The sequence below is a fragment of the Aedes albopictus genome, chromosome 3, assembly GCF_035046485.1.
Source record: "Aedes albopictus strain Foshan chromosome 3, AalbF5, whole genome shotgun sequence".
NCBI lineage: Eukaryota > Metazoa > Arthropoda > Insecta > Diptera > Culicidae > Aedes > Aedes albopictus.
This window is the reverse complement of record NC_085138.1, coordinates 167,639,955-167,766,726: the sequence shown is the minus strand read 5'-3', so window position 1 is coordinate 167,766,726 and position 126,772 is coordinate 167,639,955. Positions and strand designations below refer to the sequence as shown.

Sequence of the window (126,772 nt, the reverse complement as noted above, 5' to 3'; positions counted from 1 at the left end):
GTAGACCTGAAGTTCTGAATTCTAAGTTAGTTTGGCCGACCTGGAATATCCCTATAGCATCTAAAAATTGTATTATAGACTTCAAGAGCTTCACGGATCCTAGTAGATTATACAATGCTATTATTTATGGCGAAAACACATAAAATTATTCTAGTAGATTTGAAGGACTTCACTATAGGATAGTTTGGACGACCCTAACTGTTCCAATGATCTGTAATAATATCTAATATACTTCATATTGGACTAGTAACCACGGTTGATTATGAAACGTTACTCAGTATAGCATATATGGCTACTGTTACGCGTGTAGACCTGAAGTTCTGAATTCTAAGGTAGTTTGGCTGACCTGGAATATCCCTATAGCATCTACAAATTGCATTATAGACTTCAAGAGCTTCACGGTTCCCAGTAGATTATATAATGCTATTATTTATGGTGAAAACACATAAAAATATTCTAGTAGATTTGAAGGACTTTACTGTAGGATAGTTTGGACGACCCTGACTGTTCCAATGTTTTGTGGGCTTCGTGGCCGAGCGGCTAGCGGCGTCAGTCGTTTAGGTGTCTCGTAAGCCTCGGAGTGTGGGTTCGATTCCCGCTCCAGTTGGTGAAAACTTTTCGTCAAACGAAAAATTCTTCACTGGGCCACTGGGTGTAATATGTGTTGTCCGTTGTCAAATGTTAACAACTACCCGAGCAGGAGAAAATAGCTGAAGAATAACAAACTCAGGTATGGAAAACTGAATACCTACAACCTGAATGAGGTATTAAGAAGCCCTGCATAAGAGGTAAAATACCTAAAATAATAACTGATGTGTTTCCTGTGCATAACACGCGAATAATGACTTCAGGTATGGTAATACCTAAATAATAATCGTCAATTTTTCCATACAAATAGCAATTTTTCCATAATTGAATAATACTTCAAGCAGTCCTCAACACCAAACCAATAACTAATTGAGGTATTATATCAATACCTACAAAATACCAAAATAAGTTATTTTCAATACCTGGATAACCAATCAATACCTAGCCTTGGTATGATACCTGAGTTTGGATGCTCCAGTTATGTGTCAGTTATTCATTCCTGCTCGGGTAATTAGTAATGTTCAGTCTGTAGAGGCCGTAAGGTCGAAGACGGTGTAATTGTCTTTTAATAATGTCTAGTATACTTCATATTGGTCTAGTAACCGCGGTTGATTAAAAACCGTAACTCAGTATAGCATATATGGCTACTGTTACGAGTGTGGACCTGGAGTTCTGAATTCCAAGGTAGTTTGACTGACCTGAAATATCCCTTCATTGTCTCTAAATAACATTTTAGTTTTCAAGAACTTCACGGATCCGAGTAGATTATGCAATGCAATTATTTATGGCGAAAACACATAACATTATTCTTGTAGATTTGAAGGACTTCACTATATGATAGTTTGAACGACACTGACTGTTCCAATGGTTTGTCTCTAAGGTAGTTTGGCTAATCTTAAATATCCCCATATTGTTTCTAAATAACATTTTAAATTTCAAGAGCTTCAAGGATTCCAGTAGATTATGCAATGCTATTATTTATGACGAAAACACATAAAATTATTCTAGTAGATTTGAAGAACTTCACTATAGGACAGTTTGGACTACCTGACTGTTCCAAAGCTTGGTAATAATATCTAGTATTCCTGATATTGGTCTAGTAATCAACCGCGGGATTATGCAACGTTACTCAGTATAACATATATGGCTACTATTACGAGTGTAGACCTGAACTTCTGAACTCCAAGGTAGTTTGGCTGACTGACCTGGAATATCCCTATAGTTTCTCTTAGTGACATTTGAGATTTCAAGAGCTTCGCAGATCCCAGCAGATTATACAATGCTATTATTTATGGCAAAAACGCATAAAAATATTCTTGTAGATTTGAAGGATTTGACTATATGACATCTTTGAACACCTAGAACATCCCAGACTACAAAACATCTTTTGATATTCTTGACGAAGGTTAAATGAATACATATGAACGTAGCCAATATCCAAATACAGCATTTAGAATAACTGGTATGTCAATTACTTTGTTTCTACAAACTTTATGGTGTTCAGGATGTTCTAGGTTGTCAAGAGGACTCAATTTGTAACAACTTGGCTGAAGACAGTGTTCTGTTTTATTAAATGTGTGAATTTATACAGCCGTTTTTATGTTGGAGTCATATATGACCCCTCCGGCTCCAAAAAGTTAAATTGCACTTTGAGAATAAGTGAAGTGTCCATCTTCTTACACAGTTGGATCTCAGTGCAATTTATATCAGTTCAGATCAATCACGGAGGAGCAACCATTGTCGTGTACAGTCAATCTAAGCTAAGTTAACCAAAGTTAAGCAAAGAGAATTTGTGATGTTGAGCCTTTGGGCCTACATCTGCTGTGATTTCGTTCTAAATTCTTAGTTTTCAGTTGGATGGAAATGGGAGCACATGGGACAATTATGCGTTGAACGGAGGTACACTACTATCAAACTACTGTTATACAGACAACGTGTGGAGGATCCTCCTCACCAAACTGTATACATATCTGTAGAGATGCAACAATCGCCCCACAAAGAAGATGAACGCAGTGCCACCATCCGCCATCCGATCCGATGCGGATGGGGAGCGAAACGCTTTTCACATTTTCACCTCGTCCAAATGGGACGTGTCGCGGCGATCCCATTTCCCATGTAGTCTTCGCGCGTCAGCCGTGCAAAAAGCATCGCGTGAATTTCACTCCGACGACGACGTGTCGTCGCGTCCTCATTCGTGTTGTACCTCTCTGTAGGCTACCTACCTAATTTTCCCCTTCACGGCATGATTCACATGGTTCTGTGTCGGAAAACCCGTACAGAAAAGCTGTTGTTCCGCCGCCGCGCCGTGAAGTATCACCGTGTCTGCGTCCGTCGTCGAGTGTTTCGATTTTGCTGGCTCTGACTGAAGACAGACCGAACGACCCCCCCAGTTTGTGCTACATCGGTAAATGGGTGATGAAAATTGTGCAACGTGTGGCTAAATTAGCGTTTTTTGTTTCTTCCTGGGAAAAGTACCGAGAAAACGTGACCGAGATCGTTCCCATTCGATAAGTGAAGAGGTGATTTTGAGAGAAAATTCCTGCTTAAATGCTTGGGTGTGTTGTACAGTCAAAGTTTACATTTCAGGACCATTCTCAGCTTTAGCTGTTGAAATGTGTCTTTAGCGACGCATCGTTTTGATAATTTATGTTTGAGGAATAACGTGTACATTGCTGTTCAATTTGTAAAATCTTATTGTGAAGTGAGATACATACATCATTGTTGAAAATCAGGACCAGAGAGGGACACTATCGTAGTTGCAGTATTCTACATGTATATGGATAGATTTATAGTAAGTTATGTGGAGAATTGCTAAGATTTTATTTACTAGTTTTGGTTTAGCACTACGATAATAACGCGTATGGTTTAGCGGCAAAAGCTAATCATTTGTAAGCAAAAAGTCCTGGGTTCAATCCCTGGCCCATCCCTTTCCTCCCTTTTCCTACTTTGTCTTTTTTCTATCTAATTCCTCGCTCTTCTTTTCATAGTACATATAAAACATTTGTCATTGTCATCTCTAGAACCGGGTTGAACGTTTCCCTTCCTTCCAACTTCACAGCACTGTATCAACTTATCATGTCACGCCTACCCGACTAGAAAAATATATCAAGTTTATAACACATTGTGTTATGATGTTATGATTTTTTTCTATAACTCATTATGTTATAAACTAGATGCAGGATGATGTTAAAATAACTAAAATCGTAACAAAAAGTACACCGGTCTAATCAAAATAATAACCTATTTTGTTATAATCAGATCAAAATTCTAGCACAATATGATATAAATTTTAGCTTCAAGAAAACTAGTTTCTATCATATTTTGATACAATTGTGTAAAATGATGTTCTGAATGTCAAGGAATCAAAACTAAATTATTTCACAATGAGTTATTGAACAACATTTATAACACAATATGATACAATTGAGTTATAATATTTTTAAACACCAAAGATGTTAAACATGATTATATCACAATGAGTTATACATATCATAGTTTGTTATAATTATGTTATATTTTTGTTAGAATCTTCTAGTCGGGTACAAGTTATGCACCCAACGAACTGTGCTAAATCATTTTCAGAATAATCAACACACAAGCTATCACCACCATACGCCTCCCAAATAACATTTTGGTAACCAATTAGTTTTGTAGAGGCTTTGAAAACTGTCATAAAATTTTACCTTTTATGTTGGTTTTATAATGCTTGTAAGAACATTTTTTAGTCTATTTGACTAAAAAAATTTACTTTGGCTGGCTTCCACGCAGCAACGTTAGTTCTCTGCCACACAAATATTCCTCAAAAACACTCCAGCTTGAACTTGTGCAGACGCAGAGGACCCAATATTGTGACGTACCAGGCTCTTAGTCCCAAGCAGCTATCACATTGATTTCTTGTGTAAGTGTAGCTAATCTAGCGATACTGGAGTCAGGGATGGAAATGTGCGAATATTGTAGCTGAGCAGACGCAGACGCAAGGCAAAACTATACTCGTGAACCAGAGAGGTGCGACAATATTCGCACTCGTTGATTCGCGAACATGATGTTTTCTAGAAACATTGAAGAACAAATTCCAACTCTGACTGGAGTAACAACTGCGGGCGATCAATTAAGCTTAAGTTCTGGAAGGGAAAGTACTAAAGAAATGATGGTGATATTCATAGAATAATTTTCAATCTACTGAAAATCTGTTGGCTAATAACCAGTATTGTTTCTTTTTAAATTGTTAGAGCTGTACTCGGACGAACTTCTGACAGACGTTTCAAATTATTTTTACAATTTCTTGCACGGATGAATAAATTTCTACAATAAAGTGATGTTTCACAAGTTTTCTTAGATTTTTTTCTGATTTTCTGACAACAGACAGGAATTTCCAGACAAATATTGTCTCTCTGAAGCAACCTTCTTGGTGATTCCGGAGAGACGTACGGTTTGGCGACCAAAACATCTAGTCAAGAAATTCATCAAAAAACAGTCATGAAATTCTACTAGATATCGTTTGTTATAAACTACAACGGAGTCAATATGTACCTCAAATTTTTAATTGAGCTCGAAAAAAAATTCCTTCATGTTTACAGCTCCAACAGAATTAAAACTATAAACAAGAATTTAAATTGAACTATTTCCAAAGATCTGTCATAAGCATTGTATAATATATCACCCAAACAAACTAGAAGCACTCCATAGAAGATTAAAAAATGCTACATAAAGAATGAACATATGTTCCATGAAAAAGTGAAATGCTACACATAAAAAATTGAAAACGTTCCATACTTTACAGAAAATGTACCGGTAAAACATAAAATTTTCTAATCACTAAAATGCACATCTATATATATAAAAATGCAGTGGTGGCATACGTGGGACCGCGCATAACTTGCGAACGGAAGGTCCGATTTTTATCGTCTTAGTTTAGTTCTGTTAGTTTTCACCTAAGGAAGGTTTATGAGGCAAAAAACATGGAAAAATTGAAAGATTTTGAAAATCGATCTTCCATACATTTTGTGACCGGGGACTTGGTCTTGGATAGAAATTTGAAACGCCAGAAAACGCAGTAGGCAAGACAAAGTATGCCGGGTACAAATGCTCCATAGCAAAATGCACATGCGCATAAAAAATTAAAATTACACCCATAGAAAATTGATTATTGCTCCATTCCATAGAAAAAATAAATTGCACCATAAAAAATTAAAATTGCTCAATGAAAATTGATAAATGCACCATAAATATGTATTATCAAACTGCACCATAGAAAATATGTATTGCTCCCATAAACAATTGAAATTTTTTCATAAATTTAAACTTCTGCACTACGAAAGTAGTAAAACGTGAAACAGTGCTGAATACCCGAATTCAAATTTCAATTTTTATGGAGCTGTTGAGGCCTCTTTTTACTCACTTTTAATAAGAAAATGTACCGATAACATTTTCTCTAAAGTATAGAATGTTTTGACTTATTTATGGATAGCATTGCAGATTTTCATGAAACAATTTTTTTTCTTTATGGAGCGGTTTTTGATTTTCTATGGAACTTTTGCATTTTGCTATAGGCCTTGACGGCGCCGCAGTGCTGCCGCCTGGCGGGAGTCGTATGAAACGTGAGAAAAAACGAGACAAACGTGAGAAAAAACGAGACAAAACACGTTTGTTTATACTTCTTCACGCTCACGATGACAGATACAAATGGGATTTCCCATTGGAGTGAGTGCATTTTTGCTGCCGTCAGAGCCAGTGGTCGCAATAACCTTTTGCCAGAGACAAACAGACGTAATACATAGAACAATTTTCGTTAAAATCCATCGCCCAGTTCACACTACCGTTCCCTGGTGGAAATATTTCACGAAACGCTGCGTTGGGCAACGCAACAGAACCACAGAAGGCACTAGAGTGAAACGTCAGAAATAAAATTAAACTTACGGCAGTGTCGTTAGAAATCGGGTTGACCAAATTGGTTGATGAGAGCGGAAAAGTAACCTATTTTCTATTAGCTTTCAACTGTTTTTTGCCGAACTTAGACAGAAAATTTAGAAAAAAGTTATTAAGTAAACTTACTATAGATGTCATCCACCAAATATTTGAGGTCACCCCTCAATTTGATGTATCAGCCAAAAGTTTGGGGTCACTTTAGTAAAACATGGAAAAGTGATTCGTTGATATCTTTGTCATCTTTCATCCAATCTTAATTCTTTTTGCTTATTTTTTTTTGGGTTCCCATACAAAAATATTTACAAGGTGGGAGAGGGTGTCGAAAAATCGTGAAAATACCTCTACGTAATAATTTGGAAAGATGGGGCCTTTGGTATATTTCATTGGACGGTTAAAGGGCTTACATTTGATGAATTGATTTTCGCCACTAGGTAACGCTAGAGAGCATGCAAATTTTGATTGTGATGTACTTGAAAAGCCTAATTACGCAGAAAGATGATGTCGCAAGGCTTGGATAGCCACGAGCTTACGCATTATAAACACTATTGATAATAGGTTCCCAAACTTTCAGGTGCGCGATTCCCTTTTGTCAGCAGACGTACTTTTCGCGACCCACCATACTGCCGGTGGACGCATAATTGTCCCATGTGCAAAAACAGACAATCGAGAAAATCGCGTCCAAAGTTCAAAAAAGTAAAATGCCTCAACTATGAAGCATAAGTGCTGAATCGTGTTATAACATCGACCAATTTTGAATTTGAGCACTAATTTTTGTTTTAGAGCGATTTTATTGTTCCATAGGATTTGCAATGAAACGTGACGCTTATGCGTCCACTTTTTAGAATGTGACAAATCGGCCTTGCATTTTTTCGACAATTTTCGGAACAAACTAACTGTTTTTATTTCCCTATAAGATAGTACACTATGAATCATGTTCATAAGCTGCAAAATCTCAATATTGCCAAAAATGCACATGGGACAGATATGCTTCCACCGGCAGCATAAAAAATCCCTCATTTGCTGTATGTTACAGTAAAATATTCTATTGTCCCTCGTGACCACCCCCCCCCCCCCCCCCTGGATGACGACCGGCAACCCATTTGGGAGTCGCGACCACCAGTTTGGGAAACCATGCTATAGATTCAGTCAGGAGCGATCGTTTCAGGAGGTTTTAGAGTACTGTCAGGGATGTTTTATGAGGTTTCGAGGGTTTACAGGAGGGTTTGTGGTGGTTTGGGGAGAGGGGGTGAGTTTGGGATGTTACGAGGTGATGGCTTCAAATGTGGTTTCGTGGGTGTTTCAGGAGATTTGAAGGTCCTCTGAAGGGTGTCAGAGGATTTCATGACCGTATCAGATTGTCTCAAGGTTGTTTAACCTTCTTAATGTATCACATTGAGAACAGACACGTTCTCCTCCATTTGGAAAATTTGAGAACAGCTTGCTGACGTAGTGCACGGTTTGGATAAAAAATGACCCTAATGCACAAGGAAGGTTAAAAGAGTTCCAGGAGAGTTTCAGAAGGATTTAAGGAGTATCATGAGCGTTTCAGAGGGTTGTTGAGACCGTTCTAATCTTCAGAGCCTTTAAGAGCGAATTTCAGAGAGTTTCAGGGGATTTTGAGGAGATTCCAGGGACATTGCAAAGGGATGTTTTATGGAGTCCTCAGAAACGTTTAAAGGTATCTCAGAGGTATTTAGGGGATTTCAAGAGATTATAGGGCCGTTTGTGTTTCAGAAGGCTTCGGGGGATCCAAGGAGGTTTCAAAGGGGCCTTGAAGTTTTTTGGCGAGCTATAAAGGTGCTTCTAAGAGGTTTCAGAAGTATTTCTGGTGCTTCTATGGCAATTTAAAAGCATTTAAGAGGATATATTATGGCTTCAAGCTGTTTCCAGGAAACTTTTATGGGATTGCAAGGGCGTCAAAGCCAGTGGGCACCACAACTATGATTAAACAGCCCTGAAAAGCTCCCTTAAATGCTCCTGAAACTCTCTAGGAACCGCCTGAGATATTCATGAAATTCCATAAAACCTCATATCGTCAGCTAAAGACTTCATAGAAGTTCCTTGAAACGTATTTAAACTCATTGAAAACCCTTGAAACCCTCTGAAACCCGTTAAATCGCTTTTGAACGCTCCTGAATCCCCACTGAAACCATCTGAATAGCTCTCGAAATACCCTAAAACCCTTAAACGCTTCTAAATCTCCTGAACCTAAAAAAAAACATTGAAATCCATGAAAAGTACTAAAATACTTCCAAACCCACTAAAACTTCTTGAGCAGCTGTTGAAACCACGTGAAACCCCCAAAACGCGATGAAATCCCCCTTGAACACATTTTAAAGTTTCAGAAGCCATTCTGGTTCTTCCATGGCAAGTCATGGAGAGCATATACTATCGCTTCAAGGAGGTTCCAGGAAAATTCTAGAGGGTTGCAGGGGGTTTAAAACGAGTCCAGAGCCAGCGGGTACCACAACTATGATTAGACGGACCTGAAATGCTCCAAGCCCCCACAAAACGCTACTGAAACTCCCCATAAACTGGTTTAAAACCCCCTAGAAATCCCTTCAGAAGTATTGAAACTCCTTGAAAACCTGGCTTCTCCTTGAGATGCTGCTGAAACCACATAAAACGCCAAAAAATACCTCGAAACACCACCCAAGTAACATATTGATGATCAAATAATCTTGCAGAGGTTTTGAGAACCGTCATAAATCCGAATTTCTTTTATTTTGGTTTTATGATGGTTCTAACAACCTTAGAAAAGGATTATTTGACTAAAACATGTTACTTGAGCGCTGAAACTACTTTAAAATCCCTATATAACTAAAAATCTCTAAACACGCGTCCCATTCAACTTGGGACAAACCTTTGTCCCATTCGGTTCATTTTCGCAACAAATGCAGATTGCGACATTCTCTTTTTTGTTGCTCGATGGTTGAAAATTGATTATACCAAAAAACCTCGCTCGTCGTATACAGCGCGATGCGATTTTAGGATTAACCATGCGCGCGTCTTGTAAGATTAATGAAATCGAGCTATGATGACTTAATATCAGGGCCGGTAAATATCACAACCGTCATACGGCAATGACAATCTAAAAAACTGAAACTTTCTATCTTGAATAAGACACTATACCGTCTTCACCCAGAGGTTGCACAGACTGAACGATCACAAGCATGAGACAACGGATAACACTCGAAACATCCAGTGGCCCAGTGGAGAATTTTCCGTTTGACAAAAAATTTTCACCGACTGAAGCGGGAATCGAGCCCACACTCCGTGGGCTTACGAAATGGTTAGACGGCTGACGCACGGCCAAGAAGCCCAAACTATTTTATGTCATATTTCAATGAGAGAACACCGACGAATCGGAGTTTGCATACTTTTATGGAAAAGCCATGTATTATTTTTTAGAATAGCATGTAGAATATAAATATTTAAAAATGATTTCCGTATTTGAAATCTTAAGTGACTTATGTAGTTTCATAAACCAACGATTTTTTAAATTAACATTTGGATGCAATCATTCTCTGCTTCATTAAAATTTTAGCAGAACGAGCAATTTTCCCCAAACTGATACAGTCTTACTCAAATTTCAGCGGATTGCTGGATTGCAATGGATCGATCATCAACAGCTTGATGACTGACACGACGACGACACCCATTCATTCCAGATGTAATCGGTTTTCAGAGGCTCTGCGCGCCGTTTAAACTCGTAAACAGGTGATTGCTCCCGCGCTTCCCGGTTGCTTATGGAACGGGTACGGGTATAGGCGCTATTCCACGGAGTTTGTTTATTATGAAACACGTTCAAGGACAGCGCCGATAGTAATCGATAGGGTTACAACTTTACATAACAAACTAGCACAACTGGATGGAGTTGAGTTGGAAGGGGTAAATGCGAAGGAGAGACTAAATTATCGAAGGAAAATGCGATTCGTTGTTGATGGTACTGAGTTCATTTCCGATTCGATAATCGTTTTGTTTATTAGTTCGATCATTTTGTTGGCATGGAAAAAGGAATCATTTTAGAAATTTCCGGAAAAGTATAACAATCATATTGACACATTCTACCGTGACAAATAATAAACTATAAAACCTACTGTTATTCAAATAGTATTTTGATGATCAATCACTCTTGTAGATGTGTTAAGAATCGTCATAAAACCTTATTCCGTTTATTTTGATTATATGATTGTTCTAAAAACATCTTTTAGACTATTTCACTAAACATTTTTATTTGGGTTTACTGAAGCATAGCAAAAGCTAATCTTTATTTCATTTTTTTCCTTTGTATTTCCAGATTCCATCCGCAGCTGTTTTCTTCTTGAACCGTTTGTTTTGACACCGCCAAAATACTACCAACAAGGAAAATGCGTCCCCGCATCGAGAGTTCAATTGGCGGTAAGTACAAACTATTATGTCTCTAAACCCACCTTAGCAGTTTTGTAGTGAATGGGCTGTACTGCAAAAATGTACTGTACAATAGATGCCAGAAGGTCCTTTATTCTGGTCTAATCTAGTCTATACATACACAGCCATTCATTGAAAGAATCCTGGAAAATGATAGAATCGACTACTTCCATCATTTTAATTGTATTATCAATGCTTGCAGTACTAGACTGGCCCAAATACAAAAATGTCGAATAATTCCACGGGGCACCCTCTAGAATCGTGCCTTGGAGTGATAAGAACAATCTGTGAAAGTTTCAGCTCAATCGGTTAAAAAATGAGCTGGCGCAAATGTGTTGAAGGTTTGTATGGGATTCTCAGCCCAAATATATGAGAAATTGGATGACCTCCAGTCTCTCATTCAGTACACCGGTTTGGCGTGTTTGATTAGGCTCAAAATTGAAAAAGTAGTTGTTGATACCCTAAGGAACATCTTTGTAGAAGACCATATCATGATAAAACCTAATTTAGTTGCTGTTTTAGCTAACGAAAGCTGGATGAGGACTTCTGTCTCCGTTTACTCTCGGTTGTTACAGGGAGCACGTGTTTGCCGTTCGAAACTTGCGCGCAACATCCGAGGCGGCTATGTAGGCCTTGATTCTAATTGTCCACGCACGTGGACGGGTATCGAGACAATGGAGAATTACATAGCTGCCTATGATGTAGCGCGCAAGTTTCGAAAGACAAACACGTGCTCCCTGTAACAACCGAGAGTAAACGGAAACAGAAGTCCTCATCCAGCTTTCGTTAGCTAAAACAGCAACTAAATTAGGTTTTATCATGATATGGTCTTCTACAAAGATGTTCCTTAGGGTATCAACTACTAATTTTTCAATTTTGAGCCTAATCAAACACGCCAAACCGGTGTACTGAATGAGAGACTGGAGGTCATCCAATTTCTCATATATTTGGGCTGAGAATCCCATACAAACCTTCAACTCATTTGCGCCAGTTCATTTTTTAACCGATTGAGCTGAAACTTTCACAGATTGTTCTTATCATCCCAAGGCACGATTCTAGAGGGTGCCCCGAAGATTTTGACAACTTTTTTTCTCATTATACAAATGTGGGCCGGTCTATTGCAGTACATCGTAGATGCACTACAATAATTGGATTGTTTAGTGAATAAAATATTGCTATTGTCTGTAGCCTAATCGAAAGAGCTCATTTTTCTGAGTATAACGTGATTTTATTGGTTTCCAATACCTTTGTTTTGATGGTTAAATAACAAAACAGTTTTAATTTTCGTGGATAGAATGACAGTTCAATCGATAAAGTGACAGTTTTACCCGAACAAAAAAAATCCCCATACAAACTTTAAATGCATTTTAAAAATAGTTCCCGGACTCCGAAAATTATGAAATTTTGGATTTAGAATATTTTTTGGGCGGAGAATCCGATTATGAAATAATCCGGATACCCCTAAAGAACCCAATTGAAGTGGCCAGGCCTACTGTGCAGCGTCTTGGTGTGGATATTGATGCCATAATAAAGCTTTAGAACGGGGACATCTCGTACCAACCACTCTGAATAGTATGTAGTATAAATGTGAAGTAAATTCGTTGGGAGTGACTTTGCTAAGAATGTCACTGCGTCGATGCTTCCTGGGATGGCACACAGGAATTAATTGATTCGAGAAGGCCCTTTGAGCCATAAAAACTGAAATACAATTTAAATGGCACAATAATTCGGGTCAAATAAATACGAGGAAGTCCGTAGAACCATCATAAAACCAAATTTATTCGATTTAAGTAATTTTGGTTTTAGGAGGTTCTAAGAACATCATCAAGGCTATTAGGACTTCAAGTCGTTTTAATGCCTTTGCGTAGGTTTTAGTTGCGCAGAAGTCATCGTGACTTACTTCTAGCAAGTAATTATTTATTTGTTAGGAGTGAGTCACAGTGATGTCTGTGCATCAAAACACCTGCGCTGCTCTGACTTTTCTGTGACAAGTGTGTGATACTTGGGATGCGCATACTGCATTACAGTAGGCGCTTGCTAATTGTTTCAAAATAAAAAGGCTTTACAGCTAATTTGCTTTCCAAAAGTATTGCACTTATTTTGATGAACACAGTATCATGTCCCGACTAGAAGATTCTAACAAAAATATAACATAATTATAACAAACTATGATATGTATAACTCATTGTGATATAATCATGTTTAACATCTTTGGTGTTTAAAAATATTATAACTCAATTGTATCATATTGTGTTATAAATGTTGTTCAATAACTCATTGTGAAATAATTTAGTTTTGATTCCTTGACATTCAGAACATCATTTTACACAATTGTATCAAAATATGATAGAAACTAGTTTTCTTGAAGCTAAAATTTATATCATATTGTGCTAGAATTTTGATCTGATTATAACAAAATAGGTTATTATTTTGATTAGACCAGTGTACTTTTTGTTACGATTTTAGTTATTTTAACATCATCCTGCATCTAGTTTATAACATAATGAGTTATAGAAAAAAATCATAACATCATAACACAATGTGTTATAAACTTGATATATTTTTCTAGTCGGGTATCTCTAATGGTTCAAGTCCATATCAAAAAGTTCCCTAATTACCAAACTTCGTTCAAAATTCAAATCTTCTGCGAAAGGCAACTCTCCTCTGATTGTGGAAACAGACAATGAATCGGGTTCCATCGTCAATCGCCATTCGCCGTTGAGCTATTTTTACTTCCATGCTCCGTTCCGTAGTACTCCGTCTAGTGAGTAACTTGAACGAACAGCCCGAACGAATTAAACCTCTTGAGTTTGGGAAAACTGAATAGGGTTCCTTTCAGAGCGACTTGAAACACTATCGCTGGCTGATGGCTGTGTGCTAAAATTATACGACGAAAGCAAAGATTGAAAGTGCCGCATTTGACTGAGTTGTTGCGTTTATATTTTGTTTGAAATACGAGAGATCAGGATAGACAGAGTGCGATGATGCATGCGGGATTCAAAATGAAATTTAGCACTGGAGAACTGGTTATTTGAGAAAACCGGTAGATTTTCAATTGATGATGATTCGATTGGGGATCACAAAGTTCAGGTGATGAATGCACAACAATCATTCAGTAGGGCCGACGGTGATTGGGTACGACTCTTGGTTCGTTTCAGGATTTTTTCGTTATAATCGTTTGATTTCCTCAACTTAAGGAACTTAAGGACCTTAAGTTTCAATTTCTAGATTTTTTTTTATTTTTATTCATCGTCAACATTACAAAATGTAGTTCATTGATAAAGAAAGCTTTCAGTTAATATCTGGTGGACGTGGAAGTTCTATACAGGTGCATATAAGCTGAGAAGCAGACTCTGTTCCAGTTGTGATGTAATGCCAATAAAAAGATTCATCTCCAATATCATCTGGCGTTGGGAAGGTTATTTGAATCCGTGCGGAAATCAGGTGTGGGTGTTGCTTGCCAAAGTATCGTTGTTGTTGTTGTTGGTGGTCGATTGGATTACAATCCAATCTTTGAGCTCATGTATGAAACGAGGGAAGAAAGAAAGCACAGCAGATCGTACCGAGATGTAAATAAACGATGCACGAAACGAAACGTGTTATTGGTAAACATGTGGGTTTGGCAGCGTGATGAAAGTTTGGTATCTCGTGCAAAATATTTAAAATGTATGTGCAGTACCTACATCGATCTGTTGATTGGGCAGGATGTTTGGCTATTTGGGTGATGACGTAAATAGTTCTTTTTTAAATGTTGCTCTTTGAACATTTTCAGACAAGTTGTTTCAAACAAATCGTTACTCTCGAGGAATAATACTGTCAGTTCACTGCTGTCTCATTTTTCGCACATAACTTTAACTTTAACGCCTTTCTGAATCCAAATTACATAAAAAGATAAACCTCTGAGTATGCGTCAAAAAATTTGAGAATTGTGCCTCAAACGCCCCAAACTTGAATTTTTGTGTAACAAAAAGATGATTTATCTTTAACTTTCTCACTTTTCTACAGATTTTCAATCATTTTGCATAAATCTCTTTGTTAGATTCATGAATAAACTTGTGAAAGATTGATTTTTTTACAAAGTCACGAAAAATGTGAGTTTAGATTTTTTTTATTTTTATACAAAATTTTAACTTTGGAGCCCGATAACTTTTTAACTGCTTGACCAATTTCAAATCTTTTAGCGTGTTTTCGCAGATACTTTTCTTACCTCAAAATGTTGTGAATAAAACTGTACCATTAGAAAATTGCTTCAACATGGATAAAAATATAAAAAAACGATCAAAACTAGAAATTTCACAAAAATGGAATTTGGGTAAATTTAGCATAGTTTTGGTCTTAATCTTTCACTGTGCTCCATATATACCGCCGTATGCCTAAAGATGATGGTTAGTATCTGAATTTGAATGAAAACTTTCAAAAAAATCTTCATTAACTTGAATATAAAATGTCAATCAAGTTTTTGGCATGTTTTGACAGTTTTTGGTGAAAAGTATCATACAAATTAATACTTTAACTAATAGTATGTTTAGGACATATTTAGACAACAAAAATATCTGCAAAAGCATACTAAAGATTTGAAATTCGTCAAGCAATTGAAAAATTATCGGGTTCTCAAGTAAAACTTTTGAGTAAGAAGAAGAAAAAAAAGTAAGAAAAATCTAAAAAAAAACTAATATTTTGCGTGTTTAAAAAAAAAGATCTGCAAGTTTATATGAAAATCAAGTTTAAAGAAATTCATGCAGATTGAAATTGGTTCAAAATTAAGAGAGTTATGACACTTACGGTGAAAGAATCTTTTTATTATTCGAAAATTCAACTTTGAGATGTTACCTTCACATATCAATATTTCAATTGTTTGAGCAGATCACGTTGCAACGCAGATGAAACAGAGCAAGTTCAAGCACACTTGTTTCTAGCAGTATATATCCCAATAAATTAGTCGAATTATTCAAACACCGGCAAACAATGTGGTGATCCAATTATACCTACTAGGAAACCCCGCCACGCTCGACATGAGCCAAAACCGAATTATGTCCACCTACCTACGTCAAGCGGGATCCCGTTAGGGGAAAGTCGAAAACAAAAGGACATTGTGATCTCATTCACGAAGGGAAGTCAAAAAAGAATGTTAAATGTTTGGAAGATCAAGCAGAATAAACAAAAAAAAATGCTGGAAATCCTAATACAGTATCTACTAGAGCAGGGGTTTGTAGATCTTTTACCTCACCGTACACTTTTATATTCATACATTGCTGGTACTTCTCCCTTTAATTTCAAGTGTTTAAGTTTGAAGCTAATAAAAAATTATTAATATAAGCTTTATTAGGAAGATTTTCAGCCCATGGCTGGTTCATCTCCAACTAAGCTAGTGACAAATTTAATATAAGTTTCTATGCCACTTCCAAGTACATACGCACATTGTTTTATTTATTTAAATATGTTAGCCTACACAGATAAAAATAATGACATTTACACGTCATGTAAACTTAATTTTGGTAATGTAAACTTAGTGTTATGATGGATTACATGATGTATCATGTAAATTTACGTTATATGTCATGTAAAAACTCAAAGTCATGCTGAATTACATGACATATAATGGAAGTTTACATGATATTTCATGAATTTTACATGAAATGTCATGTAAACTTCTGTGATATGCCACGCTCCAATTATGTGCATCATATGTCACAGAATTTTACACTCTTTTTTCGATCTGTGTAGTGGTTGAGGCTATGGATCGACAATTCAAAGACGGCGGGTTCGATTCTCGTTCCAGTCGGCAAAATTTTCTCGAATCCCGGGGCATAGTGTATCATTGTCCTTGCCACACAACATACACACTCAAAACAGATTTGCGAGCTCGGCAAAAACGCGCACAGCCGTGTGTTCAGCAAAGCTATTAGCTGATATCTCAGCAAAAAGTGACGTTTGTTAGCTGACTCTCAGCAAAACGTTTGCCGAATCTCAGCAATCAACTGTCAACTGAAATCCCGGCAAAATTGTTGTTTGCTGATCGCTCGGCTGTGCAAATCTCGGCAGAAGAATGGAAAAATGCTGATATCCCGGCAATCTGAATTAAGTGTGTAGAAATTCATGCAATGGCAAAGAAAACCCTTCCTTCAATTAAATACTCGATGACCACTAAGTTGAAGGGAGGCAGGCCATGTTCCAGTGGGAACGTAGAGCCACGAAGAAAAAAAATCTAACAGATTTCCGGTAAGCCGGAAGCTCCGATAAAAAGCTGCAAATCCCACATGGACGCGGATGAATCTGGAAGTTAAAATCCATTTAGAAAACCCTCTACAACAGTTTTTTTTTTTCACAAATGCCGAGGTTTAGAGTTTCTAATGAGATTTTCCCAAAATTCTTGAGGTTTCCTGAACTCCAATCGATCTCTCCTGGAGCTTTTCTCGGGGATTCTTCATAAGTTCATTCCAGAGAGTATTTCAGGGTATTACTCCCAGTGTCGCTCGTGGAGTTTTGTCTCCCTGTTATTTACATAAATTTTCGTGGGTTTTTTCCATTATTTACCTCGAGTTCTCCACAGGAGTTTCTCTTAAGACATATCTCAGATGTTGTCGCGTTTTTTTTCCTAGCGTTTCTATTAAAGATTTTTTACGCGATTCCTTCCGGTGTCCTTCTTGGAACTTTCCCAGCAGATTTTCCAGGAAATCCTCCCAGAATCCAGGAGTTATTCTTGGAATTTCTACTTGAGCTCCTCCGATGATTCTCTAGGATGGTTTTCAAGAATTTTCTGCAGGAGTTCCTCTCGGGATTTGTTCCAAAATTTTCTGAAATTTCTTCTAAAAATTTCCGTGAGCTGTCTTCTAGAGTTTCTCTCTGGATTTCTACAAGAGTTTCAGACGGAATATTCCCTCTTTGCTTCTCGCGAAATTGCTTTTCAAACTTCTCTCGAAGTTTCTACCGGGGATTCTCGCAGAAGATTTCTTCTGTTGTTGGTCCTGGGATGTCGCAGTTTCTTTTTCGGCATTTATCCTGGACTTTTAATAAAATTTTTCAAGATTTATTTCTCTTGATATTTCTCATGGAGTTCTTCCCGTGATATCTTTCAGAGCTCTCTCTAAGATTTTCATCGTAGTTGAGAATCTGGGTGCTTCCTTTGGGATTTCCTTAATAGTTAGTTCTGGAGTTCTTGCAGGGATAACTAACGAAATTCCTTGTAAAAAAATGTTGGAAGGAATTCAGATGAAATCTTGTGAAAAACTTCATAAAGACTTGTTTGAGAAATAACGAGAGGAACTTCGGAAGAAATTCTGAGAAAAACTGGGGCGTGGAAAAACAATTCTGGGAGTAATCTTAAGGAAATCTCCTCCATCAAGGAGGAACTCTGAAAACCTCCAAGAGAAACCTCGAGAGGATTTATAAGAGAAATTTAGGAAAACTCTCTGGAAGAAAATCTGCAATAATCTCTTAAAAATCCCGAGAGACGCTATTGGGTATCTGTCTCGGAAAACTACTAAGAGAAATTTTGGAAAGATTCCCGGGAAGGATTCGACGAGAAACTCTGGCAGCATATCGGGAAAACCTTCAGAAAAAATCCCGAGAGGGACTCTTGCAGGGACCCCGTGAAAAACGCCAACAAAAATCCTGGGAGGATCTCTGATAGAAATCCCAGGAAAAACTCTCAGAAATCCGGAATCAACTCCGAAAAAATCTCAGAAGAAACTATTTATGGGAGCGAATACTAAAAAATACTCTGGACTGAAACTTGAAAGATTTGCAAAAAGGAATAAATAAAACCTTTGATAAATTCAAGAAATAACTCGCGGGAAGAACTCTATTAGACACTGTGGAAGTATTTGGAAAAAGATGCTTGAAAAAACTTGTAATTAGAAGAAGGTACGAATTTGATTGACTAATTGAGAGATGAACTTTGTGAGAAAAAAAAATCGCGTTCTGGTGAGACTCGAACCCACGACTCTGTATTCACTAGACCGGCGCTTTAACTAACTAAGCCACAGAACAGGTAATGGTTCTGCGGAATAGAAAGCCAAACTGACTCCAGAGACGAACCAGCCAAGGGCTGAAAGTCTCTATAATAAAGCTAAATCAATCAATCAATCAAACTGACCCCAAAGCCATATCGTGAACACTCGTTTTCCACAAACCCATCTCTCTTTTGGCTTAGATCTCCTAGAATTCCTTCTGATATTCCTCCAAGATTTTCCAAGATTGAACAACAGTTGTTTCTGGGATTTATTCAAGAGTTTCTTCAAAGATTTCTCCTTCTGTGAATTTCAACTGGAATTTTTCCCTGTATTTCTCCAGAAGTTCCTTCCGGCATTAACTCCTTCCTTTCATGATTTCTTAAAGAATATTGCGGGATTTTTTAAGGAATTTCTTCTGACAATGAAATTCCGAAGAAATTTCGAAGTGACTCTGGAAAACTTCAACGCGATTTTATATGGGCGATTAAGTTGATATTTTCCCTGGGTCTGTCCAGGATTCCTTCAGAAGCTTCTTCTTTGATTGTTCAAGGTTTTTTGGATTCCCAAAGAGATTTCATTTGGCATGCATCCAGGAGTATCAGGAATCCTCCAGGAATTAGTTTTGTGATTCCTCCAGGAATTCTTTCTGAGATTTCTGTAAAGCTTCCACGAGGAAAAGGAGTTCCTCTTGGAATGTCTTCGGTAGTACTTTTCCCCGGATTTCCAAAAAAACTTTTGAAGGAACCCGAGTACGAAAATCTGGAGGAATTGTTACAAAACTGCTAGAGAAATTTCATAATAAATTACGGGGAATAGAGGAGGAATGCCGGAAGGCAATCCCTGAGTAATTCCAAAAGGAGTTCCTAAAAATCCGGAATAAGTTCTAGGAGGAATCCCTCAAAAAGTTTTTCCTAGATGAAACCAAGAAAGAATTCCTGGAATTTTTGAAGGAATACCTGGAAGGAACTTCTTAAGTACCGTAATCCGGAGTCAAATTGATCACTTCAAAACAACTTTTGCGGTTAACATTAGCGGCAATTCAAAAATTGCCAAAAGAATTTCAGGAAAATAACGCGTCATAACTCTTACAACTAGTGAATTTGACACTTAAAATACAAAATTAAATTTTGAAATTTCCCCCTTAACGCCAAAAGGTAGGCAATTTCCTTTGAAATAAGTGATTTCTGTTACAATAAATGACTTTTTCGTCAAAAAAAGAACCTTTATTTACTCATTCATATTAAGTATAGCTTCAAAACTTTTCCACCAAGGTTACACAAAACTGTTAAACAAAAAAAAAATACGGGAAGTCCTAGTGGCAATCGATTGTTTAGAAGCAATGATTTCAGCTAAGTGAGAAATACGTTGCAAATAAAAAAAAATAAGACTAAACTGACTTTTTCAAAAAAAATAAAAGTTTAAACTTATCTCTAGACATCTATGAACTAGATTAGGTAAGAAGTTTGAGATCATTGCGACGCTTAGAAGTTCCTGGTATGCAATTACAATGTAGTACCCAAATGATCAATTTCACCCCCCGAGCAAAGTCTAACAACAAAACGATAGCAAATCGAAAACACGATTTGTAAACAGCAGCAAATTGATATCATATTTTGATATCAGATTGTCTTGATTAATTTCGATTTCAAATTTTGATATCGTTTTGCTGTCATTTAAAATTATTACAAATGTTTAAGTTTTCAAGTCCTTTCAAAACTTCTAGGCGAACTTTTATAAAGCATCTAATGATATACCATCATTGCAATTAACGTATTGCATTTAGGTTTCCATATCATTCGAAAAACTCTAAATTTAACGATTGTTTCATTTTTTCGCACTGATAGCAAAAACAGTAATCAATTTGCCATCACTGATAGCAGGAATTGTTTTCAACTTGCTCTCACAGGAACATTTTTCTGCTCTCATTTTTGATGTTTTAACCGTTAAAACGACCAAAACGACATCAACCTGAGTAATCATAATTTGCAATATCACAACATCAAAATTAGTTTTCGATTTGCTGTCAGACTTTGCTCGGGCCCGCTGATCAATTTTACCCCGGTTTATGGTAATCCCAGAAAGAACTTCTGGAGCAAACCTGGAAAAAACCCAGGGTGAAATTCCCGATGGGAACCCACAAAGCACTACTTATGTAGTCTCCTGAGAATATCCTGATTGAATCTCAAAGGAAAGTATTGGAGTAATTTATGAAGGAATTTTAGGAGTTTTTGGAGGATAAGAATTAGTGAAAAAAACCCGCAAGAAATTCTTGTTGGAGCCAAAGATAGCGAAACAAAAATTACGAGTCTAATTATTTTTGGTATAGATCATTCCTACCGAATTTGAGCAATATAGAAGCACTTTTATTTTCGAGTCAATTCTTTTTTCATGGAATGACTTTATAAGGGTATTCCTTTTTTCAGAAGCGGTAGTTTATGAGCTCTCACATCGACACCTGCAGTAATCAATTTTTTGTCTATTTAATGGATATAAAGCTTGAGTCATTTAATATCTAGACGCTTTGCTCAATTTACTGCAGCGCCCCTGGTGGTCGGATCCGAAAAAGTTTGACAGCAGTTTGTTTTGGAGTGTTGCCTCCTTCAGTGCTGAAAATTTTGTCACGATTGGTTTCGTTTCATAAAGTTTACGTAATGGAAGCCGCGTATCGAAAATAAATTTTGGACACACACTTCGAAAATCCGACGTGGTCAGGTTCAAAAATTGCTAAGTATGTACGTGAAAATGGACTATGGTCAGCTTCCCGGACAAAAATTTTATAAAGCCACAGGTCGGGGTGATGTCCCCAGTAAGTTCGAGTTTGTTTTTGCAAATAAGAAATTCGATGATCTGGCAAGGTATTTGCAGCTGCGGCCAAAAAACAAAGGTTTTCATGACAAACAAGACCATGGATTCCGAAGTGTACAAGCAGAAATGCCTGGAAAAGCATGTTCTTCCGTTCTGTACAGCTCACAATGAACCTGTTTAGTTTTGGCAAAGATATCCGGTTTTGGCCAGATCTGGCAAGTTGCCACAACAGCAGAGAAGTGCTACGGTGGTATCAAAACAACGGAGTGGATTTTATCAAAAAAGAAATCAATCCACCAAATTGCCCTCAGTTCCACCCAATCGAGAAATATTGGGCAATTGTCAAGCAAAAGTTGAAGAAGAGTGGAAAGGTGGTCGGGATGCAACACAGATTCAAAGATGGTGGAACAAAATGGCCGCTCAGGTGAATCAACCACGCCATTGGGCATTGACACGCCTATACCTATAGCATGGAGTGACAGTAGAGACATTAGGGGCCCAAATTCGTTTGATCAGCACATTTTGGGGCCGTTTCAACCCTAAAAGGGATACCTTCATGGCTTCAGTTTCGTCACCTCGCTGAGTGTGTTCCATCAAAGGCGAGCTCTGAATGGCGCCTGGGGTCCAATGGACCCCAGATATCCCTTTTAGGGTTAACAAAAGAGATGTTGACAGCAATGCCTGTCAGTGGGTTGGAATCAACAGACTGTCCAAGATATGATGAGTGGTATTCGGAGAAAAGTTCGAAATTTCGTAAAAACCAAATCGGAATAATTTTATGGCTATTTTTCTTAGAAAGTTCAATAAATATCTTTGATAAAATATTGAAATGATAACATATTTCCGAGACAGATCCGTTTTTTTTTGCGTCCGGATATTAAATGACTCAAGCACTACAACTACAGAAATGTTTGTTGAATATATGTAGTAAAGACTGCCGCAGAAAGTATGGACGCACCTAGTCTTCAGTTGTCTGGGCCTGATCGATGGTTCTTGTTTCGGGTTTCGTTTTGACTGTTTCTGCTTACTATAAGATCGAAAATTCAAACGTTCTTTGCCACGATGAACATTGGAATTCGAAATGATAACATTTTTGGTCAAACCCCGCTCTGTGTAAGTTAGAAGGTTTTTTTCTTGTGCTCAAACACCTTCATTAATTGTTTATCCAAACAATGGTTAGCAGGATCTTTATTTTTCTTCCAATTTTTGCCTATGCTTAAACGTATTATCCCCACCATGGTTGCTGATTGCTGCTTGCACGACTTTCTCCCTTACTCCCATCATATTTTGCTCATTTTCTAAGTGACCTTTCAAACTCTGTACATCGTTTGTGCACATTTTTTCGATGATGTTTCGCTGATAAAGTCTGTATCCGCAATAATCGGGACACAGAAGTACGGCTGTAGCTCTGTAATGAATCGGCAAAATTGGCCAAATAATTGACTCAAAACTCTTTGGTGTATGTTTATTATTTGTGCCAAATTTCATAAAAATCGATGCATTACTTTTAACTATGGATGAAAAACAAACAGCCGTGGTTTTAAGCATTTTGTACAATCATGATCAATTTTCATTCGCATAGTAGATGGTTCTTTTAGACTACAGTTCAAAGTTCTGTAATGATAATTATGAAATTTCGTTAGCAGTTATGATACTTATAGAGACACTTTCTTGCAAAATTTCATCAACTTTTATCGATTGGTTTGAAAGCTACTTGTGTCGATAAGGGCGAGTGTTAGTGAAAATTTTTCGTGTTTTTCATGTGCGATGTTTGCCTATTCATAATTTTCGAATTTCTCTGCCAATTTTCATGAAATTTTCACAGAAGGCAGTTGATTATGTGTATAGTATGTCTGCAAAATTTGATGATTATTGGTATAGTACTTTCAACAGTACAATCGAAACAATAAGGGGTGCTGACTAATTGCTGTCTGAGGGGCTAAAATCGCGTTCAGTCCCAATAAAGGCTCCCCCAAACCAAGGCGACTTTTCCGGCGACACGATTTTTTATCGCCGCGATTTTTCTCAACGACTACAGCGATAAATGCATCGCATCAACCATCTACACCAACGCGAAAACTAGTCACAAACAAAACTTAGTCGCCCCGCGACAGCGACGAAAACCGGCGACACACCGGCGACAAGTACAAAAATCGCTGCACTGTCGCTTGTCGCCTGCGACGACGTCGTCGCAGTGTGGAAGGTCCCCTTCAAATCAGTGCGCAGCAATTTCGCGACAAAAACATAGCGACAAAAAGTCGTGTCGCTGGAAAAGAGTCGCGTCGGTTTGGGGGAGCCTTAAATGTTTCGACTATAAAATTGTTGATAGTGCATCGATTCTTTTGAAATTTTGCGTATGCAATGAATGTAGATTGAGAGGTTTGTGTTTAAAATTTCAACCATTTTCTTTGCAAAATTCAAAAGTTTCAGCGCTGACAAGCAAAACTAGGGGCTGTACAAAATTCAATGGCGCACATTTTACTCTTTCATTGCTACAACAAAAAGTACATCACCGATTCACATGAAATTTTGTAGGTGAAATGAACACAGCTTAAGATATTATTAGGCCAAATTTGAGCATTTTTTATATATCTATTACAGATTTTTAGCTGTATTTCTGTGTCCCGATTATTGCGGATACAGGCTTTAGCTCATGTAGGGTATGTGTACCATTCCTTGGCCTAATTTGCAAGTCGCCTTGACAATTTTGCCCATAACTCATGAATTAATAGCACTAGAAATAATATGTTGACCCTATTACACACTCTAGGCAATGCATGTTTCACCAATTGGAAGTAAACTTATGTAAATATTCAAGAATTTACTTAATTAAGCTGAAAAGATTCGATGCGATGGTATGCAACGTTGGTCTATGGTACAAAAATTGGCCTATTAGTGGATACAACGTTGGCCTATTGCTTTCCATGCACTAGAACCACTAATATCTCATTTTTTTCAATATTTCTGCTAAAGTATTATCTCTGTTTATTCACCAATCTTACTTTCAAATTACAAATTCGGAGCCAAATTTTCAAAAAACTATAAATAAATCACTTTAACTAAAATTCATTCTTAATCTAGTAACGAAAACAACGCAACCGTATTATTGTGTTATATTTTTACAGTCACCGTACACAAAATCTTTCTTTCTGTTCGTTCTTTCTGGTTCTTACGCAAGAAATGTTGTTGACGTACTTTTATCGTTGTTTTTGACGTCATTTTACTGATGGGCCAAGATTTGGGTACATAGTGAAAAAAATGTCCTCAATATTCGGCCCACATTCAATTTGTAAAATAGTTATTATTCGTTGAAAACAAATACACAAGTTCAAAATAGCGTCTTTAATCGTCGCATCAAATGTTCAGTTATTCGAAATGTTCCAGAATCATGCCATTTATGATCATGTGTATAGACTACCCACTAAGCCGAAGAATCATGGCGTCTACAAAAGTTAAATAAAGTGACATTTTCGTTCAATTTTAATGCTCCAAAGTGCTAAAATTGAAACGAAATGTTACAGTTGTTTGGCGCATAGCTTTTCCGATATTTAGTTATGCGTGTTTGTTTGAGTTTTTGGTTTCCATTGAGATAGGCCGAACGAGGGGGCTATGCCAACGAAGCATCCCGATACCCTATTTTGAAACAAATTAATGGAATCGCAAAAACCGCTATACAAATACTAAGAAAATAGGTTGACCAAAAGAATGTTGCTTTCAAAAAGAACTAGTCATCAATAGTTTTAAAATTCCAGTATTTTCTTACTGCATCCATACTTTCTGGACCGGTCTTTATGTATTCATGTAACAGATGGCTACACACTTATTTCTGAATTGCCTGTTCGGTACTTTTTTGACGAGATTATAACAGCAGTACGATCTCGGTAGTTTCGGTAATCGATTTTACTGAGGCTCAGTAAAACAACTGTCAAAATCGTATGGAAAAGGTAAACAATGCATTTTTGCTGAACGAGTTCGGTGCTCAGCAGTTTTAATCTCGTCAAAAAATTACCGAACTCGGTAATCAAAATTAAGTGTGTATAGTTGGTTCTCGTAGTAAGGCACATTAGTCATACTTTTCAAGATGTACGTTAGCACATCTTATTAAATTTTCACTATAAAATAATAGCATGTTACGAGCTCACTACCCAAGAAACAATGGCAGATGAATAACATCTTATTCAGCCAAAAATTCCGAAATCAAGCTTGAGAGAGGCTTGTTCATCTGTTGTACAGCAATAATGTTTGTTGGGTAATATTCATTCATGCCTCCCTCATCAAGCTTCATCACTTGTCAAATGTCGGACACATCATTATTGGTTGATCAAAAGTTTCGCATAATACGCGCCAATCGAAAGAAAAAAAAATTCGACCAACGCGACGGAAAACGAACACTTAACCCTCTAATACCCAAATTTTTGATTTTGATCTAAATATCATTTTTCGTCATCTAAAATCGATTTAAACGTGTTTTGGAAGATGATTCTTTTTAATTCTCGATTTCGTGAGTTTCAGTTTTTGATTTTTCTAATTTTATTTTTGAACATTCCCACATTTTTAGATTTTTCCTGGAAGCCAATTTGGGGAACGGATTTTTTGAGATGAAAACATTATGATTTATTGTTGAAATATTATTATTTTAAATTTTTTTCACAGAAAATTTTATTTTCCGTGTAATTTTAAGGAAAACAATTTTAGAGTGTATTCGATTCCCTTCAACTATTAAACAAGGATAGAATGATTTGGGAAAAATTTAAAATTTGTTAATTGTAGCGATTCAATACAAAATAAACAATGACTTCTAGAAGGTGACTAAAACATCAATTTGTCAATGATTTAAAAAAAAATGTAAATACGCTTTAAAATACACCAAAAACCATTTTGAGATATACAGAACAGTCCTAAATATCAGCCAAAAATATAAAAAAAATGATTTTCCACGAAACAAAAATTACAAAAATGCTCAAACTATACCCCGTCTAAAGGCGGGATTGGGTATTAAAGAGTTAAATAGGACTTTTCAATGTAAATATTACTTATTCAGTAACTTGTGAAACTTATTTTCAGCATCTTAAAAGAAGTTTTTTTCTGGCTTACAAGACATAGGAAGGTGGCAATGCATTATTGGTTCAAGGAATGTAAACTATTGAAGCAGTCGCTTGGTTTATTTTAGTGGAATCAATTATAAGCGTGGTAGTAATGAAAAATTGATAAAAAAAAAACAATATTTTTAAAATTTAACTGATGCAGTCAAAAATTGGTGTTCAATTAATTTCATATGACATTGCGGCACATTGTATTCGTGTTCCAAGGTTGAATAGGGTTTCCATTATCTCCCAATTTCCCCCGAGTGCCCACTCTTATCCACCACCCCCTATATTGCAGACACAAGAAAAAAAATCGCAACCACGACACATGCCGGCCGGTCAGTTTTCCACTTTCTCCTTTTTTGCAGCCGCCGCGCCGCGATTGTCACCGCTCACATTACAACCCGAGCGTGTGACAGTGTCGCTAATTTATGAAAACATTCTGTCAACTTTGGAAAGAAGACGACGCGGGGATGATATCGAAACGAAGAATCAGATGCCGGTTTATCTTTTTGGCTTTTTGGTTGTGACGAACAGGAATTGAGAGCAATCCATTCAATTAGTTAGGATGAACCGAATAGAAAAAGTTGATATCCTCCACGCGTGCACACTCGGTCGGTCCCCATTAGACAGTTTCACACTGTTGTTGCTGGGCTGGCCTCCTACTAAGGGTAAGGAAGCAAGAAGCCGGTTTGACCACAATTATTTGTCACGTAGATGAACGACGAGCTGTAACGCGCGTCCGTCGTTACAGGGGCAGTCAGTATCTATCGACGCATGGCCGATTGGTTCGCGTTCGGTTTCTGTAAGGCAAGGAATATTAATAGACGGAGGCGCGTTTGTGGTCCACCACCGCCACACCGCCAGGTCGCCAGTTATTGTGTAAAAACAATGGAACTTTCCACGCTGCCATGAGACTACGATTTGGTGAAACAGCGCTTCGAGGTGAAGGGGCCTAATGGATGCTCTTTAGCTCGATAGGAAGGTGCTTCGAAATTTGATTGAGAAGCGTATTAACCTTGGATTTTTGTGGATTTGTGAGAATGATGGTTAGCATTGGCCGTGAGAACGATTCCGCTTTTGTCGTTTTAACATGTCTTGTGTATTGCTGTCTTCATATTTATGCTGCCACAACTGCAGTGGAGTACCATGCGTCTCCACGTTGCGCTGTTTCTGCTACAATGCGAATTCTGATTTGAAATTTTATAACTATAAATACAGAAGGATTTCGATACACTTTCTTAAAGTTCGTGAAATTAGTTCTACTGATTTCTTTTGATAAGTCAACCCAAAAAGTGTTGAGCGTGGAGCCGATATAGCCGATGCAGCAAACGCTCTGCTATCAAGAAAGACCATGCTAATGCTAAGAGTTGCTGGGTATGGAACCCAATTGGACACAATCAGTGAAGTACTATATTGAAAGTAGTGAGCTGGATTTTTGTATGGTGAGATGATCAGTTCTCTATTTCTCATTGCAGAAATGATGCAAACAGCGTGGGTGTTATGATTTCTTCCCTAATTTGATTCAGTTTGAGCAAAACTTCGGGTAATCGTTTTGTTTAAGTTGCAAGAAATGGGAAAAACAACAACACTGTTCCCCAAAGTTTTGCTCAAACAGCATAAAATTAGTCAAGAAATCATAATACCCACGCTGTTTGCATCATTTCATTGCAGAAATGTAGAATTGAACATCTCACCATACAAAAATCTAGCTCATTACTTTCAAAGTAGTACTTCACTGATCTCGTCCTATTGATTGGCACTGTCGTTAAACCGTCGTTAAACTACGTAGACTTATTTTTTGCCCCCTCCAACATTTTAATTTGCTACACTCCGTCCAATTGAGTCGAATAGGACAGATCGGTGAAGTACTAGATTTGTAGTAATGAGCTGAATTTTAGTATGGCGAGAAGGTCAATTCTCCGTTTCTGCAATAAAATGGTTCAAAAAGCGTGGGTATTATATGATTCCTACTAGATTTGTAGTAATGAGCTGAATTTTAGTATGGTGAGAAGGTCAATTCTCCGTTTCTGCAATAAAATGGTTCAAAAAGCGTGGGTATCATATGATTCCTTGCCTAATTTGATGCTATTTGAGCAAAACTTTGGGCTACAGTGTTGTTGTTTTCTCCATTTCTTGCAACATAAACAACATAGTTATCCAAAGTTTCGCTGAAACAGCATCATATTAGGCAAGGAATCATAATACCCACGCTTTTTGCACCATTTTGTTACAGAAACGGAGAATTGACCTTCTCACCATACTAAAATTCAGCTCATTACTACACCAAAACCTCCATTTAGGTAATGGGTCGGGACTGCCTAAATAGAATTTTTACCTAAATGGATTCATTACCTAAATGGATTCAGTTCATTACCTAAATGGAGTACAAGGTTGCAAAGAAGTTTAACTAGGGAGAGTAACTCGAATAGGAGATTTAAAGAAGGTCATGCGGAGTTTCAGAGAACTTTCAAGGGAGTTTATGTAGGGGAGGGGCTTCAGGGGCGTTTTCGGGGGTTTTGAAGGGTCTCAGGTGAGAATTGTCATGCAAATGACTAGCTGGGCGCGGAACACAAAAAACCCTGAAAAATTCCGCCAGACTGAAAAATTGTTGAGTGTCGGGTCAATGTCGGGTTAATTTTTATCGTATGTTGGGCCACTGTTGGACCAACATCGAACAACTGTTGGGTGTATGTTGGGTTTGGAGGCCAAAATAAAAACAGGTGAATGATAGGTTAATGTCGGGTATGACGTCATCAATCATAAGTACTCCAACTGTTCTGAACACAACCAAATTCTATTTAGGTAACGTTACCTAAATGGAGGGACCTAAATGGATCCTACCTAAATGGAGGGTTGAGTGTACAAATCTAGTACTACACCGAACGTGCCCAATTGTACTCTAGTTAAAAAGAATCTGCAAAAAAAACGAAGAGTAGCGTTTTTTGGGCAATACTTCAGGCGTAACCGACAAAATGTTGGAAAATTAGTGTCGGATGACACTGTCCTCAAGGAAGGCGTCTAATGAAAAGTACGCGCATTTGGATGATATAACACATCAAACTGACTGAATTTTTAAAGTTTGAGCCCTGAGCTTGAGCTTGAGCTTGTTTGACCGCCCGTGGCTGCTACTCCAGTATCGCCAGACCAGCTACACTCACACAAGGAACCAATGAGATATCTGCCGGGGACTAGCAGGCATCTCCAGTGTGTGAGCGTTGGTGATCTTCAATCTTTAGGCGACAATGGCGCCTGCCACGTCAGGTTGCAGATCAATGTGGGGAAGGGGAAGGAAGTGATGATTGCAATCATTTGTATCCACATGCGGATGTCGGAGTGTTGGTAAGGTATGGTTGGCAATGGATTACTGCACAAATTTATACTGGCAATTTATACACGACGTTTGAGAGGTATCGGCACCGTTCAAACATGATCGATTAGTGTATTTATTACTCTGAAGATATTGCGGCATAGTTCGCATGATTGCATAACTCGTAGGCGTTATATGAGAGATTTACACTAGCTAGGAAAGTTGGAAGGAAGGGAAACGGCTTTTTCAACCCGTTTCTGTTGTAGTGATGATAGCTATGTACTTATCAATATACATGAATTGTATATGTAGAGAAGAGAAAGAGATAAACAGATAGAAAGATACAAAGTAGGAGGAAAATGACGGGCCAGGGATTGAACCCAAGACCTTCTGCATATGAATCAGAAGCGATAGCCACAAGACCACCAAGTCCCCTTTCGGGACGGAGCGCAAAAAGGTAAAATCATCATACAAATGGCTCAACTTAAGCTCTTAGATTTCCCAACAAAACCAAAATTGTTGTACCTAATTTGGGAGAACTACTCTGAATCTTTCAATTTCTAGCTTTGACTACCTAGATAAATCGTAAAAAAAATATGCGAAAGATAAAACTTATACATGTTTTACGGTTCTTGTCCACTTTTTGTTTAACTTGTTGTGGTACACATACAAGTATAAGTTATGGTTCAATTATTAATAGTAGTTTACGCAACAAGGTGCAGAATGAAGATTTTTACAGCACGAGTTGTACACTTATCCAGCGAGGCTTGCCGAGTTGGATAAGTAGGACGAGTGCTGTAAAAATCGAGTTCTGCACCGAGATGCGTACAACGTTTTTTGCAATTTCAAAAATTACCACTTGAGGATAGTTTTTAACAAAACTTTTACATCAAACGGCAAACTGATGTTCATAGCCATGTTTAAGAAAGTCTGACCATAGCAGGTTATACTGTGCAATTGTCACAATTTTTCAAACCTGCGTCCAGAAAGCATCAAGAAGTTGATCAAAACTGAAAACAGTGTTGTAATGGTTCATTACGCAACGCAAATCAGTGCTGTAATGAACCATTACAGCACTGATAATTTAGTGTGGGAAAGTAGGCCTTTTCCTGTCAGATTTGCGTGAGGTAAAACAGCCTATTACGATGAGAAATTGCAAAAAATAGTTTACATCACATTAAGCAAAGACCAAACAGATGAAAAAATATGCAAAACTGTTATAGCTTAACAGCACAATTGTGTTGGTTCGTCAGGAAAAGGATATCTTTGTAAGTTTTTAAATCAAACTTTTTGATACACTTTTTGCTGTGTACATTATTTAATCGGAAAACATTATTTAGTAGTGGTTGGGCACAATGATGTCGTTGATTGTTGATTGTCGTTGTTGCATATCAAACATTTTTTTTCTGGAGAAGCCTTTCATTTGAAGAAATCTGACAATTGTGAGCTTTGCGTCTATGTCAGCGCTATAGATAGAAAGGCAGCAAAATCGAGATTTTTTGAGCTCCTCCCGCCTCACCCCTCCGTAATGCTCTTTTGTATCGTAACATTTTTGTATGGACCGTAACGCTTGGCCATACGCCCACCTCGCCCTAGAGCGTTACGTAATTTGTGGACGGCGTTAATGTGTACAATTGACACAGAGGTTGTCGTGGGTCCAAGAATATAACGTCATCAATTGATTCAAGATTGGTCGAAAATGTCACGAAGAGTCTCAATTTTTTTTAATAACAAATTTTGAACTTGAGAAGTTATTCATACTAATCCAAAAACAAAATGTGTTATGATGTCAAACTAATAACAAAGTATGTTATAATACTTTATAGATATATAGCGTTGATGACACATCTCCCGAGCAAAGGCGGATAACAAAGTGATATCACTTTTATAACAAACTATGTTATCGGTGTTATCATTTTGTTATATTTGTTATCATCTTCTCCAATTGATGATAACCAAATGATAACAAATTTAGTTATAGATAATTTTAGTCTATCGCGATAACATATAAATTCTAAATGATAACAAAATATGTTATCAGCTTCCAAACGCATATGTCAAAGCTTTCCCAAAATTGAGAGCCTGATGAACCTCGAATCTAAAAATAGATTCCGCTTTCCACCTTCAATGAGACTGTAGTACGAAAGCGTAGCCTTCAAATACTCTCACTATTACTGAGTTCCGTTGGTATAGGGGCTATCGGCTGCGACTGGCAATCACTCGATCAGGGTTCGAGACCCGCCTGGGCGCATTAGTTGAAAACATTGGTTGTAAATTATAAGAAACTTTTTTCAATTGCTGATGATGTCGGTAAAGTAGATTTTTACTCTTTTGGTCGATGAAATAGCTCTGAATGATAACTAATTGATAACAAAACCAGTTATCAATCAGGTGTATTTTTTCATGTTGATAACTAAATGTAATGTTGAACAAAATTTGTATAACCCAATTAGTTATCAACTATAGCTATAACATTGTTAGTTATTTTGTAAAATAATGCTTAATAATAACCTAAAAACAAAATAAGATATGATAATAATCCTACAATAGAAACAGGTCTGGAGTTTGGAGCTCTATATTTTCTTAGAGTTAGCTATATTTTTCTTGAAATGGGAGTTTTGCAATATTAACCAAAGTTTTCCTCAGAAATATTTCCTTTTGCCACGGATCAAAATACAAATTATTATGTCCCGATAAAATTTGAGATCAATCGTTGCACTAGAAGCTTAGATTCAACCCCCCCAAAACATGAACATTATGTATGAAAAACAGTCAATGCACACTTGATTTTGTCCAGTGATGAGTAAATACGCACAAACGGAATGCTGCAAACAACGTAAATCTCACATTATGTAGTTTTGATATCGAAGCTTGTTATTGTTGGTGATCAAATATTTGCACAATCTTAATACTACAATAATAACTAAACATGTTTTACAACAAAACATATTATTGAAATGTTCTTCAATTATTTAATTTAATTTATACCAATACCATGATCATAACAAAATGATTTTTTCTAACAAAAGATGTTATGGAGAAGCAATGCCTGTAGAAGTTAATAATAACAAAACAAGATATAAAAACAGGTTATGTTATTTCGTAGTTATAATTTAGATATTCTTCTCTGCTAGGGTAAAGTTCGGCTACCTTTTTACCCTTCTTACCCATAAGAAGGGTATAAATATCGCTCGAAAAACCGACTTTCGATCCGAGGCCCGGAGGGCCGAGTCTCATATACCGATGAACTCAGCTCGACGAACTGAGCAAATGTCTGTATGTGTGTGTGTGTGTGTGTGTGTGTATGTGTGTATGTGTGTGTGTGTGTATGTGCGTTACAAAAAAAAGTCACGCACGTTTCTCAGCCGTCTGTCAACCGATTTGAGTTCTCTTGGAAGCAAATGAAAGCTACTACATCCTAGTAGAACGCTATTGAATTTTTTTTCGATTGGACGTGTGGTTACCGAGATATCTCTCGAAGAGTACTTATGAGTCATACTTCTAAACTTTTTAAGATTTTTGACCAAGTGTATCATAATAAATATTTCGGCCGTTTGTCAATCGATTTGGGTTCTCTTGGCACCAAATAAAAGCTACAGCATCCTAGTAGATCGCCCAGAAATTTTATTTCGATTGGACATTTGGTTACAGAGATATCTTTCGAAGAGTACTTAGGATTTATACAACTAAACTTTTTGAGATTTTTGACCAATTGTATAATAATAAATATCTTAGCCGTCTGTCAACCGATTTCGGTTACCCTGCGAGGGGCGATTCACTCATGTATTTTCGATGCAGCCCTGTGTATTGAAAATCGAATTGATGTATTTTTGGTGTATTGGCATGTATTTTTTGCATTATTGCATTGTTTTGCATTTTTGTGAATAAAATAGAATTGACGTGTATTTATGCAATAATTGAGTATTTTCCGAATAAATGTGTATTTTTAAATTGATTTTCACATTTTGCATTTGATAATTGTGTTTGTAAATAAACTGAAATTCATCCAAGTTTTCAAATACTGCAAACACGAATTACAATATTTTCATTGTTTTGCCATATCGACCACCGTTCTCAGGCCAGACCAAAACTCCCACTACTTCGTGAGATCCAATAATATCCACAGACGATGGAAATAAAATTCTACTACAAGTAATTAGAACAGAAGCATGTAATAACGACAACAACCCTCCTCGATATTGGCACCGCTTAGCACAATATTCGACCATTCGACGTTGGCAGCCGTAGGTTTTGGACATGGTTTTGAAGGAGCAACTTCGGAATCAAGAAAGGTTTTTTCATGACTGAGACCTAAGTTAGTAAATTTAATTTTGCGAGGTTTTTGCAAGGCAAAAAAGCTGGAAAAGTCGCTTTTATGATTCCACCGGAACCTCCTTCTTGGATTGCTTGACGCCTAGCCCCTCTTGGAATGTCTCCAGGAGATATTTCGCGGATTGCTCCAAAAGTTAATTTTGTGATTTGTATACGGGGTTTTCTTTCTGGGATTCTTTCAAGAGTTATTTCTCCGGTATCGCCAGTCTCGTCTCCAGTAGCTCTTTCTGGGATTCCTCCAAAATTTTATCTTGAGATTACTCCAAGATTCTTTCTGGAACATCGCCTAGAATGCATTCTGGGAATTCTTATGATTCTTTCGGAGTTTTTTTCCTGGATGAACCCCTCAAGGTATCGCTGACGTAACTCTTGGGGGAATTCCCAAAAGGAACTCCTACAGGAATCTAAAATGGAATTCATGGTGGAATTGAAGGGGCTTTTTGAAAGAGCCTCGGGGACCTCGGTGTTTCCTCCATCAGTTTCTCCAGGAATGTCTCCAGGAGTTCCTTCACAGATTCCTTTAAAAGTTGATTTTGTGATTCCTTCTTTCTGGAATTCTTCTAAGAGTTTCTTCTTCGATAGCTCCTCTAACTTTTTATTTCTTTAGAATCCTTCTGGGACATCCATTGTAATTCATTCTGATGGTGCATCCACAAATTTCACTTGATTTTTCCAGGAGAATCAGAACAATCTCCTAGATGGAATCTCAGGAGGCATCTTTGAAGCAACTCTTGGCGGAATTTCCGGAAGAAACTTCTAGTGGAATCTGAACAGGAGTTATTAGAAGAATTTCCAAAAAGAAACTTTTGAAGAAATTACAAAAGAGGGTACTCCCGAGAGATTTCCTGGAGGAATAGAAGAGGCGATTAGTGAAAGAATTTCGGTGGGCACACATGAGAGAATTCTGATTGATTGCCTGGAGAATTATTGTTGCGAATTTTGAAGCAAGTTCTCTTGGAGGAATCTCCAAAGGAATTCCGCTTAGAGAAATCTTCGGAGGAATTACTCTGGATGGAATTTAATTGAAAACAATTTCCGATGGAATGTCACATGGAACTATCCCCGTTGGAATAGCTTTGGGCGAATTTTTGCACACGTTCCTCTTGCAGGCTTTTCCCTCGGCTTTTCCGGAGCGATTTCTCTCTATGTGATCCGGTAAACTATTCCTCCATCTCCAGCGTCATTCAAATTGCTTTGGGATAATATCCAAGAAAAATCCTTTTAGACGAATCTTCACAAACATTCCTCATGGAAGATCTTCCTATGCTGTTCGTGTTCTTTGTTTTCTCCCTGGTTTTCTCACAAAATCGTCGCATTATTCCCGAATTCTTGTATTTGCAGCATTTTTCTCGAATTTGAACTACAATTGTATTTCTCGTGCATTGGTGCATTTTTATTTGAAAGTGGCGTATTTTTTAATTCAATTTTGAATTTACCGTGTGACGAATTTCGCGCCAACTCGACCAGTGGTTGGCAACACCCTCTCAGAATCGAATGAAACTTGGTGGGCATAAAGACTAGGTTTTTATAAGCAACTTTGCATACTTAAATTTTCGAAAATTTTCAAGAGTAACATTTGAAGAGGGCCTAACTTTTTTTCGAAATTTTTTTTAAAATCGATGTAACTCAAAAATGACAAGACCTATAGAAAAGTGTTGTATGGGGGACTTTTAGAGAATTGTCCAAGCTTTCATGAAAAAATATTTTAAAAATTCTAAATACATTTTTACACGCTAAAAAATATATTTTTAAAATTAAAAGTCAATTTACAGAAAATGCCCACTTTTTTTATGTTTTGAAATTTTTTTCCAAGAAAGTCAATATTGTTGCCTAACTTTCCTCCATACATCACAAGATGGGCACTTTTAAGGAAAAAAAGTTTTTCTAACAAAAACTTCTTCATGTTATTTTTTTTAGCGTGTTGCGCATTAACTCGTACAGGATGTATCAAGAATCCTTATACCCATTTAATAACACTCAATGGGCATTACAACTGTGTTTGATTGGGTGCCTTTTTTTCTCTTGGCGTTACATCCCAACTGGAATAGAACCTGTTTCTCAGCTTGTTTTGATATCTGAATGCTTAAAACAGCATTCTGTTTGCTGAAATTGTATTATTGTGTGCCTAGAACCAGTGAACTAACATCATTATTAGAAGCGAATGATAAAGAATCGGTTTTATTTCAACAATGGCTAACCACTGATCGATGCAATTTGGAAACTATTACTAAGACTATAGACGAGTTTGTTCCGTATTTTGTAGAAAAAGTTGATAAGCTTATAACTCATGATTTCATTTATAAAGAACAATCCTCATTTTTGCGGGATAAAAAAGAATCTCTTAAACAGGGTGAAGTATTAACAATTTGTGACTTTTCAGAAAATTATTCATTTATCATTCAAAATTCAGCTCAAGGTTACCATTGGAATAATTCTCAAGCTACCATTCACCCCTTTGAAGTGTACTACAGAAAAGAAAATAAGTTGGAAAACTTGAGCTTTATAATAATATCTGAAGTACTTACACACGATACAACAGCAGTTCAGTTATTTATATCAAAACTGCTGGATTTCATTAAACAATCGATTGATTTCTCAAAAATTACTTTCATGTCAGATGGAGCAGCAGCTCATTATAAGAACAAAAAAAAAATGCCAGTTTGTGCAGTTTTCGGTCCAATTATGGATTGGAAGCAGAATGGCACTTCTTCGCAACTTCACATGGCAAAGGTCCATGTGACGCTGTTGGAGGTACTCTCAAGCGAATGGCAAAACGAGCAAGTCTTGCTCGAGATTATGGAAACACAATCACAAGTCCTCGAGAACTGTATGACTGGGCAGTTAAACAGTCAGATATACATATAACAAAATTGAATTTCTGCTTTATTTCAAATGAACAATATGCAAAAATGACGGATGAACTTGAAGAACTATACACATACAGTCACGTAAAAACAATACCTGGTACACAAAAATTTCATTCATTTGTGCCAATTTCTGAAAATCAAATTGAAGCGAAGAAGTTTTCGAATTCAAAAGATAATCCAAAAAAGTTTACTTTGTTTCAGATAGACTAAAGATCTAATATTCAAAAAACGTTACAATAGAATGTATAAAAGAAGGATGTATATATTGTAGAAAAGAAAATAATTGAATACACATATACATATGTACATATTTCATCAATACACAAGCGTTTTCATTGATATAAAACCCTAAAAGCAAATTTGTCTTAAGCCCTTTCCAATATCAAGCACGTTTTCAATGTCAAGCACGTTAAGATATTAAAAAAGTAGTTGAGCCCATTTAGTTTTAATGGATTGTCATTAGGATTCTGGATACATTACTGTACGAGTTAATGCACAACACGCAAAAAAAATAAAATGAAAAAGTTTTTTTTAGAAATTTTTTTTTTCCTTAAAAGTGCCCATCTTGTGATGTATGGAGGAAAGTTAGGCAACTATATTGTCTTTCTTGGGAAAAAAAAAATCAAAACATAAAAAAGTGGGCTTTTACTGTAAATTGACTTTTAATTTTGAAAAGATATTTTTTAGCGTGTAAAACATTTTTTTTATATTTTTTAAATATGTTTTCTTGAAAGCTTGGACAATTCCCTAAAAGTCCCCCATACATCACTTTTTTGTAGAACTTATCATATTCGAGTTATATTTTTTGTGAAAAAAACGGCTAATGCGCAACACGCTAAAAATACTAACATGAAAAATTTTTTGTTAGAAAAACTTGTTTTCCTTAAAAGTGCCCATCTTGTGATGTATGGAGGAAAGTTAGGCAACAATATTGACTTTCTTGGAAAAAAATTTCAAAACATAAAAAAGTGGGCATTTTCTGTAAATTGACTTTTAATTTTAAAAATATATTTTTTAACGTGTAAAAATGTATTTAGAATTTTTGAAATATTTTTTCATGAAAGCTTGGACAATTCTCTAAATGTCCCCCATACATCACTTTTTTGTACATCTTATCATATTCGAGTTATTTTTTTGTGAAAAAAAACGGTTAAAAAACTTTGACTCTTTTTAAATGTTAGTCTAGGTTAATTTTGAAAAAACAAAATATGCAAAGTTGCTTGAAAAGGTAAAGTCTTGAAACCTACACAATTTCATAACATTCTGAGGGGGTGCTGCCAACCCCGAAGACGAGTTGGTGCGAAATTCGTCGTGTATTGATGCAATTTTGTGTATTTTTTCGAATGTGGCGTATTTTTAATTCAATATCGAATCTACCGTGTATTGATGCATTTTTGTGTATTTTTTAGAATTTGGCGTATTTTTAATTCAGTTTTGAATGTATCGTGTATTGATGTATTTTTGTGTATTATTTTCATTCGTGTATTTTCAATGCAGTAACGCAGAACAGTGAATCGCCCCTCGTTACCCTGGCATCAAATGAAAGCTACAACATTCTAGTAGAACCCTATACAAATTCATTAGGATTAGACATTTGATTACCGAGATATCTTTCAAAGAGTACTTGGGAGTAATACAGGTTAACTTTTTGAAAGATTTTGGACCAAGGGTACCATAATAAATATCTTACTCAGCCATCTGTCAACCGATTTGGGTTCTCTAAGCACCAAATGAAAGCACAATATCCTTGTATAAGGCCCTGAAATTTTATTTCGATTCGACATTTGATTACTGATATATCTTACGAAGAGTATTTCAATAAATTCTTTTTTATTATTATATTCACTTGTTATCTTGCATTAGTTTTTCACCAGTCTATGGGAAATTATTTTTCAATAAATAATGCTGATCTCATGCAAAGTGTATTCTAGCAGGTTATTGTTTTCAACAAAATTATAATTTACAAATTACAAATACACAGGAATTTTATGAAAACAAACTATATGTTAAATGAAAGCTTTGAATTTATATACAGTAGACGTTCGATAACTGCAACATGTTTACGTTTCACTTAGCGAACAAAATTCGATAACTGCAACGTCAGATTGGCGTCAACAACCCATCGATTGACGTAAAATGAACGTAAAATTCATTCGACTGTTCATTCGGGCTAACCTGGCGCATCGTTTTGACGGAAAGCGGTGCGATAACTGCAAATTTGTTGCACTTACCGGACTTGCAGTTAGAAAGCATTGCAGTTAAACCGTTTGCACCGACCGAACGTCTACTGTATTGTGGGAAAAATGCAAGATCCGGACAACCAAAATAACTAGTTAATGCCAAAACTGATTAACTTAGTAGATATGTCATTTTTGTCCTTTTTACACCATAACCATGAATACCAAGTACTTTGGAGCTAATTTATTCGACTGATTAAGAGATATTAGACATAGTGCATCTCGCTGATTTTCTTATCCATTTGTTAATCGATTCAAGATTATTTGGCAGTTAACAAAATACAATATTCCAGAATATGAAAGCCATTTTTTTAACATTCCATATTAGATTCTAGGAGGTGGCATTTCTGGTAAGTCCATGGTCTGATGCTATTTTGGGAACCAATTCACTAGATGTCAAATTTTCTAGAACTTTTGGTCAATCACACAAAATAAATTTGCTTAATACGCATAATACAACAATATTTTTAATAAGTGTAAGAAGGGTTCTGTTCACCATAGGTGGATTAAATCGGGTTTTTTATTAGTTCAATCGAAGTTAAAAGTGGTCTAGACAAATTTTGTAGTACTTTTATTGTTTCAATAAGCAATATTCACAAATTTCTTAACCCTCTAATACCCTAATTTTTTATTTTGATCTAAATATCATTTTTCGTCATCTAAAATCATGTTTTGGAAGATGATTCTTTTTAATTCTCGATTTCATGAATGTCGGTTTTTGATGTTTCCAATTTTTATTTTTGAACATCCCCACACTTTTATATTTTTCCTGGAAGCCTATTTGGGTTACGACTTTTTTGAGACAAAAACATTTTGAGATTTTATGATTATTGTTAAAATATTTTTATTTTAAATGTTTTTCACGCAAAATTTTATTTTCCGTGTAATTCTAAGGAAAATAATTTTAGAGTGTATTCGACTCCCTTAAACTATTGAACTAGGATAGAATGATTTGGGAAACATTTAAAATATGTTAAGTTTAGCGATTCAATACAAAATAAACAATGACTTCTAAAAGGTGACTAAAACATCATTATTTCAATGATTTTTAAAAAAATGTAAATACACTTTAAAATACACCAAAAACATTTTGAGATATACAGAACAGTCCTAAATATCAGCCAAAAATATATAAAAAAAATTGATTTAACACGAAACAAAAATTACAAAAATGCTCAAACTATACCCCGTCTAAAGGCGGGATTGGGTATTAGCAGGGGTGTAAGGTCCTACCCTCTATGCCCACCCAAAAATGCCCACCTGCGTGCCATCTACTGTTGGTTCTAATTTGTAAACATCTTCTGTTTAATGGTTTTATAAACATCAGTGTTTTTCTTTGGATTATGATGCTTATGATCAGTGTTTTCGGTAATTATCGAAATTACTTGAGTCAAAGTGTTAAATTATCCTCTCAATTGAGAAAAATGATCGCCCAGGGAGTTTTCAATTTGTAGCCGATTTTCGCACTCCAAACAAAAACAAACGAGAGTAGAGGCTAATATTTCATAATGGTGAAAACAGAACACTGATTTTTTCGGAATGAAATTTTTCATTCTAAAATGCGGAACATAAAATCCTTTATGTTTAAATCACATGCTGACTTGCTTTTAGCATGATAAAACGGTGTCAAATTCAGTTTTGCAATCAAAATTTGAACTTTTCTTGTTTGGTAGTTACGTCTTTTTACTGATTCTAAGACATGATAGAGGGTAGGTGAAATTTGTTCCCAGTTGACAGTCAGCTCAGAAATATCTCCAGATTTTTCTCCAGAGATTTCTTTTCAAATTTTTCCAAGGATTATATTGAAAAAAACTTCACAATGCATTATAGGATTCATTAATAACATCTTTCACGAGCTCCTGAAAAAATCACCCAGGGATTCCCAAAGAAATTCTTTCAGCGACTTTTTTGGACATTCCTCCTTTAGTAAACCTTCCTGGAAATCCTAAATAAACTCAGTCAGAAATTCTTCCACAACATCTTCCCAGCATTCCTTTAGACTTTAGAATGTCCTGCAGAAATTTCTCCAATAACTCTTTAGGAAAATCTCGCACGGATGGCTTCCAAAAATGTTGCATGGATGCCTTTAGAAAATACTTCAAGGATTCCTTTCAAAAAATCTAGCATAGATTGCTTCAGATATTCATCTACGATTTTCTTCAGATTTTTTTCTTCATGTGCATACATTCCTCCAGAAATTTTTCCAAAGCATTCATCTAGCAAACCTGTCATGATCTTTCTCAAAAATACTCTATGGATTTATTTTTTAGAAAATGAACCTATTCCAAATTTTTCCAGAAGCTTTCTGAAGATTTTTTCCAGAGATTGCTTTTAAAATTCTTCAAGAGTTCATTAAGAAAATTCACAAGATTTCTTCACATTCCTTTCTAGAAATTTCTCGAAGGATTTCTTAAGAAAGTTTTGGAAAATCCTCCAGGAAATCCTTCAGAAAATTTTCTACAGATTCTTTCAGAGATTCTTTTAACAATAATTACGGAAAGGTTGGAGGTCAATCCTGCTGATATCCTGCATAAATTTACACAGAGATTTTATCAGAAATTCCGCATCCTCTGTATTTTCTCAGAAATTTTTCCAGGATAACCTCCAAGCGTACCTCTAGGAATTGTTTATGATTTTTATTATGGGATTTCTTTAGGATATTTTTTTTCAAAAATATCTTAAGATGTTTTGTTAAGAAAATCCATCAATAAATTATGAAAATATTCCTTTTTTTCTGAAATTCTTTCGGGATTTCATTTAGAATTTTTCTAAGATTTTTTAAAAAATTCTTCTGAAATTCCTTCAACGATCCTTTGGGAAACTTTTGGAAGCGATACTTTTGGAAATATTCTCAATATTCCTAAAAATACTTCAGAAATTTCAGCAGGAATTTCTTCAAAAGTTGTTCCATGAATTCTTTCAGAAGTTGTTCCAGCAGTTCCTGTAGGAATGGCTCAAGCGCTTCCTCCAGAGATTCCTCCAGGAATTCATCCATGAGAATGTACCAGTGAAGGGGTGCTGAAATCGGGGAACCTTGACTGAAATGCTCTGATTTTACCATGATAGCACTGGAAATAATATATCACACATCTTGTCAGTAAGTATGACACTACCTTTTTGTGGAATTTGCAACAAATGTTGGAAGTAAACATCAAGATAATATAAGGATTCTACTAAAAATATCAGGAGCATATTACAATTCTCGTTGGGGAAGTCATAAGAAATCTTGAAAGAAGTTTGTTACAAAGCTTTTAGGAAAAGTCTGGCAAATGGGTAGTTTGCAGGCATCCGTCAAAAACGTTGTCATTGCTTAGGGATCTGTAAAAAATATCACCAGAGAATGTCCCCATATACTCCGCTTATCGTGATTATCGACTAAGGGAGAGATATTTATAAAAAAAAATGAAGTCAAAAAAGGAAGTATGAGTTTAAGGTTAATATATAGAACTACACCGTGTCCAATACGTTCTCATACAAACTACAGATTTACAAAATATAATTTTATTTTACATCTGTGATTCATATTTTCTAAATGAATGCATGTATTGAATGGTATTATAATACTGATTTAATAAAGCATAGAATAACTCTATTTTCTATTTGTTTTTATAAGCCTAACAGTACACTTCCGTTTTCTGATATCCGTTAGCATAGCACGCAAGAAAAATGTTCGAAAAAAAATCATTCTACGGTAGCTGAATGAAGCCCATAAGGTTAAATTTTGAGTTTTTATCCAAAGTATTGTACCAAGTGGATATACAAAGGCCAAAAAATAAAATTTTAGTGATGCTATGGTGAAAAATTTGGAAGAATACTCAACTTGGACTGATTTCCTTGAAAATGGTCGTTATATTAAAGATAAACATCATAAAACGTAAATTTTGGACAAAAATTACCACAACAGGCTACAAGCATGTTTTATAAGTAAGAATGATGTGAATCAACAAGATAAGACGCAACTATGCTTCTTTTTCACAACTAATCTCATTAAAAGAGGTACATGGACATTTTTGTATAATTTACGTTTTATTTTGAACAAAGTATTTCGTACTTTACCAATACAGAATCTCAGATTTTTTTCTGTTCTGGTCATAGTTGCTACCAGCAATGATGAGGACAGGAACCTAATTTGTTTCAACGTAAAACCTTTACTCGTTAAAATGAGACGAAATATCAATGAAATGGCGTGTGTGCCAGCTGAAATGGACTTACGACACATACGCGATCAGCAGAGAAGGATAAAGGACAGTTAATTCCTGGATTTGTTCAGTATTAGATGGCCTTTCAATAAATAAATTTACTAGGGGGATTCACTTAACAGCGTAAACTGATTAAACTGATTAAACGTAGCGATCACCAAGGCAATCTTTGATTATTTCATTCGCAAAATCATGAAACATTTCAAATAAGCAGAAAATCATGGCTTACGCAGCAATTTAATCTGTTTAGTGAGTACCCCTACTGTGAAAATCCTAATTACAGATGTAAAATAAATTCAATTTGATTTTGTATGAGAACTTATTGGACACGGTGTAGAAAGCAAAACACGGTGGGAGTGACGTTGCTAAAAAGGTTGGTTTGTCCATACCTTCTGGAATGGGACACGGGTATTTACCTCGTAAGCCCTGGCCGTTATGCCTAGGCTTGAACGCCTTTACGCGCTCTCTGAAATGAAACAAAATACTAACCCCTCACTCTAACAAAGAAAAAAAAAATAACAAACACGGGTAAAAATCCGGAACCCAAAACATGACGAAAAAGTTATTAAATCATAAAATATGTCGCTTAATGATAACATGACTACAAGTCATAGAATTAGGCCGCTGGCTCATAAAACCATGAGACAGCGGCATGAAGCAATGCAAGAAAACAAACGGGTGCAAGCTTTGTACTAAATGCCACCCATCAACGTCGTCACCCAGCGTCCATCGGTGGATAGTGGATATGCTGTTAACAAACGGAACATACTCACCAAATTATCACCATCCGATGAACACAAAATCGGTTGATTGTTCTCTGATGGCATCGATAATATGAATGCACAATTCATTTCAATGGTCAAGTCACCGTTTCGCCTTATAAGAGCAGTTGAAGAAGCAGCTATGTCATCACTTGTTGGTATTATCACCAAGCATTAAGCCCATGTCGAAACTAAATTGGATATTGTATATTGGATTTCAGTCATAATTTGAAACTTTTTCAAAATGAGCATTTTAAACCATTTCTCGTTATATTTGATAAAGCCCCATCGCAATCCCGAAACCACAATTAGCACTTGTGACGTCCCATATCTTTATGGCATCCGTAATAGGCACGTGGCCTTGCCCGTTGCCGGCTGCTATACTACGCAAATTTTCGCACCCCCAATTGGCGCGACAAAATCACAGATACCACCGGCTTCGATTGTCCATAGATCAATTATAACTATGCGGCATGCGACAGGGACATGGCCATTTCAATAAATTTACAAAATTGATTTTTCATTTCCCAGGAAACTGCGAAAATGCGGCTGGCTGAAGAACGTGACCAGTTGCCGCCAACCCGTTCGAACGGGAGCTGGATCGAACCGATGCGATGATGCGATGGGAGGGGGCGATTGATGGAAACACGCAAACTTTACCTGTGTGTAAGGCAGCGCGTTTACCCATCATGACCATTATCTCATAATCTAATTTGTGCGGTTTTTTTTTCCGTCGTTCGATATGTACAGTACTCGTCGCCATATTTCTGAGCTTGTCACAGTGTGCTTCTTGCCTGTCAACCAATCGTATAGATAGATAACTGTATACATGGGGACAGACAGCATTACCAAGAATATTGCTTCTGCTTTTGGGTCCACTTTTCAATACCAAGCTATATAGGAAAAAAATCGATAACTTATTGGTAGAGCAGTGGTTCTCAATTATTTTGAAGACACAACAATCTGCAGCCCTTCAGTTTAGTATGTGTGTCTGCTAAGTCTACTGTAAACCCAGTTAGCAGAGCATGAATAATAAAACTTAAGAGACTGCAGTTGAAGTGTCATGTTAGGTATCAATGAAAGCAGCAATAGAGAAAAAGAAGTCTGTAATATACGCATGAAATACTGTAAAATATTAAAAAATGCAAAAAAAATGCTAGAAAGAAAAATGAAAACGTTCAAGTGAGTAAATATTTCGAAAGTAAGAAGTGTTTAGAAACAAGATTTAAAAACCACAAACCACTATATAATGTCCGGTGATCCACAAATTGGAAACACCTGCATTGTAGACTTGTCTATTTGCATTGGTGCTTTACCTTCCGCGTAATCACACGGGTTGTTACGAACAACCTTTTCCATCTATACCGGTGTCTAAGTATATCTCTACCCCGGCATCCCACCCCCTCACTACGACACTGGAACCCAGCCGCGAACCAAGCCGTTTCCAATACCACCAACACCGCCCGCGCGTAGCCTTTTAGGCGATCTATAACATTGCTGCATTGGCTGCGCGATATTGAACGACGACGACGAAACCTTACATTTTCACGGTGTTTACAACAAAAATTTGCAAATCTCCCGTGTGCTTGTTTATCGCGCGGAAGAGAACGGCGAGGAGGGGCGCCGCCCGCCCGCGTGCTCTTGACCTCCCGCAAGCGTCATCCATTTGACAATACTGCACAGTGGTCTAAGCTTCCAGTTCCTTACTAGTTACGGTTAGTCGACAATAAACGTTTTTTCAAGCTATGAATTATTGACATTAAAATTTATTTCTAAAACGGTATAACTTGTTTGGGATTGACCCTCTCAGTCATTAAGTCATGGCAAGTATTTTATTCTGCTCCGACGTTTCGGTCTTTTTGCTATGGCCTTCTTCAAGGATTGTATTGTCTACCGTTTCCTGTCATGAATAATTTCTCCTGATTTGACCATGAGAGTTTTCGTGCCTGCTGTTCGCTAATACACACAAAAAATTTGGGGAATCTTCTTTTGCTACACTATCACATAACACTTAAAGCAAAATTACATAAACATGGCCTAAGTTCGAAAACGTGAAGAAAAACAAAATAGTGGAGGGGATTTTTATTCGACTTTTCATGCAAGCCTGACGATTTTAAATCGATGTTTGTTCTATTTTTAAGCAAAAGTGCTCCATTCGTACATCTAATTTTCCGTAATCAATGCTCCAATTGAACTGAAATTTTTACTTCTTTAGTATCTAATATTTTTAATGTACGTTGAGTAAGAAATTTTAAATTGTTTTTAAAAAAAGAAGAAAAAAATAAATAAAAATCTCCATAATTTTTCGAAAGAAATTGCTAGTGTAATTCGCCAATTGTTGAACGGTTAGTACTGGCATTTTGGTTTTCGTTTGATTTTCCGTGCATAATTCCACTTAAGTTGAAAAATATCCAGTGAACGTCTAGATCTACTAATCCCTTATACTGCCCATTGAATTTGTATTCCCTTAAATTCCATTTTCTAAAAGAAAATAGAACATTTGTATGGGAAGTCTGTAACCCAAATGTTGAACGCTTCCTTAAGCTAGCTCATCCTAATGTTGAACGGTTCTCGCCAATTGTTGAACGGTTGAAGCTTTGTTCGTAATTGATGACGTATAACCCGACATCAACCTATCATTCACCTATTTTTATTTTGGCCACCAAACCCAACATAGACACTACAGTTACCCGATGTGGGTCCAACAGTGGTCCAACATTTGATAAAATTTGACCCAACTATGACCCGACATCCGATATTTTTTCACTCTGGCGGATTTTTCCGGGTTTTTCGTGTTTTGTGCCCAGCTAGTCCGAGCTAGTGACAATTCATTTAAATGACAAGGAATCGCACATTTGAAGAGAGCTCTAGTGGACTGAAATCGTTTTCAACATGACTAGATGCAAAAATAACTGAAAAGATTTGATTAGAAGCGAAAACGACAGAAGAAAAGTATGTCTTTAAAAGCCCCTGAAACTCTCCTAGAAACCCATGGGACCCACTCAACGCCCAAGAACACACGTGGAACGACCCTGAAATCCCTTGAAAACCCGTGGGTTGCTCCTGAGCCTCCTGGAACGCCTTGAAATACTCCTTGGACCCCCTTAACACTCTGAATTCCTCTTGAACACCTCTGGAACGCCCTTGAAACCCATTCAAAACCACTGGAATCTTTCTGAAGCCCACTGGAACACCCCTAGAACATCCCTGGAACGCCCTTGAAACCCCGTGCAATGCACGGTTAGTTAAAGTGAAAAAAAATTCTAGCAGTCATGGTCCTAACATCGTAGGTTATGCCAGTGTTCAACAATTGGATCATGGATGCATAATGATAGTGTGATAAGAAAAATATTTTTTCAAATTAAATTACAATGAAAATGTGATTTTAAACAATGGTAGACTATTAATGCCATCCTTCCATGTCTTGTAACTATGGTGTGCCTTTGATATTTGTGGTCGATTTGCCCGCAAAGCTTATTTCGTAACAGCAATTTCTTAAAATTAATCTTAAGAATTGTGCAGTTTTCATGTCATCAGCGGTACAAAATTTTCAATATTTTTTTTGACGTAAAATATGTATAATATTGTAACTTAATTAGAGCAATATCGTTACCCACATGTATATGATGTAGACATATATTTACGTTGGATGAAAATTTCTTAAGTAAGGTTTATAATAAAATATTCAGAAACTGTTCAACATTTGGGTAGTGTTCAACAATTAGCGAATTACCCTAAAACTTAAGGAGATTGTCCGATTTTCTCACCAATATCTCGACTTCCTTCAATATTTCGCAGAAAAAAGGGTTCAGATGATATGAAAATATTATATTTAGCTTCCTATTCATGCAAAAAGATTGAAAACTGCATTAACTACAGATTGACTGCAACTCAAGAAAATGTTTGAATTACAGGTAATTACATTTTTTTTTAATTGTAGAACTCGATTTTCAGAAAAGAAAATCAGAAACTGTTCTTCTTTAAAAATGTTGGAGCATGGTCTCGAAATCAGCACGAAATTATGCGCCAAATATGTTGGTCGTTGATAGAAGTTAACGACTTTACTTTTATTTTGTAAACTAGTGTAATCGACCAACATTAGAATGAACTAGCTTACAATTGCGTTCAATGTTCGGGTTCGGGACCTTCGGTACAAATGCTTTAATTTCTTTTAGTTCTAATTCAAGGGAATTAAAATTTATTAGGATCTATACGAATTCCTGAGATTCCTCCAGGAATTTCTTCCGTGGTTCCTTCACAAATTTATTCTAGGATTCCTTTAGGTTTTCCTTCCTTCCTTTGAGTCCTCAGGGAGCTATACCTGCGATTTTTTAGTTTCCTTCAGAAGTTTCCTAAAAAAACCCCTTCTGAGAGTCTAATAAGGTTCCACCTGAGATTCCTTTAGGAACTCCTTGAAGGATTTCTTCAGAGGTTCCTTCTGGGACTTCGAGAGATTTCCTTGAAGATTTTTCAAGAAGTTCCGGGAATTCAATCCGAGATGCTCTTAATAGTTTCTCTTGGAATGTATTCAGAAGTTCTTTTTTGACTTCCACAAGGTATTTCTGGAAAATATTTCAGAAAATTCCAGCAATTTCATCCGGAATTCCTCTAGGAGTTATTTCGGAGATTGTTTCAGGAATTCCTTACGAGATTCATTCAGAAACTCCTTGAACAATTACGTGAAGGATTATTCCCAGTAATTCAATACGACAGAGGTTCCCAAACTTTTTGCTACCGCGGCGCCTTTTGAAATTTTCAAAATTTTCGCGGCGCACCAACAACTTTTTACAAAGAATTTTAATAATTTTAACACCTTCAGTTCAAAATTTCCAATATAAATCGTAAAAAAGCCTTGAATGTCATGCTTTTTTATAATTAAAAAAAAAGAAAAATTGCTTAAAGATTCGTAGAATTTAAAACAAATTTTAGATTTCTGAAGCATTGCAAAACCTTTAAATTTTTAAAATAAAGTACGTAGTACGTACATTACCAAATTTGAAGAAAAAAAAAATAAAAATGAATTGTGCAGAAGCAGTCAGAACGGCTGACAGTGACGGTGAGGGGTCATGTTTTTTTTGTATTCGGAACTAAAAAAAACTCAACTCAACTCAACAACTCTAAAAAGGTGGTTTCAGAATCATGCATGAAATCGACACATAAATTGTCGCAGATTTTTTTTACGAGAAGGAGCTAAACCAGTCTATAAGAGGAAATCACAATCAATCATTCTCAAGACGAACTAACAAATTATGATAGTGATGTAAGTAATAATGTCGTCCCTAAACGTTTGAGACAGCACGAATAGCTGGAGATTGACAGTAATTATAGATGACAGTATTATGGAAAGAACTTCAAAACAGTTTCTTGAAATATCGATTTTGAATTACAAGCAATTGATAAAATCGAAAACTAAGTCGAATCATAAAAATTTCAACAATTTGAGAGTCTTACGAAAATTTTCAAAATACCGCAAATATAAAATTTTTGTAAAAATCTAAATTTTGCGTTCAGTATCATACGGGCGTAACTGCATATATCAATTTCTCTTCTTCGATTTTCTCTTCGGATTATTCCGGGAAATACGCTCAATGTTCGGATGATCTCTCGATGTGTTTCGGTGAAGGACGACTAGAGCTAGCATCTAAAACAAGAAAAACAGCCGCAAATGATTTCTCGGCCAAGTTATTAAACAAAGAGAAAATCGATGAAGAGAAATCGATCATTTTAGATATGCCCGTATGATACTAAGCGCGAAAAATGTTTTATGCGGATATTTTAAATTCCGGAAAACATTCATGGACTTTGGAATATTTGCTATTTAATTGAAAATTTAGAAGAGGGAAAACCCCTTTGAATGAGTTTCTTTTGAAGTCTTCCCCAAAAAAAAACAAAACATTGGTATCGAATACAAAAAAGGGTTTGAGGTGACACTAGTTTTGCAAAAAATACAAAAACAGTTAAAAATATATTCTGCCTTCAATAATAAGATAGTGTTCTTTGTATTTCGGCCTAAGAGCCTGCGGCGCACCTGAGAGATGTTCACGGCGCACCAGGGCGCCGCGGCGCACAGTTTGGGAAGCACTGCAATACGAGATTCCTCACAGAGTTTCTTCTGGGATTTCTTCAGGAATTCTTTTTGAGATTCTTTCAGGATTACTACAATAATTTTTTCCAGTATTCCTCGAAACACTTCTCCAGAATTCCTATGGGAGCTCCTTCCGAGATTATTTCAGGAACTTCTGGGATTGCCACAAGAAGTGTTTCCGGGATTCCTATTGTTATCTTACCGGGAATCCCCCAAGAACCTCTTACGAGATTTCTGCAGGCACTACTTCTAGGATTCTTCCGAGAATCCCTTCCGGGATTTCTCCGTACACTACTTCAACGATTCCTCCGGGAACTTCCTCTGGGCTTCTATCAGGAATTGCTTCTTGAAATTTCTCAGTAACTCCCTCATGGATTCCCTCGGAAACCTCTTCTTGGATTTATTTGAGAACTCTTTCACTTGAAAATTCTGGAAACCTTTCAGAAGTTTATTAAGCAATTCTTCCAGGAGTATTTTGAGAAGTACCTCCATCAGTTTTTGTTATTGGAATTCCTCATGAAGTTCCTACAGGATTACATTGAGGAATACCTTCTGGACAATCAGCTTCAGGAGATATACCAAAAGAAGTTATTGAGAGAACCCGGGATGGAATTCCTGGAGGAATCCAGAAAGGTTTTGAGAACTACCGGAAGAAATTCCTTGAAGTCCTAGAAGGAATCCAGGAAGGAGTTCCAGGAAGAATCTCAAATGGATCCTTTTAGAAGGGGGTCTAGAAAACCCGAAAAAATGATGAAAGGAATATCTGATTCTTTAGGCCAATAATCGATAAATCGAAAAATATATTATTTTTCTAGTTCATGAGTTTATATAACTTTTATAAATCAATGATGTTCTCAAGAATGCAGAACAGACATTTTTTAGGTAAGTTTTTGTTGCATATTTTCTTTGAGAGCGTGAGTACTGCTATGATATTTGACATTCTCAAAAGTGACAGAGTGGCACGTGCTTTTTTGCTGCCTCACTCACATTTCATCTTCACTCTCTTTTTTTTCAACGATGACAGCTAAAGACATCAAATTGAGGAAACATCAAATTAACGAGGTTCGTAGAAAGGACGTGTCGAATCGACCTTCGAATCCAGTGGCCAAGGAAACTCATAATATTTCGGCTAAAAACAAATTCCGTGAATGGTTCTTTTTTAAATTATAAAAAAGATACAGTTCTGGAGGTATGACTTGAAATATGAGTAATTGGAAAACAACAATTCTCATTTTTCCTCGTCAAAACTTCCTTTATGTCAAATTTGATAAGAAATTTTGCATTTACTGCCAACATTGACGTTCCTAAAACTGTAGTGCTGGAAGAAGAAGGACTAAAAACGTTCTTTGAGTAATATATACACACTCAATCCTGAAGTGTCTGTTCAGCACTTTTATGACGAAAATAGAACAGCAGAACTATTTCGGTAGCTTCGGTAATCGATTTTACTGAGGCTCAGTACACCAACTGTCAAAATCTGGTGGAAAAGGTAAACAATGCAGTATAGCTGTATACAGCTGTTCTACTTTCGTCAAAAAATTACCGAACACGGTATTCCAAATTAAGTGTGTCTACTGGATATAATTCTTCATATTCCCTTCCCAAATCTAAATATTTGATCAATTAATTAACGTATCATTCTAAGAATTCGCTAAGTTTGTCTAATCAATCTTTGTCAATCAAGTAATTAGGTGACGGGCTTGGTGGTCTAGTAGCTACCGCTTCTGATTCGTATGCAGAAGGTCCATTCTACTTTGTTTCTTTCTTTATGTGTACTTTCTCTTCTCTACATATACAACTCATGTATATTCATAAGTTCATAGCCATCGCTAGAACAGAAACGGGTTGAAAATGTCGTTTCCCTTCCTTCCAACTTTCCCACTTCCCACTGTGTCAATCTATCATATAACGCCTACAAGTTATGCAACTAAGCGAACTGTGCCGCTTTCCTTCAGAGTTAATCTACACCAGGTATCGCCCCCTTGGAGCTCGAGAAATACATTTTCGCCCCCTAACCTTAAGTGAAATTTAATTTTTCCTTAATTAGTATTTTAGTATATTAGTATATTAGTATTTTAGTATCGCTCTAATTTTCATTGAGTCTTTTTTGCAAATGAATTGGTTGTTTGCATTTGAAAAAAAAAACTGCATAATTGCATGTAAAACAAATACATTTTGAAATGTTTGTGTTATATATATTCTTGAACAAAATCGGGCAAATTAGAACGGACTGTGAACATTTACGACCACTCGTTGTCCTCAACCAGATGTTTTACCAGTAGTTTTCAACTCCCGAGATGTTTGTTCACCACAAGTACTCAAATAAGAAATTGAAAAACAATTACAAAAATATCTTTAATACAAAAAATACATCTCATGAATATATTGGTGTATTTCCTAATGTAGTGAGCATTGCTCAGTAATTGAAAATTTAAAAAGCCAGTGCGAATTGACAAGCTTCCTATGAATTGGAAAACTTTTTATTGTCAAATAAGAAGACATGCATCAGTCATTACTCAGTTTTGAGGGAATTAAACGCTGAATTTGTAGAAAAAATTCAAAATAGCTCCTAGTAACAAGTAAAGTTTAGAATTCCTCCGGAAAGCCTCTCTGAAATATTTTCAAACAAATAATCATTCGAAAAGTGTTCATAGATTCATTTTAAACTTCATGTTCATGATTGAAATTTCCAAGAAAAACTAACTGCATGTAAATTAATAACAAAATTTTATAATAAGTAAAAAAAACTGTTCCTTCCATAATTTGAACAAAACTCAATCAAGATTTTTCGCCACAGAAGTTTCTTATTTATTAGATTTCCAGATTCACTAGGAATTCTCTCGGAAATTAGCATAGCAGTTTTATTTGTTTTTTTTTTCTTGGAATTTTGCCAAAAAATTCACGTAAACATAAAAAATTCTGTGACATGAAGTCTATCTCGAAACAGACATTTTTCAATAATCCTAGAAACAAAAAATTTTTGAAATATCAGGGAATTTAATTGATTCAGTTGACATTCAATACTTTTGATATTTCTCAATCATTTGAAAAATCGCCCACCTATCTAGCATTTTCGCCCCCCAATTTTGGTTTTACAAATTTTCGCCCCCTTCGGTCTGATTTTCGCCCCCTGGGGGGCGATTTCGCCCACTTTGGGAATCACCAATTTACACACAAACTGTCATCCAAATATATCCCCTTAGCCTGGTACACGGTTTATATGGGAAAATACAAAAAATGGAAAAACTCAAGCTCCTGTATACTTTTTGAGTTCCACTTTGGTCCCATATCAACTGTGCAAAATTTCAGATCGATCGGAAAAACTATATTTTGGCGCCCGCCATTCTTAGTTTTTCATACGATTTACTATGGGGAAATTTTACTCCTGCAAAGAAAAATTGCTAGAAGTCACCCCTAGATCCCTAAAAATAAGTCGATGAATGATTTCCGTAGAAAACTTCACTAGGTATCAGACCTCCGAAGACTGCAAACCGATGCGACGTTCGTGGAAAAAGTTATTAGGCCTCGCCCGATCGATACAATGATGAGATTTTATTATTTATTGTTATTCCTTACATGTTAAACAGCGTTTGCATGCCATTCGGTTTTCAGTCAATAACTTTTTCTACGTGCTTTAGATCGCTTTGCGGTCTTCGGAGGGTTGGTTCCTCGTAAAAGTTCCAACAGAAATCATTCATCGATTTAATTTTAGGGGTTAAGGCCCAAGTAACAATTATACTTTTGTGGCAATCCTGAAGTAATTTCTAAGATTGAATAATAAAACTTAGCTATAAAGCTCTTTGTTCTGCAAATTCGAGATAAAATAGGTATAAACTATCCAAAAGACTAATCTGGCCCACTCTTCAGGAGATCTTCAAGACTGGTTTTGAAGACTGCTTTGAAACTAGTTGTATTTATGTACTAACACTGATGATTGGTTATAAGAACTTCATAAAACTTTAACAAGAATAGCTTGAAGCATGTTGATCTTTTAGCTGCCTTTCTCAAAAATGCTAATAGTGCATGATAAATGAAATCTTTTACCTCAGCATTATGCAGATGCGAACTAGTTGTGTTTCATGGATGAAATGTTAATTGAACTGCGAATTAATTTTCATCAAATTGAAATGGCTAATGCATCAAAATTGCCTGACAGATCATTGATGACAGGGAATCAAAATTTTCCGTGCCATACCCACTTTGTCGTTGATATGCCACCCAAAACATACGAAAATAACAAAGCGCCTCAAAAATAATATCATTCATTAATATACGAAGACATAAATTTCCTGTAAAAACAAAAGGCTACGCCACTTTTTCAATTCTTTCTAAACATGGCTGCCGTTCCAGGCGAACAAAACTCATGCAGCCGCCATCAATTGTTATTACCTTTAATCCAAACCACCTCAAAACAATGATGGAACCAAGTCACCTTGCATGAAATCTACAGCATTTATTGAAGATTGTTTTTACTAGTGATGATCTTAAGGCAGATTTGTTCGTCTTAAATGAAACTTATTCGTTTTATTCAAGAGTAACAGCCTTTGACAATTGTTTGTTTACCTTTTTGGAGCTAGAAAGTTGTTTCTGTACATTTTGCTTCAGGAACTGCCAATTCTATTATAATTTCGTCTATTTAATAAGTGCATTTCTAAAACTTACTAGCACATATTACACTATTTAGCATACGCACGAGAAGAGTCACAGTAAGTACCCATTTTAGTTTCGATTCAAGCTGCTGTGGCCTGTGTGAGTAACTGGCTGATGGTTGGTCGACCTCAGCAAGCTTCTCGCATTTTTGATTGGCTATAAAATGAATATTTCGTCGATATAATTACTTTTGAGCACCAAAACGGCAAAATTAACAGTGAGCAAAAATGTTTGAGTGTTTATATTTGCATAAAAAAGCCAATTTATTGCATAATTTATTATTTGAATTAATAAGATTTTATTACTTCGCTTAGTTCTTGTTCCAGACTAGTGGCTCTAGCTCAAGAATTGAAAGCTTTAAGAAGTTTTTAAAGGAGAATAACTCAGATGATTTGTACTTGAATAAACGAAGCATAAACTTTTAATAAAGTTTGTTGATGTTATGTGTTGAAAATAACTTCAAATACGTCTTAAAACTCATAATAAGATCAAATGCCTTAGGGAATCAAGTTGTTTTATGCGGAGTTTTCAAAATTAACTTGAAGAAAACTTAAAAACCGCATACGAACGGAGATTATTTTCTCTTGATATAAACAACTATAAATGTTTCATGAATTCTTCATGCTATGATAAAGCTTCCATAAAAATAAACAAATCTAAAAGGAATTTAAATTGTTACTTGGGGAGCAACCTGTGGCGATTTTTCTTTGAAAAAGTGATTATCCCCATACTAAATCGTATGAACACTAAAAATGGCACACACAATACGCGACGTGACACAAGACAACACTTATCGTTCTTACAATCGTCAAGAAAAGATTTAAAAAATTACCTTTTGTCGACCGGTTTCGGGCGAGATCTAGCCCATCTTCAGGACAATGTCCGACTGACTGCGTTGTGTTCGTACATTGTCCTGAAGATGGGCTAGATCTCGCCCGAAACCGGTCGACAAAAGGTAATTTTTTAAATCTTTTCTTGACGATTGTAAGAACGATAAGTGTTGTCTTGTGTCGCGTCGCGTATTGTGTGTGTCGTGTAGTTCTTACGTTAGTGCAACTGTAAAGTAAATTACTAAAAATGGCTGGCGCTAAAATATAGTTTCTCCGATCGAGCTGAAATTTTGCACAGTTGATATGGGGCTAAAATGGAACTCAAAAAGTGTACAGGAGTAAAATGTCTTTTTGTGTCCCACGCTAATATCCCCTATCCATGGATCGCAACATCGACCAAAGGTGACTCCTAGATCTCACATCCTGCCCTACTAAAAAAATACCCTACCCGTGCTGGTTGTGGAGATGCAGAGTGCTCTCAGTCTCTAGTATCAATTATTATCACACTCTAACATTTCTTTTCCTTCCCAACTGATTGTAAGGACTTGGCCAGCGCCGGTATTGATCCAAAAATGTATGAGCTGCTTAAATTGCACTTTAAGAATAAGTGGAGTGTCCCAGTCCCATATTCAGTTGGATCTTCGTGCAATTCATATCAGTTCAGATCAATACGGCGGCAACTATTGACATGTACAAGTCAGATTTGATCGTTCTTATCGATCGTGACCGTTCAACCTTTGTCAATCAAGTAATTAGGACGTGATCTAGCATATTCAAGTGCCAAAATATTCAAAAATAGTTTCAAGTGGGTTTAAGGACCAGGTATTTGGAATACACAGTTCAAATTTTCTAGAGTACAAATCTAGAGAACTGTCAAACGGATCTGGCTGAAAATGTAACCCAATGTTTACTGTACTGAAGCAAGCATCAAGTTACATTTTCACCCAGATAGGGTTGACGGTTCTCTAGATTTGTGCTCGAGAAAATTGAACCGGATGTCCAAAATATATACTTAACAGGGTCCAAAATACATTGGGTTGTCCAAAACAGTGAAAACTGATGCTTAAAGAAAATAGTTATTTTTATCAAATTTTCAGCCAGGTAACCAACATTATCATTATGTGCAAAATTTTCTGAGTCTGTTGACTTAAATTCAAACTAATGTCCTCTAGAGATCCAAAATTCGGCCGTTATCCTACTGTATCAACCTATCAAGTACCATGCGTCTCCTCTTTTCGTATTAAGTTCACCGACCACTTAGAACACTGTGTGCCTTCTGTTGCAAGGAAAATTGGTGGAGAATGTTGTCGTGCAGTAGAAAGGGGTAGTAGCGTCGCCACCCCCGAACCGCGCGTGGAGCGCATTTACCGTATCACATGGCACTGTTGCGAGTTGGCTGTCTACCTCCCGCCCCTTCCCCAGCAACTCCCATAATAAGTGCCACCATTAGACAGGTATAGGAGGAGACAGACTAAGACAAACAGAGGGGCGGGTCGGGTGGTGTGGGTTTAGCTAGCCCAAACAAGCACGCCAAGAGTCAGTCGTCCAGCGGCGATCGTAGCGGAAGAATCGACCTGGGATAGGTTCTCGGTGCTTGGCGTTCAAGGTGACGGAGAGCTCAAAGGAATCGGTTACCCCCGGCTGAAGACCAATGCCGAACGCCAGTCGATATCGAGACGCGCTATGGAACGTGAGCGACAGCGACATTTCTTAGTGGCAGCGGTTGAGTTGCAATCATCCCTGTGCAGGAGAAGCGGAAGCTATTGCGAAAGTGGTTGCATTTCGACGAGACGACCACGGAACAGTAGTGTCGTCTAAACGCAGTTGTTGACCGAGTAGAAGGTGCCTATTCCGCTGGACGGAGTGCCACCGCGCCGTTTTGCTCCGGGAGCAGCCGTGGAACAAATTGTGATTGATCTTCCAAAGTGTTGTGGGCTGAGCACGTGGCTTGCAATAACAGTTGATATTCTCTGTACCCGATGACGAAGCTTTAAGTGATAGTAATGTTTTAGTGTAATTTAGTGCAATTATATTTATTGTGTGCTGTTGAACTTGTTTGACGTCAAACGTCGATAGTCTGTGATAATTAAACAGTTGCAATTTTCTAGTCAAGATGACGTGTAAACACGGGTACATGATATCGTACGACAGCGGTAAGTGATTCATTGCATTGCGCGAGATTTAAATCCAGTTATGACAGGGCGGTTTCGATCAGTGTGTGAGTGTGTGCGTTTTGGTTGCTCGTGATAAAATCGTTATCGAGCTGGTCTGACTGGATATTGGTTTCGAATTTTAGAGTAAACTTTCAAAAAAAAAAAAAAAACGTGGGTTACTAATTTTATGGGTCAACAGAACAGAAAAATCGACTGTTCAAAGTATTTATAGTTTGGCCGTTTGGCCATCGAGTTTGGACCACAAATTGCAAGCCGTCTGGAATCATAATATTTAACGATCTCTGAAAAAAAAAACGTTTATGTTTAGATGGACATTGCCAGAGCTACCCCGCTAAGGCTATGTGCGACTAGCAAAGTAACATTTTTACTTAGATGTCAATATTGAAACTTCAAACAGATGCAGCTATGTTTTTTATGGTTCATAGCTTAATATCAAGTTTTGAATAACGTGATGCTTTATATAACAAAATTAATTTACAAAAACATGTGTGATAGTGTTCGAAAATTTTAAATTTTCTTCCGCCAATATATTCTTCTCCAGAATCCTAGGCATTTTTTTAAGAAAAAATAAATCCACTTTATATTAGCGCAATGCTAGAAACTGAAAAAGGCCCTGTTCTCCATGCTTCTCCAAACCAAGTTTATGCAGATAAAATCATACATTAAGGACAAAATTCGTATTATTCAAATTAGGCATGTTTTTAAATTTGTTGACGAGGTACTTTTTAGCAAAGAACGGACTTCTGTAACCTTTGAAGATATTTGAAGCAGAGTTTCAAAATTTGATTAAAAACAAGAAGTTTTTAGGTTCGACCGTTTTTTAAATGTTTAGGATTTTTCTATCCAAAATAAGAATTTTCAAAGCTGACTGATATGTTGCTAACACAAAACAAAATTTTTCAAAGTTTTGACCGTAAAAATGTATTTTTTTTGCAGATTTTTATTTTGTAAGGTGCAATATTTTCAATAATACTGAACAGTTACGAAAACTCTTGACCATAACTTGAAAATTTCATAGAAGAACCCAAATGAAAAGATCAATCCAGCTTTGAGGAAGATTCTTTATGATTCGAGATTAATAATCATTGGGAAGAAAATCTGTGACCTGACCCATTTCCAAGAAACGCACTTCCATTCGAATATCTTCGGAATTAATTGAAAATTCCTTTCGTGTGACAATCATTGTAACTCATTTCGAGAGCGCGCACAGGTCATTTGAATGAATCTATTAACGGAAACGGGAACCAAAGATCGCAAATCGGAAAACAAATTCATTCAGAAATATTTCCCCCACAGAACGATGATGTCAAGTGCTTGCGACGGCAGGCTGTCTGTGCCATAGATAAACGGACAATTTAGCCAATGTCTTGTGCGTTGAATTTCTCGACTGTATTGTAACTCTCAACTTTGTGTTTTTTGCACTCCCTTCTTCTTCTTGGCGTAACGTCCTCACTGGGACAAAGCCTGCTTCTCAGCTTAGTGTTCTATGAGCACTTCCACAGTTATTAACTGAGAGCTTCCTCTGCCAATGACCATTTTGCATGTGTATATCGTGTGGCAGGCACGAAGATACTTTATGCCCAAGGAAGTCAAGGAAATTTCCTTTACGAAAAGATCCTGGACCGACCGGGAATCGAACCCGTCACCCTCAGCATGGTCATGCTGAATACCCGTGCGTTTACCGCCTCAGCTATATGGGCCCTTTTGCACTCCCACAATTTTTTAATGAAATTAAATTGAATAATATACAGCCATTCCATTCAAAATCAATATAGTTAACCTCTGAATGTCGAGATATTTGATGCATTTCTAGTACATCAAAAATATTTAGATAAATTTTGTATTAAGTCATTCGTGTGACCATTTTAGGGTAGGGTAGCCCTGGTCCTAAAAATTAAAATTTTGAAAATCATATAATTTTCAATCAGTTGGTCGATTTTAGTTTTGTTTTTAATGTTTTTATCAGAAAAAATCAAAATACATATAAAAAATACAGAGATGTATGTTTTTAGTTTTAGGAATATGACTTCTTAAAAATAAAGAGTAAATAAATTTTCCCTTTTAGAAACTTGATTGATTTGATTTGAAATTTGATTGATTAGGTTTGGATTCTTCTTTGTGTTCAGAACATGCCAAGGGTCTTCTAAAATAGTATTCAATACAATGCATACTTTTATAAAGATTTACAATATAAGAAAATTTGAGAAAATCTTATATTCAAATATGAGATTCTCTTTAAAAAAAAATCCTAAATCAAAAATTTTAAAAACATCATTCAAAGACTTTGACATGTTACGCCAAAATTTAATATTCTGAAACACATATGGGAGCTTGATTTTTCATGGAAACTAATGTATAAAAACTAGTATCTCCATTATTGTTAAACCATAAAAACAAAAAAAAAACTAATCTATTAACATACTTTTGGCACTTAAACGCACTTAGGTGCTTCATGACATCCAATGACGGCATAAATTTAGAAGATGAATTTTACGTTCGCTTGTCTATTTATATATGGTAATGCAGAAGTGGCAGCTGGGAGTGAGTAAATCAAAACACATTCCTGTGAACGCGTGCCGCGTTCGGTGTTAGGAAAATTCGACCAAAGGCGCTTTCTACGTAGTTAGAATTATTGGCATTCAGTGCAAGGAGAGAATGCTGCAAAATGAACCGAAGCGATGAACTAGCTCACATCGGGCCAGTTAGCATTTATCAATGCATATACTTTTTTAGAAATATCCCAACAAACGTTACTGCTAAACAATAGATGAACAAACCGCTTTTATGCATATTTTTTTTACAGAACAAGCTGTTATTCAAGGATCATTGTACATACTTAAGTTGGGATATACGACTCCATTAGGTTAGGTATTTTTATTAGAGAGGTTTTCATACGACTCCGTACCTAGGATTATTCTCATGGTGACGCATTGTTATTAATTTTTAATCTTCATAGTAGGGAAATGGCACCATCTCGGCAGGGCTCCTATTTTGGGCACTTTTCTGCTATGACTCAGCCAATTTTGAACCAATTGACACAATTTTTGGAACGCGTCGAGATATGTTTAGTGCCGTGTGCCAAATTTCAAGTCAATTGGTTTGGAATTGACTGAGTTATTGCGAAGAGTGTCCAAAATACCGGCCACTGCCCAAGTGGCTCGCTATGTACATTTACATCATCGAAGCGGTGCGTTGTGCAGATAGGGCGTGGATGTTTTTTTGGAAACACCTCGCTAAAAAAAAACGCTAGTAGGTAACAATCTAAAAGCGTAATGCCTTGAATTTTGGAGTGTTTTGAATTGAATCATGGTTTGATGTCAAACCACAAAAAAAAATGTGAACATACGTACTCCTCTTTGCTTTATACACTCCATTCTGTTCTTGCACGATATTTTTACGCGATTTTCTCGAAGCAATTCTTTGTAGTATTTTTTGATGATGATATCTTTGCGGTGTGAACAACGATAGTGTCATTCCCCTTGCCTGCCCTTCTCCTAGCAAGCATCAGTGACAACAAGCATCATGCCGAGGTTGTCAGTGTGATGCTGCCTCATTTGAAGAGTGGAGCATTGGCGGAGTAAGCCGCCTTGATCGTGAGTCCCGTACAATGCCAAGTGATTTTACTGTAGTTTGCTATGATGACTGGGAATGGAATAATCCGGTGAGTTACGCAATGTTTACAATACATAAGTGACCCGATTTTGTCAGCCCCTTCCCGGAACACATTTTTGCTCTCCTTGAGAACCTACACGCTAACCCCTAGTTACCCAGATTGGTGTCAAAGCGATCCAGATTGAACAAAACTGCAGTAACTATAATCTGGGTAAATGTCCCTTTACTCAAATCTGGGTTACCGATGTTGGTGGCAAAATCTGGGTAAACGATACCCAGCTCCTTCTGGGCCTAGGTTTTGTTAATGTATTTCCAATGTATATTTCAAACGAAAAACTCCATATTTCCATAGCTTGTTCACTTACCTGATGCAGGGAAACAGTTCCCCGGAATTATTTCACTGTTTTAACAGCGTTTATGAGCATATTTTCAGCGAAAACATTCATAATTTCCAGCGTTCTCCTGACCGTTGCCATATTGTCAAGCCGGAAAGTGACAAAGTGCCGATAATCCAGATCTTTACCCAGATTCAACATATCTGGCGTTTCGAGTTACCCGCATTTTTACAACTGCTTTTTTTTGTAAACACAACTGCTAACTTCATAAAAATCCGGGTAGGATCAACCCAATCGATGGGTAGTTTCAGGTAAGCGTGTACCAACTTTCCAAAGTTTTTATCCCTCTATGTTCTGCCCTTAAGCTGTAGTTTGATGATAAACATGGATGAATTGGATAAAGTTTGACCGTAAGACAATGAGAGCAAAAAGTATGTCGCAAAATGGGGCTGACAAAATCGGGTCCTTACTGTATCAATGATGACTTCTTCAACCTTGAAATTGGTTGACCAAATTGAAAGTTATAGTATCTTAATGTTTGAATTTTGAGTATAATAATTAAACAATAAATAATTAAAAACTCCTAACTTTATGTGATTTAGAAATATTTTATACTTCAAATACTTTTCTGTGTATCAAAGTTATGAGAAATAAGATGAAAGCCAGCTTGTCTTACTCGAAAATTCAACTTTAGGGCGGTTGGGCCAACCTCAACAAGTCTGGCGCAATCTATATTTTCGAAAAAAAAAACACTCTTTTCGCTATGACTTTTTTGTTTTTCAAAATTGTTTTCAACCAATTTCTGATACAAAAGGTGCATATCCTTCTAATTTAGAGATTTGATAGGGATTGTTGGAATGTCCACCGGGTTCCGGAGCTATTTCGGAATCATAAAAGGTCATTGTTATAGGCCATATTCAAAAAAGTGAAATTTCCATATTAGAACAGTTTTGTTTTGAGATCTAAATGAACTAGAATGATGGAAAAATATGTCTGAAAGTCCATCCCGGTCAGTAAGTGCCTTGGACTCAGTTTTACGGATGTTCCGGAGAACCGGTTCCGGGGTCAGTTTTTGAAAAAGATTTAATATCACTATGCGACATCTCAAACTTCGTAATTTTTCAAGATACATCATTCTGAGTGTTTTTGTTTCATCCGAAATATTTTTGGCTTTTTGGAGCCGAAATGCTGATTTCACGGGAATCGGTTCCGGTGGTTCCGGGGTCCATTTTTCGAAGATGAATAACTACCAGCATGCGACATACCAAACTTCATGATTTTGAAAGTTATAGCATATTATCACGATGGTTGGTCATTTAGAATACATTTGGACATTCCAGAATCCAGTTCTTCACCACTTTGAAAATGGTTCATGTCAAACATCGCGATTTTCGAAATACACCATTCTGGGCTAGTTTTATGTTGTCTAAAATACTTCTGGACCCGACATACGAATTTTCCGGAAACCGGTTCCGGTGACTCCGGGCTCCATTTTTTCGAATGTAAGCAAATATCATCAAGCGGTACCTCAAATTTCATGCTTTTTTTTAAGATACATCATTCTCAACTGTTTTTGCGTTATCCGAAACATTTGCAACTACGATTCATTCAGGGACTCATCCAAGAATTCCTCTAGGAATACCTCTATCGATTCTTCCCGGGATTTCTCTAGGTATTCCTTTATAGATTCCTTGAGATAAATTTTCAATGAACTTCTCTAAGGATTTCTCCAGGCAGTCATGATAGTGTTATTTACACTAGGAATTTCTGCAGAGATTCCTCCTAGGATTTCACCAGAAATTCTTACTATGATACTTCTCGGAATTTGTCTGTGGATTTCTCTAGACATTTCTTTTGGGAATTCCTTCAGAAATTCAGGGTGGGATTATTCAAGACAATCCAGATGTTCTTCTGGTGATTCTCCCAGGAATTCTTTCAGTAATGGTAGCCATGGAATTCCGACAATTTCTCCTGAAATTCTCTATTCTTCAGGAATATTACTAGGGAATCTCTGAGGGATTTCTCTAGAGATTTCTTCAAGCATTCTTGCTGGGATTCTTCCGGGACATCTTCCTGGATTTTCAGTCCTTTCAGTGATTCATCCGAAAATTTCTTCAAGGATTTATCCAGGACGTGCTCCTGAGACTTTATCCAGGAGTTCTTCCAGAAATTCGTCTTGGGATTTCTCCAGGAGCTCCTATTGGCCTTCCACCATGAATTCCAGCTGGGATTCCTCAAGCAATTTCTATTAGGGCTCTTCCAGGAATTCTAACTGTGGTACTTCCGGAAATACTTCTAGGGATTTCTCCTGGCATACCTACTTGCTGCAATACATTAGGGAAATCTTCCTGTGATTCCTCCAGAAAGACATTCTTCGATTCCATCAGGGACTTTTCAGTGGATTCCTCCAAAATACCTCGATTCTTCCTAGGAGAACTGTAGGTATTCCTTCGGGCGTTTATTCAAGGAATTGCCCTTAGGATTCCCCCGGCACATACTTAGTTTTGATTCACGAGTTCGGTAATTTTTTGACGAGATTAGAACTGCTGAGCACCGAACTCGTTCAGCAAAAATGCATTTGTGTACCTTTTTCATACGATTTTGACAGTTGTTTTACTGAACCTCAGTAATAGTAGTTTACGCAACAAGGTGCAGAATGACGATTTTTACAGCACGAGGCGTACATTTATCCAACGAGGCTTGCCGAGTTGGATAATTACGACGAGTGCTGGAAAAATCGAGTTCTGCACCGAGTTGCGTACAACGTTTTTTGCAATTTCATAAATTACCCTTGAGAATAGTTTTTAACAAAACTTTTTCATCAAACTGTACACTGATGTTCATAGCCATGTTTAGGAAAATCTGAACATAACAGGTTATACTGTGCAGTTGTCACAATTTTTCAAAACTGCGTCCAGAAAGCATCAAGAAGTTGACCAAAACTGAAAACAGTGCTGTAATGGTTCATTACGCAACGCAAATCAGTGCTGTAATGAACCATTACAGCACTGTTGATTTGGTGTGGGAAAGTAGGCCTTTTCCTGTCAGATTTGCGTGAGGTAAAACAGCCTATTACGATGAGAAATTGCAAAAAAATATTACCGAAACTACTGAGATCATACTGCTGTTCCAATCTCGTCAAAAAAGTACCGAACAGGTAATTCAGAAATAAATGTGCATGCTTAACGGGGTTTCTCTAACAATTCTTGTAGAAATTCTTACCGAAATTTCTACTAAGATTTCTCTAGGAAATTCCTTCAAGAACTTTTGGTAGGACTATTCAAGACAATCTTCCATACATTATTCCAGAAGCGATTCCTCCAGGAACATCTTCAGAGATTTTCTGCAGGAGTTCCAGCTCGGACCCATCAAGATATTGCAAGTGTGGTTCTATCAGCAATCCCTCTTAGAACTGCTCCAGAAATTCTTACTATAATACCTTCAGGAGTTCTTCTAGGTATTCTCCTAAGAATTACTCCTCGGATTCCTTCAGAAAGTATTGCTGGAATAATTCAGGGCAATCTTCCTAGGATCCTTCCAGAAGTTCCGTCGGCGTTTCCTTCAAGAATTTTTCTAGGTATTTTATCCTGGATTTTTTCCAGAAATCGCTCATGGGACTCCTCCAGCAATTTCTCTTGACCTTCATTCAGACGCTCATGCTGGGATTCCACAAGCGATTCCTAAAGTGATTTTTTTTTCTTTTCAGGAATGCCTTCTAGAATGCCAGAAATTCTTACTATGATACCTGCAGGAATCCCTCTAGGAATTTCTCCTAGCATTCTTGCTGGGATTTTTCTGGACAGTCTTCATAGAATATTTCCAGAAATGTCCTATTAGTGGATTTATCCATGGATTACTCTAGAAATTTCTCATGAAATTCCTCCTGGAATTCCTCTTGGTCCAGGAATTCCAGCTGAAAGACTCCCAATAGAAATCTCTTGAGGAATCCCTAAAAGAATTTCGGAAGATAGCAAATCTCTAGTGGAATCCCATCAGGAATGCCTGGAGGATTCTAAAAGAAGTTCCTTGAATATATACCACAAGGAATGCCTAGAGAAATCCCTGGAGGCATCGGTAGGGGTTTCTCTATGCATTCTGGAGAAATCCATAGTCCCTGAATGAATCGCTAGAGATTTTTTTTGTAGGAATCCAAGGAAGATTGCCCGAAAGAATCCAGCAATAATACCAGGAGGAATCCCTAGAAAATTTCATGGAGGTACACCAGTTGGAATTGTTGGAAGAGACACTGTAGGGGGGAGGGGGGCGGAGGTAGAGTTTGTTAATATGCCACACCCTAATGAAGTTTAGTAGCTCTGCGTCCACACAAATATGTACGTAAACCATCCATGGAAAAAAACAACATTCCAATGCATTCATAGATGAAAAGGAACGTATGATTGCCAGATGTCCAGCTCAGCTAATAACGCAAACGGTTTCGTGTTTCAAGAAAGTTTGTCGAAAAGAAAAGTGATGCGTATTAGAGCACTCTCCTCTTGCTAATTACAGTGGGGTTCCGATTTTAGCAACAAAATTTTTATTTTCAGTTGCCAAAACCGGAACCGTGCTAAAAACGGAATCTTTTTTCGTCAACATTTTTTTACATTTTTCTGTTTGTAAATGATTACATAATATGCCTAGTTACCGTTATGGAACCATACGACGATCTAACCCCGGAACAATAATAGTTTGATCATATTTTCGTAGAGCAGTTTGTAGCCTCATCACACTGCTACAAATGAATGGATCTCTAAAATCAAATATCCTTACGCATGTGTGTAGCTATGAATATTTGTGACTTTGGGAAGGTTCATAAATTACGTCACGCAAAAAACGAATTTTTGAAACATAATATATATTTTATGTGAACTCTTTTCATAAATGTCTTTTGTGCATTTATAACCGCATTAATGACGTTAAAACGCCTTAAAAACATTGAATCTATGATTATGTTGATTTTAGATATTAACTGCTTCTCAGAGACTTTACAGGTAATGTTTTTTGGAAATTCTAAACAAACAGAACAGTCAATAATACACTGTAGAAAATATTCACGTTTAATGTTGCTTACAGTTTAGTGTGGCCCAGTGTTGGTAAAAACTCAAAATCTCAAAACTCATGGTTGACTTTTTTCACACGCGATTCTTAACTCGCCAAACTCACTGCCGTAAAAATCAAGCATGATTTGACTCATGATTTGACTCATTGCTTTAATTCTCGCTTTGCGAAGTGTTGACGGTTGTATGACAGAAAGAGACCATATCTTGCATGTAAAAGCATTAAATGTCGTTTAAATTGATTTGGATTCGTTTTAAAAGCGAACAAGTTTTCGGCGCTTGACTCGCGAGAGCGAGATTTTGCATGAAAATCTCGCGCGTGAGAAAATGATCAGAATCGCCCGCGAGTTTGCTCACGCAGGAGCGGTTCATGAGTGAGATTTGAGTGTGATTTTACCAACACTGGTGAGGCCTCAAAAATATATCCTTGTTTGCCGGGAAAGAAGGTGTTAGAAGGTGTAAAATTTAATTGGTGTATGTCCGCATATGCATCATCCCATTCAGCAATATTTGCAAACATTACGTCAGTTTGGCATTTTGAACCCAATGATAAAATTTCCTAAAGGAACAACAACTTTCTCGAAATTCTAAACGAAATTTCTGATCTATTTTGAAACATATTCGCATAATATGTGGATAATATTCACGAAATTTAACAGGATTTGCTGAAAAAATCCCATCTTGTGATATTTTGTGAAAACTCTGAAAAAGTTTTGCAGGTGTTTCTGAAAAATGAATCTTGTGGATTTAATCCCTTTCGCAGCGAAATTCATGTGTAAACTCATATAAAATCTATGAAATTGTCGAAAAGAGCCATACAGACTGACTCAGAACAGCGTACACTAAGTCGACAGAGACCAGTACTCCACAAACATTTTGGTCGTATATGTATCGAATAAACTGCTTTTAACTCTCGAGTGATCGCGCTGCTGTATTTTGTACAACACGTTGAAATAATCTCGCTTTTTGTTCTTAGCATAAGCGTGGTGCTGACGGTGGTGGCCAACTGCGAGAGTTACGGAAGGTTAACCTAACTTCAACTAAAAGTGGAGCGGACCTAGTGTGATGGTTAGAACACGTGACTATCACGCTAAGGACCTGGGATCGAATCCAACTCCCGACAAACTCACAAAAATGTGAATTCTTCCTTAGGAAGGGAAGTAAAGCTTGGGTCCCGAGATGAACTAGCCTAGGGCTAAAAACTTCAACTAAATTAACTGTTGTTTAGCTACTTCTGTTTTTTTAGGTATGCCTATGAACCATTCGGACATCCTGGTGAAACTTGTAATTTTTGTAGAGTCCCGTATGAATTTATTTGAACACTTCCTTGATGCATTCTGTGAGGAATAAATGAGATTGTTTTTTAAATATTTCTTGATGTATTAACAGAGCCAAACAATCAGCCAAAATTTATCACTATTAGACAAATAGTGAGGTCGTACCCTTAAAGATTATGAAATGATTCTCTCAAAGCAATTTTCCACCAAATTCTCTAAAGCAAAAGTACCTCCAGCGGACCCTTGTGCTCTCAAGGACAACATTTTCGCGTTGTAAGTAAATGGTCAGACATTCAATTCCCAGCCCTGCCACCAAAAACTTTTAGACAAGCCAAAATTATTCATTCTTTCGTCTCTACTCTAAGCAACTGCTCTAACGAAAGGATAATTCGATAACGCCCCTAGACTACATCACAACCAATATTGACAACAATATGAACACAATTATCGCGTGCTCATCGTTATACCGTCTTGACTAGTAGAAAAGAAAGCAGTATCGAAGCAATAAGTGTACACGGACAGAATAGAATATGCTAAAATGCATAAAATCTTTACTAAAACCATATTCGATCTGCCCATCCCTTGCAATGCATATTTTAGGATATATTCCTTCAATGCATAAAATGGCATTATTGCTTACAATGCATATATCGATATTATTTAACAATGCATAAACCGATTTTATTTGTTAAAAATGTATAAATTGCTTTTGTTTATATACATTTAATGATAAAAATAAAGAAAAAAAAAACGACAAGCTTGGTTGAATCACAAACCGTTAATGAACACTTTATTTCGCTTGCATTTGTCATAATATACATAATATTAAGGACTGTTCAATTTATAAAACGGACAACTTTATAAGGCTATAAAAAGAAGACGCGCAGTTCAAATTTAACCACCCTTGCTTCGTTGTTCAGTACATCATCTGCCATTACAATGATCATTTTTAAATCGAATAAACATAGTTTTATTTTATAGAAAATCGGTCAGGTGTTGAATAAGGTGAATTTTTTGATTGCTGAAAATAGAAAGTGTATATAAAATTACTGTTCACATATGGTAAATCGTTTTTAATACCAGAAAAGTATGTGCCATGCGGCAGCAGCATGAGTAATAAACACTCTGGCAAAATTTAAACTCAATCGGAAAATTAAGTGTTGAGATATTAAAGTCTCAAGCAAGATTCGATTTTTTCAATAAAATTCAATTGTAAAGCAAAAAGGGCATGAAAATATTAAATAATTAATTTTTTTAAGCATCCAGTCGAAAGTGGGAATAATGTGGTTTTAAATGCAGAAAACTGCTTCTTAATAGCATTGCTGGTTTAGTTACTGTGCGCTATTGCAGACACAGTAATCAAAACGGTTTCGTTCTTTGAAGGTTCTTACAAATAACAATTTAACCTAAGGCAAAATTTTGCATAACAATAATGTTGGAAATGAAAACTTTGCATCCGATTATTATTAAATAAGGTGTACAATAACATAGGACCAACTTTGCTGAAAAATAATAATAACAAGATTCGCTAGAGTCGAAAATTTGCATCAATGGAGCAAAAAGTATGACATATTTTAATATGGCCATCTTTATGGTTCAAATTTTTGATGAAAAATGCAATTATAAGTAAATTTTTCTTCTGCATCATTCAGAGAGCTAAATTCTACTACTCTGGACAAATTTTTAGCCGAATCCGTGATGTTATTCTAGCACCGGACTTAAATGAACATGTTTTCATAATTTCTATGAAAATAAGGCAACTCACCATATCAAGCCGCAGACTGCTTGGTGCATTATTACTGACCAACTATTAAGCTTTACCTTTAGTAGAATAGTATAAGATTCCAATACATTGAAAACTTCATGAAAATGTGCATAAGGTACCCCGGGGCAAGTGAGAATCGGGGGCAAGTGAGACCTATAGCTAGTATTTTTTTTATTATAAATTTTAAAGTCTAACATTCTTCATGGAAAACATAGGTATCACACCTACGGATGCTTTGAATACAAAAATTTTTATTGTTTCAACGATAAAGAGACCATATACTTTATTGTTGTTCATATGTAATTTTCAATTCACTAGGTGAGATTGACGTGCTCTACTACATTCATCGTTTAAAAATAGATTTGTTATTCTACAAATACTTTTTCGGTTTCAGGATAGTGTTTGGAGTTCTTGCAAATGATGTCAAGCGAAAAAGCTGCATTTTATTTTTATTTATAACCTTTAGTTTACTGCTCTCACTTGCCCCAGTGCATTTCGCTATCTGGGGCAAGTGGGACCTATAAGAATAAACAAACACATTTTTATGGGTTCATCTCGCCTTGTCCAGCCTAAGATGAAATTAGCACGAAAGTCAATAAAAATTGACACGTTAAGTAATCTACTGTTGAATTATACTCTATTACCTCTATTTAGATGATGAAATTCTTGTTAAAAATGGTAAAACCTTGGGTAAAACGAAAAAAAAATCAAAAGCATGTATTTTTTATTTTTTTTTCTCTAAATATCTTCCATTATTTTTTCACTCAACGCTGCATAATGAATTTTTCTGAGCTATAATAAATTGGATACCGTCCATCATAAATTAAAACCGTCCATAATAAATTGAAATAAGGAAATGGCCTTTTCAAAATTTATGATTAAAAAAAATATTTAATGATCGTAAGATTATGTCAGGGAAAAGATATCACTGAAAATCTCGAAACCCCAGATTGAATATTGGTGAGATTCATCAACTATATAATATAGAGACCAAGCTTCGAAATCTTTTGTCACTCCACTTTACGGCGCTTTTTGTTAAAAAAAATCAATTTATTTTGCATGAGCTGCTAGAGTTGATTCAAGTTTTTTCCCCAGCGATTTGATATGTGTTACGTAATTTATGCACGATGCCATAAACCTCTTCTTATTTTAATCTCTAAACATAGTCATTCATATAAGAGATTTATGATTTATGTTACCTTATTTGTTGCAACTTATATTAAGCCTTTTGAACAAAAACTCTGAATATGTCTCACTTGCCCCGTGAAACGCAGTAAATGAAGATCTGCTACACTTTTCATTATATGCATAATATATGGAATGTAAAAATTTTGAAACAGTTTTAATGCACGTTAATAAGTACAAATATACCAACAACATCTTTTGGGTCCATTGGAATTGTTATAGAATTTGTATTCTGAAATTTTTGGCATGACAAAACCAAATTAGCACTTTTTTAGGTCCCACTTGCCCCGGGGTACCTTATTAAGTATGTGGCAAGTTATGTCGAATTTTGAGAAATGGGTTTTTATTGATGTTTTACGAAAACCGCTTCAGTTACACAATAAAGAACATTTTGCTTAATGTTATATTTTTCCTACATTTGAGAATAGCTATAAAAAGTTATGCAAAAAACTGATAATGATTTTATTGAAAAATAAAAAAGATATCGCACAAGCAAGTTGTCCGTTTTATAAATTGAACAGTCCTTATATATTTATAATAACTAATAATCGATTAGTACATACGGTTTCCGCAACAATAGGCAATTTCCTTCACCGCCACATTTCTCCAACGAACTCCTGCTTACAAGGAGCAGATTTCTCAACAGAAAATCCCTCGCGAAATTCGATCTGCAAATTACAACATTTATAAGTTCTATGTCTTAGAAAACATAAATGCACTTACCGAAATATTATAAACAATCGTGGTCCACTGATTTATGTGATATTTGCTCTTTTACAGACTTTATGGCAAAATTGCGCACGGGGGAAAATATTTCTTAACAACACGATGACGGTTGGCAAATTAAAATTTTGCCAAGTCCCAAGTGTAACATAAACGGCTTTATATGCATGGAAACTATAATAAATGCAAGAAATGCCAAGGCGTGCATATAACATATTATGCGATGCATACTTTTTATGAATTGCCAAGGTTAAAACGGTTAAATGGGAAATTTTTATTATTTAATAAGCTAACAAGAATATCCTGTTTTCTCCGTGTAAGAAAAAATATCATCCAACACCTCACGTTGTAGTCCTAGTTCACAAATGACTAACTACAAATGTGTGAGAAAGTGAATTTTAAAACATACTTTGAACATCGAAGCCACAACTTATAAGTCGTGGATATTCACCATGTACAATGGCCATGCTGAGGGTGACGGGTTCAATTCCCGGTCGGTCCAGAAACATTTTGTAAAAGAAATTACGTTAACTTTCTTAGGCATAGAATATCTTCTTGCCTGGCGCACGATATACACGTTAATATCTGTGGAAGTGATCATAGAACACTAAGCTGAGTAGCAGGCTTTGTCCTAGTTGGGACGTTATGCCAAAGAAGAAAAATCTACTCGGTTTTGTGCACTCTGCACATAATAAACAGTTGGACATAATATAAAATGATATATGGACCCATACACAACGTATTTAGGATATGTGTGGCAAACATATATGGGCTGGTTCCTTTGTTCGAATGCCGCAATAGCTTAACATTGTTATTATTTCTTATTGGTATAATACAAGTTGTCTATAAGAAGAATTATTTATCGATATTTGCTATATTTTTATTAGATTTAAAAATGTTGCCAAAAACGGAATCCTTTGTTGCCAAATTCGGGGGGTGCCAAAAACGGAACATGCCAAAAATGGAGCATGCCAAAAACGGAATCCCACTGTATGTACATACTGGTTAAATTACCATCGACCACTGATAGGAAGTCTGCAGCTTGTTTCTCGGGGAGGTCGTAATCTAACGAGTTGTAATCAGAAGCAACGCCTTGATCTACCTATAATGGATCGAGCATGCACCTCTTGTTTATCGTTATCCATTGATTGGTATGTGTACACAAGATATCTTGCCTCATATGGATTTTTCGATCAATGGTATCGATTAGATAACATTTCTTACCCATAATGACTCATGAATGCAAAACATTCAGGTGGAATTGGAATTACTACCATTGGGTTGTGGACACAAATTTTCATTACGAAAAAAAAAATCCTAGCCCGACCGGGAGTCGAACCCTCAGCATAAGGTTGCTGGATAGCAGCGTTTTATCAGCCAAGCTATATTTATGAGCCTCCCAAGAATTCTCAAACATTTACTTTTTTGAGGATGACAAAGTCTTGGCTCTGTAAACGTACCTATGTACGTAAAATCTGAAAATTGTCAGTTGAATGTTCGCGACTTCATACTCAAAGCTCGCCGTTTTGTATCAAATGCCATTGATTATTCCATTATTGACTTGGTGGTGGCAGGGTGTTTGCTGTTCCCCTCAACGCCGTCTGTCAATCAACGACCTCGTGGTGAAAGTCTAATCGTTTAAAATGATCGGCGGTTTCATGTCAGGGAAATGACCTTCACAATGTCTGGTACTATACAATGAACAGTAGTGGGTATGTTTATCCAGGGGGTGGATTCTAAACAACGCAAACAAACGAGCTCTCACTAGGGTAATGGTCCTTAAATTACAGTATACAAGTTTTTGTGTGTGTTTTTTTATCTTTTCCTTCAATATTGTATGTATTCGAAAGAAGGCATTTGTATATACCATACAGACTATTTCTTTCTGAAAAGATAATAATTTCAAACTTTCAAACGAGAACAAAACCTCCTAAAATGTATATTAGTCAATTGTGATTTTTGTTTTCATGAAACTGTAATTTGTGTCGTAGTACTTGGATAGCGTCTTGTTTTGCTTTGGAAAACTTCCGCACGTAGTCTAAGGTATGGAGACGTATATCATTTTCCTCATCTAAGAGAGGCATAAATACAAATTATTTTGAAGTAGCGTTGAGCAACAAGTGCACCGTGGTGCACGTTCTGAGAACCCCTGCTGAACGTGCTCTATAAGCAGCTGCTAAACAGGCTTGGTTTGTGTCAAAAACCTTCAACATGTTTGCAAAGTATAATACACTTGAACGTTTTTATAGAAGATTGCGCAATAAACCGCAAAATTTCGTCAGAAATGTGACAAGCTGCTCATTCTCTAGTTAACAACGTTATCACAGACAAATAGACAACACTTGCTACTCACTCATTCTCCAATAGGATGCGAATTGAATATATGAGAAAACAATTTCCATCGTATGATTAAAATAAGCTTTAATTTTATTTGAAAAAAATGAAAAAAAAATCTATTTAAGCAGATGATGAAAATTTTGATCGATTAGAGGCACCCCTAAGCTATGTCCGACTGAGCCCAAATTGGGTGTAGATAATATTTTGGGCTAATGAAATTATTTATAAGATTTTTTTTCGGTCTTTCATTTGTTTCCAATTTTATTATCTGTCGTTGAAACAGTTCTAAAATATATAAAAAAAAATGTTGTTAGACTCCTGAATCGTAGTTGATTAAAGGCCACCTACCGTACTGTCACATCAATAAATGGCACTCAGCAACCCGTTTAGATACTAATTGCGGTCGCTGTTGTCGTAGCCGTGGATACACGTGCTCCAGCGCCTGCTACTACTGCTGCTGCTGCTGCTGCTGCTGCTGCGTCATGTAATTCCCATTCCAGCGTGTAGCATGCAGAGAGGCTAGTGTCTTTCCCGTTGGTTTTACTTGAGTATACTCAATGGTAATGACGGATGTGTCGTGCTTGAGCTTGCATGATAACCTATCACTGGAATCATTACTTAGTTGATGTATTTACAGCTTATTATTAACATTATTGGTTCACGTTTCTGTTTTTATGACAGTACTTAACGCCATTGAGGCAATTGGTGCTTTTATTTGAGGTACTTAATGTTTATTCGACAAATTGTGTTGTCTTTGAGCAATTAGTTGAAATTTGGTACAATCAATATGGAAAAGTTATTTGGCACAAAACAACCTAATTTTGTGCATAAATGGTATGATTTCTAATTCCTATGTTGAAAAGTTATTGTATTAATTGATTTTTAAACAATGAAACTGATTTTGCATGATTCATACTTTTTTTTCTCGGAATTTTAAACAAATGTATAAATTTATAAAACTTGAAATCATTTCAGAAATTAAATATGCACGTTGACACATTGGTCGATTTTTGGAGAATTCATCACGTTTCAACGTGATTCACATGGTACCATGTTCTGAAATGTAGATATCTTCTTATCGCAGTTTGATAAGAAAAAACCGCTGTCTATCCTTAAAAATGGACTTAATTGAAGGACAATCTCTGCATCGACTCACAACACCACTACCACTGCAGCAAGCAGAATGGTAAAATATTTATCATCGTCGTTTAGAGCTGAGCTGACCAATAACAATGATAATTGTTTACAAACACAGAACAGAATGCACTTCGCTCTTTATGGCACTGGCGAGACACTGACTGATGCGTATTTCTCATTGCGGCCCGGTGGTGTTATCAGGAGCCTTATCCCCGTACCCCTTGTTGCTGACATGTGCGGACACTTCCCAAATGGGCTATTGGCTTTATCTTTCCGGTACGAATCATCGCATTCTGGTGGTCCATGCTTGTGCCATGTGGGTTGGTTCGTCATTAGTAAATCACCGTGAGTCTGCGCGATCCTCGCGATCTACTGGTTCTTTCGAGTTTATCTGTTTGCAGAATCAACTGCAGTTTACTCAATCTGGCTACTGCAATGTAGACTCAGTGCCATGAAATTGCCCTATTTGCAGCTGCAATATGCCATTTCACTCCAAAGCATTCCAAGATATACAAATTCTTCAATATCTTCAAATCAACTTCAAACACTTGCCTCTTTCTTTTTCCGCCGCCAGGTACTTTGTCTTGGTTGTTTTTTTTTTCAAGCCTCTCTTTGCAGTCTCCTTCGTTGAAGGAACAACAGCTTCTTTCGCTGCCCTACAATAGATGTCAATGAGATCCATATCTTCCTTAAAGGCAAGAAGCATATTCAATCTTGTGACAATAATGGCCATCCTCAGGACTTGTGATCTTTTAACCGCTCCGTCGAGTACACCTATTGAACTGACAATTTAGAAGTGCATCATACTGCTTCAATTATTTAATCTGAAGTAACAAAAAAGGTAGACACCTCATCTGTGATTGGAGCACTTGGTCTCGATCTACATAGCATTGCATATATCCGCCTCATAAGTTGAGGCGGAAAACCATGTTCTGACATTATCTGCCAAAATTCATTTCATTCTTCATTTGTTGAATCGTCTTGTTCTCCTTGGCGTAACGTCCCACTAGGACAAAGCCTACTTCTCAGCTGTTCTGTGAGCACTTCCACAGTTATCCTCTGCCAATTGTCATTTTACATGTGTATATCGTATGGCAGACGTTTTAACTGCAATTCCGCTAAGTGGAAAACTTTTGTCAATACAAACAAATGTCAACAGCGGTGCGATGTTTTTCTCACGCACTTTTGTTGTAGTGTGATGTTTTCCAAATACACATTGGCAGCATTCTGCAGCAACTGGCATTTCTTTGACGTCTGTCAGTTCTTATAGCTATCGAACTTTATAACGTAAATATGTTGCAGTTATCGAACGTGCACTGTGAAAAATATTAGATTTACTACTAAATTGTTCAGTTTTGTGTTATCTATATATATAAAAATGCAGTGACATACGTGGGACCACGCATAACTTGAGAACGGAACGTCAGATTTGGGTCATCTTTGTTTTGTTCCGTTAGTTTTCACCTAAGGAAGGTTTATGAGCCAAAAAAACATGGAAAATTGTGAGTTTATGAAAATCGATCTTCCACACATTTTTACCGGGGACTTGGTCTTGGCTATAAACTTGAAACGTCAAAAAACGCAGTAGGCAAGACAAAGTTTGCCGGGTACAGCTAGTAGCGTATAAAATTCCATGATGGGACTGATATGCAGCTACTTTCAATGTGGGATGCACGTGATATGTTTTATTTTCCACATATCGGCATAACAATCAGCTACTTTTTGTATGATTTTTGGAAGTAACTTGGAAATGAACATTATTATAAATCGAGTTGAAAACCGAAGTTTTCGGAAGTGGGGCGCTGTGTTGCGGACCTGGTATACAGTAGACGTTCGCTCGGTGCAAACGCTTTAACTGCAATGCTTTTTAAGTGCAAGTCCGCTAAGTGCAACAATTTTGCAGTTATCGCACCGCTATCCGTCAAAACGAAATGTCAACAGCGATGCGATGTTTTTCGCATGCACTTTTGTTGCAGTGCGATGTTTTACTTATGCACATTGACTGCATTCTGCAGCAACTGACAGTTCTTTGACGTCTGTCAGTTGTTGCAGTTATCGAATTTTATTCAAGTGAAACGTAAACATGTTGCAGTTAACGAACGTCTACTGTACAGTGCACCACTTCCGAAGTTAGATCCGACGTATGGTTTTGGAAAACAATCCATTTTAACTAGTCGAAAACTGCGATTTTTAAATGGATTGATAATATGAATACCGCTAGTGATTGGGAACATATGAGAAGGGTTAAAAAATATAGTTTTGCTCCCCTTTGACGTTCTTAGTTTCATTTTGGTTCACTATTCTTTATTACACCAACAAACCTAACCTCAAAATGACTGACAATTCTCAGGTTATTTTGACAGATGTAACATGAACATCAAAAAGACGGCAACCAGATCGATAAAATAGAATATATGATCCGTCTTTTTCGTGCTAGTCACGGTCGCAATGTCAAATGCCAACAGCTCACTTGGATTATGATAGTCAACGACATGTTCCTCTGAGCGTCGAAACCAGAATCAGTTTATTCAATCTTAACAACAGCATAGACATTTGACATAAGGTCGTTTGCGAAATGTGCCTTTCTTTTTTTATGCGAAGTGTTCATTATTCAAGTAACTACGGGGCTAAAGCCTTATTTCATGAAGATATACGGTGTATTTAGAGCAATATAACTTTACATGCAAACTTAAGGTTGATTTAAAGTGGAAATGAGCCATTATAGAATCAAATTAATATTATACTGGTATAATCTTGGTTCAGTCGCATAATTGCCCATTTGCATTTTAAATCAACCTTAAGTTTGCATGTAAAGTAATGATTGCTCTAAATACACCGTTTATCTGCATGCAATAAGGCTTCAGCACCGTGATTATTTGGGTATGTCAAATAACTGTTAAATGTCCTAATGCCAAGTAGCCTTATATGTCATCAATCACGAGCAAAGCTTGAATCGTCCAACATTAGGAAGAGCGAGCTTAAGACTTTAGATAAAAATGTTCTTTTTCCCTTTGAAAATGGAATCGAAGGGAATTCACATTCAATGAGAACTATAAGAAATGGGTGTATCTAGACGTGCTCTGGATATTTTTTAACTACAGTGTTTATGCTCGAAAAAAAATGAAAACAAAAATTTCAGTACTTCAGAATTACCATGAAAAAAAGGCTCTCTCATCGATCAATTTCACCCAGAATCATGGTAAAACTTATAACACTCATTCGTTCGAAAGAGCAGGATATGTTCTACGAGATGAACTAGCATCGCGTTAAAAAATTTGAGAGAAGGATGAATAAATGACAATTTTCGACCGACCACATATCTAAGCGAACTTTTCAGCCAGGGGAGGTTGCTCGGCCAGGTTTGGTCGAGCACCCTTAGCAAATGTTCTAGCATTATTTAACTCTTCAGCAGTCACGCTGTTGTATTTTGTACAAGTCTAGTCGAAAACCACAAGAGGACTTACTAAATTCATACCTAGAGTATTCCTGGAGCAATTCATGAATAAATTTCTAGAGGAATTCCTGGAACCTCTGGAATACTTCCTGGTGGAAAGTGGAGGAATTGCTGGAAAGATCGCTGGAAGAATTTCTGAAAGTATACCTAGTGGAATTCCTGAAGGAATACCTGGAGAAATTCAGAGAGCAATCCCTGGCAGAACACCCGGGAGAAATTCCTGGAGGAATCCCTCAAGGAATTCTGGGAGGAATCCCTGGAGAAATTTCGGAAGAACCCTCGTGACGAATTCCTCGAAGAATTCCTATAAGAATTTCTGGAGGATTTCCTGGAGGGATTTCCGGCGCAATTCCCGGAGGAATTCTTTAAGAAATCCCTGGAAGATATAATTGAGGAATCCCTGAAGTAATTCCTGGATGAAATCCTGGCGGAATCTCTGTCAAAATTTCTAGATGCATTCCTGGTGCAATTCCTAAAAAAACCGGGAGGAATCCCTGGAAGAATCCCTATTAAAATTCCTGGATGAATCCTAGGAGAAATTTCGGAACAAATTGCAAAAGATCCTGGAGGAATTCTTAGAGGAATTTCTGGATGAATTGCTGGTGGAATCCTTGGAGTAATTTCTGAAGGAATTCCTGGAGAAATTCGTGGAGATGTTCCTCAAGGCATCCCTGAAGCAATGCCTGTAGAAATCTCTGAAGGAATTACTGGATTAATTCCTAGAGGAATTTCTAGGCGAAATCCTGGAGATATTTCTGGAGGAATTCCTAAGCAATTCTGGAGGAATGCCTAAAGGAAACGCTAGAGGAGCCCCTGGAAGAATCCCAGGCGAAAACAGTCCTAAGAGGAATTCCTAAGGCAATCCTGGAGAAAGTCCTGGATTGATTTTTGGAGGAGTTTTCTAAAGGATTACAGAAGGAATTCCTGAATAAATCCCAAGAAAAGTTCCTGAAGGAATCCTTGGAGGAATTTTTAAAATATGTAACCTCTAGATTTGTTCTTGAAAGCATCACTGAAGGAATTCTTGGAGGAATACCTCGGGGAATTCCTGAAGAAACCCCTATGAGGAATTCCGGAAGCAATCCCATAAAGAATTCCCAGTAGAGCTATTTTAACTAACTCCTGGAAAAATTTCTGTAGGGATCCCTGGAAAAAAGACTGAAAGAATCCATGTTTGCAATATTTTCTCATCGAATTATTGAAAGAATCCTTGGATGGACTCTAAACGATTTTTAGTACACAATTTGAGGAATTCTTGGATTAATTATTAAATAATCTGTAGTGAAATTTTCTGAATAATTCCTGAAAAAATCCCACAGAAATACTTCGAGTAATTCCAGATGGAATTATTAGAGCAATCTCTAGCGGAATTTTTGAAGAAATAGGTTGACGATGGGTATTATCGGCAGGTTTGTTCTCTTCGTCATGGGGGTTTTTGTGGGCCGAATTACCTGAAATTTGGGCATATAACTCAGCTTGGTTAGGCCGGGGCCCGTGGCGTAGTTGGTCACACGTCCGCTTCATATGCGGATGGGCATGGGTTTGATTCCCAGCCCCGGCACTTGCAATTTTTCGTCAGTTGCTCTTCACCGAGAGTGGCTGACACTGACCCTCTTCTGAGCCCCATGGCTCAAACGGACCCGGATACCTGGACATCGGCGAATTGCTACTCATAATGGACTCCCCAATTGGACTGGAAAGGAACAACGGCCACCTATCATCCTTGTGCTCATCATTCTACCATGTAGAGTAGAAAAATGAAAGCAGCAGAAAGGCAACCAGTTCGATAAAGTATAATAGAATACATCTAGGCTCTGTACAATACTGTAGGTACGGTTGTCAATTGAAATCGCTCACGTAGTGCCCTAGTGGACAATAGAGCTGTAAATTAGGTTAAGTGATTAAGAATAAAAAAAAAAACTCAGCTTGGTTGGGAAGGATTTGAGGCCAACTCTGAGACCTACAGGCAGGCTTGACAGAAACTCCCTCGCGAGAAAATGAGGAAGCGATTTCGGCGATTTTCTGAGGAGTGAAAATAAAACTCAGAAATCACAACGCAAATCCTCAACAGCAGCGAGCGCGAGCTTGCCGCGCAGCGAGGAGTTCGTCCAACACTCATAATTGCTTGTTGTGTTTCTCACGTCCACTCACACTCAAAAAGCTCTCGCGAGTTCCACTCCCATACAAAGAAAGACTCTCGAGGCGAAAATCGCACTCAAAAACCCGAAATAATCATCGACTCTTTTTTCGTTCCCCTCTTCCTCGCTCAGTTTTTATTGCCTCTCTGTTTGGGTTTCGTTCGCTCCCTCGCGACGAGGCAAAAGCAAAACACCACTCTATAGCATGCTGCAAAACTCTTTTGATTTCGAGGAGGATTATCAAGCCTGCCTACAGGTTTTGAAAAAAAAAAAATCTATGACGAAGAGAACAAAACTGCCGAGAATACGTAAGATCCCCCGGAATTTTTAAAATATGTAACCTCTAGATTTGTTCTTGAAAGCATCACTGAAGGAATTCTTGGAGGAATACCTCGGGGAATTCCTGAAGAAACCCCTATGAGGAATTCCGGAAGCAATCCCATAAAGAATTCCCAGTAGAGCTATTTTAACTAACTCCTGGAAAAATTTCTGTAGGGATCCCTGGAAAAAAGACTGAAAGAATCCATGTTTGCAATATTTTCTCATCGAATTATTGAAAGAATCCTTGGATGGACTCTAAACGATTTTTAGTACACAATTTGAGGAATTCTTGGATTAATTATTAAATAATCTGTAGTGAAATTTTCTGAATAATTCCTGAAAAAATCCCACAGAAATACTTCGAGTAATTCCAGATGGAATTATTAGAGCAATCTCTAGCGGAATTTTTGAAGAAATAGGTTGACGATGGGTATTATCGGCAGGTTTGTTCTCTTCGTCATGGGGGTTTTTGTGGGCCGAATTACCTGAAATTTGGGCATATAACTCAGCTTGGTTAGGCCGGGGCCCGTGGCGTAGTTGGTCACACGTCCGCTTCATATGCGGATGGGCATGGGTTTGATTCCCAGCCCCGGCACTTGCAATTTTTCGTCAGTTGCTCTTCACCGAGAGTGGCTGACACTGACCCTCTTCTGAGCCCCATGGCTCAAACGGACCCGGATACCTGGACATCGGCGAATTGCTACTCATAATGGACTCCCCAATTGGACTGGAAAGGAACAACGGCCACCTATCATCCTTGTGCTCATCATTCTACCATGTAGAGTAGAAAAATGAAAGCAGCAGAAAGGCAACCAGTTCGATAAAGTATAATAGAATACATCTAGGCTCTGTACAATACTGTAGGTACGGTTGTCAATTGAAATCGCTCACGTAGTGCCCTAGTGGACAATAGAGCTGTAAATTAGGTTAAGTGATTAAGAATAAAAAAAAAAACTCAGCTTGGTTGGGAAGGATTTGAGGCCAACTCTGAGACCTACAGGCAGGCTTGACAGAAACTCCCTCGCGAGAAAATGAGGAAGCGATTTCGGCGATTTTCTGAGGAGTGAAAATAAAACTCAGAAATCACAACGCAAATCCTCAACAGCAGCGAGCGCGAGCTTGCCGCGCAGCGAGGAGTTCGTCCAACACTCATAATTGCTTGTTGTGTTTCTCACGTCCACTCACACTCAAAAAGCTCTCGCGAGTTCCACTCCCATACAAAGAAAGACTCTCGAGGCGAAAATCGCACTCAAAAACCCGAAATAATCATCGACTCTTTTTTCGTTCCCCTCTTCCTCGCTCAGTTTTTATTGCCTCTCTGTTTGGGTTTCGTTCGCTCCCTCGCGACGAGGCAAAAGCAAAACACCACTCTATAGCATGCTGCAAAACTCTTTTGATTTCGAGGAGGATTATCAAGCCTGCCTACAGGTTTTGAAAAAAAAAAAATCTATGACGAAGAGAACAAAACTGCCGAGAATACGTAAGATCCCCTATATGGAAAAATTCCTGAAGAAATCTCTGAAAGAATACCTGCATAAATATCTTAAAGATTCTCTGGTCAAATTCCTATGGGAATCCTTGAAGAAATTATTGAATCGTCGAAGAAAGCACTGGAATAATTCCTGCAGCAACCTCTAAAGATACCCCATGTTAAATTCCCGGAGGAATGTCTAGAGTTATTTTCGAAGTAATCACTGAACGAAGCTATGGAAAAAGGCTGCTATATTATCGCACAAGTAAAATTAGAAATTAACAATAGACTTGATTAAAATTAACACTTTGTATGGGCGAAGCAATAAAAATTCAGGTTTTTGTTGAATCACTGGAAATTCTATAGATATTTTCCCATAGTTTTTCGTGCAAATGATAAATCGAAGGAACATCTCTCCTGCTTTCAAAGACTTCGATAGTTTTCATCAATATTTTTGTGAGATATCGGCTATTGCTGGTTTTGCCGTTTCAGTGCGCGTTAATATTTTAGTCATGGGAAAATTCCTAGAGGAATTCGTCGATACATCTTTGCAGAAGTATTTGTAAAAAATTGCTGAATGAAATTAGGATTTCCTGAAGCATTTCTTAACCCTTTATAAGGCAGTGGCAACTATATTGCCACCTTATACACATATTTTTTTCTGTTCGTTTAGAAAATTTTTACAACTTCTGTTTTAACTGATGGATACATTAGGCCTTTGTGAACACTCATGATTTTTTTGAGCCATAACAAATATGAATGGGCTTTTTTAGAACAAAATGTCTCTTCAAAAACTGCCATTTTTGAGTGCATGAAGGTTTATAAGCTCGAAATTTTGTTATGGTGAGCGAATTGAAAATCGAATGATGGGGAATGAAAGGCCTATGTTCCTTTTACTTGTGGACAAAATTTCAACTTGATTGTGGACAAAATTTTAACTTGATTGCTTCAACTCAGCCTTTTGAAAAAAATGTACTATAATAAATGGGCATGTACTAAAATTGCCATATCGTCCAAAATAATTGACCAATCGAGTTCAAATCCACACAAGTAACTCATGAATATAAGGGCAATAACCTGTCAAAAAATCAGCATGATTGATTTAGGCATCACAAAATAACAACATTTTAAAGTTTGTTGACAAAAAGTTCAAATTTAGACCTTTTTTTTTTCATGCAAAATCGACCATCGAATTTTTTGAAAATAAAAACGTTTTTGTTCATTACACCACATGTACTTTATCTTTCAATGTAGAACGAGTGGGTTCCGTGCCTGGTTCTCTCGGCCTTATAAAGGGTTAAAACAAGCCCTGAAACAATCACTATCGGAACCCCGCAAACGTTCCCCGCGGAATTCACAAAGAAGAAGTTTTTGAAGAAGTCCCTTGAGGAATTCCTGAAGGAATCACTGGTGAAGTTCCTTAAGAAATTCCTAGATGAATTTCTGACGGTGTCCTTGGAGGAATCCATAAATAAATCCCAGGTTTTTTGCTCTCAATTCGTACATCAGGTTTTCTTTGTTCTTAGAACCTGGGAATTGAAAACTAGTGAGTTCGTGAATTTTGAGCTAAATTTATTGTGATTTTCGAGAAAAAAAGAGATTTTTTTTTTCTGGAAATATGATAATCTTGAGTTGGCTCAAATCAAAAGAAAAATTATGTCTGCCCCCGCTCTGGCTACGTCCATGCGTACATCCATTCGACCAAACGTCCATAATATGTATAACGCGCTTACTTAGGCTAAATTGTTATAACCATAGTATGGCTGGAAATATGCAATGCCTCACATACTATCGTTACCTTATTTTCAAATAGGAAACTACAACATTCCTATTACCTATTAGAAGCTCCTGGTGGATATGAGGCACTGTCCCTCAAGCTAGAAACGAAAAAAAAAAACAACAAACATTGCATATTAGCCTTCATTCGGGTCTCCAGTTAGCCTAGTGGTTAAGGCTATGGATCGCCAATCCGGAGACGGCGGGTTCGATTCCCGTTCCGGTCGGGAAAAGTTTCTCGACTCCTTGGGCAATAGAGTATCATTGTACTTGCCTCACAATATACAAATTCATGCAATGGCAGGCAAAGAAAGTCATTCAATTTAACTGTGGAAGTGCTCTAAGAACACTAAATTGAAGAGAGGCAGGCCAAGTTCCAATGCGAACGTGCAGCCATAAAGAAGAGAAGAAGAAGAAGAAGAAGAAGAAGAAGAAGAAGAAGAAGAAGGGAGTCCCATAATCGGACACGTGTTGCCTTTTTTATAGAAGCGTAGTTTGGTTCAAAACAACAATTTTGCAAACATTAGTGACGTTCTCTGGACCATGACGTCAATCCCATTTGTGCCTGGCCCTAGGATGCATAGAACTTTCAGGACCGCTCACTGTCACGCTCGCTCTCGTGGCAGTCGATTTAATAATCCAACCCAACCATGTTATCGATCAAACAGTTCCATTATAACATCCACCAGCTGGATATTGCGCGTTGATTTGGCATGTTGCTTTGATAATTTGTTATTTTTTCTTGATCCTATTTTGATTACAAGGATTCCGTTTTTTATTTAATCTGGATGGTTCGCCAAGCGCACTTCCTGAAGTACAAATCTGTCCGTTTAGGTTAACCTTGGGCGGTATGGTTAACCACCGAAATCAATCGTGAGCCACTATCCTGTGGCACAACATAGTGCTAGTGCTATTGCTAGTGCAGCAACCTGTTTCCCCAGTTTGCTCCATTTTTCCTCGCTGCGAACCGGTTTTAGAAAGTTCCCAGCCACATGCCTTTCGGTCTGTTTATTCGACAACTTCCGCATTGAGATAATGCAGCTTGTCGGTCGGTTTCTCTATATCATAGATAACTAACGGAGAACCGCGATTCTCACGATTTGCAGGCAGAACACCGCGCCGGCCGTGCCGCTCACATGTGCGTGCGATTATTTTTAGCAACCTACCGCCAAAAAGTTCTAGTCTACAGCTATGTATCTACTGACAAACTACTAATCCCCGCCCGTATCTGCTTTGTTCCGATTATTTTCAGATGATGCCATGGAGAGCTGCGGCTATCTCCGGTTTACCGACGAAAGCATGAAGTCCAACTTCCTGCAAAGCTTAAGCACCATGCGTCGCCATCGGCTGTTTTGCGATGTAATACTGCTGGTAAGTAGCCCGAATTAAAGGTGTATTTGGGCAGGGAATGGGGCGATTAGCCAACGCCTTTTTTTATCAGCGATCGGGAAGGAAATCCCTCTGAGATCAGTTTTTGGCGGGCGGGCGCTCACACACTTGTGTTGCGTCATCTGAGCGTCCGGTTTTTATAGTTGGCCGTTAGCCTATAATCCCTATGCACCAATGAGTCACACGTTGTCGTCGTCTCAGTCGAGTTTTTTGTTTTTGGTAATATATGCATGAGAATCTGGTCATTCACCTTTTTGAATTCGTCTTATAACGTGATTCTGCCGGTTCGAGGCAGAAAAAAGCAGCCAAAACGGTGACGTTGAACTAGTTTTTGTGGTCGCCTGAGTGAACAGGTGGGAACATGTAATGATGGCGATGAGTGGTAGACAAATGCACGCCACACCATGTGTTAAATTGCAGCATTGTCGTTTAATCAACGATGCTTTGGTTGGTTGCATTGGCCGACTTTTTTTAAATAAAATTAATCCTTGTAATTAAATAGTTCTTGTTCGACATGTTTACAATGTACCCTCTTTAAACGATCTACATATAGTAGCAACGTATATTATTCCCTGAGACCGTTAGGACGTGGCCGGCATCAACATTGGCTTAGCTTTGCTTGAGAACCATAACCATGAAGTCCTTTCGGATATTTTCAGATTAATTGTGTCTGTTCTGATCAAAAAAACAACTGCAATGTGTATCATCAGCTGTGCATGAATATCATCTGCGATGCATACAAATTGACCGGACGTCACAAAAATTGTGCCACAACTGTAGAATATCTGACTCGTCGTCGTCTTGTGACAATTCCAAATCCTAGTCGATTTCTCTTGCCATTTCCGCAGCTATGCGAGAAGGTGGTTGTTCTTAATATTCCAAAAATTTCCGTAGATCACACGGTGTGTTTATAGAGCAACTTTAAAACAAAAAAATAAGTAAGTCTGAAATTTTGCCCAATGATACTTTGGGCCATTCCCTTCAATTTGCTGGGTCGGAGGAAAACATCCATCGGGGGGTCTAGAACAAAATTTTTTTTTGAAGGTTTTTCATGCAAAAACTATTAAAAGCGCATATTGTAAATTATTGCATCTCCTACAGATAGTCACAACTTTTTTGTCTTTGAAGATAGGACCATAAAATTTTCAGGCGTTTCGTTGTATGCATAGATGACTGTGTGAAAATTTCATTGAACTATGTTGAATGGTTTTCAAATAATAGCAAATCTATCAAACGCATTCCAAAATACTAAGCTTAGTAGCAAAATTCCAACAAAATATCTATATTTTTTATATAATAATACATGAAAAATATTTAATTCTAAGCACCTTGAGCCATTATGATGGCGGTACTGTGAAAACTTATTTTTCAAATGATGAACAGGTACATAGTCAAATACATGAAAGGAGAACACACATACACTGCCATTATGTAGCTTTTCACTAAAGTATTATATATTTATTTCAAGAACGTGGTTTTGCGTATACATGTTCACAAGTACAAGTATGCCTCTATTACGAATCCTATAATAAACACAATTATCATGATTGCTGAGTAGGTCGGCCTTCCCTAAAAAAAATATTAGAATGTTATTTGGTAAGCCAAGAAAAGCACTCGAGGATTGGGAAACATCTCTGTTTCGAGTACAGAAATTAAATTATTTTGGAATTAATGTTTACAAGGTCAAAATTGAATAGCATTTCACCTTAGTCAAAGAATAAAAACAAGTTCACTCTGTTAAAGAACTCATAATAACATTGAAGTTGTGGGTATGAGTCTACATTAAACCACTGTCTTGAAGGACACAATAACGAGAACTGAATTCAAAACAGAATTCAGTAGGGCAATATTCGATCAAGGGCAACTCTACGGTACTAAACATAGTTTTCGGATTATTCCACGATATTTGACATAGTTGTTGGACCTAAATTTAAGTTTGCCTTTGAATTTAATAGCAATATGATGCTTTTTGCTTATGCCACCATTTATTAACAAATAACTGATAATAAGTACTGAAAGAATAGTTGAAAGAACGGAGTACTTATTGACTATGTTACTACATTAAGTATGAAAATTAGGCTGTTCAGCATAAAGCCTAGGAAAAACAATTTGATAACGATGATTTAAATAGTCTTATCGATTTGCATATGATGTCTCAAAAAATATTTTCTGTGTAATTAAAAACCTCCAAGCATGAGGAAGAGTGATTGATCATTGTTAGGGCGTCGTTTACTAGTAAAATATTTTCAACGTAAAACTTTATAAACGAAAAAATAACAAACAGTTTTTTTTTTTGTTATCTAAATTATTGCGACACGCTCCCCTAAAGCCTTTCGCCTGCAATTTGATACTTAGATAAGACCTTAATCATTAAAAAAATGGAAAAAATGAACTTGTATACGGAAAACCACGTTCTTGAAATAAATATATAATACTTTAGTGAAAAGCTACATAATGGCAGTGTGTGTGTTTAACTTCTATGTATTTGACTATGTACCTGTTCATCATTTGAAAAACAAGTTTTCACATTACCGCCATCATAAAGACTTAAGGTACTTAGAATTAAATATGTTTCATGTATTATTACATAAAAAATATAGATATTATATTAAACTTTTGCTACTAAGCTTAGTATTTTAGAATGCGTTTGATAGTTTTGCTATTATTTGAAAACCATTCAACATAGTTCAATGAAATTTTCACACAGTCATATACGCATACAACTTCAAAACGCCTAAAAATTTTATGGTCCTATCTTCAAAGACAAAAAAGTTGTGACTATCTGTAGTAGATGCAATAGTTTACAATATGCGCTTTTAATAGTTTTTGCATGAAAAACCTTCAAAAAAAATTTTTGTTCTAGACCCCCCGATGGATGTTTTCCTCCGACCCAGCAAATTGAAGGGAATGGCCCAAAGTATCATTGGGCAAAATTTCAGACTTACTTATTTTTTTTATAATAAAGTTGTTCTACACAACACACCGTGCAGTGTGACCGCTAGTCGTATGTTGTTTCTTCAAAACCGGTGAATGACATGTGAAGCAATGAGATCTGTTGTGTAGCAGTTCATAAAATATCCCGAAGAATTTAATAAATCTGTGGTAATTTCTACCAGATGTCCTGAAACCATTTGTGGAGTGACTCTAGCTTCAAAAATCCAATCGTTCTAAACTCTTCTAAATTTCAGCAAAATAAATCTTTCACGGATAACCTTTTCAAGGTCCCCTAAATTGAATCTTTCAATAACCCTGTCACTTATGTGTTTCAGAGTTCTAGAAACAATGAACCAAGAATAAATATTTGTATAAATTAATTAGATGCCTTGATGAAATGTCTATCTAATGTTGGTCTAGTCTAGTCTTGTACAAACATACACAATCATCTCTTGGGAATAAATCTGAAAACTTACAAAATCGACTACTTCGTCATTTTTATTGTAATTACATATCAATCATTGCAGTGCATCGAAGATGTATTACAATAGTCCTGCTCAATGAAGTAGGTTTAACATTGTTGCAGCAACTTCTTGCTCTCGTCAACGAATGAATAAGAACAAAATGCAGCAACTTCAACAATGTTCAACCGACTTCATTCAACAGGACTACAGGCCAAGCCTACTGAATACATTTGAAATATAGCGTGGAACAGCGACATCTCGTCAGCCGTTACGTATAGTATTCAGTATAAATGCGAGGTAAATACGTTGGGAGGGTCTCCAGTTAGCCTAGTGGTTAATGCTATGGATCGCCAATCCGGAGACGGCGGGTTCGATTCCCGTTCCGTTCGGGAAAATTCTCTCGATTCCCTGGGCATAGTGTATCATTGTTCTTGCCTCACAATATACAAATTCATGCAATGGCAGGCAAAGAAAGCCCTTCAATTAACAACTGCGGAAGTGCTCAAAGAACACTAAGTTGAACCGAGGCAGGTCAAGTCCCATCCCCAATAGCACACTTGTTGTATATCAGTTTTTGTGACTTTTATATGACCAAATTTGGTCGTATAGGAGTTATATTGACTTTTTTAAAACATATGTGCTACTAGGGATTGGGGACGTAGAGCCATAAAGAAAAAGAAGAAGAAATACGTTGGGAGTGACGTTGCTAAGAAAGTTAATGTCACTTCGTTGAAGCGCTCCTTCCTGGGATGGTCCTAGGAATTCACCCCTTATGTCCAGGCTCGAAAGCCTAGGCTTAAGCGCCATTATTCGCTCTCTGTAACGAGAAAAAAAAAATGATGATCTCTTCTCTGATAGTAGTACAGAATAAAATATATCATATTCTTCTTTCTCTTCTTCTTTATGGCTCTACGTTCCCACTGGAACTTGGCTTGCCTTGCTTCAATTTAATGTTCATTTCCACAGTTATCAATTGAATACACACTCAAAACAGATTTGCGGGCTCGGCAAAATCGCGCACAGCCGTCCGCTCAGCAAAATCTTTAACTAGTATCTCAGCAAAAAGTGACGTTTGTTAGCTGACTCTCAGCAAAACGATTGCCGACTATCAGCAATGAACTGTCAAAATTGCTGAGATCCCGGCAAAATAGTTGTTTGCTGATTGCTCGGCTGTGCGAATCTCGGCAAAAGTTTGAAAAAATGCTGATATCCCGGCAATCTGAATTAAGTGTGTAGCATTCTTACCATTGCATGAATGTGTATATTGTGAGGCAAGGACAATGATACACTATGTCCAGGGAGTCGAAAAAATTTTCCCGACTGGAACAGGAATCGAACCCGCCGTCTCCGGATTGGCGATCCATAGTCTTAACCTAACCACTAGGCTAACTGGATATATCATATTATAAGAAAAATATAAGTAAAACAAGCAATCTCTACGGACAAGTTGTTAAAACGGTCGAAAACGATAATGAAAATCCGAAAGGTATTGCCACGGCTACACGTTAATCCTAATCTCCAACATCGGCATCACGGTAGCATCATGACAAGTTAAAGTTTTCCGAATCCACTTAAACCTTCCATCAGAACGCCCCATATATATCCTATAGTAAAAACTGGTATTTGCAGGGCTGTTACACGTGGCGCGGATTTTGCGTTTTCTGCGGTTTTTGCGTTTCGCGCGTTTTTGCTAATTTCGGCGCGGATTTTGCGGAAATCGTTTTCAAATGTACTTACATTAAATATTTGGACATGAGGCTCAACACAATCAGTAAAAAGTAATGAACATTTTCAATTTAGAGTTATGGATCTGGGCTTTCTTGGTGATATTGAAAGCTGTTTTTCATGGAAATTGTAAAAAGACGCCTACCGGAAATTTTGGAGAAACATTTGGTTGAATTTTGTAGTCACATTTAATAGAATCTCATGAACAAATAATTGGTTTTGTAGACTATATGTGTCGTGACAAATCAATCTAATTGGTTTTCTGACACAGTATGTCGTTAAAATTCAGATATTCCTGAAAAAAAAAATACAGGTTAGACGTCCTGAAGACTTTTATGATTGCATTCTTAGAAAATTCCACGTATAAAAGCTTGGAAAAACTCTAGTGATTTTTTTAATATGCAGGACTTTTTTCATTCATTATGGATGAATTTAACGGAGTTCACGGAATTTTTGAATCAGTTATTTGTGGAATATATGTAAAATATATTTTTTTTGCTAAAATTCTGGTAGAATTATCCAAAAAATACGTAAACTTCTGTTGTAAAATTTCTCTTTGATTTCCAGTCGGAACACTCGTTTTGAGGAGAGTTGCGGGAACGATTATTAAAGGGTTCTTGGCAGAATTTTTTTGAGGATTTTTTTTTGCAGAATACTTGTAGAAATCGTTGAAGTTTTCGGAATCCTAACTTGTTAAAATCTTCACTGAATTTCCAGACAGTTGTTTTTGAAGTGCTTCCTTTTTATAAATATATCTCTTAGAAGTAAAGTTTCTTGGTGATATAATTAATGAATTCCACTAGTATTACTCTGTTTGTTTCTCTATAAAATAATAAGTTCCTGTAGAAAATAATCCATGAAAAACTTAAGAAGTTTCTGATAATTTTCTTCCGATTCTCTCGAACGATCTTTTGGTATTTACTAGATTTTATTCCAGGTTTGTTATAAATTGTTTCAAAACATTCGCCAAGAATGCTTCCTTTTCGAAATCCTAGAGATCAGGAAAACCTATTCTCGTTAAATTGCAGATACACTGATTGATAAAAAAATCAAAGAACTTTTTATTTCTATTCTTTTTTAGGCTAGCCTGTTTGCAAAATTTTTTTAATTCTTGTTTGATGTATAAGTTGTCATCTATAGTCATAGATTAATAATAGTTAAAGATTTATTTTACATTAGAAATGCTCTTCATCTGGAGTACATAAAAAGTCTGGCTTTTTATGAGCTTCAGTCATCAAAACCATATGTTTTTGTACTGGCGTGGATTTGACGACCTCGGCGCGGATTTCAAATGTCTTGGCGCGGATTTTGCGGTTTCTAAATCGACCCTTTTGTAACAGCCTTGTATTTGAAATATTTTACAGTTTTACACATAGGATCACTCAAGCACAATAATTGAGTAAATTTTCTAATTGAGCAGATTTTCTTTATGATTGTTTGGAAAACATTAATGCCAACACAAAAGCAAAAAAGTAAGCTCCTTGCGTTGCATCCTCAGCTGAATGAAATTGGATATTTAAAACCTGATCGACATTTTCTATTTAATTTCACTTAGTTCATCAAACAAATTGAAATTTTGCCTGAGAACAAAAAAAAAATCGTGACAAAAAACTGTGTGCTACGATCCACTTCCTATTCAATAGATGCACCGCGAGGCAAAAGGTCTGAAAACTTCTGGCTTAGGATATCAATAAAATAAAAAAGTGGCTACACCGCCATTGGAGTTCTAGTGTTTTCTATTGCCGGAAGTTATCGAAGGATTTGTCAAGAAATTTTCAAGAAGTCCAGAAATAGCTGAAAATTTGTGTCACAAATATCTCTTTATTTAGTATAAATTTCGCTCGTACAATCCCAGGTTTTTAGATAAATAATTATTGAATACGTTTTCTTTTATTTAAATAACAAATTTGATGATAATATCATGACTACGCATGATACTGCAATCAAGACCCCATATAGTCAAATCGTATGCATAAATCATGATTCTAGTTCTCATTTATGATTCCAATTCTAAAAAATGAAGAATTATTGATTGGGTTATGATATCGTGACGCATGCACACAGGAATCATGTCCCAAGTTTATAAAAACTACGACATATAAAAATGGAATAGTGTTTGTGTATGTTACGATTTGACAACGGAACTAATTAATGAATTTGCAGATTTCTTCCAATGTTCATTCAGTTCAGGGCCCCAATATGTGTGTAATCAAACAATATTGGAAAATTTGATTGATTTTTAAAAGTTTAGTCATGGTTTTATAACATACCATACGTCTATGCATAAGCCCATGCCCAAGGATGGAGATTTGAGGGTTAAACCCCTCCCTTTACCATCGAGTAGCCATCTCGCCACCATTTGTCGAAATGATGTAAAAGCTCTCTCTTAGAGCAACATTAACGGCGGCTACTATTCGAGCAACCCACGCAGCGCTACCATTTTGACTTAACCACCCTTTTCCACACCGGTAGCAATCAAATTAGTCACCCTGATTCGTATCGGGAGGGCTGTCATATTCCCATAGAATTTTTAGCAGCGCAACTGTCCCGCTACTATATTTGGTCACCCACCCATAGCGCTACTATTTTGCGAGCGCATCCAGCAGTGACCGGTAAAGTTTGCTGCAATGATGGAAGGCTGCCAAACGGGGTATAGAAGCGCACCGTATAGAAGCAGGTGCTCTTAACGCCTTTGCTTTTTGCGGGCCTGACATAGTACCATGTTTCTCTGACTCAGCTTCATTTCCATGCACCCAGCGTCATGATATTTAATTTATGAGAACGTAAATGAGTTTGTTATTACGCTGATGGCAATTTCGACTTTTTATTTCGTGTAAACATAGAATTAAGTCTAGCTGATCAGTCTGTGCGGCATTCAGCCGAAGATGTTGTCAAATAAAATAAAATAAACGGAGTTTGCTGGTCATGAAAACACTTCCTTCGTGTCATAATATCATGAAGTGCCCAGTTTAATGACTACATAACATTTTAGTCATGCATGCAGCAACGATTTTTTTTCATGTTGAATTCCTTTTTCTTTTAATACGCACTAGATGCTCTTCTACAAGCAGATTCCTACCAAAATATGTCCTCAACAGTAAACTTATAAAGAATGAGGGACCTTTTTTGAGTAAAAGTTTTCCACAAATTTGAATCCAAATTGAGGTCACGATTATTATAGAAAAGACCCAAAATTTTTATCAGTACTCTAAAATAGGGTCCGAGTGCCATTAGTAATCTAATATGTACTCCTAAATTCATCCTATTCGAAAACAATCTTATTGTTTTCATGCTTACTTCTAACAAAAAATACAAAAATAATGAATAAAACAAACAGCGCTTCAATCCTTTGTTTTGATGAGGATGGAAATGGGAGCCACATGCTTAATAAGAGAAAAAATGCCCTATTTATACACATATGTTTATTTGCCGGATTTCGGCATTTTCTATTAGTAATCCTACATTGTTCTTTAATACACCAACGATCCTAACCTCAAAATGATTGACAACTCTCAGGTCATTTTGACAGATGTAGCATGAGCATGAAAAGGACGGCAACAAGATCGATGAAGTAGAATACAGGGTGTTAGGTTCGTGAGTGCAAACTTTTTATAGGGTGATAGGTGACCATAGATGATGACAAAAAATTGTTCTACGCTTATGGTCAAATCTCAACCGTTACGTAGTTATTGCACTTTGCATGTTTTTTGATTATTATTGCCTTAACTGGCTATAGCTTTAAAATGGTCAAACTTATCGCAGTTGTTTTACCCTTATTCGAAAGGTTATTAAATTTTCTATCAAATGGCATCTTTGAATCAATATATGTTACCTCCACTGTGGTTAAGTACGTTTCGTTTGCTGAAAGGCCGGACATCTAGGCCCTCCCGTCGCATGTCTGTTGCGGCTTTTGTCAGCACAGAACAGACATTTTTGCTCGTCGACTGCAAGCCTTGTGCCCTTTCTGACCGCACCACCTGCATAGTAGGCCGTCCCTTATTTTGCAAAAAATGGAAATATTATAAGTTCGTTAGTGGAAAATGATCGTTTTAGCTAAGAAATGATCGTGTCAAAATTTGAAGTCCGTATCTCAAGGCTAAGTGGTCCCTCAAGGGGCCTAAGGTTGTCAAAAATTGTATGGGACCAAAAAAACATGAATTTTTTTTTCGACAAAATAATACGCTATTCTACTAAAACCGGTGATTTTAGGACCCTTAAGGGCTAAAAATGTGCTTAGATTTGCGATATCTCTACTCGTTTTTGAGTTATTGAACAAAATAGGATAAGTTTCATTCGGAATCTAAAAAAAATGTTAAAAAATGCTGGTTTTTCAGTTGTTTTTTTGTCAATATCTTGGAAACGAGTAGAGATATCGCAAATCTAAGCACATTTTTGGTCCTTTAGGGTCCTAAAATCACCGGTTTTAGTGGAATAGCGTATTTGTTTTGTCGAAAAAAATTTCATGTTTTTTTGGTCCCATACAATTTTTGACAACTGTTGCGAAACCACTGGGCATATTCGCGCGGCAGCTGAGTGAGTTCAGTACAGCCTCTTGTCACCGCAATACTGCCCCACAGGAAAATAACGAGCCAACATCTCTGGTTCCCACTTTCAGCCGCCCCGTTGAACACAATAGCGGCGGCTCGGGCGGTTGGTTCCCCATGACAGCGCAAAGTTTGTAAACAAACATTAATCCAGGAGCAATAATTGAAAACGGCGAAACATTTTACACAACAGAATTTTTTTTTCACCTTTTAAAACAGTTAGTAAAGGCAAAACATGACCTTTAATTTCTCAATTATTTATTTCAAAATGAAGTTGTAATAGTACCGGCTCGTCTTCTTCACGGGGTGGAAGTTTTCATAAAATTTAGAATTGTTATTGATATGATTCAGCCACAGTCAATTATCGTTCCTGGATTTTGATGCTGACCTCAAAAACATGGCCGCGTGACAGGAGGCTGGTTCAGTACCACCCCAGATGACAGCCGTATGAGCATAGACGTCAGGCAGCAGACAGCGTGGCGAACTGTCATATGGAGCATAAACTGTGTAGAATGAGAAGAACAAGACTTGCTCTCGTGTGTGAAATTAAGTTGTATTGTAATACTAAGTGAATTTATTAAAAGAACTATTAAGATATTATTCGTAAGCGGCATACTGTGAGAAAGCATTCCAATAATTTAAATTGTTCTTAAACCTAGGTGAATTGCAAACATACATTTTTCTTACATGCTAGTTAAAAATCTAATCCTAAACTTATTCTAGATAAAATTATTAGTACGGTTATCAGTAATTAGTACGGCAGTTAGTTTATGATTAATTAGTATTTCATGCAAGTAAGTTATACGCGTTAAATAGTAGAATTTAAATCTGATGAATTTGTTGTACCTAGGACAAACACACACACAGAGGGACACATAATTTCGGATAAAAAACTAAAAGGAAGAAAACGAAAATGTAAGTACACAATGAACTGGCTAAAATTGAAAGTTTATAACAAGACTAAATATATTTCAGCTTTGAATCTGCGTTTAGCTGCTATCAGGACCGTTTTTCCTTCCCTATCCGAACAATCTTCAAAGATTTTCCGCCGGATCATGGATAGCAGAAGTGGAAAACACTGTGCCAAATACGACCGACCGGACACAGTGGATAACCTCGTCGGATGTGACACTTGCGAGACATGGATGCACTTTGGCTGTGCGGGAGTAACGGATTCAATCGCAGATCCGAATCGAACCTGGAAGTGCGATCGATGTCGCCCGCAGGTGGAAGGCTCCGTTTGCCATTCGTCAGTTGGTCGTTCGTCAGCAAGTCGTCGTTCATCCCGTATAGAACTCAGTCTGAGAATGCTGGAGGAGCAGAAGGCAATCAGGATGAGGATTCTGGAGGAGGAGGCAGCTCAGGTGGCTGCGAGAAAGAAAATCGCCGAAGAGGAGGAGAATTTTCTAAAGCAGAAGTATGCTTTACTTCTCGCAGAAGCAGATGGTGCGGAGGATGGAGTCAGTAGGAGATCGGGACTGAGCAGTCGAGCTAGTCGTGAGAAGGTACAGTCGTGGCTTAGTGGACAGGAAGTCGGCGCATCACAACAAATGACAGTAGCGCAATCCAGCAACATTTCGCCATCGGCCGTAGTTCCGGAAGCAGCTCAGCAGTCGACGATTCCGGCATCTATCTCCGTAACAGCACCAGCCATGACCACACCCGGGCTCGCGACAGCAAATACTGGAAATATTCCGGTGATAATTGCCCCTACTCCAACGTCGACTTCCACGCCGAATTCTACGGATGATTTCGGAAGGACCGGACCCACGGGTGGAAGTGTTATTCCTGAACTGCTGGATACCGGTAAATTTGTTTCACGTAAGCAAATAGCAATTCGGGAGCCACCGGTAAGTACATCGTTGACCCAATACGATTCCCCGGTGGGAATAAGCTCCTTCATTTCAACGCGACCAACGTCTGCTCCACTGAAAAATAAAAGTGCTCCCCCGTCGATCAGTTACCCCCACCAGTCGTTTAACGTGCTACCTTTCGAGTCAGTCTCTACATCGTATAATGTTCCAATCACCAGTAGAGGTACGTTAGGGTGTGGCAATAATACAGTTGCGACTTCAGTTGGGGTTGGGACAATTGTGGTGGGAAATTCTATGGCAAGCAACCCGTTTGATTCTGGTAACAGTTATGTACCAATGCCACCGTTGGGTCAGAATCAACCCGGGCCTTCAGCATCCTCTTTCGCTGGAGTACACCCGCATCCTTTGCAATATCCTGTTTCGTCGATTCCCATAGTGAGTGCTGTGTTGACTTCCGCTTGCAGTTCAACGTGGATGAACAGTAACCCTATCAGCGTCGGCGCTGGTGGCGATGGTGTGTATGGGCCTACATCGGCAGTTCCAACGCAAGCTGCATCAATGTTCGTAAACAGCAGGCGAGTTCCGGCAGGTTTCAATCACCCTGTGCCACCCCCAGTCAGCGTTGCACCAACTCAGGTCGAGATTCCAAATTCTGCCGATTACAGTACCCCTTCGGTAGGCCAACCTCAACAACGAGCAGCAACAGTACGACGGGGACCATCCAACGAACAACTGGCAGCGAGACAAGTGATGCCCCGAGAACTCCCAAATTTCTCTGGCGACCCACAGGATTGGCCATTATTCTATAGCTCATTCTGTAACTCTACGGAGGCCTGCGGGTTTAGTGATTCGGAGAACTTAGCGCGTTTACAACGATGCTTGAAAGGTAACGCGCTAGAAGCAGTAAAGAGTCGGTTGTTGATGCCACAGTCGGTGCCATTCGTGATTGACATATTGCGAAGGTTATATGGGCGGCCAGAAGTATTGATCCACTCTCTTCTTCAGAAGTTACGCGCAGTTCCTTCTCCAAAGTCCGATAATTTGCAATCACAGATCACATTTGGTCTAGCGGTTCAGAATGTTGTGGATCACATGACAATCTCAAATTTAGCTGATCATTTGTAGAATCCCTCTTTACTCCACGAGTTAGTTGAGAAATTGCCCCCTCAGCTCAAAATGCAGTGGTCGTACCACAAAAGTAGATGCGCTTATGTCAACCTGGCGGCATTTAGCGCATTCATGTCCGAGATAGTAGTGATGGCCTCGGATGTTACGCTTCCCATCGATAGCCTCGCAACTAGTTCCAAACCGAGTAAAATTGGAAAGGAGAAACCGAAGCTGTACGTTCATACAGAGGACCAACAGGAAAGAAAGTCGTCGTCAGTCAACGTAGGCAAACAGCTGAAGGAATCAGCGAATAGGACATGTCTGTATTGCGACAAACCAAGTCACGAGATAGCGGATTGTATACAGTTTAAGGCACTTGACATTGACGGTAGATGGAAAGCTGTGAAGCTGAAGAACTTGTGCCGAAGTTGTCTTGTGCCTCATCGTCGATGGCCCTGTCGTGCTAGGAAGGAATGCGGCGTAGATGGGTGCAAAACATTTCACCATAAACTTCTGCACTCTTTTGCAAGTGGTCCGCTGGGAAACACCGAAGTGGCTGAAGCTTCACGATCCACCGTGGATCCAAAAACTGTAGTGCACCACAATCTTCACAGTTCGATGACCTACTTGCTGTTCCGGTATATACCAGTAACCATCCACGGTAACGGTCAGCAGGTCAAAACCTACGCTTTCTTGGATGACGGGTCTTCATCTACGCTTCTTGAATCCGGCATCGCGAAGGCGCTGGGTATTCACGGTCCTACGGACGGTTTCTGTTTAAGTTGGACCGGAAATATATCGAGAGAGGAGAAGGAATCGCAACGAATCAGTATTGTCATCAGCGGTGAAGGCAAGAAGTTTAAACTCCACAACGTCCGAACAGTACAGGCTCTTCGGCTGCCGAGACAGACTATGTGCTACGATGAGTTGCAGCGTTCCTACCATCACCTAAAAGGTTTGCCAGTTCGCAGTTATGCGGATGCTGCCCCTGGCATCATCATCGGAATCGAACATGTCCGATTGCTGACTTCGCTGCGTCTTCGAGAGGGAAAAGACAACGAGCCAGTTGCTACGAAAACACGCCTCGGTTGGTGTATCTTCGGGAAAAGCTCGGGTAGTAGTACAGTCATAGAACAGCTGAATCTCCATCTGGACGGCGAACTTGGAAATAGAGAACTACATCAGTGGATGAAACAATTTTTCGCAGTTGAGGAATCCAGTGTTACAGTAAAACCAGAACCCAAAGAAGACACACGAGCGCGGGAAATCTTGGAAGCAACAACTCGACGGGTGAACGGTGCTTTCGAAACGGGACTATTATGGAGGTTCGATCACATCAGTTTCCCGGACAGTTACCCAATGGCAGTGAGACGGCTGAACGCTTTAAAAAAACGGTTGAGTAAGGATCCAATACTTGAAGAGAAGGTGAAAGAGCAGATTGCAGACTATGAGGCCAAGGGATATGCTCATCGAATTACACCTGAGGAGCTGCAGTCTACGGAACCATCTAGAGTCTGGTATCTACCACTGGGCGTTGTACAGAATCCGAAAAAGCCGGCCAAGGTGAGACTGATATGGGATGCCAAGGCCAGAGCTGGAGGAGTATCGTTCAATGACATGCTGCTTAAAGGTCCAGACCTTCTAGTGGCACTGATGTCAGTTCTACTACGTTTCAGACAGAGGAATATTGCCATTGTTGGCGATATAAAGGAGATGTTTCATCAGATCCGCATCCGTGATGAAGACAGACAGTCACAACGTTTCCTGTTCAGACCACATCCAGAATCGCCACCGCAGATCTATGTGATGGACGTTGCTACCTTCGGGGCTACATGTTCTCCCAGCTTGGCGCAGTTTGTGAAGAATGAAAATGCGAAACAGTTTGCCAAAACTTCTCCCAGGGCTGCTAAAGCAGTGACAGACAACCACTACGTGGACGATTTTCTGGACAGTGTGGATACGGAAGAAGAGGCTGTGACACTGATCAACGAAGTAAAATACATCCACTCCCAGGCAGGATTTGAAATTCGCAATTTCTGCTCCAACTCAACTGAAGTTCTTGAGAGAATTGGCGAACGCGGTGCACCACAGGAAGTTTCAATGAATCTGGATAAGTCTTCAGAGTCCGAACGTGTACTGGGTCTAGTCTGGAAGCCTGCCGAGGACATTTTCACCTTCGATTTGAGCAGTATCAACGAAGAGATCAGGACGCTGGTTACTAGTTCGACGATGCCCACCAAACGTCAAGTTCTGCGTACTGTAATGTCCTTGTTTGATCCGCTGGGATTGATTTCCCACTTTGTCGTACACGGAAAAATTCTCATGCAGCAGATTTGGAGATCCGGTACGGATTGGGATGAAGCAATTCCAGAAGAACTACATGAAAGGTGGATTAGTTGGTGTCAGTACATGCAGCGGCTGGAGGAAGTAGCAGTGCCGCGCTGTTTCTTCAAGGGTGTCGATCCTTCTACAATCGAAAATGTGGAATCTCATTTGTTCGTGGATGCGAGTGAAGTCGCTTGTGCAGCAGTCCTCTATCTTCGTATTGTCGATAACGGAGAACCTCGATGTGCGCTTGTTGCAGCCAAAACGAAGGTTGCTCCCTTAAAACCACTTTCCGTGCCTCGTCTTGAGCTCCAATCAGCGATGATTGGAACAAGGTTGCTAGACTCGGTGCTGACTTCGCTAGACATCCAGATCACTAAGCGCTATCTCTGGTCTGATTCATCTACTGTACTGTGTTGGTTACGATCCGATAGTCGACGTTATCATCAGTTTGTGGCATTTCGTGTGGGAGAGATTCTCACGACAACCAGCGTTGATGAGTGGCATTATGTGCCTTCCAGACTGAACGCGGCGGATGCGGCTACTAAGTGGAAGGACGAGCCAAGTTTTGACCCGGAGAATCCATGGTATAAAGCACCAGAGTTCCTATTCAGACCACCAGAGCAGTGGCCAGTAGAGCCTTCTCGTAAAGTGGAGACAGACATCGAGCTACGCGCAACTTTCCTGTTTCACAGCACTATCCTGCAACCGCTCATCGACGTCTCAAGATTCTCTAATTGGAACCGACTACTGAGGACTACAGCTACCGTTCTGCAGGCAGTACGACGATTCAAAGGGGAAAAGGCGTCCAAACCAAACCGTTTGACGCAGAAGGATTTGTATGATGCCGAAAATCTCCTGTGGCGACAGGTACAAACTGAAACGTATCCAGACGAGTATGCTGTTTTACAACGCAACTTATCGGAACTCGACTGCCCGGTATCAATTCCAAAGCCCAGCCCACTGTATCGACTGTCCCCCTATATCGACGAAACCGGTGTCATCAGAATGAACAGTAGACTCAGCGCAGCCCCAGCGATTTCTGCAGATGCGAAGTATCCGATTCCACTACAGAAGAAGCATCATGTAACGTACCTTGTTGTTGACGATTATCATCGACGATTTCTACATGGAAATGGAGAGACAGTTTGCAACGAGATACGTCAGCGGTTTTGGATACCAGGTTTGCGAAACTTAGTCCGTCAGGTGTCGAGGCAGTGTATGCTGTGTCGCGTCAAGAAAGCTGTCCCACAACCACCTACTATGGCACCACTACCAGAGGCACGAGTTACTGGATGTGTTCGTCCATTTACGCACACCGGAGTGGACTATTTCGGGCCGATTCAGGTCAAACGCGGACGCAGTTTGGAGAAAAGATGGGTGGCACTGTTCACGTGTCTAGCGATTCGTGCCGTTCATGTGGAGTTGGTGCACAGTCTGTCTACCCAATCGTGCATAATGGCAATAAGGCGTTTCGTATCTCGGCGCGGTTCTCCAGATGTTTTCTACAGCGACAACGGAACAAACTTTGTGGGAGCCAGCAACCTTTTGTCGAAGCAGATCCAGGATATCCACGAAGACTGTGCGACGACTTTTACCAATTCAGCAACCAGATGGGAATTCAACCCGCCCTCGGCTCCGCATATGGGCGGATCGTGGGAGCGCATGGTGCGCTCAGTAAAGACAGCAATGACAGCGATAATAGAACACCCACATTCTCCAAGCGACGAGGTGCTACAGACAGTCATCACAGAAGCAGAGTCGGTTGTCAACTCCAGGCCCCTGACCTATATTCCACTGGAGTCTTCAGAACAGGAGGCCTTAACGCCGAACCACTTTCTCCTTTACGGAACCAAGGGTGTCAATCAACCAGCCAGTTCTTTGAATACCGTCGGAAGCAGTTTACGTGACAGTTGGCGTTTGGCGCAGTTCTTGGCGGATCAGTTTTGGCGTCGATGGATTCGTGAATACTTGCCAACCATCGCGAGACGTACTAAGTGGTTCGAGTCAGTCAAGCCGTTAGAACCAGGGGATCTTGTACTTGTCATCGATGAGGGTAAGCGGAACGGTTGGTTACGAGGTCGGATTGTGGAGGTGACTACGGCAGCAGATGGACAAGTCCGGCGTGCAGTTGTGCAGACAAAGAACGGTTTAGTAAGTCGACCCGCAGTCAAGCTGGACCTTCGAACATCTGGACGGTCCGGAACTACACGGGCGGGGGTATGTTGCGAAACCACTGGGCATATTCGCGCGGCAGCTGAGTGAGTTCAGTACCACCCCAGATGACAGCCGTATGAGCATAGACGTCAGGCAGCAGACAGCGTGGCGAACTGTCATATGGAGCATAAACTGTGTAGAATGAGAAGAACAAGACTTGCTCTCGTGTGTGAAATTAAGTTGTATTGTAATACTAAGTGAATTTATTAAAAGAACTATTAAGATATTATTCGTAAGCGGCATACTGTGAGAAAGCATTCCAATAATTTGAATTGTTCTTAAACCTAGGTGAATTGCAAACATACATTTTTCTTACATGCTAGTTAAAAATCTAATCCTAAACTTATTCTAGATAAAATTATTAGTACGGTTATCAGTAATTAGTACGGCAGTTAGTTTATGATTAATCAGTATTTCATGCAAGTAAGTTATACGCGTTAAATAGTAGAATTTAAATCTGATGAATTTGTTGTACCTAGGACAAACACACACACAGAGGGACACATAATTTCGGATAAAAAACTAAAAGGAAGAAAACGAAAATGTAAGTACACAATGAACTGGCTAAAATTGAAAGTTTATAACAAGACTAAATATATTTCAGCTTTGAAGCTGCGTTTAGCTGCTATCAGGACCGTTTTTCCTTCCCTATCCGAACAACAACTTTAGGCCCCTTGAGGGACCACTTAGCCTTGAGATACAGCCTTCAAATTTTGCCACGATCATTTTTTAGCTAAAACGATCATTTTCCACTAACGAACTTATAACATTTCTAAATTTTGCAAAATAAGGGACGGCCTACTGCATAGCTTACTTCTGTCGATTCCTTTGCAATTCCGCGCCAGGTGGCCGTATTCCAGGCACCTGTAGGACCCTTCCGGTCGCTAGGACAACCTCAGTGGGCATACTGAACAGTCGACTTTGATTTTGCCAGTGGTCATCGCTTTGTTGGCTGCATCTACTGGGAATTTTATCGACGCTCTCTCGAACGGTCCTCTTCTCAAGCGTACAGACATCCCCACACCTTCCAAATCGCATTGCTCCCTCATGACGATTATCATTTCCTCTTCGGTGGTAATCTCGTCCAGATCCTTGCATTAAATCGTCGCTTCGGGGCACATGGCTTTCACTTGAACCTTTTCACCCATTACTCTTTCTGTTAGCTCTTTGTACGCTGAGCTTCTGTTTTTCGAGTCTTTTTTCAACTCGAAGATCATGTCTCCTGCCTGGGTTCGCCTGATCTTCTGAACGTCAGCACCGAATTCCTTGAATTGCGGATCCGTTCTCATGGCCCGCAAAATTTCGGCGTACGTTTCTTCGCTGGCTTTCACGATGACCGCTTCACCATTCCTTCTTCTTCTGATAGGTTTTTTTTTCGTTTTGGTGCCATCCTTTCTGTTTCTGTTCTTCCTGTTCCGGACCTCACGCCATGGGTTGTCTTCATTTCCGCCGGTAATCGCTTCGTTCACCGGTCTGGCATCCATATTATTTTGTTTTTTTTTTTGTGTGCTGCCAACCCTTCGTCTCCAGGCGATGATCTGGTTCTCTTTGGGGTGGATGCTGGAGTAGTTTCCGTCTCCAATTGATTTCCCTTCGCCTTGGTACTTCTACTGGGAGGTGCTCCGGCTTTCACCTGCACCATCGTTTTTGTTCGAATTTGACGTTTGCCCACTACCGCCACCTAGTTGATGGTTGGCCAAACTTAATCCTTTTAGCATTGGACGAACATGTTTCCGTGACTATGATTTGAATCTCAAAATGTTCGAAGTGTTACGTCTGTTTGTCTGTGATGAACATTTAAATATTTCCTAAGTAAATATATAAAAATTATGCTTCAAAACACTTAAATGTACTCTTGATTTTAATAAACTAATGATATGGAACGTGCTCACCAAATTAAAACCAGCTTTGTGTCTACTGGACACAAATTGGCCACTAACGGTTTCTTTCAACATTTTGTACATATCGCGTTGGTTTCCTGCAGTAGGGGCACAACACATAAAATGAGAACTTCCAGAATTATCGTTTGAAAATTTGGGATCTTGAAACACCTCGTGCAAGTTCCATTCATTCATCATTCGACAAAAGTAAACGAATTTTGATTGTTGTATTAGGGTAAGGGACATATACTATCTGTTTCATAAATTTGGGTGACTATTTTTCCGCTACTATTGAAAAAGTTAACTGATTTTGAATTGTGCCTTTATTGCACAAAATTGGTAAAAATGCCAGAACCTAGCGTTTCTCTACGAATTTCGGAAAGGGGTCTTTGCGAGATAAAAGTTTACATAGTTTTTTTAACATTTGCCCTTAAAAAAAATCTAAATTGCCGTGGTTATACCTGAACACATGAAATCATGTCATGGTGGAAGAAGAATTTCAACATCGTTGTTTTAAGCCCAATAAGATTACTAGTAGTAGTGCGTGACTGCGTTAGCGTCATGCTAGGTCATTAATTTATTTAGTTCAACATCGAATTCATGATAGCACTGAATCAACAATTTGCCGCCATAATACTCGATTTGTAGCTGCAGCTCTCTAACGTCGGTCACGCCCAACGCTCGCCAGATCACGCTCCACCTGTTCCGCCCATGGGGGGCTCTCTTCGCTCTACGCCTTCTTGTACCAACCGAATGGTTAGCAAACACCAACTTTGCAGGGTTGTTTTCCGGCATTCTTGCAAATGCCCTGCCCACCGTATCCGTCCAGCTTTAGCCACATGCTAGGTCTTGATGACGATAATGACGAAGTGTGTGTTTTTTCATCCTACTTAATTATAGTTGACGATATTTAACGTTAAATCATTAACATTCATTATTTAAAATCACTAATGCATCTACGTCTCTTTCTTCCCCCCTCAGGTCGGCAGCACGGAAATCCACGCCCACCGCAACGTGCTGGCATGTGTCTCTCCTCACCTGATGGAACTGTTCAGCTCGGATGTCGTAAGTATCGTTCCCTAACTGGCCCCCCGAATTAATGTTCTGCGCTTTACTCTCTTAGGATTTGCAGATCCTGGCCCTTATCGGTTCGTCTCTCAAGAAGCAAGCGAAACACTTGCGTTCCGCCGATGTTGTTGTTGCTCTTGTGCCGACCCTGTCCATCCTATGTTCATGAGCCATTTTTCTCTTCTCTTGCCGCCGCAATCTAATTTCAGGGAAACCTTAACGTTTCGACTAACGAGGGAAAGATCCCTTGCTACCGACTGAACGGCCATATTACAACCCAGGGGCTCAAGTGTCTGGTTGAGTACGCTTATACCGGCTCGCTGGAGTTGCCCAACGACATGGTGAGTTTTGAGTAATTAGGACGAGTGTGAGAACTGAGGGCGTCCTTTTCAAATAAGACACTCGGCGCCAGTATCTCCCTATCTTGTTGTGTGTATGTGTTCCGAACTGGAACAGTTACCGATAAAAATTTTCTAGATACGCGATGTGTATCTGGCAGCCTGGCAGCTGAAGATTGACACGGTGGTCAAGGAATGCGCGCGCTACATGGTAAATGATTTGGAGCCGGAAACGTGCGTCGACACTCGCTCCCTTCCGGGCATCAACCGTAACAAGTCGTTTGTGCAGGAAGTTGATGCCTACATTGCGAAAAACTTTACGGAGATTGCGCTGCAACCGAGCTTCCTTCAGCTTCCGTGCATCCTCATTGAGGTGCTGTACCAGACGAAGCTGGAAATGTCGTTGGTCACGGAAACGTCGCTGAGCCGGTTGGTAGTCGACTGGATCCGTCGCCAAATGACCGAAGAGGGCAATACGGTAAGATATACTTGATTTGATTAGAAGAACCGAAATCTCCACTAAATACCTGACAGGTCCCGAACCTGATGGAGCGTTCCCATATGTTGTACTTGGCCTTGGACAACTCGCTGCAGGACTGCTCGGATCTGCCTCCTGGCCAGGAGTCCGAGAGCGATCTGGTCCAAGATTACAAGCGTTTGGTCCTGAAGTGTCCCAGCAACAAGAAGCACCGCAAGGGGTTGAAAACCGCCGGAAGGCCGCGGGTCATTCTCTACAATATGGACATCGGAGAGTGTGACGAAGACACAAGCAAGGACTGCGAGTGGACACTGATCGCCAGCTCAAAACTGGCCGACCATACGTTCATCTCGTTGATCACCTTGGATGGTAACCTGACGCGACTTTCCATCCAGTTGCGTCTGAACGCTCCAACTACGCCTTCGCCGATCAACACGCCGGACACGATCAGTTCCAGTGCCAGCAAGGAGGAAGATTTGGATGAATCGATCAAGCCGGAACTGTTCTGCGAGGTAGCCACCATGTCCGGTCCCAAGTGCGGTTTGGGCGTTGCCGAGTTGGAAGGCAAACTGTTCGTGTGCGGAGGCTACGATCGGGCGGAGTGCTTGCGCTCCGTCGAATCCTACTGTCCGGACACGAACAGCTGGACCCAGGAGAACAACATGGGCGAGGCCCGAGGACGAGTGCAGATTGCGGTCATTGACGGGGCCGTGTATGCCGTGGGCGGCTGTAATGGTTTGTATAGGTCTTCTTCTATAGTAAAGGTTCGATAAGTGTGTAGATCCACATTTTACAGTTATCGAATGTTCACTGTATTTACAATCATTCCCGTAATAAACGATCTCTTCCGATACACTCTAGGAACAACCGAGCTGGATACGGTGGAATGTTTGTCCAAGATCGACAAGAAGTGGAACAAGGTTTGCCGATTGCCGCTGGCACGCAGCAGTGCTGGTGTATGCGCGCTGGATGGTAACATCTACTGCGTGGGCGGTTGGAACGGCCAGAGTGGCATTCGGCAGTGCGATGTGCTGAAGCCGGAGGAGAACAAGTGGTACTCGATTGCGCCGCTCAACACCGGCCGCTACCAGGCTGGAGTGGCTTCGTACCGCGGGTCGCTTTGGGTGGCTGGCGGTAGCGATGCGTGGAACTGTTTGGGATCAGTGGAACGGTACGACCTGGCCAGCGACCAGTGGACCTATGCGCCGTCGCTGTTGACGCCGAGGTGAGTTTTTGCCAGGGGGATAAGGGGGTTCAATAGATACTTCTATTGGGGGTTGCAAGGGAGGGGCTAACTCCTAGAAATTGCAGCGTTAAAGATGTTTCGTAATGGGTTGTTTTTTTAACAATGCCTGGAATATGGAAATGGCACCGGACACTTCCATAAGACTTGGAGGGAACAGGGATATTTTTTTGAGATTTTTAACCTTTTGAGACAAGGTTTTTCATATGCCTAAGTTTAACTTTTATTCGTTGAATAGGATTTTCCATCCGCTTTGACCACTGAAGCAATGCTATGATACGTCAATGGCTTTTCTTCATTATTATTTTTACTTTATTATGAAGATTTTCAGCCCTAGGCTGGCTCATCTCTTTGTTTTTCTTGTATGTTCTGGTTTGGTTTATGGTATCACACCATAAGAAGACTATTTGATCAAGATCTTGTCCCCATCACAAAGTATGCTAACTTTGCTCCTGTCACGGTCGCCATGTCGAAGACCAACTTGCCCTCTCAGACTATAATAATCAAGGATTAGACGAACGAACGTAGTCACCGTTCGGCTTTTCAACAACAGGAATTGTTTTGAAAATTTCTTCAGATATTGCTCTGGTAATTTCCTCAAAATGTGCCTTTGAAAATTGCTCTAGCTCATCAGGCGATTCGTCAAATAATCCCACTCAGGAGTTCTATAGCGAATTGCCCCCAAAAGTGCTACAGTCCCTATGAAACTTCTTTTAATAGATGTAAGGGAGTAGATTCCAAAAGTTTCTGAGTGAATTCCGCTAGAAGTACCTACGAAAATTAGTACAGAATATCAGTCCAGATATCACAATTATGGTAATTTTTCTAGAAGTTCCACCAGAAGTTCCCCCAAGAGTACGTTTGGTATTTCTATCGGTAATTTCTTTGTGCAATCGTTTGATAATTTCTTCAAAATTCCATTCAGGAATTATTCCACAATTCCTTTGGCATTTTTTTTATGTCTCCGGTTAATTCGGACATTTTTCTGGTAAATCCTTTAGGGTTTCCATCGGCAATTCCTATAAAAATTTCTTTAAGAATTGTTTTGGCATAGAATGAAAATGTTCTCAATCTACAATTATTTTGACAATTTTCTTGGAAAAATATCTGTGGTAACTACTTTGGAAACTATTTCAAAAGTTACTTCGGCAACTTTTCTCAAACATTTGCTTTTCAATTCCATTAGAAACTGCTTTGGAATATCCTTTTGTTATTTCTTGTGGAAATTGCTCCTGCAATTTATTCAGCAATTCATTTGAGAATTGATTTGGCGATTCCTTAAAAAAATGGGATTCCCGATATTTCATTAATAAAGTGAGATTTCTCCTATAACTCTATCAAAACTTCCACCAAGAATTTGGTCAGGAGTCCTACCGAGAATTTCTCCAAAGGTTCGCCATGAATTTATTTTCACGTTTCCCCGGAAATTACTTAAAATCTTCCTCCCAGAAATCTCTTCTGAAATTTCGCTGGATTTTTCAAGAATTCCCTCATGATTTTTTTCCGGAGATCTTTCAAGAGTGCCTCAGGGATTTTTTTGGGAGGTCCTCCGAGAATTCCTTTAAGACTTTGTCCACAAATTGGACAACAAAGCTTTCGAAAGAATTGCCGCATGATTCCCCTGGATAACATCCGATGGAATTTTTGAGAAAATCCCGGTAGATCCAAAAGATCCTTAGTAATTCTTTCATACTAAAGGATATTTTGGAGATTTTCTGGAGGAATTGCCAAAAGAATTCCTGCAGGAAACTTCACATGAATTTCTGAAGGATTTTCCTTAAGAATTCTCAGAGGAAGAATTTCGTGGAAAACGTTAGGAAGAACTCTTAAAGCAACTTTTGGAACAATTCCTGCAAAAAAAAAATGAAAAAAATGCCAGAAAAGTTTGGAAAAAAAAGTCATGAGGTATTTGCAGCTGAAATTACCGGAGGAATTTCCAAAAGAATGCTCGAAGGAACTTCGTGGAGTACACTTCTGGAAATTACTAGAAGAATTTCCAGAAGATCTTGCGTAAGAGTTCTCGGGGGCTTGCAGTTAGCGGCGCCTGCCGTCTAGGCGTTTCGTAAGCTCGGAGCGTGCGTGGGTTCGATTTCCATTTTAGTCGTTAAAAACTTTTCGTCAAACAGAAAATTCTTCACCGGACCACTGGCTGTTTCGTGTGGTGTTGGTTGTCTCATCGTTCAGTCTGTGCAATATCTAGTTAAAGACGGTGCAGTGTCTTAAAAAACTTCCGGAGGAATTCCTACAGATTTTTTGAAAGAATTCCCGAATGGCATTTTGAAAGAATTCAACATTTGCTGAATGACTATCGGAAAAATTCCTGCAGAAAATTTCGAAAATATATCTTCAGGATTTTACTCGAGAATTCTCAAAGAATTTGTTGGAAGAATGTCATTGTAAATCTCTGAAAGAATTCCTAAAGGCTCTACTGGAAAAAATCCCGCAGGAGCTTTCCAAAAAATCCGGAGGAGCTCTCGAAAATAACAAAAAAACCGGGAGGAGTTTCCACATTGAAATTCACGGAGGAACTTACGGTAGACATCCCGGAGGAACTTCCGAAAGCATTTGCAAGCATAGCGATTAAAAGTAGAGGTTATGTCGTAAAAAAAACTGGAAGTTTGAAAGGGAAATACCAGTTCCCTATCAGTCTAATTATCAATGTTTTGGTAAATTTACCGCGGTTTTCACAAAACAGATTATCTAGAATGACCCAGTCACTAAAAGACGAAATGGAATTTCACAAAACATAACCTCTCTTTAGGAGGCCAATACTACTGGAAACTTCCAAAACAAGGGTCTTGTGCAGGATTTCTCGGATTTCTCGTAATTTTCTCCGAAAAATTTCTAGAAAATAGCCGGAGCAACTTGCTTGGAGTAACTTTTCAACAAAATCCTGGAGGTACTTCTAGACGAATTTTCCGAAGAATTCTCAGAAAAAACTTCCGTAAGACTATTCTTCCGAAGGAGCTTCTGGAAGAGATCACAAAGGAATTTCAACAAATGCTCCAAAGGAACTTCTAGAAGAATTTCCGCTGGATGTCTTCTGAAAGAATTCCAAAAGAAAATTCCAAAATTTCTCTGGCATTTCTTGAAGAATTCACAGTGAAACTCCTTTAGGTATTTCCGACGGAACTCCTTGAGGGATTCCTGGTGAAGCTCCTAGCCTAATTCACAGTGGAACTTCTGGAGAAATTCCTAGTGGAACTCTTCAGAATAAACTCCCGCATTTCCGGAGATACTTGTAGAGCAATTCCCGGAGGAACTCCTAGAGGAATTTACTGTATACCGGCCAGATGAAATCACATTAGAACTTCTATAGGAATTCTCAGTGGAATTCCTAAAGGAATTCCCGATAGTACTCCTAGAGGAATTCCTGGTGCAATTTCTAGAGCAATTCCCAGTGGAACTCCTAGAAGATTTCCCAGTGGAACACTCTAATAGAAACTCTAGGGATTCCCGAAGAAACTTGTGGAGGAATTTCCCGAGTAACTCTTGGAGGAATTCCTGGAGCAACTCATAGACGAATTTACTATGAAACTCCTACAGGAATTCCCAGAAGAACTCCTAGAGGAATTATCAGTGAAACTCCTGAGGGAATCTCTCAGTGGAACTACTAAAAGAATTCGCAAAGGAACTCCCAGTGGAACTCCTGAAGGAAACTTACAGTGAACAAATAGAGGAATTCCCAGTGGAAATCGAGAGAAATTCTCAGTGGAATTCCTAGAGAAATTCCCAGTGGAATTCCTGGGGGAATTTCTGGACAAATTCCTGTTGGTTTCCTAAAGAAATTTTATACATAACGTCTGTATTCTTTAATAGTGAACCTCAGAATCACCAGTGGACCTCCTACAGTATTTCACAATGGAATTCTTAATGGAGTTTTAAGGGATTTCCAGTGGAACTCCTAGAGGGCTTTCCAGTAGAAACTCTAGGTAAATTTCCGGAGAAACTCTTACTTACAGCAATTCTCAATGGAACTCCTAGAAGAATTCCCAGAGAAGATCCTAAAGGAATTCCCAAAGGAACTTCTGGGAGACTTGTCAGAAGAGCCCATAGAAGAATTCACAGTGAAAATCCCTGAAGAATTCTCAGCGGAACTTCGGGAGGAAACTCCTGGTTGAGCTCCCAGAGTGAATCTCAAAGGAACTTCGGGAGCAATTCCTAATGGAACGCCTGAACAAATCTTCCTGTGAACTTCTAAAGGAATCTCCAGTAGAATTCCTAGAGAAATTGCTGGTGGAGTTCCAAAAAAAGTCGTACGAAACTTTTGAATTCTCGAAGAACCAACATCAAAATCCCCAGCGGAACTCCTGCAGTATTTCACAATGGAATTCCTGATGAAACTTCCAGGAATTGGACTTCCCAGTAACAATTTCAGGCAAATTTCCTGGGAATTCTTACAGCAATTCACAATGAAACTCCTTAAGGAATTTCTAGAGGAGATCCTGAATTCCTAGAGAAATTCTCGGCGGAGCTGCTGGAGGAATTCTCTGAAGAGCTCCTAGACGAATTCTCAGAGAAATTTCCGTTGGAAATCCAAAAGGAATTCCCAACAGAACTTCGGGAGGAATTCGCAGTGGTACTTCTGGAGAAACTCTTAGAGGAATTCCCAAAGGAACTTCTGGAGGAGTTCTCAGTGGAACTCCTGAAGGAAACGGCCAGTGAACTCGTGAAGGAATTCTCAGTGGAATTCCTGGTAGAATTTTAATACGAATTCCTGCTGGAACTAGAACTGATAATGGAATTTCGTACGTAATTTCTGGGCCTTTGAAGTTTAAACATCAGAGTTCCCCGCGAAAGTACTCGAGTGTTTCACAATAGAATTCCTAATGGAAACTTCCAGTGCAACTCCTAGTGGAGCTCCCAGTGGAGATCCTAGAGGAACTCCCGGAGAAACTTCTAGATGACTTCCCAGTGGCACTTCTAGAAGAATGTCTTTTGGAAATCCTGAAGGAATTCCCAGGGGACTGCAGTAGGAAAGCTGGAGAAGTTTTCTCTCTTCTGGAGATTTCCCTAACAGCCGGACACCAACCATCAAAGTTTCCGGGGGACTGCAGTACACGGTTGAGCTTGGAGTCTTTCACTAGCACTCGCACGTTGATCAGCCGCCCCAAGATGGGGAAAAGACGTTGTTGTGTGCCACTCCTAACCTGAAGAATCAGGGTTGTAGTTGCAGAAGCAAAGGGATAGTATTAGCGGGGTGAAAGGTTAAGGATATCAATGCCCAGCCATTACTAACTACCTACACCACCCGGCTTTTCATCTACCGCTTCTCCATTTTTAGAGGCGTCAATCTCCGCTCATCTTTTCACAACAAATCCCATCAGATGCTATCCATCGGAAATGCAGACAATTTATAGTTACCTACCATTAGTTTGTTATTCACGAGGTAGTTAAGACGATATCCCAAAAAGTTCTTCCAAAGGCTTTGATTGACAGCTAGGACGTTAAATAGCTATGTTAACAATAATGACTACTGCGATTGCATAAATTTAAAACCATCACAATTCTACAAATTCGTCACTTTCCCTTCCTTTTCAGACGCGGATGTGGCTTGGCCGAGTTCAACGGCAAGCTGTACGCCGTCGGAGGTAGCGATGGGTCGCACTCGCTGAACAGTACCGAGTGTTACGACGAGGTCAACAAGTGTTGGGTCGCGGGACCGAACCTAACCTCTCCGCGGTCCAACGTTTCGGTGGCGGTTGTGCAAAATCGCCTCTACGCCATCGGTGGCTTTTCGGGCAAGACCTTCCTGAACACCATCGAGTACCTGGATGCCACCTCGAACGAGTGGACCACCTTCGTGCAGCAGAGTAACCCGAACATTGACAACCTGCTGCAGACGTCGCTGCGCAACGGCATGCACGGAAGGGCCGGCTCATCGTCGACGTCGTCTTCGCCGGATAATCTGAGCAGCCAAAATGGCGGCAGCGAGCACACGTTCAAGCCCATCCAAACGGCCCAGGTTAATGTTTATAACCTGTCCAAGAATGCCTCCTCGAACGACAAGGAGGTGTCGCAGATTTTAGCAGGATCTGAGTGCTTAGGTCTGAAGAAGCTTGCTATCGATGACGAGGATAGTGAGGAGGACGATGGGAAAACCAATGGTACAAACAATGCAAACGATAGCAGTATTAAACTACAGAAAATTTTAGCGAAAAACTGTGCGGAGATTGCGAGCGGAAATGGACACTCCAGCTAACTAGCGGAGCCAGCGGCGGCAGCGGCAGCGGCGGAAGAGGATCAGGCCCAGCAGCAGCCGCCATCTTTGATCTCAGTCTCGACGATTGAGTCTGAGCTGGACTGAGCGCACGGTGAGCCCATATGAATTTTTGATTGTATGAACATCAAGTTGCATATACGTTATGTGCTTGTTGAAAGGAGGGTGGGTTTTAAGAACGGAGTTAATCGCAAGATTTCGCAAACTTTTTTCAGTGAAGCACATTATAAAATTATACAAATAGCAAACTCAATATATTTGATATAAGTGATCTTTTTACTACTGTTAAGATTGAACATGAAATCGTTTACACACTTCTTACTTATAGTAATTGTAATATGACATCTATGAATAACTGCAACATCCAGCTTAGCAGAAGAAATGTAAACTAATATGTAACTATCATTGTGGTGAATGTGTTTTAGACGAAAACGTATTGCTATAAAAATGAACCTATACATCAGGAACCGATATCCAACGGAATATTTTTACTCGTCATTTGAATGGATCTGTTGAATGACTGAAGTTTTCTGATTTACAAAGTAATGTTACATATAAAAATGCAATATTTCGAGCAAATCGTGTCATGATTCGCCAACAATAGCTAAATATGTGTCAGTAGACGTAGCTGCAACATGAACGCATTTTATTGCACTTTGCATAAATTGACAGTTCTCTGACGTTTGGTTACGAAAACGTAAACATGTTGCACTTATCGAACGTCTACTGTAGTAGTTTTCTGAATTAACTCGAGAGCATACTTTAGCTTCTTCAACAGCTAGAAATTTTATTTTGAAACTTTTTCTGATCTTGCCGAATTTGCAAGTACAATTTGTCATTGAAGTCAAGCTTTTTCCTATTTAAATAATCTATTGCAACACATACAGTAGACGCTCGATCATTGCAAACTGTTTCAATGGTATTTTTATACGTTAAGTATGGTAAATGTAACAAAAATGCAATTCGTCCTGCCATTCGTCAAAATGGTGCGCCAAGTTAACCCAAACACACAGCTCATTGTGGACATCTGTCAGACGTTCAGTAATCACACTTCATTTGCCAATGAAAACATAAACATGTTGCAGTTATCGAATGTCTACTGCATGTCACGACAACTCGCCAATGAATAATTCATGATCCAAAAGCAAGTTGTACATTTCAAAACACTCACCATTACCATTTTAAGAATGTAGATGTATAAGAACACTCTTTACCGATAACATATTGTCTATACATCATATTCGAACCCCGAAAATAAGCAAAACTGCAGAAGGTTCGATAAAAAACAAAGACAGCGTGAAAGCGTGACCAAGTGTCGGATTTTAGGGAATTAACATATACTAAAACAATTCTACATATTAAGGATTGTATACTGAAAAGTCTAGAATCTAGATCTTACGTCATTTTTTTTTATTGAACTAACTAAGAGGAACTTACATTTCCACAAACCAACGATACTGAAATCCGTAAATGGTTTTTGACTGCACTATCAGCGAGCATACACTTTGCACTATCATGATTTGTACAGATATCTATACCAATTACGAAGTAACCCACTAATCCACCGTATCCGTTTTTTTATTGGGAAATTAATATATATTGACTCCACGCCGGTTCAAAATTTTAAAACGTTTTTTTCGATATTCACGCCACATCCCATATCCAGGATTATTTAGGGTTTTATCAAGGTTTTATTAAAGTTTAAACACAATACTTTGGCTTCGATAACCGTTTTGAAACCTAAAATGCTACTGGGTTACGCATATACTTTACCATCGCAGAACCATTCAGAAGTCTCCTTTTGCCGGAATGTAGTTGTAAATCCGCAGCCGATCTTTTAGAGAATTTTCTTTATAAGAAAGCAAAACCAACCAAGCAGCAGCGTGAAATCAAATATCTGCAGATTTTAAACACCGCTCGCACCTCAACACACTTACTCTATACTCATTAAAGCCTACACCTTAGTTAAGCGTAATCTGAGAAAAACAGAAACCACTCCGAAACACAGACAACAAATTCAGATATATGCAAACATCACCCCGCTAGAATGGTTGCAATTCCTTAGCGAAGTGCTATGACCTAGTTTTTAAGCAAATTTATTTTGAACACACAAGTTTTCGATGATTTCTAAACATTTTGACTACATTTAAAAAAAAGCTACTTTTTAACAAACATATTGTGATTCCAGTTTAGTTCTTTTATTACACTCATAAGGAAAGGTTTTACACCACCTACCTATTTTATAAAACCCGCGTGAAACCGAACACTACACACCCGGGGGGTTCGTTCGAAGGGACGCCTTTGTCCTCAGTCGGCTCGGGGGTGTATGTTCCGAAAGCTGACCAACAACGTGAGAACACCTTCTCGCACGTGCTGTCAGCTAGGCAGTAGGGTATCAATATAAGTAAAATAAGCAACAAAAATATGTTAACATTTAAGAAACTACCTACATGAAGAAGAAAAAACAAACAGATGAAACAAATAATGGTGGGTGCTGAAGAGAAGAAATAAAAAAGTGATTGTAAGACAACTCGTCTGAAGTTGTCTGGTTCGTTGAAATTTAAAATAAAGTCTAAGAATGTAACTTTGCTTTGCAGTGTAGTTATTTGAAAGAACTCCTTAGTAATTCTTCCGGCATTGAATGAAAGAGCAATAAAAGCAACCCAAATAATTTCACAGCACAGAGATGATAGCTGTAAAGAATTTGTGCAGGAGCTATATATCCCACTTAAAGTTTGTTTTGACAATACCCAACTAACATTTTCAGCGCTATAAGCTTCAGTCATTTTCTTTCTGTTGTGTAACCATCGAATAAAAGCAGTCAACGCTGAATAAACGGAAAGCTAATCAAATATAAATCATAAGCTAATACACGACTGCAAAACAAGCACCATACAGCTACCAAACCCGGTTCTCAGAAATCCATCACATGTCACTGGGGTTGCCTTTACTCCTCTCTATTCCAACTCCGGGAGATTTCCCGAAAGATATGAAAACTTGAACAAATCGAATAGGAGTCCCCACTAACAAAACAGCTGCTATTACAATTCGTTACACTGACAAATCCCCAAACCAGCAGCGCTTTGAAGGCCTTTATGCGATTTCATAACCGCTGGAAGCTATAATAAAGAAATTATTGGTATACCAACACGGCTTGTCAGATGTAAACATTATTATATACCAACAGTTTCTTTATTATAGCTTCTAGCTGTAATGAAATCGCATAACGGCCTTCAAAGCGCTGCTGGTTTGGGAATTGTCAGTATTACGAGTTGTACTGTATAGTAGCAGCTGTTTTGTTAGTGGGGACTCCTTTTCGATTTGTTCAAGTTTTCACATCTTCCGGGAAATCTCCCGGAGTTGGAATAGAGAGGAGTAAAGGCAACCCCAGCGACATGTGATGGATTTCTGAAAACCGAGTTTGGTAGCTGTATGGTGCTTGTTTTGCAGTCGCGTATTAGCTTATGATTTATATTTGACTAGCTTTCCTTTTATTCAGCGTTAACTGCTTTTATTCGATGGTTACACAACAGAATGCAAATGAGTAACTTATAGCACAGATAACATTTAGAACAAATTTCATTAAAAAAAACATCGTCACGAAAACGTAATAGCCCAATGCTAAACGTACCGTGTTTGGCTGGGCCGCCACTAGATGGCGGTAGTGAGCAAACGTCAAACAGGAGAAAAAAACGAAACCAGCGCCGCGAGTGGTTGATCGACCTACTACTGAATATTTGAATCAACTGTTAAAAAGGGGATCGATAGGAAGCGAAGAGAGTGTGACGTCTGTTTCTCTGTGCTTATAGCGCTGAAAATGTTAGTTGGGGAAGTTTTAGACCAAACCACAAGGCAAAAGTCTTCCATACCGTCAGTGGGGGTGTCATTGGGCCAAAATTACATAGTCCATCCCTTTGTGGGTCGTTACGACAATATTTTAGCTCTAAATCAATGTTAAATTCGGTAGTTCGGTAATTCATTTTTATATTATTCAGGATTGTTCAAAGTATAAAAGCTTCAACTTTAATTTTGACAATGATATAGCCTAATTGAAATTGGCCGGATTTCACCCCTTCTACGGGGTGACATTGGGCCAAACACTAAAATTCCAACAAAATAGTTCAATATGAGAAAATATCGCTTGCAAACCAAAACTATTGAACATATATATACTTGCGCACAACCTATCAGTGTTGTAGTCACTTTAAATTAACATTTCAGACGAACAAACGTGAAAGTTTGATCATATTCATAATCTGCGTTCAATGATCCAATGCAATACATCTGCTATTCCTTAAATATAACTCCAATCAAAATTCTCAAAAGACGAAAGTAATATTTCTTAATCATCTACATAGTAACTGATATGCGTGCATTCATAATTTAGTATGAATCTTACATTTATTTCAAAACTACACCGTATTATGCATAAAATAATGTGAATATATTCAGTTGTTTTAATTCACATTTGTAGGGTTCTCGTACTGATTGTATTGCTTTTATATGGCCCAAAGTCACCCCCATGATGAACTATTTGTACTACAGCTTGAATTAATAAGTTTTTCATGGAAAATAGCTTACTAAATCAAGAAAACTCATAGTATTTAACAAAACAACTACTGAATGCACCTAGAATACAGCAGTTCTTTACAAGTTCGGTGTTCAGCTGTTTTCTACTGGGCATTTGAAAATAACGATATTGTACAGTACGCCTAACCATAAAATTCACATTACGTTTTCTTTATGGAAAATTAACTAAATGTGACTTTTTTCTACACCGGATGGCCAACGCAAGTTATATTTATCACATACTATCTACTTTTTGATTATCACTTCGATAAATGTTAGTATTTTGAGCGAAATATCATTCTTGATTTTTGGCCCAAAGTTACCCCTCAGGCCCAATGTCACCCCGACTGGCGGTACATTGTTTTTTGATTGCATGCTTCTGAGCTGAGAAAATAGCAAGTGAGTGTAATTATTTGCAAATGAGTCTTCCAATCCCTGGATTTTTCAAACTTTTATCCCTTTATATTCTGCCTTTCAACAGTAGTTTGATGAAGAACATGAATTAATTGGTCAAAGTTTGATCATAAGATTTTGAGAGCAAAAAGTTCGTTGCAAAATCGGGCTGATAAAATCGGGTCCGTACTGTATGTCTTCCTATGGTGGAATTCGTATAATTTCGAAGCAACACCAAATAGGGCATTGCGAGCATTTGATGTATTTGAATAGGTAAAATCTGTATAGGAATCACAGCAAACTTAGGACCTATTCAAATCGAATGCCCGAATTGATTTTTAAATAGGTTCCTGGGCTCCGAAGTGAATGAAAATTTGGGTTTCGGCGGTTTGGCGTGTAGATTCAGAATATGAAATTATCTCAACATTGTTAACCCCTTAACGCCCAAGGTGTCTCACAATTTAAATCTTCGAATAAATTTGTTATCAAAGGTCAAGTTCTAATAAAATAAGCACGATTTGACGAAAAAAAAATGGAAGTCTATGGTGTAGTTACAAAAAAATTCTTCATTGTGGGTCCTCAATATCTGATAATTTTCTCTAAAAATCCCTGAAGAGAACTCCGGAGCAATCCGTACAGATATCTCGGAAGCAATATCTGAAGGAATCCCGGGTATAAACCTGAGAAGATTCTCGAAAGGAATGCCTGAAGAAATCCTGAAAATAATTCCTGAAGGTATCTCAAAAAAGAACCTCAGCTCATTTAATCTCATCTCAATTCTTCACCCTACTCTCTAGCCTCTACCTTACTGTCTTCTTTGTCCTCTATCCCAACCCTATATCCTGCGCTCTATCATAACCTTCAACCCTATCATCTGCCCTATTCTCTAAACTATCCTTTAGCATAACCACTGCCCTATCCTTTACCGTACCCTCTAGTCTATATTGTGCTTAATCGTACCGTCTACCCTACTCTCTACCCTAACATTTTTCCTACCCTCAACCCTACTCTCTATCCTACCCTCTTCTCTACCGTCTACCCTATCCTCTAGCCTAACCTTCTACTCCACTCCCTCTACTCTATCCTTCACCCACACCCTCTACCCGACCGTCTGCTTCACCGTTTATCCTACCCGCTACCCTACCATCTACCATGACCCTCTACCCTTTTTCTCATACACTGAAAGCAGCTTTATAGTGAAAATTACTAAAACGGGGGTTGCAATTAACAGACTCGCACCAACGATTTTCAACCGAAGTGACTTCATGCTTATTATAAGAAGAATAATAGTATTTTTTACTATTATTCTGAGTACCTGGTAAGGTTGTTGTCTCTGCTACTATGCTTCAGTTGAATGTGCAATACAAAGTAGTTATTTTTACTATTTCGGATTTACTGCAGGGTGGTAGTATTTTTTGCAGTTTTGGATTGTAGTTTTAAATTAAATTTATTTATTCGGAAGCCAAGATGAAATTGTTTTATTTAATTTTTATAAACACTTACAAATATCATGAAACATGTACCAATATACGTATTAAAACTAATACTCAGATTTAAATCGTACAGTCCTTGCACGATTAGCCAATGCCAGCAAGAAGACGCCTGATGATACTTTGCACAATCATCCGAGGTAAGAGCTGCAGCAGTCTCCGGTTTTCTTCTCTGGAGATCTCTGAAATGCTCATGAGCATCAATACTGAAAATAACACGACCACTAGTGAGTAACTGAAACCAGCTTTGTTTGTGCAAACTTACCGAAATCCTCTCAATCAGCTAGGAAAATCATCCAATTGAGGCCGTCGTAGTCCTAGAGCTTTCCCAGTCAGCGTCTGAAACAGCAAATCACCATAAGGCTAACATAAAATTATATTGATTTGAAATCTTGACCTACCTCCAATAATCAATTTGCCAGTAGATGATTTTATGTTTTGAACAATTGTTTTTATCACTAAAAAGCTGCGAAAAAAAGTTTTTCAAACTCCTTTCGTGAACAAAACAAGTATTTGTCTGTCAACAAACACCTGACTACATTAACATTAAAATTAACCACAAAATAACTTCGGTTGCATTTTGTTGGTATAATATATTGAATTCTACTATAAGCGTGGTACTATTGAGAGTATAACATCACTGGACTACCACTATTCATTAAATTTACCACGAGGATAGTAGTTTATACTATCAAAAGTGCTCATGCTAAATAGGAATTTTAAAAACACCGTGTAGTTAATTTTGCCATATAATCACGATGAAAAACAGGTTCAAAACAACAATTTTCCAGTCAATTTCACGGATTTTATAATACATTTAACCAAGTTTCGTGCTTGTTAATTCAACGACGCGTTTGTCGTTTAGATTACAATTAAATTGATTTCAGTGTAGAACCCGATCGGTAGATACCCATAGTTCATGATATCGTAGCTCAAACTCTCATTCTGTGGCCGCCATCTTGGATATGGTCCGCCATCTTGGCTTTCAAAATGGCGTCAAATATCGATTTTTGACTTCTACTCATCAAGCCCGATCGATAGGTACCCATATTGCATAGTATAATAGCTCAAATTACCATTCCGTGGCCGCCATCTTCGATATGGTCCGCCATCTTGGATTTCAAAATGGCGTAAAGTATCGATTTTTGACTACTACTCATCAAGCCCGATCGATAGATATCCATATTGTATGGTATCATAGCTCAAACTACCATTCCATGGCTGCCATCTTGGATATGATCCGCCATCTTTGATTTCGAAATAGGGTCAAATATCGATTTTTGACTTCTATTACGAAGCCCGATCAATAGGGCACTGCATTGTTTTGATTTTGTATGGGATTTTGACGTTTCTTGGCCTTGTTGTTTACAAAATTTCTGTGGGAGTGAAAGAGAAGGAGAAAATTTCATGTAGTGACCTATAGATACCCATCTTGGACTTCGGAATAGGGTCAAATGTCGATTTTTGAGTTCTACTCATGAAGCCCGATCGATAGATATCCATATTGCATGGTATCATAGCTCAAATATCCATTCCGTGGCATCTTCGATATGGTCTGCCATCTTGGATTTCAAAATGGCGTTAAATATCGATTTTTGACTTCTACTCATCAAGCCCGATCGAGAGATACCCATATTGCTTGGTATTATAGATCAAACTACCGTTCCATGGCCGCCATCTTGGATATGTTCCGCCATCTTGGATTTCAAAATGGCGTCGGATATTCATTTTTGAGTTCTACTTGTGAAGCCCAATCGATAGATACCCATATTGCATAGTATCCGAAGCAGCATTGCCATTAAAAAGCATATATTCTGGAGTTTTGACCGCCATCTTGGAAACTAAGCCTCCATCTTGAATTTCAATTCCCCTGCTACCACCTCCACATCCTAAGGAATGTGTATTCCAAATTTGATTCAAATTTCTTGACGGATTTCAGAGTTATGCCCGGTTATGCCTATGTTCCGGTATACATAGGGTAATTCATGTATTTTGGACAGGCTGAAGCCAACGTTTTAAAAATCATCCCCTAGCTTACTTAGAAAGCAATTGATTATTTCGCAAAGTTACTAATACGCTTATAATATGACTGTACTTTGCGTTCCTGGTGACAAAAACCTTAACGAAAGCATTTTAAGCTGAGAAAACCACAATAGGGTCCTAAAATGAAAAATATTTTCCCGGTTTTGCTACATAACACAAAGAAGCATGCTTTTCTGATCTCAATGGTATTCTTCCCGAACTTAAACAGTGACATAATAGTTAATAAACTCGAAAATAAAATTATGGTGAGCAGGTCTTCCCGGATAAAAACTAACCATAGGGTATTTGGTGAAAACCATTCCTGTACCATACAGTGTACCAGCTACAATATAGTGTATTGTAATGGAATGGTTCGCTAAAAGCTTTGCACATTGGTAGCTATTATACATTTACATCCGATCTTTATGTAACAATATATTATACTGTTTTTCTAACGTTTGAACCATTCACTATTCCGAAACAATCTTTTTCCGTGCATTTTTAATTTTTTATTCAGTTTATGATTTTTTCCGTGCTTTGTTTTGATGATGTCCGTGACATTTTTGTTGCAAAGGAAATGAGAGAGAAAAAAGTGATTAAGTTGAAACATCTATTTAAAGTCAATAAAATGTTTAAATAAAGTGGTAAACCAGTTGTCCCAAGGACTGCATATCCAAGAGATATGGTGGGCTAGGTATGTAGAGTGCGATGAGAGGAATACGAATGTAGGTCAACCCGGAAAGACGCAGGCCAGATTACCGTAAATCAGTGGATGAGTTCAACACTATTCTTTCTCTTCTTCTCTCATGTGAAATTGCCTTGTACAACAACCGAATTAAATGCGATTTATCTTTGACATTTTTAACATAAGGACTGGACTGGACACTGAAACGACTTCTGAAATAAGTTCGTCTTCGCTTTTTAACCTAACTTATAGTTGAATCGAACTTGACAGTTTTCTAATGAGTTGTTATGTACACATTTCATAGTTCAGTCAAATTGGAGCCTCAATATTGCAATAATGGTTAAGCACGCTGTAATGATACTTATGTACCTCGTCACCCACTTCATGCAACTACATTAGTGGTCTAATAACACTTAGCGCGCTAGGCATAGTTCCATCATGCCGCTCAAAGTGTTGCCACAAATAATGCTTAGTTTGCAAAACCCGGTTATCTGGCTGGTGGGACATGGGAGCTTAAGCTTCAACTGTTAATGCAATCAGAGGCTACTCAGACTTAGACGAGTTTAGGTTAGTTTGGCTAGAACTGCCATTATCGAAGGAACATGACGAGATAATACAGTAGACGTTCGATAAGTGCAACATGTTTACGTTTCAGTTACCGAATGAAATTCGCTAACTGCAACGACTGACAGCCGTCAAACAGTTGTCAAATGCTGTTGGACGCAGCCAGAATGCACTCAAAAACATCGCAATGCAGCTGTAGTGCATCCGAAAAACATCGCAACTCTGTTGACGTTTTGTTTTTGACAGATAGCGGTGCGATAACTACAAAATTGTTGCACTTAGCGGACTTGCAGTTAAAAAGCTTTGCAGTTAAACCGTTTGCACCGAGCGAACGTCTACTGTATAACATTATATGGTTTATCTATTGTAAAACAATACATCATAACAAAAGAGAACCATTCCAAAACCATGATTAAATTTATAACCAGTAGTGAAATTACAATTAAAAACAATATATTTACGGTACATTTTATTGTTTGAAACCATACGTGTACCATACAATGTACAGTATATTAAAGCCCACGTATCAGTATTTCGAACAATTCATTTACAATAAAATGTATGGTTTTGTAAAAAAATATATATGGAGAAAAATATTTTTTTATATTGTTACGATACTTAACAACCCGTATAGTATATTGTAAAAATCTCATTTACCATTCACTGTATAGTGTCTAACATTACATCTTATTGATTTTGTATTTTTTATTTTTACAGTGGTGTTTATTGTAACAATATGGTTTTAAATAGTACTGTTACAATACAACATTCGGTTTTTCTACTGTAATTTTTATTCGGGTTGTTTGACATTCGAGGTCAACCTTGACGTAACGAAAGTGAAACGGCGGGTTGCAAAAGACATCACATTGGCTCACTTTTGACAACTAATGTCCCTGTTTGACATACACGTTAAACAAAATTTACCCAAAATTGAGTGCTAAACAAGGAGTGTTGCAAAAATTCTTAAATTTTTTGAAAATATATATTATGGGTTTTACCTAGGAATACTTGAAAAATAAGTAAACATGTCGTTTTAATCAATGCTTGATCGAATTATGCAGAAGTTGAGATAGGCCTTTAGGAGCCTATTTCCAATCGCCTGTTAGAATTGCATTTTGGACACCGAGTATATGTTTTGTACACCCTCAGATATATATAATTTGGACAGGGCAATTATCTCAATGTTTAGCCATGAATACTGCTAAATCATGGAAGTAGCAGAAATTAACAAATATTTTCTCACGAATAATCTAATTTCTCCGCTTAACAGGCATCTTTTTTGATTACAGTTTTAGTTAAAATAGTAAAAATATCGCCAGACCCACAGAATACGCCTCCAAGTATGCAATTGTACAGCATCTCCATGTAGTTCGTCAGATGATCAAAATATATACATACATATAAATACATATAAATACAGTACAAAACTTGTAATGTATTTTGGACACCACCTATTTTAAGCGTTCTAGATGAAGGTTAAGAGATTGGCCGCCTAATACTTCTTTATTGAACATTTTTCATTGTAATAAGGCATTTAAATTTCTTACAATTATTATTTCAACGATTTTGGGATGAATATTGTATGTGACTGTGAAGTGTATGTCGTCTTGCATACCTGTGCATTTGAGGGGTTTTAGTGAAATAATTTACATTTTCGATAATTTTAAAGTAAATTCTTATGTGTTAAGCGTATTTTCACCGTAAGTCATCAGAATAGGGTCTACTTGATCCAATAATCGATATTGAGAAGTATCTACTTTTAGTTCTCCGGAACAAGACATACAACGCCGTGCCTGTCCAAATTACATACATGTCCAAATTATATTTTTTTACCCTACATATAAACATACAAATATAGACAAACATACAAACATATAAACATACAAGCATATAAACATACAATCGTATGTATGACTTTTGTATGTATTGATTAACAACTCTGCCGAAGAAATAAACTGTAATTTATTAACCATTGCCAAGATTCCAGGGAAATATTTTTTTTCGCATTGGAAATGAAGCTCACAGATCGTGACAATATGCATTCTTTGCAGCATCGTTTACGCCACCTAGTGAACCAGTCACAAACTAAATTGTCCTCTATGAGCAATGTATGGGTGTGAAGATCATCTTTTCTGAAGAAAGTATTCTAAAATTTTGCATAATTCTGGAGATATTCACATCAAAAGGACTGTTCTATTTATAAGACGCTGGGCGTTCGGGACATCTGTCCTATAAATAGGGGAATTCACAGGAATTCAGTAACAAATTTTGAAAACGACGTATAATCAATGGCGTAGCAATGATTAGGGGAACCAACATATTTCGGACACAGCAACGAGCCAATATTTTTTGGACACCTACGGCAAAAACAAATGGAAGTGTCCAAAATATATTGGCGTAACGCTGTGTCCAAAATACGTTGATTCCCCTATACGTCGTTTTCAAAATTTGTTACTGATTTCAGGTATTTTGGACAGACCGTTACGTGTATATCATGTGGACACTTACG

General features: G+C 38.0%; 1 protein-coding gene across 2 annotated transcripts; it reads left to right on the top strand.

Moving 5' to 3' along the window:
- Positions 1-10,813: 10,813 nt before the first annotated feature.
- On the top strand, positions 10,814-117,124 carry LOC109422614 (influenza virus NS1A-binding protein). Of its 2 annotated transcripts, none has more exons than XM_062860383.1 (8): positions 10,814-10,914; positions 86,047-86,165; positions 106,175-106,258; positions 106,471-106,602; positions 106,739-107,077; positions 107,134-107,812; positions 107,939-108,302; positions 113,862-117,124. In XM_062860383.1, the coding sequence occupies exons 1-8, from the start codon at positions 10,884-10,886 to the stop codon at positions 114,520-114,522; spliced, it is 2,409 nt and encodes an 802-aa protein (XP_062716367.1). In that variant the 5' UTR covers positions 10,814-10,883; the 3' UTR covers positions 114,523-117,124. The 2 variants fall into 2 exon arrangements, with proteins under 2 accessions (XP_062716367.1, XP_019552972.3); XM_019697427.3 differs by lacking the exon at positions 10,814-10,914 and adding an exon at positions 57,325-58,188.
- The last annotated feature ends 9,648 nt before the right edge of the window (positions 117,125-126,772 follow it).

What these genes read in the sequence shown, in the direction of transcription:
- LOC109422614 (XM_019697427.3), top strand. Translation starts at nt 58,149, where the DNA reads ATGACGTGTAAACACGGGTACATGATATCGTACGACAGCG. An exon ending in CATGATATCGTACGACAGCG is followed by an intron (nt 58,189 to 86,046) that starts GTAAGTGATTCA and finishes GATTATTTTCAG; the next exon opens with ATGATGCCATGGAGAGCTGC. An exon ending in TGGAGTTGCCCAACGACATG is followed by an intron (nt 106,603 to 106,738) that starts GTGAGTTTTGAG and finishes AAAATTTTCTAG; the next exon opens with ATACGCGATGTGTATCTGGC.